Here is a 119,611-nt window from a genome sequence, read left to right as displayed (position 1 = left end):
TTTTTATAAAGTACCACAGATTCAGAACAATTCAGAACATCGTGCAATTTACTCCTGAATCACAAGTCTGCAGACCTCTAGTTGATGACTAGCACAAGCTTTGTGACGATGACATGGCACAGTGGTCCCTCTTGGGCTTTTCTACATCCTATCTATGTCTGCCCTAGAAGGACCATTCCTGACACAAGTCTATGAAGATAAAGTGAGGGAAAGAATGGAATCTCGCCCTTGTGCTGATTGTGGAGGCTGGGTTTTCAAGTGTCATGGGATGTAGAGAAATACCACATTGATGAAACACACTTTTTGGTTTGTTTTATTTGTCTTGTTTGACCTCCGGATGAGTCAAATGGATGTGGAGCATCTGATTGGACATCGGGAATATTGTTTCTGCTCATATCGCCATGCCTAACAGAATACTTTGTTGGAACATAAAATATTGAAGGGAGGGGCATTCTAATAAGGGAGGGGTGGGGAGGGGCGGGGTTGTATAGATTTTGGTGTTTGCAGGATTGCTCTTTGCTTTTCTACAGATATCTTGGGAGGAAAACACTGTTTAAGCCCCTCTGTGAGATTCCTTAAGTATCGTAGTGTCTTCCCAGTTTGATTGTGCTTTGTCTCTTGTAGATGCGTCTGCAGCTTGTAGTGCTGAGCGATAAGTCCTTTTTGAGGTCGGGTTCGGTTTTAAAGAAAACAACATTAAATGCATTGTGGGTTGAATGCTGTAACACAGAAAAAACAATTAAAGTCACATGATACTGCTTATCACTTATTAACCATTTATTCACGACTTTAGTTTACTAAAATGTTTAAGTTGTGTATATTACATTTGTTTTATTTGATGGCTTTATTATTTAATTCCAAGTCATCTCAAATCTCTATAGAGCTGCTGCCCATTCTGTCTGACAATTACTATTTTAGTAGTTCTTCAAAATAAATAACGCATACTTTTATGACTGCTGAATACCAACTATCAATGACTTAGATCATGTATTTTCAGGTAGAGATGCCTCGTGAAGCAACTGCTCTCTATCCCTCTTGAGAGCACATTCTCTCTCTCTCTCTCTCTCTGCCCCACACTAACCTAACGTAGCAGGCGTAAAAGAAACACACAGGCGGAACAAGTAGGCACGTAATGGATTATGGTCATAGTAGTTAATTACCACGTTTTCTGCGCAAAACAATGTAGTATTTTGGCCTGTTGTAAACTGCAACTCCCTAGTATATCGCACAGTTTAGGCTTGATATGATTTCTCTCTAGAGAAATGTTGCAATGTGTACATTGATCTCACAGTAAAAAAAAAAACGAACAAAATGGAATTCAAGTAATTTTACCATCGGTCAATTAGTTGTTTACAAACTGAAAAATAACTGAAATGATGGTTAATCACTCAGCACAAAGCATGAATGTAATAGCAAGCAATACTCAGTACCATTGAGACCATGGTAATGTTACATATTCGTGGCGAAGCCAGTAACCTATTGTTGAAGATGTACATGCACTTCAAACAACAATCGATGAAAATAAATACTCAAATGTCTTCCGTAATCCACTGGATTTGTTTTGTCTTCCTCAGGGAAGGTTGTTTCTGTGGCTCTGTTTCCAAGGCATCAGTCCGGCTTCTACACCAGAGCGGGAAACCCACGGCAACGTCCCAATCCATTGTAGTCGTACTCACGTGCCCACTGACTTTCTGTTAAAGTAGTCGTACTAGCGCTCTTCTGAATTTGTGCTCCTGTGCTACCTTTTCATATTTTGCTTAATTGTAGCCACAGATTACATCTTAGTTTACACTCCCTTGTGCTTTAACTCATGTAAGTCCTTGACATAAGTGTAGATGAATTACTATGTATCAGAAACCATCAGGACCATATGTTCTAATTCTATTTCTATCGGAATCTGAGAAGACAATAGATTACAAAAAATATGGGTTTTTTATTCAGGTCAAACCAACATCAAAGTTGTCATGGGCACAATTTAAAAATGGTTTGGTACACAACCTCTCGCATCTTCAACTGTTACCAATTTAAAGAAATTGCATGCAACGTATTCACATTTTCATAAGATACAATGTATGGAGAGAGAATTTCCCTCCTTGACTTCAGGGTTGTAACCAATGTGCAAATTGACGATTTTAAAGTGTTTAACACTGGTTTCTAATGCAAAAGAGCATTATTGGCCAAAGAGCTGAACTGATTATTGGGAAAATATAATTGGCCTGCCTATGTAAACACAGCCTAAGACTGAAACATTGTAGAAACCCTTAAAGGCTTTAAGTGGTAGAAAATGTATGTTGCTGATTGTATCTGCAGCCAGTGCTGCACACTTGCAATTAATGACTTGCTATTGATGATAGGACAAAGCATAGGCCAATCTAGAACTCACATAGTGCACTTCATTCCCACTAAAAGCAGTGTTTTGTGTAGACACATCACCACTCAAAACACGTTTGTGCTCCGCAGTAAGCTAACCTTGAACAGTGCCGAATTGCAAATTTCAAGAAGATTGGTGTGATGTATCAGTATTTAAGCTTTTGTTTTGTCTGAACTCCATTAATTGGAACTGTAAACTTGACACATCTGCTTTGTTTTACTTTTCAATGTTAGCCATACCCCAACCCCGTCTTTCTCCTATCTAGCACTTTGCTCTCGCATTGATGTTGTCTCCTAATGCCCGACAAGTGTAATCAAGACTTAACACACCTCGAAAGAGTTGTGACGACTGTGTTCAAATGCCTCATTTTGTTGTTTTTGCTTTTGCTAATGAATCACCAAACCACTTTTCTTCAAATGCCTATTCTGACACGTATTCTTCTAATTTATAGCACTTTGTTATTTTTGGTGTTACTTTACAAGACCTCCATACCTCATTTTGAATATCAGAAAAGGGTAAACACAGCAAATTGGTTATTTGAAACACCATTACCTCAATATTATTACAATACTATCACAAATATTAATGTTTGTCTGCATAACAGAATAGTGTTTCATTGGCATTAACTAGCACAACCTTAAGGATTCCTACCAAAACAGTTCACTATTAAGCCATATTCTCATCCTTTGTCACATGGGCATACAGATAGCTGCCACAATAATGGAAACACTTGAGTAAATGAGGGATACAAAGTATATTGAAAGCAGGTAATTCACAACCCATCATGCTTAGGGTCATGTATAAAAATGCTGGGCAGGCCATTATTTTGGTTACCATGGTTATGCCCCCATAGGATGAAAATGCCCCCATCCACAGGGCACGAGTGGTCACTGAATGTTTTGAAGAGCATGAAAATGATGTAAACCATATGCCATGGCTGTCTCAGTCACCAGATCTCAACCCAATTTAACAATTATTTCTCATGGAAGAATGGTGTCTCAACCCTCTGATAGAGTTCCAGACACTTGTAGAATCTATGCCAAAGGTGCATTGAAGCTGTTCTGGGTCGTGGTGGTCCAACACCCTATTAAGACACTTTCTGTTGGTGTTTTCTTTATTTTGGCAGTTACCTGTTTGTAAGGTTGCAAACATTGATGGGACCCACACAAATGTTATTTAGTTACCTGGCAAAGATGGCTCTCTGCAGAAATATAGGACATTTAATATCACACATGTCACAGAGTCAACTATTATCCTTATGCACGTAACAGAGGGATATAGTTATAACCTACTAAGAGCATGCACACAGATTTGTCATTAAGAAGTGCATTCAATCGAGCATTGCATTATTGTAAAGAAATCTTGTGTCCGCTTCTAAGACATTCATTTAGGCTATTTCCTGAAAAGTGGTTGAATGGTTCCCTTTCAGAAGTAATGAACTGAGTAAAAGCCTCATCGTCATTTGAACCAAACGTGGAGGTGCAAAATTATTAAAGTGATTTCAACTGAATTGTGATGCTACATTTTGAAAGAAGGAATTAAATGGAGTAGACATCTTTTTTAGAATTCATGATTTTGGTTGTGTTTTTTCTTAGAAGTATTAGAATTATGTTTGTAATCCAGGGAACATGTGCAGATTTCAAATTGATATCCAAATAATTTTTTTTATTTATTTTATGTTCCATTTGTGACATTGTTAAATTGTTTTAGTTCTTCACTCAATTATATTCTGATAAGATGTGATCGATTGTAGGACATACAAGCGATCACAAGATCGTAAGATATTAATTTGAGCCAGTTTGCTGCAGCAACAGGAAAGTAGAATTATGTGGATTATAATTAAATGGACATTTTTGTAGGGGTTGATACATTTTTTTGTAAGGGAAAATCAAGTCAAATTTCAAAGTGGAAATTAAACTTCAGATGCCTTTTTACATGTTTTAAATGTCCTGCATTGCAATAAAGTTCTGCAACAGGGTGATCAAATGAAGATCCTACAACTGTATTCCCTTTAATTTGGCATGCTGAAACTAGATTTTGCCAGATTGTAGAGTAGTTTGGTTTCTGTATTTCTTAAAAACGAGAGCACTTCTGAAATGCCATTCATGCCAAGTCAACTCTGCCAAGATAATTATATTATGTAGGCAATGGGACGTTGTGTTATACATATTAGAAAATAACTGGGTACTTAGTGTAAGAAAAATAAATCAATAAAATGTTAACATTCAACCTTTTGTTTTCCTTATTATTTAGGTCAGGGATTGGCAACTTTGATGGGAGTGGAGTCCACAAAAAATCTGAACTCATGAGGGGCCACAGTGGCCTACCAGTCTTTATATTTACACACTTTTGGGGGGACATTTTGTTGAGCCCCCCACCTTGCAAGCAAAACATTTTAACGGAGAGAAAATGTTGCAGTTTAAAGCAAGTTCACTGCAATTCTTCACATTTTTGCCATGGGACGGAGAGAAGATTTTGCAGTTGTATTACTAATTTCCTACAATTCTATTCATTTTGCCATGGGGTGGTAAAGTAATCTCAAAAGATAATTGAAACTTGGATGTAATCCAATGAGATTTTAACTTCCAAGTAATTACTATCTAAATGTGGGATGGGAGACAATTTCTCATACAATTTATGGTAAACCTGAAAATCAAGTAATATTCTGGGATTGTGTTTAGTCAGGAAGCGTAGCAGAGTTTAGCATTTATATTCAATGGAGCTTGGCAGTGGTCGGAATTCTATCCAAGCGGAGCGGTCGGCGGTGCACCTGAAAGCCGCTCAGGACAAGAGAAGACAGAAAATAGGAATCTGTTATATTTGGGCGAACTCTGCGCCGTCCCATCGCTTCCTGTTTGGAAAGCCAATATATGCTCTGGAACATAACTGTTAGGTGGTGTACACACATGGTTATGATGAACCCAGGTGAAAAATACGGGTAGAGTTGTAGAGAATCGAAGGACCATGAATGCAATAAGAAATCTTAGGTGCTGGTTTAAGGCTGGTAGCAACCACTACGGAATGTCCGGTCAGAACAAGGATGAGGCAGACGTCCAGGTTAGGGGGAGTTTAATGGAAGAAAAAGTCCACATTCACAAATCACACACCTGACCACTGCATGGTTCAGATAACTGAGAATCATGTCCAGTGAGAACTGACATTAACTATGGTTCTGAAAGGAAAGTGGAGAAAGAAAAGTTAGGCTATATAACACTGCTTTAGTATGAATGACATGGATGTATAAGCTAGCACAGGTAAATACACTGCTCAAAAAAATAAAGGGAACACTTAAACAACACAATGTAACTCAAAGTCAATCACACTTCTGTGAAATCAAACTGTCCACTTAGGAAGCAACACTGATTGACAATAAATTTCACATGCTGTTGTGCAAATGGAATAGACAACAGGTGGAAATTATAGGCAATTAGCAAGACACCCCCAATAAAGGAGTGGTTCTGCAGGTGGTAACCACAGACCACTTCTCAGTTCCTATGCTTCCTGGCTGATGTTTTGGTCACTTTTGAATGCTGGCGGTGCTTTCACTCTAGTGGTAGCATGAGACGGAGTCTACAGCCCACACAAGTGGCTCAGGTAGTGCAACTCAGCAGGAAAAGCACTGCCAGAGCCCTGCAAAATGACCTCCAGCAGGCCACAAATGTGCATGTGTCTGCTCAAACGGTCAGAAACAGACTCCATGGGGTGGTATGAGGGCCCGACGTCCACAGGTGGGGGTTGTGCTTACAGCCCAACACCGTGCAGGACATTTGGCATTTGCCAGAGAACACCAAGATTGGCAAATTCGCCACTGGCGCCCTGTGCTCTTCACAGATGAAAGCAGGTTCACACTGAGCACATGTGACAGACGTGACAGAGTTTGGAGACGCCGTGGAGAACGTTCTGCTGCCTGCAACATCCTCCAGCATGACCGGTTTGGTGGTGGGTCAGTCATGGTGTGGGGTGGCATTTCTTTGGGGGGCCGCACAGCCCTCCATGTGCTCGCCAGAGGTAGCCTGACTGCCATTAGGTACCGAGATGAGATCCTCAGACCCCTCGTGAGACCATATGCTGGTGCGGTTGGCCCTGGGTTCCTCCTAATGCAAGACAATGCTAGACCTCATGTGGCTGGAGTGTGTCAGCAGTTCCTGCAAGAGGAAGGCATTGATGCTATGGACTGGCCCGCCCGTTCCCCAGACCTGAATCCAATTGAGCACATCTGTGACATCATGTCTCGCTCCATCCACCAACGCCACATTGCACCACAGACTGTCCAGGAGTTGGCGGATGCTTTAGTCCAGGTCTGGGAGGAGATCCCTCAGGAGACCATCCGCCACTTCATCAGGAGCATGCCCAGGCGTTGTAGGGAGGTCATACAGGCACGCGGGGGCCACACACACTACTGAGCCTCATTTTGACTTGTTTTAAGGACATTACATCAAAGTTGGATCAGCCTGTAGTGTGGTTTTCCACTTTAATTTTGAGTGTGACTCCAAATCCAGACCTCCATGGGTTGATAAATTGGATTTCCATTGATTATTTTTGTGTGATTTTGTTGTCAGCACATTCAACTATGTAAAGAAAAAAAGTATTTAATAAGATTATTTCTTTCATTCAGATCTAGGATGTGTTGTTTAAGTGTTCCCTTTATTTTTTTGAGCAGTATATATAACAGAAAGGGTTATACACTACAGCAGGCATAAGGCCTAGTCACATGGCAATAGACTAAGCATCCTAAACTCAGGCAAATGTGCTAAAATGAAACATTACAGTAAGGTTGAAACGTATACATAATATAAAATACAATACAATGAGCATGAGTGATATAGAATAGAAAATGCTAATCAGGTTGGGGAAAGCACGTTTCTGACCACAGCGTGGTGGGGTCATAAACCAACTGAAACTGAAGTCCTGGGAATTAATGCTGCTGATAGGCTGAACGTGATGTGGTGATAAGTATTTGGCATGACCTTGACCAATTAGACACTAACAAAAGTGGGGGTCGTCTGAATAAGCTGTCCGACTAGAGCTAACCATAAAGGATGGCTAGAATCAGCTGACTGAAGCTGGCCGTTTTAACAGCCGCCCCCAAATGTGTTGTACATATTTGAAAACAACAACAAAGGGCAGCAAGGGCAGACAGTCACTGAGAGGAATGACGTGAATACTTGTGGTCATCCAGAGAGGCAAATGTAGATCAGACGGGCGACTGGTCCAACAGAAGGCCTGTCTTTTGATGCATCTGGCCGCCCCGTCACAAAGGTGCTTGAGGTCACCAGACAAGGGCGATTGATACTGTAGGGGCAGGTGCAGGCTGTGAAGCAATTCTGGAAGAGGGGAGCCAACAAGATGTGGCGGTGGATCCGGTGATGACTGCCCCCTTTGCCCAGGAACAGGAGTACCTCAATGGTGAGGGCTTGTAAGATAGCCAGGGGAGGAGCAGGAGTCCTATTGACCCCTGGAAAGGTGTCAGCTGAGACACCAGGACTGGAGACTGCAAGGCCACAGCGGCAGAGCTCAAAGAGGGTCTCAGGACTGGAGACCGCAGGGCTGCAGCATCAGAGATCGCAGAGAACCCTGGGACTGGATACTTGGGCTGCTAGAGCCACGAAGCAGCAATGGGTGGTGGCCACCGGACAGGCCGGACCCAGGCAGAGGGACCCGATCAGGAGGTTGGGCCACAGCAGCAGAGCTCGATGATGGTCTCAGCACGGTAGATGGTTGAGGTTTGTCCGCAGGTCTCGACAAAGCTCTCAGGACTAGAGACCACAGGTCCGCAGCAGCAGAGCTCAATGAGGGTCTCTGGACTCCAGATGGCAAGGCCACCCCATCGACAACAAGAGAGGCCCCCTGTACAGGAGTTGTGGTCGGCTGGATCTCCACAGCATTAATGGACAGAGATCTCAGGACAGTAGACGGCTGGACCACCACATCAGCGAATGGAGAGGGCTCTGGGACCAGAGCTGAATCCCCACAATAGCAACAGGCGAAGATCTCAGGACAGGAGATGGCTGCCCACCTGAAAGAGAAGGAGAAAAATACCCAAAGGTGGGAGAGAGCTGGACCCTGGGTCCAGGAGAAACTGAGTGTCCAGAGCTGTAGACTTGGGGTCTGACAGAACTAGCGACTTAGGGCCTGACTGGGCTACAGACTGAGCTAGGGGATGTTAGATCTATCAGGACAGAAAGCTCTGGGCCTACTGGGATAGGAAACTGGGGACCCAGCATAGCGGGAAACTGTAAAGCCACTAGGGAATCAGGGAACTCAGGGCTAAGATACTCTGGACCTACTGGGGCTATAGACTGAAGAACTAGTAGGGCAAAAGGTGTGGTGTCTCCTACAACAGGACAATGAACACCTCAGTCAGGAGGGTCCCCCAGGGGACGTCAGGAGGGTCTGCCAAGGCTGAAACATGCGGGAAACAGTTCGGAGAGGCTAGTAAGGATCCCAGGGCTGAGACCGGCAGGTTCCACCAGGCAGGGATTTACAGGGCCAGGACAGCAGATACGGACCGAGCCATTGCAGCAGAGACTGGAGGGGGCTCCCAGGGAGATGTCTTTGGACAGCAGTAGGCCGGACATCAAAGGTAGGAGTAGGCAGATCCCACCAGACAGGGACCAGAGAGGTCTGAGTGGCAGGGCTGGACATGGTGCCTAGAGCAGCTACACACAGGGCTACCGCATTATGGACCAACTGACATCCACAGGTGTCAGTTGGAGTATGAAAATGGTTCTCCCCCGTCCCTGAAGACAGCTGACGGTCTTCCTGCTCGAAAATAGGCAACCTCTGTCACTGGAGATGGCACAACTGTGGGAACCAGTTGAGACTCTGCGACAGGAGCTGGTTGAAGCACAGCTGTGGGAGTGGCGAGCTGAAGCTCCATGGCAGGAGCCGGTGTAGTAGGCCCCACTACTAACCTGCGCTCTGTTGTTGGAACAGGCTGGATCTGCGCGGCTGGGATCGGATGGAGCACGGAGGTAGGGTGCTCCGCCAGTGTGAGCTCTGGCCCTGGAGAAAGCTGTAGCACAGCTATGAGGGTCTCCACAGCTGGGGTCAGATCGGAGACCGGGACTAATGTTGAAGCTGATTAAGAATGGCGCTGCATCTCAAGCCTCTTCTGACGTCGGGCATCAATGAGCTGGTTGAGCTGGCGCAGCAGAACCTCATTCTGGCACTTCTGGTGTAGTATCTGTTGCATGACGATCTCTGAGATTATGTCATCAACTTATTGGGCAGCTTGGTGGCACAGATGTCTGTTATCCCCCCTAGGACGTCTTTCAGTTGTAAGAGGAGAGAACTGTTGAGGGACTGGCTGAGACGGTCAGGTGACCACTGGCAGTGTCCATCAGGTAAGTACTGGCGATGGTGATTGGGGCGGCAGGTAGCCTAGTGGTTAGAGTGTTGGGTCAGTAACCGAAAGGTTGCTAGATCGAATCCCTGAGCTGACAAGGTAAAATAATCTGTTGTTCTACCCCCGAACAAGGCAGTTAACCCACTGTTCCCAGGCTGTCATTGTAAATAAGAATTTGTTCTTAATGGACTTGTCTAGTTAAATAAAGGTGAATTTTATTTAAAGAACCATAGTTAATGTCAGTTCTCACTTTACATGATTCTCAGTTATGTGAACCATGAGTGGTCAGATGTGTGTGTAAACTCCCCCTAACCTGGACATCTGCCTCATCCTTGTTCTGATCGGACATTCTGTAGTGGTTGCTACCGGCCTTAAGCCAACACCTAAGATTTCTTATTGCATTCATGGTCCTTCGATTCTCTTCAACCCTACCCCTATTTTTCATGGTCCATCGAGCTGAATCGAGTAACTGCTACAGCCCAAGGATGCCAGTTAACAGAAAAGATTATCCCCAAGCTGTGGTCCGTCCGAGCCAACAAGCTCACCTGCCACAACATCTCGACAATTACGGCGATGACTACGAGTCAAGGCACAGACTACCACACACGACTCCTACGAGGGAGAGCAGCTCAAGGGTTTTCTTGAGCACAAGAGACGGGATATACAGCAATCAAAGTGGACTTCTTCCCTTTCAACAACTTATCACCAGTCCCAGGCACCACCCAGGCTGATTGGCAGAATAGAGGACAGAGCCTCAGCCTTTTCATTGGTTGCTAATTCACCGGGTTCCCACCTCAGGCTAACCTCGACCAGAGATCCTCAGGATCAGCATCGACCTGAGTAGATCGCCAGTGACAACCAGAAAGGTCTCACTGTGTTTACACAGCCAGTGTGACAAGATTGATGAGCTCATTGAATCAGTCTGGAAGATGGAAGGTTCCTACAGTCCACATAATTATTATAACTTTTATTTAACCAGATAGGCTAGTTGAGAACAAGTACTCATTTACAACTGCGACCTGGCCAAGATAAAGCAAAGCAGTGCAACACATGGAATAAACAAGCATACAATTAATAACACAATAGAAAAAAGGCTATATACAGTGTGTGCAAATGGCGTGAGATGGTAAGGCAATAAATAGGCCATAGTAGCAAGTAATTTAGCAAATTAACACTGGAGTGATAGATGCAGATGATGTTCAAGTAGAAATAATGGTGTGCAAAAGAGCAGAAAAGTAAATAAAAACAATATGGGGATGGGGTAGGTAGATTGGATGGGCTATTTACAGATGGGCTAAGTACAGCTGCAGCGATCGGTTAGCTGCTCGGATGGCTGATGTTTAAAGTTAGTGAGGGAAATATAAGTCTCCAGCTTCAGTGATTTTTGCAATTCATTCCAGTCATTGGCAGCAGAGAACTGGAAGGCGGCCAAACGAGGTGTTGGCTTTGGGGATGACCAGTGAGATATACCTGCTGGAGCGCATGCTACGGGTGGGTGTTATTGTGGCCAGTGAGCTGAGATAAGGTGGAGCTTTACCTAGCAGAGACTTATAGATGACCTGGAGCCAGTGGGTCTGGCGATGAATATGTAGCAAGGGCCAGCCGATTAGAGCATACAGGTCGCAGTGGGGGGTGGTATATGGGGCTTTGGTGACAAAACGGATGGCACTGTGATAGACTGCATCCAGTTTGCTGAGTAGAGTGTTGGAGGCTATTTTGTAAATTACATCGCCGAAGTCAAGGATCAGTAAGATAGCCAGTTTTACTAGGGTATGTTTGGCGGTGTGAGTGAAGGAGCCTTTGTTGCGGAACAAAGCCGATTCAAGATTTAATTTTGGATTGGAGATGCTTAATATGAGTCTGGAAGGAGAGTTTACAGTTGTCCACATATTCTAAGTCAGAACCGTCCAGAGTAGTGATGCTAGTCAGGCGGGTGCGGGCAGCGAACGGTTGAAAAGCATACATTTCGTTTTACTAGCGTTTAAGAGCAGTTGGAGGCCACGGAAGGAGTGTTGTATGGCATTGAAGCTCGTTTGGAGGTTTGTTAACAGTGTCCAAAGAAGGGCCAGATGTATACAGAATGGTGTCGTCTGCGTAGAGGAGGATCAGGGAATCACCCGCAGCAAGAGCGACATTGTTGATGTATACAGAGAAAAGAGTCGGCCCGAGAATTGAACCCTATGGTACACCCATAGAGACCGCCAGAGGTCCGGACGACATGCCCTCCGATTTGACACACTGAACTCTGAGAAGTAGTTGGTGAACCAGGCGAGGCAGTCATTTGAGAAACCAATGCTGTTGAGTCTGCCGATAAGAATACGGTGATTGACAGAGTCGAAAGCCTTGGCCAGGTTGATTAAGATGGCTGCACAGTACAATCTTTTATCAATGGTGGTTATGATATCGTTTAGTACCTTGAGCGTGGCTGAGGTACACCCGTGACCAGCTCGGAAACCAGATTGCACAGCGGAGAAGGTACGGTGGGATTCGAAATGGTCAGTGATCTGTTTATTAACTTGGCTTTCGAAGACTTTAGAAAGGCAGGGCAGGATGGATATAGGTCTATAACAGTTTGGGTCTAGAGTGTCACCCCCTTCGAAGAAAGGGATGACCGCGGCAGCTTTCCAATCTTCAGGGATCTCGGACCATACAAAAGAGAGGTTGAACAGTCTGGTAATAGCGGTTGCAACAATGGCGGCAGATAATTTTAGAAAGAGAGGGACCAGATTGTCTAGCCCAGCTGGTTTGTACGGGTCCAGGTTTTGCACCTCTTTCAGAACATCTGCTATCTGGATTTGGGTGAAGGAGAAGGTGGGGAGGCTTGGGCAAGTAGCTGCGGGGGGTGCAGACCTGTTGGCCGGGTTTGGGGTAGCCAGGAGAAAAGCATGGTCAGCCATAGAGAAATGCTTATTGAAATTCTCGATTATCATGAATTTATCAGTGGTGACATTGTTTCCTAGCCTCAGTGCAGTAGGCAGCTGGGAGGAGGTGCTCTTGTTCTCCATGGACTTTACAGTGTCCCAAAACATTTTGGAGTTAGAGCTACAGGATGCAAATGTATTTTTGAAAAAGCTTTGCTTTCCTGACTGACTGCGTGTATTGGTTCCTAATTTCCCTGAACAGTTGCATATCGCGGGGACTATTCGATGCTATTGCAGTCCGCCACAGGATGTTTTTGTGCTGGTCGAGGGCAGTCAGGTCTGGAGTGAACCAAGGGCTATATCTGTTCTTAGTTCAAAATTTTTTGAAAGGGGCATGCTTATTTAAGATGGTGAGGAAATTAATTTTAAAACAACGACCATGTCATGGGGGGGGGGGGTTAGTCTAGTTTATTATTTCTGTGTGTGGTTCTAGGTTTGTTTTTCTATTTTGGTGATTGTGTATGATTCCCAATTAGAGGCAGCTGGTAATCGTTGTCTCTAATTGGGGATCATACTTAAGTAGCATGTTTTCCACCTGTGTGTTATGGGATATTGTGTTTATGTTTAGTTGCCTGTTAGCACTGCATTGTCACGGTTCATTTATTCTTTTGTATTTTGCTAAGTTTCACTTTCTAAAAAAATATTTTGGAATGCTACTCACGCTGCGCCTTGGTCCGATCATTCCAACGAACGTGACAGACCAGGCATCCTCGACTGACGGGATGAGGTCAATATCCTTCCAGGATACCCGGGCCAAGTTGATTAGAAAGGCCTGCTCGCTGAAGTGTTTTAGGGAGCGTTTGACAATGATGAGGGGTGGTCGTTTGACTGCAGACCCATAGCGGATGCAGGCAATGAGGCAGTGATCACTGAGATCCTGACTGAAAACAGCTGGTCAGGAGAATATCTATGAGGGTGCCCATGTTTACGGCTTTTGGGTTGTACCTGGTGGGTTCCTTGATGGTTTGTGAAATTGAGGGCATCTAGCTTAGATTGTAGGACTGCCGGGGTGTTAAGCATATCCCAGTTTAGGTCACCTAACAGAACAAACTCTGAAGATAGATGAGGAAGCAATCAATTCACATATGGTGTCCAGGGCACAGATGGGAGCTTGGGGGGGGGGTCTATAACAGGCAGCAACAGTGAGAGACTTATTTCTGGAGAAATTCATTTTTTTAAATTAGAAGCTATTTGGGCATAGACCTGGAATGTATGACAGAACTTTGCAAACTAACTCCTCCCCCTTTGGCAGTTCTATCTTGATGGAAAATGTTGTAGTTGGGGATGGAAATCTCCTTCCGAAGCCAGGATTCAGACACGGCAAGGACATCAGGGTTGGCGGAGTGGGCTAAAGCAGTGAGTAAAACAAAAGTAGGGAGGAGGCTTCTGATGCTAACATGCATGAAACGAAGGCTTTTTCGGTTACAGAAGTCAATAAATAAGTGCCTGGCGACACATGGCCTGGGTTAACCTCCACATCACCCGAGGAACAGTAGGATGAGGGTACGGCTAAAGACTCTCAACTGGTTGTCTAGTGCGTTGGGGACAGAATAAAAGAAGCAGATTTCTGGGCATGGTAGAATAGATTCAGGGCATAATGTACAGACAGGGGTATGTGTGGTGCGGGTGCAGTGGAGGTAAACCCAGGCATTTTGTGACGATGAGAGGTTGCATCTCTGGACGTACTAGTTATGCTGGGTGAGGTCACCGCGTGTGGGGGGTGGGATAAAGGAGGTATCTGAGGCATGTTGAGTGGGACTAGGGGCTCCGCAGTAATCTAAAACAATAACTATCCTAAACAATATACAAGGCATATTGACATTTGAGAGACATAAAGCGAGGCATAAAGCAATCACAGGTGTTGACTGGGAGAGCTAGCTAATGAGTAAGACAACAGGTAAAATGGCGATGAATGGGCAGAGAGGGTCAGTTAACTACACAGGGCCTGAGTTCGAGGCTGGGCCGACAGGTAAACAAAAAAATAAACAAAACAGAATACCATGATTAATGAACAGTCCAGCAGGCATCAGCTATGTAGCCAAGTGATCATAGGGCCCAGTGAACAGCAATAGATGAAACAGGGAAGCTGCTAGGTAGTCGTTACTACCTAGCAAGCGGGAGACACAGCGTTTAAAGTTAGCATGCCGGGGCTAGTAGAAGCGCCTGCTTCAACGTAAGGCAAAGGCCGGTTGGGGGCACGGCGGATGGAGTTACGCCTGCAGACCAGTCGTGGGGTAACAGCAGAGCTTCGTGTCAACAAAAGGGTCCAGGCCAGTTGGCGAAAGAGGTATTGTGGTTGTAGTCATTTGACTTGCTAGCCAGGAGATGCGCCTGGCTCGCGGCTAACTGATGCTAGCTTCGGTACAGGGGCGTTAGCCACTATAGCCACTCGGTAGCAGTGATGATCCGATGCAAAGGTCCAGAGCTTACTGCAAGGATTCGGTGGAGTAATGGAATTCTAGCCGTGTTAGGGAAGATTTCGGGGGGCATCAGCTGTGTAGCCGAGTGGTCACTGAGCGGGTTGGGAGGTGGGGCTGGGCCACTCGGTGGCAGCTAGCTAGCTGTGATGATCAGGAGTAATGGTCCAGGGCTTACGGCTGGATTCCGGCGTTCTAGTGGAGAAAACAGTCCGATACTGGCAGGCTGGTAAGTGTTATCTAGGCTAAAAGCGGCTGGAGAAGGCTGCTAGCAGTGGCTGACAATGACTAAATAGCTAGTTAGCTTCTGATGGCTAGCTTCTGATGGAGGTTCTGGCTAAAGGGTCTAAAAATAGCAGATCCGTATCAAATTTGGTGAGGCGGGTTACCAGAAGGTATATTTAATTTTAAAAAATGTAAAAGAGATTGAAAATAAATTGAAATAGAGGAAAAAAAAGACAATACAAAATGTACAGGGGAGAACAATAAACCACATCTGCACTGCTACACCATCTTGGAAATGTTCTGAAAGATAAGCAGAGGAAGAAAACTTAGGCTATAACACTGCTTTAGCATGAATGACATGGATGTATAAGCTAACACAGGTAAGTATAACAGAAAGGGCTATACACTACAGCAGGCATAAGGCCTAGTCACATAGCAATAGACTAAGCAACCTATTGGACTTGTACACATGTGACTCAGGCAAATGTGCTAAAAATAAACATTACAGTGAGCATGAGTGATATAGAATAGAAGATATCCTAGCTCCATAAATGAACAATGCTAACAAACAGTTAAACGCTAAGTCATGCTAAAATGCTCATGCATTCGAATGCAAAATGCTAACAGTAGTGCTAGCAGGAGCGCGCAAGCTAGCTAATACGCGCAACACATGGTAATTGTACACAATAAACCACAAAACTTCGCTCCACATAACAGGACACAGATCTTAGGGCACTTACGTTTAGATGCACACACAATTAAACATCAGACATACAGGCATTCAGTCCACAGGAGGAAAAGTTCAGCAGGAGGGAAACTGTGGAAGTGTCATGGGTGTAGACCAAAACGCAGAGGGAAAATGTATACTCATCTTCTTTTATTTAGGACAAAGAACGAAAACCAAAACACAACAAAGGCATGAAGCTATACACGGAAACAATCTTCCACAAAATCCCATGCCAAACCCATACCTATTTATAGGACCTTCAATCAGAGGCAACGATAGACAGCTGCCTCCAACTGAAGGCCCCAACACCAATTAACTAAACATAGAAATACAAATGACTAGACTGAACATAGAACTAAACTAACATAGAACAATAACCAAAACCCTGGACTAATAAATCAAATACCCCTCTACATACATAACCACCCCGAACCATATAAACCAAATACCCCCTCTACATGAACACATACACAAACACACCCTGAACCACATAAAACAAATACCCCCTGCCACGTTCTGACCAAACTATAAGAACAAATAACCCCTTTACTGGTCAGGACGTGACAGGAATTGCTTATCAGGATGGAGAAACCACGTTTTTGACCACACAGCGTGCTGGGCAGTGTTGCCAACTCCTCAGTAAGGAAAGTAGCTATTGGCTGTCCTAAAAGTCGCTAGAATCCGCTACATGACGTCATCACCTAATTTGCATAATTGGCCATGTGCATGTAATTGTGATGGACGCTGTAGGAGAGAGGAATAATGTCGTGGGAGAGACAAAAAGTTAGTAAAATACACCCTAAATATGTTTAAAACTACAAATTAACTTTCTTCTGTCAATTCTTGTTTTTTTTATGTCATAATTCCAACCCTCTTCCTTTATCTGGGCTTCCTTAATTTGGTTTGGTTTTTAACCTTATGGTCCACTTAGGAGCCTACAACAAGTCACAGTAAAACATGAACATTTTTAACCATAACATTTTTTTCATTTTTTTTTGTATACAATCTACATTAACAATCTAAATGGACCAAAAAGAGACAACAGAAAAAACTGTCAATAATGGCAATGTGAGAAAATGATGATAACTATTCTGGCCCTAATTCAGGTTAATAGTTTTTTTTAATTTAAGCCAGGGCGGGATCAGCCAGCGGCGGCTTGCCGCATGCACGATTCATTTGCAGTCTGGACATGGAGGGGTGAACATCTCCTGCTCTGACTGCAGCTGGGAAGGACTGCTGCGCGAGGACTGGGGCGCCTGTGAGTGCTTTGGGACGCTGCTCGTTGAGAAGAGTAAGAACGATACGTGCTTTCACGTCAGTCTCCGCTTTTTTGAAAATGTGTCGCTAGAGGCGTCTGAATACTCACTAAATATAGCGACAAAGTAACTAAGTTGGCAACATTGGTGACGGGGGCATAGACCAACTGAAACTGAAGTCCTGGGAATTAAGGCTGCTGATAGGCTGAACGAGAATTGATGGTCCTCTGAATAGAGGACTAAGCTTCCAGACTAGAGCTAACCCTAAAGGATGGCTAGAATCAGCTGACTGAACACCAGGTATGTGACATGTATGTACAAAACTGTCTTGGTGAATCAACAACAGCCAAGGTAAGTGGGAAATCATGTTATTGTTGTATTTTGAGTAGACTATCACTTTAAATCAGTGGTTCTCAACCAGCTTGTCTCAATATTTTCATTGCGAAATAGAATTGCCAAAATACAATCTGAAAAGCTATTTTTGATGCTATATTGATTTTTAATTTTATTTTTAGTTCACCTTTATTTAACCAGGTAGGCCAGTTGAGAACACATTCTCATTTACAACTGCGACCTGGCCAAGATAAAGCAAAGCAGTGCGACAAAAACAACAACACAGAGTTACACATAAACTAACGTACAGTCAATAACACAATAGAAAAATCTATGTACAATGTGTGCAAATGTAGAAGAGTAGGGATGTAAGGCAATAAATAGGCCACAGAGGTGAAATAATTACAATTTAGCATTAACACTGGAGTGATAGATGTGCAGATGATGATGTGCATGTAGAGATACTGGGGTGCAAAAGAGCAAGACGATAAGTATCAATATGGGGATGAGGTAGTTGGGTGTGCTATTCACAGATTGGCTGTGTACAGGTACAGTGATCGGTAAGCTGCTCTGACAGCTGATGCTTAAAGTTAGAGAGGGAGATCAAAGACTCCAGCTTCAGTGATTTTTGCAATTCGTTCCAGTCATTGGCAGCAGAGAACTGGAAGGAAAGGCGGCCAAAGGAAGTGTTGTCTTTGGGGATGACCAGTGACCATTGAGCTGAGATAAGGCGGGGCTTTACCTAGCAGAGACTTATAGATGACCTGGAGCCAGTGGGTTTGGCGACGAATATGTAGTGAGGGCCAGCCAATGAGAGCATACAGGTCGCAGTGGTGGGTAGTATATGGGGCTTTGGTGACAAAACGGATGGCACTGTGATAGACTACATCCAGTTTGCTGAGTAGAGTGTTGGAGGCTATTTTGTAAATTACATCGTCAAAGTCAAAGATAGGTAGGATAGTCAGTTTTACGAGGGTATGTTTGGTAGCATGAATGAAGGAGGCTTTGTTGTGAAATAGGAAGCCGATTCTAGATTTAATTTTAGATTGGAGAAGCCAGACACCTAGGTATTTGTAGTTGTCCACATATTCTAGGTCTGAACCGCCCAGAGTAGTGATGCTAGTAGAGCGGGAGGGTGCGGGCAGCAATTGGTTGAAGAGCATGCACTTAGTTTTACTAGCATTTAAAAGCAGTTGTTAAATCACTGGCCACAGAAGGAGTGTTGTATGGCATTGAAGCTCGTTTGGAGGTTTGTTAGCACAGTCTCCAAAGAAGGGCCAGATGTATACAGAATGGTGTCGTCCGCGTAGAGGTGGATCAGAGAATCACCAGCAGCAAGAGCGACATCATTGATATATACAGAGAAAAGAGTCTGCCTGAGAATTGAACCCTGTGGCACCCCCATAGAGACTGCCTGAGGTCCGGACAACAGGCCCTCCGATTTGACACACTGAACTCTATCTGAGAAGTAGTTGGTGAACCAGGCGAAGCAGTCATTTGAGAAGCCAAGGCTGTTGAGTCTGCAGATAAGAATGCGGTGATTGATAGTAAATGTAGCAATTATATGACAAGGGAACAACATTCCCACCTCTTTCATTGTCAATAATTAAATCACTGGTTTGAGAGCACAAAATCAACCAAAATAGCACTGCTAATAGCTCTAAATTTAAAATACTGTGATTGAAGAAAAAATGTTCAGAGATTAAATTATTTAAAAATGCAAGTTCATTATAATTTCTACACACTCTCTACCTGGTTTAAGTTGTTTATGTTTAGACTGGAGTATTTTTCATTAAAAAAATAATAAAATAAAAAATATATATATATATATACTTATTTGGGACTCAGACACCCAAGAGCCATTCCATACCTCCTGCGACCAAATCAGGGACCCAGTTATTATTACCAACTCTAATATGTCTATGAAATATAAACATTTGGTCATGTGTTGCTTTTATTAACCATCGGTATATACATCTGGAGTGAACATGTAATTTAGACAATAAATAGTGGAGATAAGTAGAAACAGAGAAGTACTGCAACAAAAAGTGCAAGTTAGACACTATTGAACTACTGGTATACTTTGAATTTATTTCAAGTTACATGAATAATTAAAATGTGTTATATATACGTTATTGGAAAATAAAATCAAAGACGTTCCTTTATAGTTTCAGTTACTGGCTTTATATCCCATAGGGCAGCGCACAATTGGCCCAGCGTCGTCCGGCTTTGGCCGGTGTAGGCCTGTCATTGTAAATAAGAATTTGTTCCTAACTGGCTTGCCTAGTTAAATAAAGGTTAAATAAATAAATGCATAAAAAATCTCTGTAATGATGTTTTTGGAAAGCACTAGACTGGCCCAAGACGTAGCCTGGACGATTTACAAGAGTGGTCTCTGACAGGGCGGGGTGTCTGGTCTTTGACAATACTCTGATTGATTTACAGCTGCGTTTACAAGCCGAGTCCATGGATCAGTGGAGAGAATGATACAATGTTGAGAGTGCCAACAATCGATATCAATACATGACGCGAGATGAATGTATGCTGCGCGCGCATTTACATCAGACGACGGAAGTGCACAGCAGAAACATCGAGGAAAAGCGACACAGGGAGTGAAAACGAAGCAGAATTAGTCAATGGTAGAGAGAGGGAGTAAGGAAAAGAAAGGAGAGAAAGCAACACTGAGGCTGCAGGGTTGCTCGGTGGAGGTGGACGTGGCGGGTTCAGTTTGAAGCCAAGCAACTGTGGCGACGGCGAGCCGAAGGCTAAAAAAGCCATGAATCGGAGAAACCGCAGGTAGCTATTGCTAGCGTGCTGTTTTTACTGATTTCTTTATTTTTCCACCTCTTTCTCATATGCCAGTGTGTGAATGTGAATGGCCCAGCACAGGTTTCGTAATTCGACACAATTATTTAGTTTAACGACACTTGCCTAGTACTACCTGCATGGGTCCAGGATGCACGCTCAAAGTTAATAAAAAAGTAGCTAGTAACAGTACAGTAAAGCTGTCTCACTTTCTTTCCTTCCTAGCTAACGTTACATGTCATCGAGCTAGTTAGGCGCATCTGTAAAGCTAGCTAGCTAGCTAGTAGCATCGACGTTAGCGATAAACAAGATGGCCACTGGCTAGCTAGTTAGCTAGAAATGGCATCTTGCCCTGTCTTTGTATGATAGTAGTCAGCTGGTAAACTGAAATATGCCTTTTAAAAAATTATGCAAAGAGTTGGCCGGTGAAAAAAATCCCCCCCGTGAAAAGTTTTTGCTGGTTGTAAGCGCTTCATATGTCACGCAATAGCTTGCTTATAGCCATCCTCAACCAACTGGCTGAGAAAAAAAATCACCGCCAGATTCTTGCAGCCAACTAGTGCATGATGTGCGTGGCGGGTTTGGCATGCTACCTAGCTGGTCAGAACATGCAGGTATTGCATGAACACCCATGTTGTTGCTTAGATTAAAGTTCTTAATTTTGGTAGCATGTGATATTTAGATTTCAAGGCGAGTTATTGTATAGTCATCGAATTGATGAGCATAAATGTTGTGAAGTTAGAAGTAGCCAAAACTATTTCAGGACGTTCGGCTGCCAACTTCTCACCAGCCATCATTACAACTTTAAAAAGATAAGGCCTACTTAATTTTTCTAGAATGTCAGTACAGTTAATATACGAACACAGTTCTCGAAGTTTGCACATCTCTATTGTCATTGCACATCTGTGTGTTTCTCATACATATAGCTTGCTTGCCACTAGTTATTGTGAGTCTGTGTAACAATGTGTAGTTGTCTTTTTAGTATTCTGTGTGCTTGTTTTATTTGTGTAATTATAAGCCAATGTTATTATGAGTTGACAGACCTGTTTATTTTGTATTACTTTCCCAGCCAGGCCTACCAGGTACATTACCCCTGCTATATTCTAATTGAAGTGAGGCCTGTAGAAGACAATAGGTTATATTTTTAAGCTGAATTATTTAATATCCCTTTTCTTTCATTCCAGGGGCTTCAAAGATAGGTGTTGCTCCTAACCCAAGGAAGAAGGCTTGGCATCAGAACAAGCTGTACTATCAGAGGGACACTCAAGTGGACCAAGGCTCTTTTCAGGGCGAAGTAGTACTATTCTCTGATCCATTACGGGACTAACTGGAGACGGGTGCATAAGGACTCTGCAGCCATGGCAGAGTTAGAGACAGAGTGCATCACGCTAGGACTTGACACGCTGCATGCATCAGAGTGTGGCTCACCGCCGCTGGATCCACTTCGGCCTGAGTGCACCTCGCCAACCCTCCACCTGCTCTCGTCTGACTGCAGCACGCTCGGCACGCTGGCGGCAGAGATTGCAGAGCCTATGGTCATGCTGCCTTGTGTGAAGACTGAGCCCGCAGACGACCTGGACCCCATCCGCACCGTGGACCTGTCAGAGATCCAGCCATTGAGCACAGCAGAGCTGGGCCACGAACAGATCAAGATGGAGATCAGTGGGTTGGACTACATCAAGTCTGAGCACCACGACCTCCACTGCTTCCACAGCTCTGAGTACGAGAGCGACTCGTATTCTATGAAGTCCCACTACGAGCCCAGCCTGGTGTTCGACTACATCACCCACGTGTCCGACAGCCTGGACTACATCAGGTCGGAGCAGCACGCCGACCTGCAGTGTTATTACACCACCGAGCTCGGGGCCATCAAGACTGAGTACGAGCCCAACCTGATGTCCAACCACATCAAGACAGAGATGAGCCTAGAGTCCATCCACATGGCCGAGCTCCGGACCGAGCTAAACAAGCTCAGCCATGACGGGGTCATGGAAGGCCATAGACTGGACAACGAGTTCCCTGGCGCAGGAGGCCTCTACGAGCTGCAGTCCACCCATGCTGGCAAAGGCCCAGGCCACACAAGCCCGAAAGGGCATAGCACAACCCCACGCAAACCTCGTAACCTCAGTGGTGAGAAGCCTTTCTCTTGCACCCAGTGTGGGAAGAATTTCAGCACTCTGGGGAACCTCAAAACACACCAGCGCATTCATACAGGAGAGAGGCCATATACCTGCTCGCAGTGCGGCAAGAGCTTCGGCCAGGCAGGGAACCTGAAGAGGCACCAGCTCATTCACACGGGTCAGAAACCCTACGTCTGTGCCCACTGCCCCAAGGGCTTCACCAAAGCAGATGACCTCCGCTCACACCAGCGTCTACACACCGGCGAGAAGCCCTTCTGTTGCCTTCAGTGTGGGAAGAGCTTCAGTCAGTCCAAGGAGCTCAAAGCCCACCAGCTAAGCCACACCGGAGAGAGGCCTTTCTGCTGCCAACACTGTGGGAAGAGCTTCACCAAGGAAATGAGCTACCACAACCACCTGCAGATTCATACTGGCGAGAAACCGTACTGCTGCTCTCAGTGCGGGAAGACATTCAGCAACTCGGGGGTCCTCAAAACACATGAGAAGATACATTCCGGGGTGAGGCCATTCGGCTGCACACAGTGCGGTAAGAGCTTTGGCCGTTTGGGACATCTTAAAGCACACCAGCAAATCCACACTGGGGAGCGACCTTTCGCCTGCCTCCAGTGTGGGAAGAACTTCAGCCAGTCAGGCCATCTCAAAGCACACGAGCAAATTCACAAAAGAGAGAGATCAGACATGAGCAGCTCCAGCAGCAGTGGTGGTAGCAGCAGTCGCAGTACTGATAGTAGCTAAATACCTTTAACCTCTTCAAAGTATTATTCCTTTTTTTTATATAAATACTATATATATGTTTTTCCTTACACTTCTCTTACGTTTTCATACATTTTGTGCTTTTTGCGTTATGTTCTTTGGGAGTCAACTTGACTGATTTGCTATTATGCAAATGTCTATGTTGGGATCAGTGAAGTTACTGAGGGACTTATAGAAAACGTTGTATCTCGTCTAATCTGTGTTGTAGTGAGTGCCATTCCAGTTTCTTTCCTCCAGAAAAATCACTCATTGTGTACACCCTTATTGATAACATGTAATTCCTAAACCATGTACTGGAATTCATTATTAAAGAAACTAATGCAACACCAAATCTCTCCTTTCTTTTGTCTCATCCTGAATTATGAACTTGTCTACCAGAGTGGCAAATTAATCTCTTTACTAGAACATTGGTAACAGGTCAAGACCGAATGTTGCACCCTGACTGTATCGCCACTATGCTCATTATTATAAAACTGTACAGATCCGAGAAAGTAGTATAGATACCGGTAGTACTATTTTACAGCAATGTTTCCGCTAGTAGTTACCTGTTATGTAATAGGAAATACATTTATGTAATTAAAATGGGTACTGTAGTATTTTCATTGTAGAAAAGATGACTCCCTCACTCCTGTATGTTTTTGTAAAAGTAAAGATACCTTAGTAGAAAATGACTCAAGTGAAAGTCACTCAGTAAAATACTATTTGAGTAAAAGTATTTGGTTTTAAGTACACTTAAGTATCAAAAGTATAAATCATTTCAATTTGCTCATGTTAGTCAAACCAGACGGCACAATTGTAATGTTTTTTACGTTTCTGGATAGCCAGGGGCATGCTCCAACACAAACAAAGCATGTGTGTTTCGTGAGTCCAGATCAGAGGCAGTAGGGATAACCAGGGATGTTCTCTTGATAAGTATTTTTGGGTGTCAGGGAAAATGTTTGGAATAAAAAGTACATTCTTTTCTTTAGGAATGTGGTGAAGTAAAAGTTGTCTACATTATAAGTAGTAAAATACAGATATACCAAAAAATGTACTTTAAAGTAATTTTACTTAAGTACTTTACACCACTGCCTGTTGGTATGTGATTTCATGGTCGTTTCTATAATTCTTAGTTATAACAACACTGTTTATTATTGCACATTCTACTGCTATGGCTCTATAGACATGTTTGCTCTGAGATACAGAATGAAGATACCAGTAACCACAGACAAGGTCATTTGATTATTTTTATCCGTCAACCACCAGCATGACATAGTTGTTAGGTTCACAATATCTTTGGCTGAATTTGAATGGACTTTTACGCACATACAGTGAAGGAAAAAAGTATTTGATCCCCTGCTGATTTTGTACTTTTGCCCGCTGACTAAGAAATTATCAGTCTTTAATTTTAATGGTAGGTTTATTTGAACAGTGAGAGACTGAATGACAACAAAAAAATCCAGAAAAACACATGTCAAAAATTTTATAAAATGATTTGCATTTTAATGAGGGAAATAAGTATTTGACCCCTCTGCAAAACATGACTTAGTACTTGGTGGCAAAACCCTTATTGGCAATCACAGAGCTCAGATGTTTCTTGTAGTTGGCCACCAGGTTTGCACACATCTCAGGAGGGATTTTATCCCACTCCTCTTTGCAGATCTTCTCCAAGTCATTAAGGTTTCGAGGCTGACGTTTGACAACTCGAACCTTCAGCTCCCTCCACAGATTTTCTATGAGATTAAGGTCTGGAGACTGGCTAGGCCACTCCAGGACCTTAATGTGCTTCTTCTTGAGCCACTCCTTTGTTGCCTTGGCTGTGTGTTTTGGGTCATTGTCATGCTGGAATACCCATTCACGACCCATTGTCAATGCCCTGGCTGAGGGAAGGAGGTTCTCACCCAAGATTTGATGGTACATGGCCCCCGTCCATCGTCCCTTTGATGCGGTGAAGTCGTCCTGTCCCCTTAGCAGAAAAAGACCCCCAAAGGATAATGTTTCCACCTCCATGTTTGACGGTGGGGATGGTGTTCTCGGGGTCATAGGCAGCATTCCTCCTCCTCCAAACACGGCGAGTTGAGTTGATGCCAAAGAGCTCCATTTTGGTCTCATCTGACCACAACACTTCCACCCAGTTGTCCTCTGAATCATTCAGATGTTCATTGGCAAACTTCAGACGGGCATGTATATGTGCTTTCTTGAGCAGGGGGATGTTGCGGGCGCTGCAGGATTTCAGTCCTTCACGGCGTAGTGTGTTACCAATTGTTTTCTTGGTGGCTATGGTCCCAGCTGCCTTGAGATCATTGACAAGATCCTCCCGTGTAGTTCTGGGCTGATTCCTCACCATTCTCATGATCATTGCAACTCCACGAGGTGAGATCTTGCATGGAGCCCCAGGCCGAGGGAGATTGACAGTTCTTTTGTGTTTCTTCCATTTGCGAATAATCGCACCAACTGTTGTCACCTTCTCACCAAGCTGCTTGGCGATGGTCTTGTAGCCCATTCCAGCCTTGTGTAGGTCTGCAATCTTGTCCCTGACATCCTTGGAGAGCTCTTTGGTCTTGGCCATGGTGGAGAGTTTGGAATCTGATTGATTGATTGCTTCTGTGGACAAGTATCTTTTATACAGGTAACATGCTGAGATTAGGAGCACTCCCTTTCAGAGTGTGCTCCTAATCTCAGCTCGTTACCTGTATAAAAGTTACCTGGGAGCCAGAAATCTTTCTGATTGAGAGTGGGTGAAATACTTTCCCTCATTAAAATGCAAATCAATTTATAACATTTTTGACATGCGTTTTTCTGGATTTTTTGTTGTTATTCTGTCTCTCACTGTTCAAATAAACCTGCCATTAAAATTATAGACTGATCATTTCTTTGTCAGTGGGCAAATGTACAAAATCAGCAGGGGATCAAATACTTTTTTCCCTCACTGTATATCATGCTTCCTGAATATTATACCTTTATAATAGATTCACTAGACCTCACACTTATGCTTAAGATGTAACAGGTTTATCTTGAAAATGAATGGAATTCATGTTGTAGTGATAAAGAAGAGCTTTATTAGTTGATTTAGTTGGGTTGACCCCAGCTATGACTAGAACCTCATTCGGTGTGTGACTTGGTATGGCATGAGGCCATCTCAACCACCTCCTTTATCACAGTTACCACTGTGGAGCTGCTACTGCTGCAAGACAAACAGGAGAGACGGCGAGTCACAAAACCTATAGCTTGTATTTTTCATTTCAATTTTTGTTTCATGAATTATTTCATTAAAATATTTTCCCACCACATTGATTCTCCTCCATCCACCATGGTCACTGTCTTGGTTGTGGTGCAAGAACTTGCACCGATGTTACTGCAAGACAAATAAGTTATAAAGAGATGAATGACATTCAAATATTGCTCTGCCACAAAACCAACAGCATATCATACATTTTTAAGTCCTAACAGTTTTCCCACTTCAGGTCCAGACTAGCCCCTCCATCCTCCATCGTAGTGATCACGGTCGTGGTTGTGGTGGATGAGGATATTCCGCTGTTACTGCAAAACATATAAGAGCAAAGTAAGTCAATTAAATTCAAATACCACAGGGCATCAAAACCTTTATTACTGTAATGTTATATCACTTCAAACATTTTCCCACCTCAGATGATCCCTTCCGTTCACTGCTTTCCCCATCATGGTCATGCTGGAGGACATTCCACTGCTGATAGACAAATAAGAGGTAGATAAAAAATAAACATTCACAAACAGGGCTTCAAAACTTTTATTCATATTTTTACCCCACCTCACACTACCCTCTCCTTCAAGTAGTCTCCTGTACTACGCAATCTCCATCTCCAGCCTGGTCTTGATGTCCAGCAGCATCTGGAATTCGTGTCCCTGACGCTTCAGGTCAGCCCTGAGATTTCCCAACTGTTCCTCCATGCTGGTGACCTGTATCTGATAATTAGACATGGTGGAGTAACGGCTCTGTCTCAAAGAGGTTACCTTCCACTGATGCTTTCTGTGACCGAAAGGAAAGGCAATGAGTTTAATGCATATGGTATGGATACATCATGTGATTTCAGGTGGACAGCAAGAAATGTGAATGCAAAAAAGTGTTATCATTTCTGTAATTTCTTGTGTGTTGCTTTATCACTCCACTCTAAAGTCATCTGAAAGTTAATGCATGTTTCGAATGAGGTCTTTTCAACACAGCAGAATTTGTTTTTGCATTGGGGGACATTTTCATTTTCTAGTAGCCCACCATGCTCAACAAGTGGAGGAGCTCTGTTGGGGAGCTCTGCAGGGTGTCCGTGCTGGTCATCACCTCCATCGATAGTACCTCACTCTGTGGAGAAAAGTGTGAACATCAATCAAAAATCCAAGAATGACAAGATAGGACTGTTAGGAGTTGGATCATATAATATCCAATTTTTATAGTTTTATGAAAAGGACATTGTACCTAACAGTAAACACAGACGTAACTGTTAACGTGAAACACCTGTATGCATCACCACCTGTGTTTCTGCGTTTTGTGAATGGAAACTGACTGAAATGAACAAAAAATTGTTTGTCAAATGTTCAATATTTGTTTGAGTTGTTGTTTGTTATTGGAGGAGTGAGTGTTGGGAAAAGAAAGCCCCATCAAGTTAGACTTTTAGTTTTCCACAAGACTGCTCATATAAACTCAGCAAAAAAAGAAACGTCCTCTCACTGTCAACTGCGTTTATTTTCAGCAAACTTAACATGTGTAAATATTTGTATGACCATAACAAGATTCAACAACTGAGACATAAACGGAACAAGTTCCACAGACATGTGACTAACAGAAATTGAATACTGTGTCCCTGAACAAAGGGGGGATCAAAATCAAAAGTAACAGTCAGTATCTGGTCTGGCCACCAGCTGCAATAAGTACTGCAGTGCATCTCCTCCTCATGGACTATACCAGATTTGCCAGTTCTTGCTGTGAGATGTTACCCCACTCTTCCACCAAGGCATCTGCAAGTTCCCGGACATTTCTGGGGGGAATGGCCCTAGTCCTCACCCTCCAATCAAACAGGTCCCAGACATACTCAATGGGATTGAGATCCGGGCTCTTCGCTGGCCATGGCAGAACACTGACATTCCTGTCTTGCAGGAAATCACACACAGAATGAGCAGTATGGCTGGTGGCATTGTCATGCTGGAGGGTCATGTCAGGATGAGCCTGCAGGAAGGGTACCACATGAGGGAGGAGGATGTCTTCCCTGTAACGCACAGCGTTGAGATTGCCTGCAATGACAACAAGCTCAGTCCGATGATGCTGTGACACACTGCTCCAGAGCATGACAGACCCTCCACCTCCAAATCGATCCCGCTCCAGAGTACAGGCCTCGGTGTAACGCTCATTCCTTTGACGATAAACGCGAATCCGACCATCACTCCTGGTGAGACAATACCGCAACTCGTCAGTGAAGAGCACTTTTTGCCAGTCCTGTCTGGTCCAGCGACAGTGGGTTTGTGCCCGTATGCGACGTTGTTGCCGGTGATGTCTGGTGAGGACCTGCCTTACAACAGGCCTACAAGCCCTCAGTCCAGCCTCTCTCAGCCTATTGCGGACAGTCTGAGCACTGATGGAGGGATTGTGCGTTCCTGGTGTACCTCGGGCTGTTGTTGTTGCCATATCAGCTCACTGGTCACGATAACAACACCCACGCGTAGCACACGCTCCAGCAGGTATATCTCACTGGTCATCCCCAAAGCCAACACCTCGTTTGGCCGCCTTCCAGTTCTCTGCTGCCAATGACTGGAAACAAATTGCAAAATCACTGAAGTTGGAGACATATCTCCCTCACTAACTTTAAACATCAGCTATCTGAGGAGCTAACCGATTGCTGCAGCTGTACACTGCCCATCTGTAAATAGCCCATCCAATCTACCGACCTCATCCCCATATTATTTTTATTTAGTTTTTTGCTCTTTTGCACACCAGTATTTCTACTTGCACATCATCATCTGCACATATGCTCCCGCACATTGGCTAACCGGGCTATCTGTATTGTGTCCCGCCACCCACCACCCGCCAACCCCTCTTTTACGCTACTGCTACTCTCTGTTCATAATATATGCATAGTCACTTTAACCATATCTACATGTACATACTACCTCAATCAGCCTGACTAACCGGTGTCTGTATGTAGCCTCGCTACTTTTATAGCCTCGCTACTGTATATAACCTGTCTTTTTACTGTTGTTTTATTTCTTTACTTACCGATTGTTCACCTAATACCTTTTTTGCACTATTGGTTAGAGCCTGTAAGTAAGCATTTCACTGTAAGGTCTTTACACCTGTTGTATTTGACGCATGTGACAAATAAACTTTGATTTGATTTGATCTATCACTCAAGTGTTAATTTGCTAAATTGTAATTACTTCGCTGCAGTGGCCTATTTATTGCCTTCCCTACTCATGCCATTTGTACACACTGTATATAGAGTTTTTTCTATTGTTTTATTGACTGTGCGTTTGTTTATTCCATGTGTAACTCTGTGTTGTTGTTTGTGTCGCACTATTTTGCTTTATTTTGGCCAGGTCGCAGTTGAACTTGTTCTCAATTCTCTCCAAGATGGCATAGCAGTCAGACGTCTTTTGTCCTCGTCTTGTCGTGTCCCGTGTATATATATATTTACTTCTTTTCTTCGCATATCTTTTTATATATATATTTTTTCTTTCTAAAAACTCAACTTCAAAGCACTCTCCTGCAACTTGCCTCACCAATTTAAAAAAAGTATTATTTACCTCAAATCTGAAATCCACAACAGAAGCTAGCCAGAAGCTAGCATTAGTATTCAGCTAACCACGATTGGCGGTCATCAGCTATCCCTTAGCTCGAATAGCTATCGGCAGTTTTGTACAACGCGAAGCAGACCAGAGCATACCGAACCTATTTCTCTCTCCATATCCCCGGATTTCTATCGCAAGCTCTGGACATTTACTCGGTCCCAGAGCAAACATCAATTATTCCGGAGCTAGCCAGTTGAAGAGTTCCATCAGCCACTCCTGGGCTACAATCACCTATCCGGACCCATTTTACTGCTGATGCGGAGCCCCACCGGGCCTTCACGACTGGACTACCGACGTTATCTGCCCGAGGCAGTTATCCAACTGGCCCTTCCGTCGCGACGTAACCTGAACGCACATCTGCGGCCCGCTAATCGTTAGCTGTCTTATCGGCTGCTATCTGAATAGGTCTATCGGACAATTTTCTTGGGCCACAATAACTATATCTATTTTGCCAATTGGATTGGCCCCCTCTACCACACGGAACCCCACTAATCTACAGACGGAAACGCACAAGGTGGCTCCCTCCATCTTCTGCCAGCTTGCTACCTATGGCTCGGCTAGCTGTCTGAATCTCACTGGACCCTTATGAACACTCGGCTAAGCATGCCTCTCCTTAATGTCAATATGCCTTGTCCATTGCTGTTCTGGTTAGTGTTTATTGGCTTATTTCACTGTAGAGCGTCTAGCCCTGCTCATTATACCTTATCCAACCTTTCAGTTCCACCCCCCACACATGCTATGACATCACCTGGTTTCAATGATGTTTCTAGAGACAATATCTCTCTCATTATCACTCAATGCCTAGGTTTACCTCCACTGTATTCACATCCTACCATACCTTTGTCTGTACCTTGAAGCTATTTTATCACCCCCAGAAACCTGCTCCTTTTACTCTCTATTCAGGACGTCATAGACGACCAATTCTCATAGCTTTTAGCCGTACCCTTATCCTACTCCTCCTCTGTTCCCCTGGTGATGTAGAGGTGAATCCAGGCCCTGCAGTGCCTAGCTCCACTCCTTTTGATGACTTCTGTAACCGTAATAGCCTTGGTTTCATGCATGTTAACATTAGAAGCCTCCTCCCTAAGTTTGTTTTATTCACTGCTTTAGCACACTCTGCCAACCTGGATGTCCTAGCCGTGTCTGAATCTAGGCTTAGGAAGACCACCAAAAACTCTGAAATCTTCATCCCTAACTACAACATTTTCAGACAAGATAGAATGGCCAAAGGGGGTGGTGTTGCAATCTACTGCAGAGATTGCCTGCAGAGTTCTGTCCTACTATCCAGGTCTGTACCCAAACAATTTGAACTTCTACTTTTAAAAATCCACCTCTCTAAAAACAAGTCTCTCACCGTTGCCGCCTGCTATAGACCACCCTCTGCCCCCAGCTGTGCTCTGGACACCATATGTGAACTGATTGCACCCCATCTATCTTCAGAGCTCGTGCTGCTAGGTGACCTAAACTGGGACATGCTTAACACCCCAGCCATCCTACAATCTAAGCTTGATGCCCTCAATCTCACACAAATTATCAATGAACCTACCAGGTACCACCCCAAAGCCGTAAACACGGGCACCCTCATAGATATCATCCTAACCAACTTGCCCTCTAAATACACCTCTGCTGTTTTCAACCAAGATCTCAGCGATCACTGCCTCATTGCCTGCATCCGTAATGGGTGAGCGGTCAAACGACCTCCACTCATCACTGTCAAACGCTCCCTGAAACACTTCAGCGAGCAAGCCTTTCTAATCGACCTGGCCCGGGTATCCTGGGACGATATTGACCTCATCCCATCAGTAGAGGATGCCTGGTTATTTTAAAAAAATGCCTTCCTCACCATCTTAAATAAGCATGCCCCATTCAAGAAATTTAGAACCAGGAACAGATATGGTCCTTGGTTCTCTCCAGATCTGACTGCCCTTAACCAACACAAAAACATCCTGTGGCATTCTGCATTAGCATCGAACAGCCCCCATGATATGCAACTTTTCAGGGAAGTCAGAAACCAACATACACAGGTAGTTAGAAAAGCCAAGGCTAGCTTTTTCAAGCAGAAATTTGCTTCCTGCAACACAAACTCAAAAAAGTTCTGGGACACTGTAAAGTCCATGGAGAATAAGAACACCTCCTCCCAGCTGCCCACTGCACTGAGGAAAGGAAACTCTGTCACCACCGATAAATCCACTATAACTGAGAATTTCAATAAGCATTTTTCTACAGCTGGCCATGCTTTCCACCTGGTTACCCCTACCCTGGTCAACAGCACTGCACCCCCCACAGCTACTCGCCCAAGCCTTCCCCATTTCTCCTTCTCCCAAATCCAGTCAGCTGATGTTCTGAAAGAGCAATATCTGGTCCCCTACAAATCAGCCGGGCTAGACAATCTGGACCCATTCTTTCTAAAATTATCTGCAGAAATTGTTGCAACCCCTATTACTAGCCTGTTCAACCTCTCTTTCGTGTCGTCTGAGATTCCCAAAGATTGGAAAGCAGCTGCGGTCATCCCCCTCTTCAAAGGGGGACACACTCCTGACCCAAACTGCTACAGACCTATATCTATCCTACCCTCCCTTTCTAAGGTCTTCGAAAGCCAAGTCAACAAACAGATTACCGACCATTTCGAATCCCACCGTACCTTCTCCGCTATGCAATCTGGCTTCAGAGCTGGTCATGGGTGCACCTCAGCCACGCTCAAGGTCCTAAACGATATCGTAACCGCCATCGATAAGAAACAATACTGTGCAGCCGTATTCATTGACCTGGCCAAGGCTTTCGACTCTGTCAATCACCACATCCTCATCGACAGACTCAATAGCCTTGGTTTCTCAAATGATTACCTAGCCTGGTTCTCCAACTACTTCTCTGATAGAGTTCAATGTGTCAAATCGGATGGTCTGTTGTCCGGGCCTCTGGCAGTCTCTATGGGGGTGCCACAGGGTTCAATTCTTGGGCCGACGCTTTTCTCTGTATACATCAATGATGTTGCTCTTGCTGCTGGTGAGTCTCTGATCCACCTCTACGCAGACGATACCATTCTGTATACTTCTGGACTTTCTTTGGACACTGTGTTAACAACCCTCCAGACGAGCTTCAATGCCATACAACTCTCCTTCCGTGGCCTCCAACTGCTCTTAAATACAAGTAAAACTAAATGCATGCTCTTCAACCGATCGCTGCCCGCACCTGCCCGCCCGTCCAGCATCACTACTTTGGACGGTTCTGACTTAGAATATGTGGACAACTACAAATACCTAGGTGTCTGGTTAGACTGTAAATACTCCTTCCAGACTCACATCAAACATCTCCAATCCAAAGTTAAATCTAGAATTGGCTTCCTATTTTGCAACAAAGCATCTTTCACTCATGCTGCCAAACATACCCTCGTAAAACTGACCATCCTACCGATCCTCGACTTCGGCGATGTAATTTACAAAATAGCCTCCAATACCCTACTCAATAAACTGGAGGCAGTCTATCACAGCGCCATCCGTTTTGTCACCAAAGCCCTATATACTACCCACCACTGCGACCTGTACGCTCTTGTTGGCTGGCCCTCGCTTCATACTCGTCGCCAAACCCACTGGCTCCAGGTCATCTACAAGACCCTGCTAAGTAAAGTCATCCCTTATCTCAGCTCACTGGTCACCATAGCAGCACCCACCTGTAGCACGCGCTCCAGCAGGTATATCTCTCTGGTTGCCCCCAAAGCCAATTCCTCCTTTGGCCGTCTCTCCTTCCAGTTCTCTGCTGCCAATGACTGGAACGAACTACAAAAATCTCTGAAACTGGAAACACTTATCTCCCTCACTAGCTTTAAGCACCAGCTGTCAGAGCAGCTCACAGATCACTGCACCTGTACATAGCCCATTTATAATTTAGCCTAAACAACTACCTCTTCCCCTACTGTATTTATTTATTTATTTTGCTCCTTTGCACCCCATTATTTATATTTCTACTTTGCACTTTCTTCCACTACAACTCTACCATTCCAGTGTTTTACTTGCTATATTGTATTTATTTTGCCACCATGGCCTTTTTTGCCTTTACCTCCCTTATCTCACCTCATTTGCTCACATTGTATATAGACTTATTTTTCTACTGTATTATTGACTGTATGTTTGTTTTACTCCATTTGTAACTCTGTGTTGTTGTATGTGTCGAACTGCTTTGCTTTATCTTGGCCAGGTCGCAATTGTAAATGTGAACTTGTTCTCAACTTGCCTACCTGGTTAAATAAAGGTGAAATAAAATTTTAAAAATAAAGGTGAAATAAAAATTAAAATCCTGTACCTGTCCCGCAGATGTGATGTTCGGATGTACCGATCCTGTGCAGGTGTTGTTACACATGGTCTGCCACTGCGAGGACGATCAGCTGTCCGTCTTGTCTCCCTGTAGCGCTGTCTTAGGCGTCTCACAGTATGGACATTGCAATTTATTGCCCTGGCCACATCTGCAGTCCTCATGCCTCCTTGCAGCATGCCGAAGGCACATTCACGCAGATGAGCAGGGACCCTGGGCATCTTTCTTTTGGTGTTTTTCCGAGTCAGTAGGAAGGCCTCTTTGGTGTCCTTAGTTTTCATAACTGTGACCTTATTTGCCTACCGTCTGTAAGCTGTTAGTGTCTTAACGACCGTTCCACAGGTGCATGTTCATTAATTGTTAATGGTTCATTGAACAAGCATGGGAAACAGTGTTTAAACCCTTTACAATGAAGATCTGTGAAGTTATTTCGATTTTTACGAATTATCTTCAAAAGACAGGGTCCTTAAAAAGGGACATTTCTTTTTTTGCTGAGTTTATGTTTGTCATTATTATATATCCATTGTCACGAGAATTTTTATATCAATGTTCTAGCTCAATTATTTTTTATCTCTGTCTGAATCCTGAAGTTTGTAAATCTCCAGTTCAAAGAAACAGACAGAGTCTCAGCATACAATGGATCAGTTCTTTATTCAGAGAGCGCTCTGCCTTTCAAGTGCAGAGCGAATCTTTTATATACACACACAAACAAGTTCAAATCTTAAGCTACGCCTTGCTCAGACAGTCTACTTTTCCACTACACACATACATTTACATTTTACATTTAAGTCATTTAGCAGACGCTCTTATCCAGAGCGACTTACAAATTGGTGCATTCACCTTATGATATCCAGTGGAACAACCACTTTACAATAGTGCATCTAAATCTTTTAGGGGGGGGGTTAGGATTACTTTATCCTATCCCAGGTATTCCTTAAAGAGGTGGGGTTTCAGGTGTCTCCGGAAGGTGGTGATTGACTCCGCTGTCCTGGCGTCGTGAGGGAGCTTGTTCCACCATTGGGGTGCCAGAGCAGCGAACAGTTTTGACTGGGCTGAGCGGGAACTGTGCTTCCTCAGAGGTAGGGAGGCGAGCAGGCCAGAGGTGGACGAACGCAGTGCCCTTGTTTGGGTGTAGGGCCTGATCAGAGCCTGAAGGTACGGAGGTGCCGTTCCCCTCACAGCTCCGTAGGCAAGCACCATGGACTTGTAGCGGATGCGAGCTTCAACAGGAAGCCAGTGGAGAGAGCGGAGGAGCGGGGTGACGTGAGAGAACTTGGGAAGGTTGAACACCAGACGGGCTGCGGCGTTCTGGATGAGTTGTAGGGGTTTAATGGCACAGGCAGGGAGCCCAGCCAACAGCGAGTTGCAGTAATCCAGACGGGAGATGACAAGTGCCTGGACTAGGACCTGCGCCGCTTCCTGTGTGAGGCAGGGTCGTACTCTGCGAATGTTGTAGAGCATGAACCTACAGGATCGGGTCACCGCCTTGATGTTAGTGGAGAACGACAGGGTGTTGTCCAGGGTCACGCCAAGGTTCTTAGCACTCTGGGAGGAGGACACAAGGGAGTTGTCAACCGTGATGGCGAGATCATGGAACGGGCAGTCCTTCCCCGGGAGGAAGAGCAGCTCCGTCTTGCCGAGGTTCAGCTTGAGGTGGTGATCCGTCATCCACACTGATATGTCTGCCAGACATGCAGAGATGCGATTCGCCACCTGGTTATCAGAAGGGGGAAAGGAGAAGATTAATTGTGTGTCGTCTGCATAGCAATGATAGGAGAGACCATGTGAGGATATGACAGAGCCAAGTGACTTGGTGTATAGTGAGAATAGGAGAGGGCCTAGAACAGAGCCCTGGGGGACACCAGTGGTGAGAGCACGTGGTGCGGAGACAGATTCTCGCCACGCCACCTGGTAGGAGCGACCTGTCAGGTAGGACGCAATCCAAGCGTGGGCCGCGCCGGAGATGCCCAGCTCGGAGAGGGTGGAGAGGAGGATCTGATGGTTCACAGTATCAAAGGCAGCAGATAGGTCTAGAAGGATGAGAGCAGAGGAGAGAGAGTTAGCTTTAGCAGTGCGGAGAGCCTCCGTGACACAGAGAAGAGCAGTCTCAGTTGAATGCCCAGTCTTGAAACCTGACTGATTAGGATCAAGAAGGTCATTCTGAGAGAGATAGCAGGAGAGCTGGCCAAGGACGGCACGTTCAAGAGTTTTGGAGAGAAAAGAAAGAAGGGATACTGGTCTGTAGTTGTTGACATCGGAGGGATCGAGTGTAGGTTTTTTCAGAAGGGGTGCAACTCTCGCTCTCTTGAAGACGGAAGGGACGTAGCCAGCGGTCAAGCATGAGTTGATGAGCGAGGTGAGGTAGGGGAGAAGGTCTCCGGAAATGGTCTGGAGAAGAGAGGAGGGGATAGGGTCAAATGGGCAGGTTGTTGGGCGGCCGGCCGTCACAAGACGCGAGATTTCATCTGGAGAGAGAGGGGAGAAAGAGGTCAAAGCACAGGGTAGGGCAGTGTGAGCAGGACCAGCGGTGTCGTTTGACTTAGCAAACGAGGATCGGATGTCATCAACCTTCTTTTCAAAATGGTTGACGAAGTCATCCGCAGAGAGGGAGGAGGGGGGAGGGGGAGGAGGATTCAGGAGGGAGGAGAAGGTAGCAAAGAGCTTCCTAGGGTTAGAGGCAGATGCTTGGAATTTATAGTGGTAGAAAGTGGCTTTAGCAGCAGAGACAGAAGAGGAAAATGTAGAGAGGAGGGAGTGAAAGGATGCCAGGTCCGCAGGGAGGCGAGTTTTCCTCCATTTCCGCTCGGCTGCCCGGGAGCCCTGTTCTGTGAGCTCGCAGTGAGTCGTCGAGCAACGGAGCAGGAGGGGAGGACCGAGCCGGCCTGGAGGATAGGGGACAGAGAAAATCAAAGGATGCAGAAAGGGAGGAGAGGAGGGTTGAGGAGGCAGAATCAGGAGATAGGTTGGAGAAGGTTTGAGCAGAGGGAAGAGATGATAGGATGGAAGAGGAGAGAGTAGCGGGAGAGAGAGAGCGAAGGTTGGGACGGCGCAATACCATCCGAGTAGGGGCAGAGTGAGAAGTGTTGGATGAGAGCGAGAGGGAAAAGGATACAAGGTAGTGGTCGGAGACTTGGAGGGGAGTTGCAATGAGATTAGTGGAAGAACAGCATCTAGTAAAGATGAGGTCAAGCGTATTGCCTGCCTTGTGAGTAGGGGGGGAAGGTGAGAGGGTGAGGTCAAAAGAGGAGAGGAGTGGAAAGAAGGAGGCAGAGAGGAGTGAGTCAAAGGTAGACGTGGGGAGGTTAAAGTCACCCAGAACTGTGAGAGGTGAGCCATCCTCAGGAAAGGAACTTATCAAGGCGTCAAGCTCATTGATGAACTCTCCAAGGGAACCTGGAGGGCGATAAATGATAAGGATGTTAAGCTTGAAAGGGCTGGTAACTGTGACAGCATGGAATTCAAATGAGGAGATAGACAGATGGGTCAGGGGAGAAAGAGAGAATGTCCACTTGGGAGAGATGAGGATTCCAGTGCCACCACCCCGCTGGCTCGATGCTCTAGGGGTATGCGAGAACACGTGGGCAGATGAGGAGAGAGCAGTAGGAGTAGCAGTGTTATCTGTGGTAATCCATGTTTCCGTCAGCGCCAGGAAGTCTAGGGACTGGAGGGTAGCATAGGCTGAGATGAACTCAGCCTTGTTGGCCGCAGACCGGCAGTTCCAGAGGCTGCCGGAGACCTGGAACTCCACGTGGGTCGTGCGCGCTGGGACCACCAGGTTAGAGTGGCAGCGGCCACACGGTGTGAAGCATTTGTATGGCCTGTGCAGAGGGGAGAGAACAGGGATAGACAGACACATAGTTGACAAGCTACAGAAGAGGCTACGCTAATGCAAAGGAGATTGGAATGACAAGTGGACTACACGTCTCGAATGTTCAGAGAGTTAAGCTTACGTTGCGAAAATCTTATTGACTAAAATGACGAAAATGATACAGTACTGCTGGCTGGTGGAGTAGGCTAGCTAGCAGTGGCTGCGTTGTTGACTTTGTTTGAACGTGTAGCTGGCTAGGTAACCTCGATAGTTTCAGTACTACACCTTGTCATGATACAAAAGCAACTTTGTAGCTAGCTAACATAACACTAATCAAGACGTTCCTTTGTAATGTATTTAGTTTCTACAATGCTGCTCGTCGGTAATAGTTGGCTAGGTATGGAACAATGGCGTCGCGGGGGACGGAAATAGCTGGCTAGCTAACCTCGATAATTACTAAACTACACAATTATCAAGCTATGACAAAGACAACTATGTAGCTAGCTAGCTAACACTGCACTAGTCAAATCGTTCCGTTGTAATGTACTAGTATCATACATTGTTTATCATATTCTGCAACATGTTTCATAATTTTCTGCAAGCCTTACAGTTTCTCCACTCCACGGGTGGGGACAGAATGTCATGTTATTGGTTTCACAGTTGCACAAGTTGTCTGTCGATAGCGCCTCTTATCATTTGTTTCACACTTGCACCCTGCTTACATAGCTAAAAAGGAACAAAATGTCCTGGTTCTAATTCTGACTAAAACTACACACATCATCAGATTATAGTTTTATGATTCTAATACATTTCACACAGTTATACAGTTTCAGGGTGAAATATCTTAGTCATTACTTTAAACATACAAATTCTTCTATCATCCCTGAAAAGGGATTTCACACTTTCCCGTTCAGTTGCCATACGATTCATGTGGACTGACAGAGGTAGCTGTTACAGTAAATCTATGCCCTCATGATGTCTTTTAATAGCCCAGGTTCCCATAACTCACCTCCTCATGCTTTATCTTCAAGGAAGCCAGATGTTCCATCAACCCCTCGATCGACACAGTCTGGTCCTTGGAGAAATGTAACTTGTCCAGAACATTCCTTAGACCTTCCATGTCTAGCTCCACTGACTGACGCATGGACAGCTCAGCCTTATATCTATGTAGAGGAGTTAGGCGTCACTGAATTCAATAGGCAGTATATATTCTTGAAACATATTCTGCAACAACACATGAATGCCTCATAACTAATATTACTGTCCATATGAATCTGTCCAAACATATTGTTGTAGTGTATGAGGTCTTTTAACCTTTTACAAAGCATAAAAACACATTTTGAATTCAGTCTATTTCCTTTAGTTAGACGAAGTTAGATTATTCTATTTGATATACAGTATACGCTAAGTGCACAAATCATTATGAACACCTGCTCTTTCCATGACACAGAATGACCAGGTGAATCCAGGTGAAAGCTATGATCCCTTATTGATGTCAGTTGTTAAATCCACATCAATCAGTGTGAAGGAAAGGGAGGAGACAGATTAAAGAATGATTTTTAAAGAAGTCTAAAGACAATTGAGAAATGGATTGTGCATGTGTGCCATTCGGAATATGAATGGGCAATACACACTATTTAAGTGCCTTTGAATGGGGTATGGTAGTAGGTGCCAGGCGCACCTACTACCTACCGAAGAGCTCAGTGACTTTCAACGTGGCACTGTCATAGGATACCACCTTTCCAACAAGTCAGTCATTCAAATTTCTTCCCTGCTAAAGCTGCCCCGGTCAACTGTAAGTGCTGTTGTTGTGAACTGGAAACGTCTAGGAGCAACAACAGCTCAGCTGCGAAGTGGTAGGCCACACAAGCTCACAGAATGTGACTGTCGAGTGAAGCACACAGCGAGTAAAAAGCGTCTGTCTTCGGTTGCAACTCTCACTACTGAGTTCCAAACTGTCTCTGGAAGCAACATCAGCACAATAACTGTTAGTCGGGAGCTTAATGAAATGGGTTTCCATGGCCGAGCAGCCGCACACAAGCTGAAGATCACCATGCGCAATGCCAAGCGTAAAACTTGCCGCCATTGGACTCTATAGCAGTGGAAACGCGTTCTCTGGAATGATGAATGATGCTTTACCGTCTGGCAGTCCGACGGACGAATCTGGGTTTGGCGGATGCCTGGAGAACGCTACCTGCCCTAATGCATAATGCCAACTGTAAAGTTTGGTGGAGGAGGAATAATGATCTGGGGCTGTTTTTCATGGTTTGAGCTAGGCCCCTTAGTTCTTGCTCCCAGCCTATAGACAGAAACTAAAACAGGAAACGCCCATCCTCAGTTCTGTTCAATGCTGGCCGAACTAATCGGATTTCACGCTTCAAGATTGCTTCGATCAGGTGGACTAGGATACGTTCCGGATAGCCTCAGACAACAACATTGATGTATACGCTGATTCGGTGAGCAAGTGCATCGGTGATGTTGTACCCACGGTGACTATTAAAACCTTCCCCAATTGATGGCAGCTATCATGGCACAAAACTGAAAGCGCGAACCACTGCTTTTAAATCATGGCAAGGTGACCAGAAACATGATCGAATACAAATAGTGTAGCTATTCCCTCCGCAAGGCAATCAAACAAGCTAAGCGTCAGTATGGAGACAAAGTAGTCAAAATTCAACGGCTCAGACACAAGACGTATGTGGCAGGGTCTACAGTCAATCACGGATTACAAAAAGAAAACCAGCCTCGTCACGGACACCGACATCTTGCTCTCAGTCAATTTAAACAAATTCTTTGCTTGCTTTGAGGACAATACTGTGCCACTGACACTGCCCGCTACCAAAACCTGCGGGCTGTCCTTCACCGCGGCCAACGTGAGTAAAACATTTAAACATGTTAACCCTCGCAAGGCTGCCGGCCCAGACGGCATCCCTAGCCGCGTCCACAGAGCATGCGCAGACCAGCTGGCTGGTGTGTTTACGGACATATTCAAACAATCCCTATCCAAGTCTGCTGTTCCCACATGCTTCAAGAAAGCCACCATTGTTCCTGTTCCCAAGAAAGCTAAGGTAACTGAGCTAAATGACTATCGCCCCGTAGCACTCACTTCCGTCATCATGAAGTGCTTTGAGAGACTAGTCAAGGATCATATCACCTCCACCCTACAAAACACCCTAGACCTACCAGACACCCTGGGTCTCGACCCCGCCCTATGCAACTGGGTCCTGGACTTTCTGACGGGCCACCCCCAGGTGGTGAGGGTAGGAAACAACATCTCCACCCCGCTGATCCTCAACACTGGGGCCCCACAAGGGTGCATGCTCAGCCCTCTCCTGTACTCCCTGTTCACCCATGACTGCGTGGCCATGCAAGCCTCCAACTCAATCATCAAGTTTGCAGACGATACTACAGTGGTAGGCTTGATTACCAACAACAACGAAATGGCCTACAGGGAGGAGGTGAGGGCCCTAGGAGTGTGGTGTCAGGAAAATAACCTCACACTCAACGTCAACAAAACAAAGGAGATTATTGTTGACTTCAGGAAACAGCAGAGGGAGCACCCCCCTATCCACATCGATGGGACAGTAGTGGAGAAGGGGGAAAGTTCCTCGGCATACACATCAAGGACAAACTGAAATGGTACACCCACACAGACAGCGTGGTGAAGAAGGCGCAACAGCGCCTCTTCAACCTCAGGAGGCTAAAGAAATGTGGCTTGTCACCAAAAACACTATTTTACAGATGCACAATCGAGAGCAACCTGTCGGACTGTATCACCGCCTGGTACGGCAACTGCTCCGCCCACGACCGTAAGGCTGTCCAGAGGGTAGTGAGGTCTGCACAACGCATCACCAGGGGCAAACTACCTGCCCTCCAGGACACCTACACCACCTGATGTCACAGGAAGGCCAAAAAGATCATCAAGGACAACAACCACCCGAGCCTGTTCACCCCGCTATCACCCAGAAGGCGAGGTCAGTACAGGTGCATTAAAGCTGGGACCGAGAGACTGAAAAACAGCTTCTATCTCAAGGCCATCAGACTGTTAAACAGCCATCACTAACATTGAGTGGCTGCTGCCAACACACTGACTCAAATCTCTTGCCACTTTAATAATACAAAATGTAATGTAATAAATGTATCACTAGTCACTTTAAACAATGCTACTTTATATAATGTCTACACACCCTACATTGCTCATCTCATATTATGTATATACTGTACTCTAAACCATTTACTGCATCTTGCCTATGCTGCACGGCCATCGTCATCCATATATTTATATGTACATATTCTTATTCATTCCTTTACACTTGTCTGTATAAGGTTGTTGTTGTGGAATTGTTATTTTACTTGTTAGATATTACTGCACGTCAGAACTAGAAGCACAAGCATTTCGCTACACTGGCATTAACATCTGCTAACCATGTGTATGTGACCAATAAAACTTTGTGGCAACAGTTTGGAGAATGTCCTTTCCTGTTTCAGCATGAAAATGCCCCTGTGCTCAAAGCGAACGTCCATACAGAAATGGTTGGTCGAGATCGGTGTAGACGAACTTGACTGGCCTGCACAGAGACCTGGCCTCAACCCCATCAAACACTTTTTTAGATGAATTGGAATGCTGACTGCGAGCCAAGCCTAACCACCAACTAACGCTCTTGTGGCTGAATGGAGCAAGTCCCCTCAGCAATGTTATAACATCTATAAGAAACCCTTTCCAGAAGAGTGGAGGCTGTTATAGCAGCAAAAGGGGGACCAAATCTATATTAATGCCCATAATCTTGGAATGAGATGTTCGACAAGCAGGTGTCCACATACATTTGGTCATGTAGTGTATATATACTGGTAGCTGCCAAAATAAAGGAAACACATTCTTGGCATTCTCACAAACAGCTTCATGAGGTAGTCACCTGGAATATATTTAAATGAACTGATGTGCTTTCTTAAAAGTTAATTTGTGGAATTTCTTTCCTTCTTAATGCTTTTGAGCCAATCAGTTGTGTTGTGACAAGATAGGGGGGTATACAGAAGATGGCCCTATTTGGTCAAATACCAAGTCCATATTATGGCAAGAACAGCTCAAATAGACAAAGAGAAATTACAGTCCATCATTACTTTAAGACATGAAGGTCAGTCAATACGGAAAATGTCAAGAACTTTGAACGTTTCTTCAAGTGCGGTTGCAAAAACCATCAAGCGCTATGATGAAACTGGTTCTCATGAGAACCACCAAAGGAAAGGAAGACCCAGAGTTACCTCTGCTGCAAAGGATAAATTCATGAGAGTTACTAGCCTCAGAAATTGCAGCCCAAATAAATGCTTCACCGAGTTCAAGTAACAGACACATCTCAACATCAACTGTTCAGAGGAAACTGCGTGAATCAGGCCTTCATGGTCGAATTGCTACAAAGAAACCACTACTAAAGGACACCAATAATAAGAAGAGACTATCTTGGGCCAAGAAACACGAGCAATGGACATTAGACCGGTGGAAATATGTCCTTTGGTCTGGAGTCCAAATTGGATATTTTTGGTTCCAACTGCTATGTCTTTGTGAGACGCGGTGTGGGTGAACGGATGATCTCCGTCTGTGTATTTCCCACCGTAAAACATGGAGGAGGAGGTGTTATGCTGTGGGGGTGCTTTGCTGGTGACACTGTCTGTGATTTATTTAGAATTCAGGGCATACTTAACCAGCATGGCTACCACAGCATTCTGCAGCGATACGCCATCCCATATGGTTTGGGCTTAGTGGGACTATCATTTGTTTTTCAACAGGACAATGACCCAACACACCTCCAGGCTGTGTAAGGGCTATTTTACCAAGAAGGAAAGTGATGGAGTGCTGCATCAGATAACCTAGCCTCCACAATCCCCTGACCTCAACCAAATTGAGATGGTTTGGGATGAGTCAGACCGCAGAGTGAAGGAAAAGCAGCCAACAAGTGCTCAGCATATGTGGGAACTCCTTCAAGACTGTTGGAAAAAATCATTCCGGGTGAAGACGGTTGCGAGACTGCCAAGAGTGTTCAAAGCTGTCATCAATGAAATTGACTTATAAAGCCCTTCTTACATCAGCCAATGTCACAAAGTGCTATACAGAAACCCAGCCTAAAACCTCAAACAGCAAGCAATGCAGAAGCACGCTGGCTAGGAAAAATTCCCTAGAAAGGCAGGAACCTTGAAAGAAACCTAGAGAGAAACCAGGGTCTGAGGGGCAGCCAGTCCTCTTCCAAGATTATAACAGTACATGGCCAAGATGTTCAAACGTTCATAGATGACCAGCAGGGTCAAATAGTAATAATCACAGTGGTTGTAGAGGGTGCAACAGGTCAGCACCTCAGGAGTAAATGTCAGTTGGCTTTTCATACCCGATCATTCAGAGTTAGAGACAGCAGGTGCAGTAGAGAGAGAGAGTCGAAAACAGCAGGTCCGGGACAAGGTAGCACGTCCCGTGAACAGGTCAGGGGACAGCAAGGAGTCATCGGGCCAAGTAGTTCTGGGGCATGGTCCTAGGGATCAGGTCCTCCGAGAGAAGAGAAAGAGAAAAAGAAAGAGAGAGAATTAGAAGGAGCATACTCAAATTCACACAGGACACCGGATAAGACAGGAGAAATGCTCCAGATATAACAGACTGACCCTAGCCCCCCCGCCACATAAACTATTGCAGCATAATTACTGGAGGCTGAGACAGGAGAGGTCGGGAGACACTGTGGCCCCACCCGACGATACCCCCGGACAGGGCCAACCAGGCAGGATATAACCCCATCCACTTTGCCAAAGCACAGCCCCCACACCACTAGAGGGATATCTTCAACCACCAACTTACTACCCTGAGACAAGGCCGAGTATAGCCCACGAAGATCTCCCCCACGGCACGAACGCGAAGGGGGCGCCGGCCCAGACAGAAAGATCACGTCAGTGACTCAACCCACTCAAGTGACGCACCCCTCCTAGGGATGGCATGGAAGAGCACCAGTAAGCCAGTGACTCAGCCCCTGTAATAGAGTTAGAGGCAGAGAATCCCAGTGGAGGGAAGGGAACCGGACAGGAAGAGACAGCAAGGGCGGTTCGTCGCTCCAGTGCCTTCCCGTTCCCCTTCACAACCCTGGGCCAGACTACACTCAATCATAGGACCTACTGAAGAGATGAGTCTTCAATAAAGACAAAGGTTGAGACCGAGTCTGCGTCTCTCACATGGATAGGCAGACCATTCCATAAAAATTGAGCTCTATAGGAGAAGCCCTGCCTCCAGCTGATTGCTTAGAAATTCTAGGGACAATAAGGAGGCCTGCGTCTTGTGACCATAGCGTACGTGTAGGTATGTACAGCAGGACCAAATCGGAAAGATAGGTAGGAGCAAGCCCATGTAATGCTTTGTAGGTTAGCAGTAAAACCCTGAAATCAACCCTAGCCTTAACAGGAAGCCAGTGTAGAAAGGCTAGCACTGGAGTAATATGATCACATTTTTTGGTTCTAGTCAAGATTCTAGCAGCCGTGTTAAGCACTAACTGAAGTTTATTTAGTGCTTTATCCGGGTAGACGGGAAGTAGAGCATTGCAGTAGTATAATCTAGAAGTGACAAAAGCATGGATTCATTTTTCTGCATCATTTTTGGACAGAAAGTTTCTGATTTTTGCAACATTACGTAGATGGAAAAAAGCTGTCCTTGAAACAGTCTTGATATGTTTGTCAAAAGAGAGATCAGGGTCCAGAGTAACACCGAGGTCCTTCACCGTTTTATTTGAGACGACTGTTCAACCATCAAGATTAATTGTCAGATCCAACAGAAGATCTCTTTGTTTCTTGGGACCAAGAACTAGCATCTCTGTTTTGTCCGAATTTAAATGTTAAACATTTGCCACCATACACTTCCTTATGTCTGAAACACAGGCTTCCAGGGAGGGCAATTTTGTTGCTTCACCATGTTACATCAAAATGTACAGCTGTGTATTGTCCGCATTGCAGTGAAAGTTAACATTATGTTTCTGAATGACATGATCAAGAGGTAAAATATATAGTGAAAACAATAGTGGTCCTAAAACAGAACCTTGAGGAACACTGAAATTTACAGTTGATTTGACAGGGGACAAACCAGCCACAGAGACAAATTGATATCTTTCCGACAGATAAGATCTAAACCAGGCCAGAACTTGTCCATGTAGACCAATTTGGGTTTCCAATCTTTCCAAAAGAATGTGGTGATCGATGGTATCAAAAGCAGCACTAAGGTCTAGGAGCACGAGGACAGATGCAGAGCCTTGGTCTGACGCCATTAAAAGGTAATTTACCACCTTCACGAGTGCAGTCTCAGTACTATGATGGGGTCTAAACCCAGACTGAATCGTTTCGTATACATTGTTTGTCTTCAGGAAGGCAGTGAGTTGCTGCGCAACAGCTTTTTAATTTTTTTGAGAGGAATGGGAGATTTGATGTAGGCCAATTGTTTTTTTATAGTTTCTGGGTCAACGTTTGGCTTTTTTAAGAGGCTTTATTACTGACACTTTTAGTGAGTTTGGTACACATCCGGTGGATAGGGAGCCATTTATTATGTTCAACATAGGAGGGCCAAGCACAGGAAGCAGCTCTTTCAGTAGTTTAGTTGGAATAGGGTCCACCATGCAGCTTGAAGGTTTAGAGGCCATGACTATTTTCATCAATGTGTAAAGAGATATAGTATTAATAAACTTGAGTGTCTCCCTTGATCCTTGGTCCTGGCAGTGTTGTGCAGACTCGGGTCAACTGAGCAGATTTAAAGAGAATTCCATAATTTGCTTTCTAATGATCATGATCTTTTCGTCAAAGAAGTTCATTCATTTTTCACTGCTGAAGTGAAAGCCATCCTCTCTTGGGGAATGCTGCTTTTTAGTTAGCTTTGCGACAGTATCAAAAATACATTTTGGATTGTTCTTATTCTCCTCAATTAAGTTGGAAAAATAGGATGACCGAGCAGCAGTGAGGGCTCTTCGATACTGCACGGTACTGTCTTTCCAAGCTAATCGGAAGACTTCCAGTTTGGTGTAGCGCCATTTCCGTTCCAATTTTCTGGAAGCTTGCTTCAGTGCTCAGTATTTTTTGTATACAAGGGAGCTAGTTTCTTATGACAAATGTTTTTTTGTTTTTAGGGGTGCGACTGCATCTAGGGTATTATGCAAGGTTGAGTTAATTTCCACAGTTAGGTGGTTAACCAATTGTTGTACTCTGACGTCCTTGGGTAGGTGGAGGGAGTCTGGAAGGGCATCTAGGAATCTTTGGGTTGTCTGAGAATTTATAGCACGGCTTTTGATGATCCTTGGTTGGGGTCAGAGCAAGTTATTTGTTGCGATTGCAAACGTAATAAAATGGTGGTCCGATAGTCCAGGATTATGAGCAAAAACATTAAGATCCACAATATTTATTCCACGGGAAAGAACTAGGTCCAGAGTATGACTGTGGCAGTGAGTAGGTCCGAAGACATGTTGGACAAAACCCACTGAGTCGATGATGGCTCCGAAAGCCTTTTGGAGTGGGTCTGTGGACTTTTCCATGAGAATATTAAATTAGAATATTATCTGCCATGACTACAAGGTCCGATAGGAATTCAGGGAACTCAGTGAGGAACACTGTATATGGCCCAGGAGGCCTGTAAACAGTAGCTATAAAAAGTGAATGAGTAGGCTGCATAGATTTCATGACTAGAAGCTCAAAAGTACATGTAAATTTAAATTTGGTATTGTAAATGTTAGCAACATCTCCGCCTTTGCGGGATGAGCGGGGGATATGGTCACTAGTGTAACCAGAACGTGAGGCCTCATTTAGCACAGTAAATTCATCAGACTTCAGCCATGTTTCAGTCAGGCCAATCACATCAAGATTGTGATCAGTGATTAGTTCATTAACTATAACTGCCTTGGAAGCGAGGGATCTAACATTAAGTGGCCCTATTTTGAGATGTGAGATATCACAATCTCTTTCAATAATGACAAGAATGGAGCAGGTCTTTATTCCAGTGAGATTGTTAAGGTGAACACCGCCATGTTAATGTTTTGGCCAACCTAGATCGAGGCATAGACACAATCTCAATGGGGATTGCTGAGCTGACTACACTGACTGTGCTAGTGGCAGACTCCACTAAGCTGGCAGGCTGGCTAACAAGGCAAATGGTGGCTACTTTGAAGAATATCAAATGTAAAATGTATTTTGATTTGTTAAACACTTTTTTGGTTACTACATGTTTTCATATGTGTTATTTCATAGTTTTGATGTCTTCACTATTGTTCTACAATGTAAAAAAATATAAAAATAAAGAAAAACCCTTGAATGAGTAGGTGTTCTAAAACTTTTGACCGGTAGTGTATATATATGTAACAATGCGGAGGGCTCCGTATAGCTCTGTATAGCTTGACATGATTGGTTGACAATAGGTAGGGGTGGGAGGTCCAGTATAAACACAAACTTACTTCCTTGACAACTTCCTTCACAAAAGTGCAAGAAGTATAAATGCTTTTACTACCCCGGCCAACAGCTCCGCACCCCCTGCAGTTACTTGCCCAAGCCTCCCCAGCTTCTCCTTCACCAAAATCCAGATAGCAGATGTTCTGAAAGAGCTGCAAAACCTGGACCCCTTCAAATCAGCTGGGCTAGACAATCTGGACCCTCTCTTTCTAAAATTATCCACTGCCATTGTTGCAACCCTTATTACCAGTCTGTTCAACCTCTCTTTCGTATCATCTGAGATTGGAAAGCTGCCGCGGTCCGAGCTGGTCACGGGTGCATCTCAGCCACTTTCAAGGTACTAAACGATATCATAACCGCCATCGATAAAAGACAGTACTGTGCAGCCATCTTCATCGACCTGGCCAAGGCTTTCAGCTCTGTCAATCCCCGTATTCTTATCGGCAGACTCAACAGCCTTGGTTTCAATGATGTCGCTCTTGCTGCGGGTGATTCCTTAATCCACCTCTACGCAGACGACACCATTCTGTATACATCTGGCCCTTTCTTGGACACTGTGTTAGAAACCTCCAAACGAGCTTTAATGCCATACAACACTCCTTTCGTGGCCTCCAACTGCTCTTAAACTCTAGTAAAACTAAATGAATGTTCTTCAACCGATTGCTGCCCGCACCCCCCGCCCGACTAGCATCACTACTCTGGACAGTTCTGACTTAGAATATGTGGACAACTACAAATACCTAGGTGTCTGGCTAGACTGTAAACTCTCCTTCCAGACTCATATTAAGCATCTCCAATCCAAAATAGCATCTAGAATCGGCTTCCTATTCCACAACAAAGCCTCCTTCACTCACGCTGTCAAACATACCCTCATAAAACTGGCTATCCTACTGATCCTCGACTTCGGCGATGTCATTTACAAAATAGCCTCCAACACTCTGCTCAGCAAACTGGATGCAGTCTATCACAGTGCCATCAGTTTGGTCACCAAAGCCCCATATACCAGCCACCACTGCGACCTGTATGCTCTCGTCGGCTGGCCCTCGCTACATATTCGTCGCCAGACCCACTGGCTCCAGGTCATCTATAAGTGTTTGCTAGGTAAAGCTCCGCCTTATCTCAGCTCACTGGTCACCATACCAACACCCACCCATAGCACGTGCTCCAGCAGGTATATCTAACTGGTCATCCCCAAAGCCAACACCCCCTTTGGCCGCCTTTCCTTCCAGTTCTCTGTTGCCAATGACTGGAACGAATTGCAAAAATCGCTGAAGGTGGAGACTTATATCTCCCTCACTAACTCTAAGCATCAGCTATCTGAGCAGCTCACCGATTGCTGCAGCTGTACACAGCCGATCTGTATATAGCCCATCCAACTACCTACCTCATCCCCATATTGTTTTTATTTACTTTTTTTGCTCTTTTGCACACCAGTATTTCTACTTGCACACCATCATCTGCACATCTTTCACTCCAGTGTTAATTTGCTGAATTGTAATTGTAACGGTCGTCGTACGTAGTGGACCAAGGCGCAGCGGGTCGAGTGCTCATAGTGACTTTAATTGAACACAAAATTAAACAAAACAAGAAAACGATTGACCGAACATGATTGCAGGCTACACACACACAGCTATGCAAACAACAACTTCCCACAAAGGGACAGGTGAAACAGGGCTACCTAAGTATGACTCTCAATCAGTAGCAACGATGTACAGCTGTTCCTGATTGAGAGCCATACCAGCCCAACACAAAGAAATACACAACATAGAAAACCATAGAAATACAAAACAAGGACATTACCCAAAAACCCCGGAACACATAAATCAAACACCCCTCTTACATAAATACATATCCCATAAACTCCGAACCACATAAAACAAATACCCCCTGCCACGTCCTGACCAAACTACAATAACCAATAACCCCTTATACTGGTCAGGACGTGACAGTAATTACTTCACTACTATGGCCTATTTATTACCTTACCTCCTTACTCCATTTGCACACAATGTATATAGATTTTTCTATTGTTATTAACTGTATGTTTGTTTATCCCATGTGTAACTCTGTGTTGTTGTTTGTTGTTGCACTGCTTTGCTTTATCTTGGCCAGGTCGCAGTTGTAAATGAGAACTTGTTCTCAACTGGCCTACCTGGTTAAATAAAGGTGAAATAAAATGCTTTAAAAAATACTTCTGCAGAGGCTGTATCACAGTAAATGCTATATGGCCACTGCAGAAGGCAGATTTACCATGCAGAGCCTTTTAACCATACAAACTAATGGAAGTACTGAGGTAGATTTGTGGCAACAAAAATAAGGGGGTAAATATGTGTAAAAGAATCAGACCTCTTCTCCCTCCAACATTCCCGTAGCCGACCATCGATCCGGATGGTTAAAGTGATGAGTGAGTCGAGATCCGTCGGTAGTTCCCGGGCTGCAAGCTCATCCTTTACTTCCTCTGATAATCCGTGCAGGAACGTGTCAAACAGCGCTTCCTGTTCCAGGCATCCTCCGCTGCTAGCGTGCGGAAATCCATCGCATAGTCTGCCACACCGACGGAGTCCTGCTGAAGCTGGAGTAACTTCCGGGCAGCCTCTCTCCTGGACACCGTAGCCTTGAAAACCTTTCTCACCTCCACCACAAATACCTCCAGACTGAGGCAGACGGCGGATTGTTGCTCCCACACCGGCGTGGCCCAGGCGAGAGCCCTCCCAGACATCAGCGTAATAATGTACTCTATCTTTGAGCGGTCCAAGGGAAACGAAGAAGGCTGCAGCTCGAAAACGAGGAAGCACTGGGAGAGAAATGCCAGGCAGGTTCTGGAATCTCCATTGTTGCGCTCCGGGGGAGGTAAGCGGGGTTCCCGGGAAACCGGTGTGACGGCGCTGCTACCAGCCCGGTTACTGAGGGGCTGGGAGGTTACCATCGTGGTAGGCTGCCTAGTAAGTAACCCACGGAATTGCTCCCGCAAAGCGTCCAATGCTAGGTCGTGACGTTTGGCCATGTCCTGGAACCCTTCCATCAGACCTCAAAGTAACTCCTTGTGTCTACCAATGAGGGCTCCTTGGGAGGAGATGGCGTTGAGGAGCTGGTCCAAGTCTGCTGGGTCAGTCATGGCCAGTTCGTACTATCACGTTTCATGTAAAACCCAAGTGCAGACTGTGTGAAGTAACAATATTTATTACAACAACAGGGGCAGGCAAACGACAGGTCAAGGCAGGCAGGGGTCTGTAATCCAGAGTAGGGGCAAAAGCACCAGACGGCAGGCTCAGGGTCAGGGGGAGGCAGAGTGGTCAGGCAGGCGGGCTCAGAGTCAGGACAGGCAAGGGTCAAAACCAGGAGGGCAAGAAAAAGAGAGACTGGGGAAAAGCAGGAGCTGAGAAACAAAACACTGGTTGACTTGACAAACAAGACAAACTAGCAACAGACAAACAGAGAACACAGGTATAAGTACACAGGGGATAATGGGGAAGATGGGCGACACCTGGAGGGGGTGGAGACAAGCACAAGGACAAGGACAGGTGAAACAGATCAGGGCATGACATATAGGGTATTGTATGTAGATTGATGAGGGGGAAAAAATATTGAATCCATTTTAGAACAAGGCTGTGACGTAACAAAATACCTTCCGAATGCACTGTATATGAAAATATCTTGTACTTGAGACTGGGACTGGAGTTGATCTAGTGTCTGAACTCTCCTGCTCTAGAGCCCGAGCCAGCAGATGGAGTGCTACTCAACCTTACTGCATACAACTCATTACATCGAATTGAGCTTTATTAGCATGTAGATAGCACTTTAGTAGATTTCAACATGTAAGATAAAACTCAACAAAATCATATGAGACCTACTGCATATAATATTTTACAGGGTTATCTTCATCTTTTCAGAAGCCAAAGACATTATAGGTTATGATTATCAGTAACCATATATACAATATACCATCCAAATCATAACATCATGCACATCATCATATGCATATGATTTTATTAAAAGTGTTCGATGTCATGATAATAGGAGGTTTATTAAGATTTGTCAATATATATATGTGTGTTATTAATACCTGCATGTATTTACATGAATGTCCTGATGACATATGATCACATGGGTGACATATGGTTTGAAAACCTCCTTCTCCCTGAAGTCATCATGGGCCAGTCCTGCGTTGTCGATGCTCAGAAGAATAGTTCCTTTTAGATGGATGGCAGCCAGGAAATGAAAAGGTCATCGTCATGACTATACAAGCAATAAGGCCCAAGGGGGCATGGTGGTATTTTGTGAACATTCTTAAGTGGTGTTGCTTGGCATGACCTACGCCTCAGTCTGAACAACAACTTTAATTACCAACACCCATATTCAAGATAAATTAATCAGATGTAATATGAATCCTTTCAACAGATTATCTGCTCTATTGAAATATTCCTCATCATCATCAACTCTGGGTTTGATGGGCCTGAAGGCATTTTCAGCTGTCTAGTCACATCTTTGTAACATGGTCTATCTCTGCCACGACAGACCCAAAAGTTAAATCAGCAACAACTCAGTGTACATAACCCCAATCCAACAACACAGTGTACATTGAGCACAGGTCAACAATGATAGTATAGAACGCAGAGAAGTCAGTGGGAGTCTTACTCTCCAGAAACAGACGGATGTTCATCTCCAAATCAGCGTTGGCTTTCTCCAGCGTGGCCACCTTGCCCAGGTAGGTGGCTAAACGGTTATTCTAGTTCTGCATGGCGAACTTCCCACCGACACTGTTGTCCACTGCTTCAGACATGGCCATGCCTCCTCCACCAAAGCCTCCTCCTTCACCTCCGCCGAAGCCGAATCCACCACCACCACCAGCAGAGAAGGACCTGGAGGTACCCCAGAGAAACTTGCACCTCCGTACACACTGCTTTCCTCATGCCACTGATACGGCTTCCACCTCCCATGCTGCCAAATCCAGACATGGAGAGGGGAGAGGAGCCAATAGATGCTCCCCTCATGGATCCACCAGAGGACATGAAGCTGCTGCTGGAGAAGGAGGTCATGGTGATGGAGGCTGCAGCTGTCTTACTGTCTGTAAAGAGGAGGGAGTATAGGAGGGAGGTACCCCTGTTCCTTTTATACAGCGTCTTACCAATAGAGAGGGATGAGACAGATCTGAGGAAACAGGGGAACACTAAATTCCAAAAAGTTGCCATAGGCCTTTTGACACTAGTATCAAGGCATTCGTAAACTAATGCTTACTTTGCACATTTGCACGAGTTCATAAAACTTTGAATGTGGTTTGGCAATGTGGAATGTGACTGTTTGTACAAGCTGTGCCAATTATTGCAATATGAATACTTCATCTTCGCTACAGACAAGATGAAACCAAGACATCTGCGAAAAACATGCCCTGGACTTATAAACACAATTATGTAGTCAATAATAGGGATATGGTGCTCAGTTTGACATACTGTATGTCTTAAATCACCTCTTGAATCATATTCATGAACTTCTACAAATTCACAACCATTATGTAATCTTGGCTGACAGCTATTTCACAATGAAATGTAATAATAATTAGTTAATTTACATTAACTAAAATGTGAAAGTGAACAAAGTTCCCAACTTATATGGGCATTTCCTACAAAACGTACAAGTAATTGCTTCAGTTTGGGGATTTACGGTATACCAAATATGAAACTTAAAAGTCATTGCTGGAACTTACAAGTCAGTTTGGTTAAAGAATCCTAAAACCTGTTTGTTTTCTCATGAGGTGCAGTTAGAGTGGGAGAACAGTGTGTGTGCATGTACAGTGCCTTCAGAAAATATTCACATCCCTTGACTTTTTCCACATTTTGTTGTTTTACAATCGTTTTACAGTGGTGGAAAAAGTACCCAGTTATCATACTTGAGTAGAAGTAAAGATACCTTAATAGAAAATGACTCAAGTAAAAGTCACCCAGTAAAATGCTATTTGAGTAAAAGTCTAAAAGTTAAGTATCAAAAGTAAATGTAATTGCTAAAATATACTTAAGTATCAAAAGTAAAAGTATAAATCGTTTCAAATTGCTTATATTAAGCAAACCAGACGGCAACATTTTATTGTTTTTTAAAATGATTTACAGATAGTCTCCAACACTCAGACATCATTTACAAATGAAGCATGTGTTCAGTGAGTCTGCCAGAGCAGACGCAGTAGGGATGACCAGGGTTGTTCTCTTGATAAGTGTGTGAATTGGACCATTTTCCTGTCCTGCTAAGCATTTAAAATGTAACGAGTACTTTTGGGTGTCAGGGAAAATGTATGGAGTAAAAAGTACATGATTCTCTTTAGGAATGTAGTGAAGTAAAAGTAAAAGTTGTCAAAAATATAAATAGTAAAGTAAAGTACAGATATAAAATCAACGACTTAAGTAGTACTTTACACCACTGTCGTTTTGTCAGAGATCTACACAAAATACTCTTTAATGTCAAAGTGGAAGAAAATTCAAACGTTTGTAAAAAACAAAATTATGAAAAATAAAACACGAATATATCTTAATTAGATATTTATTAAACTCCTTGAGACAATACATGCTAGAATCACCTTTGGCAGCGGTTACAGCTGTGAGTATTTCTGGTTAAGTCTCTAATAGCTTTGTACACCTGGATTGTAAAATATTTACACATTATTATTTTTTAAATTCCTCAAGCTCTGTCAAGTTGATTGTTGATCATTGCTAGACAGTTATTGTGAAGTCTTGCCATAGATTTTCAAGCTGATTTAAAGCAAAACTGTAACTAGGTCACTCAGAAACAATCAATGTCATCTTGTTATTAAGCAACTCCAGACTTTGGCCTTCTGTTTTAGGTTATTGTCCTGCAGAAAGGTTAATTTGTCTCCTAGTGTCTGTTGGAGAGCAGACTGAACCAGGTTTTCCTATAGGATTTTGCCTGGTCTTAGCGCTATTCCATTTATTTTTATCCTAAAAACCTCCCTAGTCCTTGCCGATGACAAGCATAACCATAACATGATGCAGCCACCACCATGCTTGAAAATATGAAGAGTTGTACTCTGTGATGTGTTGTTTTGGATTTGCCTCAAAACATAATGCTTTGAATTCAAGACCTGATGTACGTTTTTTTGCAGTTATACTTTACTGCCTTATTGCAAACAGGATGCATATTTTGGAATATTTTAATAGTATAAGAAGGCTTCATTCTCTTTGCTGTCATTTAGGTTAGTATTGTGGAGTAACTACAATGTTGTTGATCCACCCTCAATTTTCTCCTATCACAGCCATTGAACTGTTTTAAAGTTATGACCGGCCTCATGGTGAAATCCCTTAGTGGTAACTTCGCCATGCTCATAGGGATATTCAATGACAGCTTTTTTTTACCCATCTACCAATAGGGGCCTTTCTTTGCGAGACATTGGAAAAATCACTGGTATTTGTGGTTGAATCTGTGCTTGAAATTCACTGCTCGACTTACAGATAATTGTATGTGTGGGGTACAAAGATGAGTTAGTCATGTTAAAATCATGTTTAACACTATTATTGCACACAGAGTGAGTCATGCAGCTTATGTGCCTTGTTAAGCAAATGTTTACTCCTGAACTTATTTAGGCTTGCCCTTACAAAGGGGTTGAATACTTAATGCCTGAAGATTTCGAAAATCATAATTCCACTTTAACATGAATCCATTTTAAATTCAGACTGTAACACAACAACATGTGGAAAAAGTAAAGGGGTGTGAATACTTTCTGAAGGCACTGTATGTGTGCATCCACAAGAATGCACCTGTGTGTGTTGAGGCAGGGTAAGAATTTAAACTATGATATCAAAGCAATTAGATATTGTTAGCAATTTCAAAGCCTGCTGTTACATGACATGGCCTTTCTGTTAATTTGATGTCAATCTTATTATAAATGTCATATGTCAGCACATTTCAATGTCAAGCACACATATTTTTCTGACTGTGGAAAACACTGTAAATTGATATTTTTGCAAAAGGGTGAAGTGAAATTATCCTTAGCTTGTGCTATATGAAAATGCTTACTTAGCTTGTGCGATATGCAAAATGTAAGTTAGATTTGGTTTGACGTATATGGGAACATACAGTGCCTCTGGAGAATATTCGGACCCATTGACTTTTCCACATTTTTTTATTTTTATGTTAGAGCATAATTCTACATTCGATTAAATAAAAAAGATCTACACACTCAAGAATCTACACACATAATGACAAAGCAAAAACAGGTTTTTAGACATTTTTGCAAATGTATTAAAAATTGAAAAAATGAAATACCTTATAAGTATTCAGACCATTTGCTATGTGACTGTGGAGATGGGAGAACATTCCAGAAGGACAACATCTCTGCAGCACTCCACCTATCAGGCCTTTACGGTAGAGTGGCCAGACGGAAGCCACTCCTCAGTAAAAGGAACATGACAGCCCGCTTGGAGTTTGCCAAAAGGCACCTAAAGACTCTCAGACCAGGAGAAACAAGATTCTCTGGTCTGATGAAACCAAGATTGAATTATTTGGCCTGAATGCCAAGTGTCACGTCTGGAGGAAACTTGGCACCATCCCTACGGTGAAGCATGGTGGTGGCAGCATCATGCTGTGGGGATGTTTTTCAGCGGCAGGAAATGGAAGACTAGTCAGGATCGAGGCAAAGATGAATGGAGCAAAGTACAGAGAGATCCTTAATGAAAACCTGCTCCAGAGCACTCAGAACCTCAGACTGAAGCGAAGGTTCACCTTCCAACAGGACAATGACTCTAAGCACACAGTGAAGACAATGCAGGAATGGCTTATGGACAAGTCTCTGAATGTCCTTGAGTGGCCCAGTCACAGCTCGGACTTGAACCCAATTGAACATCTATGGAGAAACCTGAAAAGCAACCCTTTTTTTCAATTTTTGCCTAAAATGACATACCCAAATCCAACTGCCTGTAGCTCAGGACCTGAAGCAAGGATATGCATATTCTTGATACCATTTGAAAGGAAACACTTTGAATTTTGTGGAAATGTGAAATTAATGTAGGAGAACATAATACAAAGAAAAAAAACATTATATTTTTCTAAAGTTTTGTTTTTAACCATCATCTTTGAAATGCAAGAGAAAGGCCATAATGTATTATGGCAGCAGTGTATGTGCAAAATGTTAGACTGATTCAATGAACCATTGAATATCTATTCAAAATGTTGTATCAAGACTGCCCAAATGTGCCTCATTGGTTTATTAATACATTTTCAAGTTCATAATTGTAACATTCATCGTACGTAGTGGACCAAGGCGCAGCGGGTCGAGTGCTCATAGTGACTTTTATTGAACAAAAAATTAAACAAAACAAGAAAACAATCGAACGAACATGACTGCAGGCTACACACACACACACACACACACACACACACACACACACACACACACACACACACACACACACACACACACACACACACACACACACACACACACACACACAGCTATGCAAACAACAACTTCCCACAAAGGGACATGTGAAACAGGGCTACCTAAGTATGATTCTCAATCAGCAACAACGATGTACAGCTGTTCCTGATTGAGAGCCATACCAGGCCAACACAAAGAAATACACAACATAGAAAACCATAGAAATACAAAACAAGAACATTACACAAAAACCCCAGAACACATAAATCAAACACCCCTCTTACATAAATACATATCTCATAAACCCCGAACCACATAAAACAAATAACCCCTGCCACGTCCTGACCAAACTACAATAACCCCTTATACTGGTCAGGACGTGACAATAATTGTGCACTCTCCTCAAACAATAGCATGGTATTATTTCACTGTAATAGCTACTGTAAATTGGACAGTGCAGTTAGATTAACAAGAATTTAAGCTTTCTGCCCATGTCAGATAAATCTATGTCCTGGGATTATTTGTTGTTACTTACAACCTCATGCTAATCACATTAGCCTACATTAGCGCAACCGTCCCGTGAGGGGGGGACACTGATCCCATTGATAGGGGTTCTCGGTGTAGATAGATATGTAATTTATTCATCTATGCTGACATATGGAATTGTTTTAGGAAAGTCATACCATGGATCATTTAGATATTTGATTTGGAATTTTACGACCCCTTTAGGTATCAAAAAATAATATGAAAATTTTTTGGGGATAAAATATTGAATTTGGCCTTTACTGCTATAGCCTATAGAAATGCATTGAATAACAAACACATTCATAAACGGCAAAAAATATTGTCAAAAAATAAATCATAAGGATAAGGGCTCCCAAGTGGCGAAGCAGTCTAAGGCACTGCATCTCAGTGCAATAGGCATCACTACAGTCCCTGGTTTGAATCCAGGCTGTATCACATGCGGCCATGATTGGGAGTTCCATAGGGTGGCGCACAATTGGCCCAGTGTTGTCCGGGTTTGGCCGGTGTCGGCCATCATTGTAAATAAGAGTTTGTTCTTATCTAATTGAGACAGTTTGGGATGAATTGGACTGCAGGCTGAAGGAAAAGCAGCCAACAAGTGCTCAGCATATGTGGGAACTCCTTTAAGACTGTTGGAAACACATTCCAGGTGAAGTTGGTTGAGAAAATGCCAAGAGTGTGCAAAGCTGTCATCAAGGCAAAGGGTGGCTACTTTGAAGAATCACATTTTTTTATTATTTGTTTAACATTTTTTGCTTACTACAGTATTTCATGTGTTATTACATAGTTTTGATGTCTTCATTATTATTCTACAATGTAGAAAATAGTAAAAATAAAGAAAAACTTTTGATTCGTACTGTGTATATATATGTATATTATTGCACATATATATATATATTATTGCACAAAACTACCTCCATACTTCCATTAATTTGTATGGGTTACCTTTAGATGAGTCCCAGGACACTTGTGGGGGTCATAGAGCAAAACATACTGTAGGGTCATTTTACAGTAGGGTCATATTAACTGGATGGGGAAGGAAAGGGGGATCCATCAAGAAGATGCTCAAAGGACTGCTCAGGTACACTTGAAAAAAATAAGTCAGGAGTAAACATTGGACTGTGATATAGGAAAGATACAATATGCTCAGGTCTATTTCAATCCAACCACATGTTAACTGAAGGTTATTGAAGTTGAGAATAGGAAAGTGGGGCTTTAGAATCACCTCTGGTTAACAGGGGCTGACAAGACAGAGGGGCAGAGAGGAGTTGTGTGTGTGATTATGTCTCACCCTAGTATGCGGCTCTCAGAGTACTCCATCCTGCGGGCAGTGATGGAGGCAGCCAGGTTAATGAAGCTGCGGGAGGGTGAGGTCCGAAGGAGGGGGAAGACGGGAAGGGTGGCACGCCACGCTGCCAGGGCCCCACAGCTGCCCAGGGAGGAGGAGGAGGAGAGGGAGATCTGTAGTATGCTCAGATAGGTTTAGCCTGCTGTGGTGACTATTTTTGGTTTGATAGTCATCAATTTTTTCAAACACCAGCAGAAAATAATTGAGTTTTACAGTACCATAACAAAAACTATCTACGTTATTTGGTCCCAGTTTGTTGAAATTCCTCTGAGTGTGTTTAAATCCCAGACATTAAACAATGAGATCAGACCAAACCCTTTCTAAAGATCAACAAAAGCTTAACTTCCACTATGCAGTAGGCCTATCTAAAATGTTTACTAAACTCAAAGATAAAGCTAAGACACCTGAGGGTTATGAACAGAGCACGTTGACTGCACATGTGTAAGAGCCTAGAAGACCTGCCATAGGGACCTCCTTCCTCTCTCAGTCCCGTGAATCAACTGACTCAACATTCCAATGCAACATCTTGCCATACAAATTATCAAGCTGAATTGATAGCCTGCCCTACATAATCAGCTAGGCCAGTGCTTCCCAAAACTCATGCCCCTCTTTTATCATGGGGGAACATCTGGTGTACCCCCATGCCCCACGCCTGCCCCAAATAGAATGAACTGCTACTATTGTTACAATACAATATGTTAATGAAATTCTAAAAATATACTATTTAAAATTAGCCTTTTAATCAACATGAAACAGAACATACAAATACCAGTACTCATTCCATATGGAAATCAAGAAGAAAAAGATGAATAAACCATCGTTCTGCTGTGCAATGTCACATTCTTATAACTAGGGAGGGCCAATTTTTATTGTAGATTTTCTCAATCAAAATAAAAGTGTTTCTAGAAGTAGTCTAAGCGTGATTATTAGGTTGCATAAACATGATTAGGGCTTTCCCCTTACAATTCCGGGCCTACAAATATATTTTCTAAACATAATACAGATAGATTACTACTGCTAGTCAGAGTCAGGTAGGCTGCTTCTGACTGGGGAGAGAAACAGACTTGCTTGTAGTATACCGTTATATCTGTTGCATACCTTTTGGATGTTTTTGTGAGAAGATTTTCGGGATGTCTCCTGGTCTGACACACAGCGCTGTAGATCTGCCACTTTCCACCGCAGATGCGGAAGGGCGACATAGGCGGATGCGGTGGATTGAGACGCAGCCCATACAAGCCCATGCAACAGACATCTATAGCTTAAACTGATGTAGTTTGACTGGGATTTTTATATTTTGTTACTTAGATTGACACACAGGGGCATCAATAGGGGGTTAAGTCCTACCCATTCATACTTGATTTTCTATATGCCTGGCAGCTTGGGTGGTCCCACCCTGGAGTATCTTGTCCTTCTGATTATCCTGACACAAATTGGAGATTGGGAATGGTTGTCAAACTTTTTACTTTTACCTGAATTTCTGTAATTGTATCATATTACATTTAAGAATAAATGAGTGATGGAAATAACATATTTCATGTAAATATGTTAGATTATCATGATGGGACATGTACATGTAGGTTTGCTTATTAACATCTACTTTTATCCCTAAAGCCAACACTAGGTGACACCACATAGCTAGTAACCAGCTCAACACCGAGCTCAACCTTACCACTACTCTGAAACTATTTCATGATGTTTAATTGAATAGGGACACATGAAATCATTCATGAAACTAAAGCAAAAAAAAGTATAATTCTTGCCTATTATGAAGACAAAGTAATTGAACAAACAAATCATTTTTATTGCTGTTGCCTTCCAGATATGCACTGGATGTTTAGTGAGTCAGATAATCAGTTGTTGTATTTCCCTCAGTACACTCATGAACTGCATCAGCGGCGTGCATATGAAAAAGCTGCGGATTGGGTGAAGGAGACCACTTTCCCATCCACCACCTCTTCTACCACTGTGATGACCTTCCTGGTGCTGGTGGAGGAGGAGGAGACACTGTGGACCAAACAGAAAACACCAATGAGCACATAATCGACTGTACCAAACACAATATGGCAAGGTCTTGACCTTGCAAGGTTTTGACATGATTCTACAGGTAGTGTACAAACTGGTGGGGCCACTGTTTTGCTTTTAGGAAAGTAAGTGAGTCTAGCCTAGAACCTGCTCAAAGTTTAGAATCAAAACACCCTTGATAGCTTAAAAATCGAATTTGATGGACTAATAAAATAGGCTTGTTTTGCTCACCTGCTTGTCATCTCTCCGTCCAGCAGTCTCCTGTACTCAGCGATTTCCATCTCCAGCCTGGTCTTGATGTCCAGCAGCATTTTATATTCCTGGCCCTGGCGTTCCAAGTCAGCCCTGAGATTTACCAACTGTTCCTCCAAGCTGGTCACCTGCTTCTGATAACTCGATAGCTGCATGGAGAAACGGTTCTTTGTCTCTGCGAGGGTATTTTCCATGGATGATTTCTATTGGAGAGAAATGAAGAGCAAAACAAAAAATCAGGAATCTGTTAAGAAAATTCATTGATCGGTGGCAGACATTGAAACCAAATAAATATTTGTAAATAATTTTTTTAACAGTCTAACCATGCTCATTTGTGATTGAAGTTCGATTTCAAGACTTTGACTTCTGAAATTTCAGATCTGGAAGATTTGGATAACTTCTGTGCTAATTGCAACGTCTTTGTTCAGCACATGAACAATTCAATTGATGGGACATTTTGGATATCATGGTCCTAAATTATGTAATCATATTAATAATGACAAACAGTATTATCTTGGTGTGGAACCAGCCCTCCAGATCTCTGTTGTTCTTGGCAGCGACAGCCTTGTAGTGTTCACGAATCTCAGCCATGACTTTGCTGAGGTCTTCCTGTGGTGCAGCGTCAACCTCCACATGGACCTGGCCGCTCATCTGGGCATGCATGGACAATAGCTCCTGAAATAGGACAATGAAACGGGTTTAGGTCTCTAGGTCATCATCATGGTTCAGAAAGTGGTTCTAGATTTGTTCAAGTGTTTCTAGATTTAAATACATAGATTATGATGTATTACTTGCACACTAAAATGTTGTACAGTAATGCCTAGCTGGATCTGTTATTTTAAGAGCAGACACCATAGATAGAGGAGCGACCCAAAAGAGGAGCGACCCAGGGATGTGTGTGCTTTGGGAACCTTTAACAGAATGTGACTGGCAGAACGGGTGTTGTATGTGGAGGATGAGGGCTGTAGTAGATATCTCAGATAGGGGGGAGTGAGGCCTAAGAGGGTTTTATAAATAAGCATCAAACAGTGGGTCTTGCGATGGGTATACAGAGATGACCAGTTTACAGAGAAGTATGGAGTGCAGTGATGTGTCCTACACACACACTATATGGTGGCAAATCTGATGGCCGAACATCTAGCTACTCGAGAGCACCCTTACCTGCCCATCTATAAATTATGTCTCCGTAATCTAGCATGGGTAGGATGGTCATCTGAATCAGGGTTAGTTGGGTGAAAGAGGAGCGATTACGATAGAGGAAACCAAGTCTAGATTTAACTTTAGTCTGCAGCTTTGATATGTGCTGAGAGAAGGACAGTGCACAGTCTAGCCATACTATCAAGTACTTGTATGAGGTGACTACCTCAAGCTCTATACCCTCAGAGGTAGTAATAACACCTGTGGGAAGAGGGGCATTCTTCTTACCAAACCACATGACATTTGTATTAAAGGAGTTCAGAACAAGGTTAAGGGTAGAGAAAGCTTGTTGGACACTAAGAAAGTTTGTTGTAGAGCATTTAACACAAAATCCTGGGAGGGGCCAGCTGAGTATAAGACTGTATCATCTGCATATAAATGGATGAGAGAGCTTCCTAATGCCTGAGCTATGTTGTTGATGTAAATTGAAAAGAGCTTGGGGCCTAGGATCGAGCCTTGGGGTACTATCTTGGTGACAGGCAGTGAGTGGTCAAGATGTTCAATCAATGATATTTACAGTGGTCGAAAAAGTACCCAATCATCATACTTGAGTAAAAGTAAAGATACCTTAATAGAAAATGGCTCAAGTAAAAGGGAGTCACCCAGTAAAATACTACTTGAATAAAAGTCTAAAAGTATTTGGTTTTAAATACACTTAAATATCAAATGTAAATGTAATTGCAAAAATATACTTAAGTATCAAAAGTAAAAGTATAAATCATTTCAAATTCCTTATATTAAGCAAACCAGATGGCACGATTTTCCCTTTTTGTTACGGTTAGCCAGGGACACATTCAGACATAATTTACAAACAAACCATTTGTGTTTAGTGAGTCCGCCAAATCAGAGGCAGTAGGGATGACCAGGAATATTCTATTGATACGTGTGTGAATTGGGCAATTTTCCTGTCCTGCTAAGTACTTTTGGTGTCAGGGAAAATGTATGGAGTAAAAAGTACATGATTTTCTTTAGGAATGTAGTGGAGTGAAAGTAAAAGTTTATAAAAATATAAGTATTAAAGTGAAGTACTGATACCCCCAAAAACTACTTAAGTGGTACTTCAAAGTATTTTTACTTAAGTATTTTTACACAACTGGATATTTACCAAATAGCATGTTGAAGAAAGACGGAAAATTCAAGATTGTAGTAAAGAAATAGATTGATACATCAAACTTAAACAACAACTATGATAACAAAGGATTTCTACACTGTTTTTCCTCTGACCATGAGCATCGTAAAGTGCTGGCCACAGGGAAGCCTTTCAAACTGAGAATGTAGTGAGTGGGAGGGACCACCAATTACAGTGAGAGATTTCCTTGTAACTGAAATACGGAATGTCACCAAGCTTGCCAGTTTTGCATAGTAGACTATCAAGTTAGAATGCTCTTGACCAGTCTACTGTAACCCTCTCCAAAATATAGTTGCTATCGGTTGACCTCCAAACAATCAACAATTTCTTATGGACATTGTAAAATGAGAGGTTTCTATTTACATCAATCCCTATGCTAGTATTATGAATATTTTAATGTGGTAATGTCAGTGCTGTTTTTGCAGACAGAAAATGTATCCCTTCATTGAAAAGAGATTTCACAGAAATACATTTTTTGGTTTATGGCGTAATTCGCAAAATATTATAATTCAAAAGTTTGGGGTCACTTAGAAATGTCCTTGTTTTTGAAAGAAAAGCACATTTTTTGTCCATTAAAATCAATTTGATCAGAAATACAGTGTAGACATTGCTAATGTTGTAAATTACTATTGTAGCTGGAAACGGCTCATTTCCTATGGAATCTCAAATCAAATCAAATCAAATGTATTTATATAGCCCTTCTTACATCAGCTGATATATCAAAGTGCTGTACAGAAACCCAGCCTAAAACCCCAAACAGCAAGCAATGCAGGTGTAGAAGCACGGTGGCTAGGAAAAACTCCCTAGAAAGGCCAAAACCTAGGAAGAAACCTAGAGAGGAACCAGGCTATGAGGGGTGACCAGTCCTCTTCTGGCTGTGCCGGGTGGAGATTATAACAGAACATGGCCAAGATGTTAAAATGTTCATAAATGACCAGCATGGTCAAATAATAGTAATCACAGTGAACAGGTCAGGGTTCCATAGCCGCAGGCAGAACAGTTGAAACTGGAGCAGCAGCACGGCTAGGTGGACTGGGGACAACAAGGAGTCATCATGCCAGGTAGTCCTGAGGCATGGCCCTAGGGCTCAGGTCCTCCGAGAGAGAGACAGAAAGAAAGAAAGAGAGAATTAGAGAGAGCATACTTCAATTCACACAGGTCACTGGATAAGACAGGAGAAATTCTCCAGCTATAACAGACTGACCCTAGCCCCCCGACACATAAACTACTGCAGCATAAATACATGGGCGTACAGAGGCCCATTGGAAGAAACCATCTCTCCTGTGTTCCAATGGCATGTTGTGTTAGCTAATCCAAGTTTATCATTTTAAAAGGCTAATTGATCATTAGAAAACCCTTTTGCAATTATGTTAGCACAGCTGAAAACTGTTGTGCTGATTAAAGAAGCAACAAAAATGGCCTTCTTCAGACTAGTTGAATATCTTGAGCACCAGCATTTGTGGGTTCGATTACAGGCTCAAAATGGCCAGAAACAAAGGACCTTCTTCTGAAACTCATCAGTCTATTCTTGTTCTGAGAAATGAAGGGTATTCCATGCGAGAAATTGCCAAGAAACTGAAGATCTCGTACAAAGCTGTGTACTACTCCCTTTACAGAACAGCGCAAACTGGCTCTACCCAGAATAGAAAGGAGTGGGAGGCCCCAGTGCACACACACACACACACACACACACACACACACACACACACACACACACACACACACACCTCTTATAACTCCTATACCTGATGACAATGAGCAACCACATGATGCTTTTGATGAAATGGGGGTGGGGATGGTGGGGATGGTACCATAGTAGAGCTAATTCAGCTCTATTGAAATTCCAGAAAACCCTCAACCTCATCCTCATATTCTGTACTTTTATGTGCAAAACAACCATTTTTATGGTATTACCAACATCAGAGCTTTCTTAGGAGCACAATATTTGTGTCCATCCTGTCATTTAGGCTACAGCCGGCGGGGGGGACGGGGGGACGGGGGGGGGGGACGGGGGGGACGACCCTTGTCGTTATAACTGTTCAGTGTGCCAGGACGAAAAATGTCCGATGCAGCCCTTACACCTAACACCCTGTGAGGATTGTCATCGTACATGTCGTTCCACCTACTGCTATGAAAAACACAAAATTGAAACATGGCACCCCAAGGCATATAAACCTGTAAGCAGTTGTGACATTAACAAGAAATGTCCAAAATGCCATTGCAATTACAACCTTAAAATAGACAACCCCCAACCTCACGTATGTGGTATCATACGCTGCCCAATCTGTAAAGGAGCTTTGAAAAGCAGAGACACTGAAGTGGTTCAAGAAGTGGAACATGAGTGCTATATTCAGCCCTTGGCTGAAGATGAACATTCAGAGAAATATGTGTTTTATGACTTTGAGAGTAATCAGGAATCAGGGGTTCATTTGCCTATTTTTGTATCTACCATGACTTTCAAGGGTGAAAAGAGGGCCCCAATTGTGCGCTACTATTTCTAAAGAGAAAACAGAAAACCCCAGTACAAAAACTTCACATTTGTAGCTCATAATTCCTATCTTCTTTTGAACCCCTTGATACAACAAGGCGTTGCACCCAGGGTCATAGCCCACGGTAGTAAAATCTGGTGTTTTGTAGACCCCGCCTTCAACCAGAGATACATTGACAGTTTACGTTTCTTACCCATGAGATTGGCTCAAATGCCAGAGGCCTTGGGTTTTGAAAACTGTGTGAAAGGTTGGTTTCCTCATTTCTTTACATCTGAGGAGGAATTATATTGGAGCTTATCCCAGTCCCAAAATGTACGGGTGTGATTAAATGTCTCCTAAAGAGCGAGAGAGATTCATGACATGGTATGAAACAGTACGTCATAATACCTTTGATTTCCATAAAGAGATGGAATTATACTGTGACAATGATGAAGGGTGCCTAAGATTCAGAGAAGAGGTAATCAGGGCATTGACCCCTGGAGTTATACAACTATTGCACCGGCATGCATGAAAACCTATTGTACACACTTTTTATCTCCAGCATCTATACCTATTCCATCGCCTGACAACTACCGCCGACAATTCAAGTCATACTCTAGCGGGTCCATTCAATGGTTGGACTACTTGTCCCAGGCTAAAACATTTTTATCCAACATGCTTTGAATAAAAGGGGAAAAAAAGATTGGACCCTACCTTGTAGATGGTTACACACATCTTGACGGTGTTGAGACAGTGTATGAGTACAACGGTTGTTTCTTCCACGGTTGTAAATCTTGCTTTGTGCCCCAGGCCATGTGTGTCTTAACCCAAAAGACTTTTGGGGATATGTACCAGGAGTTCCAAGACAAATTGGAATCTTTACAGGCTGCTTATGGGGTGAGCGTTACGGTTATCTGGGAACATGAGTGGACAGAACTCAAAAAGTCTGATCCTCATGTTCAAGCTTTTCTTTCCACCGTTGACATACCCAAACCCCTGGAACCCCGCCAGTCCTTGTATGGAGGTCGTACCACTGCTTTGACATTACGGTATATAATACAACCTGATGAGAAAATTGGATATGTAGATTTTTACATCCCTTTATCCTCATGTAATGAGTTCCTCTTGTTATCCTATGGATCATCCTGAAATTATTCACAGTGACTTTGACTTATTACAAAACTATTTTGGTCTGATAAAAGCAACTGTTTACCCTCCCCGGGGTTTGTTTCTGCCAGTGTTGCCTTACAAGGGACCTCAAGGGAAACTTTTCTTTCCCCTTTGTTGCACCTGCAGTGAAAACAACAACCAGGAAAAGCCTTGTGATCATTCAGATCAAGAAAGAGCCCTGACCGGTGTATGGGTCACCGTTGAATTCTCTAAGGCTATAGAGGAGGGGTATCGTGTGGCCAAAATCTTTGAATTGTGGAACTTTTCCAGGAAATCAGACACTCTTTTAAAGAGTACATCAATACCTTCTTGAGATGCAAGCAAATGGCTTCAGGGTATCCTGCATTAGTCACAGATCAAGAGAGCAAGTGTAACCGATGTGAAATGGCTAGTTAGTTAGCGGTGGTGCGCGCTAATAGCATTTCAATCGGTGACGTAACTCGCTCTGAGACCTGAAGTGGTTGTTCCCCTTGCGTTGCAAGGGCTGCGGCTTTTGTGGCGCGATGGGTAACGATGCTTCGTGGGTGTCAGTTGTTGATGTGTGCAAGGGTCCCTGGTTCGAGCCCAGGTTGGGGCGAAGAGAGGGACGGAACCTACACGGTTACATTGATGCTGTTGACCCGGATCATTGGTTGCTGCGGAAAAGGAGGTCAAAAGGGGGGTGAGTGTAACTGATGTGAAATGGCTAGTTAGTTAGCGGTGGTGCACGCTAATAGTGTTTCAATCGGTGACGTCACTCGCTCTGAGACCTGAAGTGGTTGTTCCCCTTGCGTTGCAAGGGCCGCGGCTTTTGTGGCACGATGGGTAACGATGCTTCGTGGGTGTCAGTTGTTGATGTGTGCAGAGGGTCCCTGGTTCGAGCCCAGGTTGGGGCGAAGAGAGGGACGGAACCTACACGGTTACACAAAGATAGATACATTCAGGACTATCATGAAAAAGAAGGCATACGTCTTGACCCTGACAGAATAGAGGTCAACAAAACCAAAAGAAATCTGTCAAAATTGTATTTAAATTCGTTTTGGGGGAAATTATCCCAGAGAAGTAAAATGCTAACAAAGTCGATCATTAAAAATCCCGAAGAATTTATGTAATTTGTTTTTTCAGACCAATATGGAATTTCACATTTTTCATTCTTGAGTCAAGACATTGCCCTGGTGCAATGGAGACGTAACAAGAAGTGGGTGTTTCTTGCAGCATTTACCACGGCCTATGGTCGACTTGAACTATACACCCTCATGGAGCAGTTGCAGAGGAGGGTTCTTTATCATGACACAGACTTTGTGGTCTATGTAAGCAAACCTGGTGATTGGAACCCCCCCGCTTAGCAACTATCTGGGTGGTTTAACGAGTGAACTCGAAGATGGTGACCATATCATAGAGTGGTCATCCTGTGGCCCCAAAAGCTATGCTTTTAGGACTGAAGACAATCACGTGTTGTTGAAAGCAAAAGACGTGACTCAAAATGATGAAAATGCCCCCCGTGTAAACTTGGAATCAATCAAATGCTTAGTCGAAGGGTACATAAACGACCGGAATAGTGAATGAGAAATTGTAAGCTCCTACAAAAAGATTGTTAGGGATAAAAAAGGGGTTCCATCTACGTAATGCCCCACTTACTAAAAGATTCCGGGTAGTCTATGACAAGAGATTACTTTTACCTGACGGGACCACCTTGCCCTTTGGTTACTGACTTATGTTACAAGCCCAGTGTGTCTTAACCCTTAAGATATAATGGTTGCTGTAGAAGGTTTTGATCCCAGGTTGCAACTACCATTTTCGGCCGTAATCGCAGGCCCATCCAATAGCGGTAAAACTTGTTTTGTAAAAAGTATTTTAGAGAATTCTGAACATGTATTATCTCAGAAACCTGACAATATTGTGTGGTGCTATTCATGTTATCAACCTTTGTATGATGAGTTGTTGAAGAAAATAAAATCAAGTTTGTTGAAGGAATACCCGCATCCCTGTCTGATGAGGAACTTTTACCTCATAAAAACAATCTGCTGCTTTCGGATTATATGCTTTTTGCCGGTAGTGAACATCCTGAAATAGCATGAGCTTTTACTCAATATACTCATTATCGAAACCTGTCCGTGCTTTACTTGGTACAAAATGTGTTTCACCAAGGTAAAAATAGCCGTACCATTAGTCTGAACGCCAATTACTTGATTTTGTTCAAAAACCCTAGAGACAAACTACAAATAAACATTCTTGCTCAGCAGATGTACCCTGGAAGGAAATCCTACTTTATGGAAAGCTATGAGGACGCTACCAAAGCACAATTTTCTTATTTAATCGTTGATTTAAAATCAAATACTCCAGAACACCTGAGGCTTCGAACAGGATTGTGTCCGTGGGAGTGGCCGACAGTTTACATTCCGAAAAAGTACAAATATCTCTCTGCGCTTAAAAAGAAACCTACCGCTCTTGAGATCCCTAGTTGGGGCTGCCCCTAAAGAACATAAGGCCAACTTGGGTCATTGTTCTTCAGATCTCATATTATCACAATATGAGATTGCTTTGAGTCTTCTCAAAAGGCCAAATTCCACTCACCCTGACCAAAATAAAAAAAATTAAGAGACAAAAGACTGTGATCAAACTCTGCCAATAAAAGGGCAAGTCTTCAAAAGAAAGACATACCATACAACAGTCTGGGGGTTTTCTTCTACCTTTACTAAGTATAGCCATGCCCTTCATCACCAGCCTTAGTGCTGCCAGACGTGCGGGTTGAACACAGAGCGTGATGGCCAATAAAATGTACTTAGTGCCTCAACAAGAGTTGGATAGACTTAAACAGCAATTACAGGGTCCTGAAAATATCAAACAGTGGAAAATGATTTGGATACGGCCATGAAGGATATTTTGAACAGATAAGGATTGGATCCCTATGATAAGGTCCAAAAATGCACAAACCTCTTGCAAAGGTATTTGGCCTTGGTAAAATAATGTGAGAGACCAACCATTTATGGCTTTCCCTACTGAAACCCTTAAAGGATGAAGGGCATAGAGAGAGCCATGCCCATGTAATGCCTGGACCGGAGATGTCACGTCCTGACCATAGAAAGCTGTTATTTTCTATGGTAGAGTAGGTCATGGCGTGACAGGGGGGTTTTCTAGTTTAGTTTTTCTATGTTGTTATGTTCTAGTTTTGTATTTCTATGTTGGGTTTTGTTTGGGATGATCTCCAATTAAAGGCAGCTGGTCATCGTTGTCTCTAATTGGAGATCATACTTAAGTAGGTGTTTTTCCCACCTGGGTTTGTGGGAGATTGATTTTGAGTTAGTGTTTCACCTCTGCGTCACGGTTTGTTGTTTTTTTGTTCTTTAGTTATGTGTATGTATTGCATAGTTTCACAGTGAAAATAAAATGTGGAACGACACACGCTGCACTTTGGTCCGCTCCTTCCTACGACAACCGTGACAGGAGATCTTACCGGTTGAAGATCAAATGCATGTTGAAGATGATGTTATACATGACATGTTGACACATGTTCCAGCACGTAACAGGAAAAATGTTAGATACATTATGAACAAAATAAAAGACTCAAAGGGGGCCGCTGCTTGGAATGACAAAGGAGAGTTTATCTTTCAGGGGGATGTTGTCAGGGGTTCTCATATGATGGACTTTAAAAGTACCACAGCATCCCACAAGATTGCTGATGACAGAAGACCTCCTGGTTAGCGTCAGTTTCTTAAAGCCCTGGCAGTCCTCAACATTCCACTCTCAGGTGTACCAAACTATAAGCTTCACCAATAGATTCAAACTTTAAAACAAAACCCTTCAACGAGCTACAGCACTCCTAAAGATGTTCTTGGAACCCCTCCCCCTTTGAAAGGGCTAATAATAACTCATTTATGGATGAGTCCTCACCCCTGAACGCCTCCGGACCTTTTCCTAATCCTGATCTCTCAGGGTGGTTAGACTTTTGAATGACTTTTCATTCAATTCAATTTAACATTTGTGACATTTTTTAAACATTTGACGTGTGCATACACCTTGATTATAGGGTCTTAAAGGACACACACTTAAACACGTTTGATATTTTCTAACAAAAAAATCTACGGTGCTATCATTACTTCTTAAATCATCATTTTAAAGAGACATAACATCTTCAAAAGAAACTCCACGGGCTCTTTGGCATAGGTAGAATACACAGTGTTGACCACATGTAGTAGAAAGGTTATCTTGTACTTGTTTGATGCTGTAGTAGATCTTTGATCCATTTTTGTTCAAAAACTGTTTAATAGATGGGGGGGAAATGTGAAAATCCGGGGGGAAATCCATAGGAATAAAAAAAAGTTGAGATTTTTCTACCTCCATCTTCTGATGTCACAGCTAGCCAATGTTCACCAGGCATGTGTTTAGGATGGGTATTGACAATAAACATGGCCGGTCGATCCTTCCATTTCTCAATAGGTAGTTCATCACAGGCCCATACTCCACAAAATTGTTTTCCAATCAAGCAGCTCATGAGATCTTCTAGCTCTTGGGTATTCATGTTTTTGCTCAATGATCCTAAATATCTTCATTAATAATCCACTAAGACTTGTCTTTGGGCATTCACTTCCAAGATTGAATCAGAGCATGCATAAACAATCATACTAACTGTACAAGCTAAAGGTGTACGGAAACACATTTCCAGCTTGAGGTTCCCTTGGGACACCACAGACAGATTTCCTGAGGTGTCATCATCCGGTGATAAATTGAAAGCATAACATGTGTAACCCTCTGCAAAATCATTTATGTCAATAGGTAAAGAGAGATCTTTTAGATGCTTCCCTGTAGCCAGGAATAGACTGTAAAATTCTCGCACAGATATGTTGTTTTCGAATTGTGGTTGGAAGGCCTTAGCGGGGACCTGACGTCCATCCTGACAGAGAGCTACAAACTCTACATTGAAATGCTGAAAATTAAAGGGGTTTTATGTAAGCTGCCTGTATTAAAGGCATGATCAACCAAGCCTATAACAATGTAGCGGGGTAACGGACCTAAAAACAGGTTTTCTTGACTGCAGATTCTACTCCCCACAGGTATGCTGAATGTTTTCATGGTAATACTTTGGAGAGGGTAAAGGGCATTTCCTTTCATCAAAGCCTGTGAATGACCCAGACGAACTGCTGGAGATACAGACACTTTTTTAATAAAAAGCGTAGCCCTCAACACTTTTAAACTAAAGTCACCGTCTTGGGCAGACATCAGACAAAACTCATCCTTGGCCCTTGTTAAATTTTGCCTTAAATCAACCGAATTTAAGAGTAAACATTCTTGAAAGAAAATGTCAGAGTGTATAGGCCATAGCAGATGAAACCCTCGAGATTCTGCACAGTAGCGAGCACGTGTCTCCAGTCCTTTGTTTTCACCGGTGGTAGGGTCTATGTCTTCCATAGATGCTCCTGCAGTATCCTTGCTAAACAGCCCAGCGCTGAATTGTGTATTCAGAGGAGTTTAGTAAACATTCCAGGATAGCCCTATAAGGATAGGTGGCACTGCATTGACTGATAAGGCATTCACCCAAAGTCACATCCACTTGGGAGAAGATGGTCACCAAGGGGTAATTAATGAGGCTCACCTTGGCATAATTTGCAATATTAGTACCACCTCTTTTGATCACTTTGAGACGTAAATGTAATAAGGTGTTGTTGAGGTCCAGGTAGTTGTCACCATGGCTTGGGATGAAAAACTCTATAGGTCCATTGTCTGTAATGGCCGAGAGTGGGGCCATCTCCACATAACAGGACCTATCTTTTGAAAATTGGGTTAAGGGGGCCGTGAAAAGAACGAGCTCTGTCTTTATAGCTTCAGAGGACATGCGATGTAAAAGAGCCATGTTGCTTGTTCTTTTAGAAAATGCTTCTGAGTATTCTTTTTGCAGTTTTTGGTCGAGACCTCCTCCTTACTGAGTTTATTTCAACGGTTAACCTCCGCTTTTTAAGGGCCGGCCTACGCCTTATACCCGGAGGTCTCTTTTTTGGTCTTCGAGACAACAGCATAAGACTTCTTCATGCTCAGGATCTGATGACGCCCGTCTAGTCATAGCATTAGCCACCACCTCACTTACTATATTTTTGGCTGCTGATTTTAAATGAGGTTTGGCTATGCTAAGGCCTCTCTTCATAAATGGTAAAACCATCCTAAAGAGGTTACGAAATATACCACCTATTCCCGAACCATACATGGTAGGGGTTCCATGATAACCGGGTAATCCATTACCCACTTGATCAACATAGTACGATACATATCGGTTAGGGTCGAGATGGTGATGGTGTACCATAACCATTTTAATTTATGTATTGTGTTTATAAAATATTTACATATACATACATATATATATATATATAAATAATACTAATAATAATGAATACGGATGGCACTGTGATAGACTGCATCCAATTTGCTGAGTAGAGTGTTGGAGGCTATTTTGTAAGTGACATCGCTGAAGTCAAGGATCGATCGGTAGGATAGTCAGTTTTACGAGGGTATGTTTGGCAGCATGAGTGAAGGATGCTTTGTTGTGAAATAGGAAGCCGATTCTAGATTTAACTTTGGATTGGAGATGCTTAATGTGAGTCTGGAAGGAGAGTTTACAGTCTAACCAGACATCTAGGTATTTGTAGTTGTCCACATATTTTAAGTTAGAACCATCCACAGTAGTGATGCTGGACGGGTGGGCAGGTGTGGGCAGCGATCGGTTGAAGAGCATGCATTTAGTTTTACTTGCATTTAAGAGCAGTTGGAGGCCACGAAAGGAGAGTTGTATGGCATTGAAGCTCGTCTGGATGTTAGTTAACACAGTGTCCAAAAAAAGGCCAGAAGTATACAGAATGGTGTCCCCTGCGTAGAGGTGGATCAGAGAATAACCAGCAGCAAGAGCGACATCATTGATGTATACAGAGTCGGCCCGAGAATTGAACCCTGTGGCACCCCCATAGAGGCTGCCAGAGGTCCGGACAACTGGCCCTCGGATTTGACACACTGAACTCTGTCTGAGAAGTAGTTGATGAACCAGGCGAGGCAGTCATTTGAGAAACCAAGGCTGTTGAGTCTGCCGATAAGAATGTGGTGATTGTCAGAGTCGAAAGCCTTGGCCAGGTCGATGAATACAGCTGCACAGTATTGTCTCTTATCGATGGCGGTTATGATATCGTTTAGGACCTTGAGCGTGGCTGAGGCACACCCATGACCAGCTCAAAAACCAGAATGCATAGTGGAGAAGGTACGGTGGGATTCGAAATGGTATGTGATCTGTTTGTTAACTTGGCTTTCGAAAACCTTAGAAAGGCAGGGTAGGATTGATATAGGTCTGTAGCAGTTTGGGTCTATGAAGAGGGGGATGACCGCGGCAGCTTTCTAATCTTTGGGGATCTCAGACGATACGAAAGAGGTTGAACAGGCTAGTAATAGGGGTTGCAACAATTTTGGCAGATAACTTTAGAAAGAGAGGGTCCAGATTGTCTAGCCCGGCTGATTTGTAGGGGTCCAGATTTTGCAGCTTTTTCAGAACATCAGCTATCTGGATTTGGGTGAAGGATAAATGGGGGAGGCTTGGGAAAGTTGCTGTCGGGGGTGCAGGGCTGTTGACCAGGGTTGGGGTAGCCAGGTGGAAAGCATGGCCAGCCGTAGAAAAATGCTTATTATAATTCTCAATTACTGTGGATTTATCGGTGGTGACAGTGTTTCCTAGCCTCAGTGCAGTGAGCAGCTGGGAGGAGGTGCTCTTATTCTCCATGGACTTTACAGTGTCCCAGAACTTTTTGGAGTTTGTGCTACAGGATGCAAATTTCTGTTCGAAAAAGCAAGCCTTTGCTTTCCTAACTGCCTGTGTATATTGGTTCCTAACTTCCCTGAAAGTTGCATATCACGGGGGCTATTCAATGCTAATGCAGAATGCCACAGGATGTTTTTGTGCTGGTCAAGGGCAGTCAGGTTTGAAGTGAACCACGGGCTACATCTGTTCCTGGTTCTACATTTTTGAATGGGGCATGCTTATTTAAGATGGTGAGGAAAGCACTTTTAAAGAATTACCAGGCATCCTCTGCTGACGGAATGAGGTCAATTTCCTTCCAGGATACCCAGGATATGTTTTGACTGGAACAATATGGTTGTTAGTGTTTGTTTAAGATAGAAACCGAACGTTTTGATAGCTTGTTTAGTTTAAATTGAAAGACAGATTCATTCAAAAATAATAGAGAGGCGAATTCGATAAAGTACGTTGTTTGTGGTCTAAATGGCCTGCTTAAAGAATATATAGAGAATGGAAGTTGTATTTGAATGACGGAATCAAGGAAACGGCAGTTACCTAAATTTAATGAATTATAAGGAGCGGATAGGTAATTGCGATAGAATTGTAACCACCGAAAGGTGTTTATTTTTATGCTAAAAGAGTTGAAAGAAGTATTTTATAAATTTGGCGATATACATGGTATTTTTAAAAGTCTTGGACATTTCATAAGAGTGAGGCCGAAAGAGAGATAAAGTTGTAACATTGGTTTTAATCTTACGATAGAGGTAAGGCAGAAAGTTGTTTGAAAAGAGGTCATGTTTTTCCCTACGGGTTAAAAGAGGAGAGTTGGTTGTGAGCACTGGACTATATGTGGCTGGAAGCGATTCTGGTCTAAATAATGGAATCGTAAAGGTTTTGTGATAAATTCTGGTTATTGATTCGTGGTTTGATTATTTAGTAACACCAGTGAATTGAACGTTGCATGGAAAAATGTCAAGTCAGTGAAGTGAATTGCAAGTTAAGTTAATTTTATTTTTACAGGGACGGTGCGCATTAAACACAGTTGTGTGTATAATGGCAGGGTATTCCTTAGCAAACAGAATGGGCCTGTTTGCAGACAAACTGAAGGGGTTTTAAGGTTGTAAGCAAGCTTGGGACAAATTAGTCAAATAGTACGTTAAATATGGGAGTTTCATAGATTGGAAGTACAGTATTGTATCCAAGGGTAGTGTATGTTTACATTTACATTTACATTGTAGTCATTTAGCAGACGCTCTTATCCAGAGCGACTTACAGTAGTGAATGCATACATTTCATACATTTTTTTCTCCGTACTGGTCCCCCGTGGGAATCAAACCCACAACCCTGGGGTTGCAAACACCATGCTCTACCAACTGCTCTACCAATGTTCAATTAAAGTACACAGAACCATCGAGGAAGTTTAAAACTAATGATTAATGATTTGAGAAAGTACAGTGGAATTATTATTAGGTTTGGTTTGTAGTTAACGTTTGGGTTTCTGAATCGGTGTAGTATAAGGAATGATGACCAAATGTTCGTGGTTATTTTATGGAAAAAGGAGCGCTTAGCTCTCTTTGGGAAAAATTCCTAGGGACAGAATATCTTAACCTGTTGGGGCTACGGGGCAGTATTTTCCCGGCCGGATAAAAAACGTACCCGATTTAAACTGGTTACTACTCTTGCCCAGAAACGAGAATATGCATATAATTAGTAGATTTGGATAGAAAACACTCTAACGTTTCTAAAACTGTTTGAATGGTGTCTGTGTATAACAGAACTCATATGGCAGGCCAAAACCTGAGAAGATTCCATACAGTAAGTGCCCTGTCTGACAATTTGTTGTCCTTCCGTTGCATCTCTATCGTCATTACAGCATCTGTGCTGTTACGTGACACTTTCTAAGGCTTCCATTGGCTCTCTAAAGCGTTCAGAAGCAGAATGACGTGTCTCCTGTCTCTGGGCAAAGTACAGCAGCAGAGTTTGTAAGTGGCCTGCCTGAGGACAGTGAGACTGAGATGCGTGTTCACGAGACTTCTCCATTTTTTCTTTCAGTCTTTGAATGAATACAACGTTGTCCGGTTGGAATATTATCGCTATTTTACGAGAAAAATAGCATAAAAATAGATTTTAAACAGCGTTTGACATGCTTCTAAGTACGGTAATGGAATATTTAGATTTTTTTTGTCACGAAATGCGCTCGCGCGTTACCCTTCGGATAGTGACCTGAACGCACGAGCAAAACGGAGGTATTTGGATATAACTATGGATTATTTGGAACCAAAACAACATTTGTTGTTGAAGTAGAAGTCCTGGGAGTGCATTCTGACAAAGAACAGCAAAGGTAATCCAATTTTTCTAATAGTAATTCTGAGTTTAGGTTGTCCCAAACTTGGTGGGTGTCAAATTAGCTAGCCTGTGATGGCCGAGCTATGTACTCAGAATATTGCAAAATGTGCTTCGCCGAAAAGCTATTTTAAAATCTGACATAGCGTTTGCATAAAGGAGTTCTCTATCTATAATTCTTAAAATAATTGTTATGTACTTTGTCAACGTTTATCATGAGTAATTTAGTAAATTCACCAGAAGTTTGCGGTGGGAATGCTAGTTCTGAACATCACATGTTAATGTAAAAAGCTGTTTTTTGATATAAATATGAACTTGATTGAACAAAACATGCATGTATTGTATAACATAATGTCCTAGGAGTGTCATCTGATGAAGATCATCAAAGGTTAGTGCTGCATTTAGCTGTGTTTTGGGTATTTGTGACATATATGCATGCTTTGAAAATGGCTGTGTGATTATTTTTGGCAGGGTACTCTCCTGACATAATCTAATGTTTTGCTTTCGCTGTAAAGCCTTTTTGAAATCGGACAGTGTGGTTAGATTAACGAGAGTCTTGTCTTTAAAATGCTGTAAAATTTACCTTTGCTGTTCTTCGTCAGAATGCACTCCCAGGACTTCTACTTCAACAACAAATGTTGTTTTGTTTTGGTTCGAAATAATCCATAGTTATATTGAAATAGCTCCGTTTTGTTCATGCGTTCAGGTAACTATCCGAAGGGTGACGCGCGGGCGCATTTCGTGACAAAAAAATGCAAAATATTCCATTACCGTACTTCGAAGCATGTCAAACGCTGTTTAAAATAAATTTTTCTGCGATTTTTCTCGTAAAATAGCGATAATATTCCAACCGGGCGACGTTGTATTCGTTCAAAGACTGAAAGAACAAAATGGAGAATTCACATGAACGCGCATCTCCAGTGTCACTGTCCCCAGGCAGGCCAGTAAGAAACAGAGCTGCTGTACTTAGCCCAGAGACTGCAGAGCTCTCATTCCACTTTCTGGCGCCTTCTGAGAGCCAATGGAAGCCTTAGAAAATGTCACGTTACAGCAGAGATGCTGTATTTTTGATAGAGATAACCTAGAAGGACAACAAATTGTCAGACAGGGCACTTCCAGCATGGAATCTTCTCAGGTTTTGGCCTGCCATATGAGTTCTGTTATACTCACAGACACCATTCAAACAGTTTTAGAAACTTTAGAGTGTTTTCTATCCAAATCTACTAATTATATGCATATTCTAGTTTCTGGGCAGGAGTAGGAACCAGATTAAATCGGGTACGTTTTTTATCCGGCCGTGCAAATACTGCCCCCTAGCCCCAACAGGTTAAACTGTGGTTGACCTGACCTAGCTTGAACCCTCCAGGTTTCCCTAATCTCAGAGTACTGAAACTGTAAGCTGGGTAAGAATTTACGGTGTTGAGAGTTCTGGGGAAGAACAATTAACTCTCCTTAGTGTTAGTGTGTAATGTGTGTGCGTAAATGAGGAGCCTGGTATATAATAGATGTTTTGTGTATGAACTGGAGAACGTTCTCTGAATAAACTGTACGAACCTTTTGCAGAAAGCTGAGTCCTTGCCTAATTATGAACCCATTGTCTTACAAACCTTGGGAATTAATCAAGGCTTATTGATTGTTAATTATTATCATTAGGATAGAAAATGTATTTTAACAATGGCATTGCCGATTGATGATGAACTGATGACAAATAGTCATGAAGATTGGCAATTACTTTTGTATGACTAAATCTATAGTCACTCAGACTCACCTCCTCGTGGTTCTTCTTGAGGATGATCAACTCCTCTGTCAGCCCCTCAATCTGCATCTCCAGGTCAGATCTGGCCAAGGTCAGCTCGTCCAGCACCCTCCTCAACCCATTGATGTCGGCCTCCAGAGACTGCCTCATGCACAGCTCATTCTCATACCTAAGCAAAATCAAAACAGCTTTGTTTGGAGAATACCACATCTGTTTACCGCACTAAAGATCTACTGTATCTATTGAAGAAAGTATGGATTGATGCATATTTATTGTGATCATTCATGATGTTACTCACTTGACCGTGAAATCATCTGCTGCCAGCTTGGCGTTGTCAATGCTGAGGTAGATTCCACCGTTGATGCGTGTGGCATCCTGGATCTGAAAGAGAAAATTACGTTTTGGAGTTGAACAGTTTTATTTGTAGCAAATGGATGAATGGAGCTATAAACTTGATCTGATTTTGAGGCAGTTTTGGGTATGTTAGTGTGTCTAACAACGGACCAGTGATCAATTACCCTGGGATACATACACTGCGTTAACAGTGCACAAAAATGGAATTCATTAAATTAAAGCTACAGGTAAGAACATCAATGCGGCATGAACTAGATTTATGATATTGTCCTTGACATTATCAGTTTACTGGTGAAGGCTTACTAAGCAGTGGTGTTTATCTTGTGCCTGGGAGTAACAGGCACTCCCCTACCTCTTCCACAATAGTAACAGCTATTTACATTTTACATTTTAGCTATCAGTGGCCGTAAAACCCAGCCTTTATAAACAAGTTGTAAAAGTAGTCATAATGATGTAGTGTAGTTGTAAACAGGTTGACTGACATCCCTTGTCTTGGAGTTGAGTGATGGAGAGATGAAAGGCACTGTAGTCACGACCAGTGGGGGAGGACTTGGCCTCCAGGAACATGCGGATCTTGTGCTAAAGATCAGCATTGGCATTCTCCAGGGAGCGGACCTTGTCCAGATAAGTGGCCAGACGGTCGTTCAGGTTCTGCATGGTGGCCTTCTCGTTGGCAGACACATGAAGATCCAGGCCATCAGACAGGGTGAAGCCACATCCATCACCACCCATGCCAAAACCACCGCCAGCAGAGAAGGACCTGGATGCACTGGAACTGGAGATGCAGACCCAAGAGCGGTTGGAAAATCTTTCCTCAACCGAGCTGTTTGACACCTGATCCAACTGACGTATGTGCACAGGGGCGAAAATCTGATATCAACTTTGGGGGGGACAATTACATGAAATTTTCTCAAGAGCAATTCCTGAGGGGGACACCAAAAGTAGTGCTGTAACACATAGCCTACATTGTAATACGGTAAATGTATATTGAGGAACCAAAGAAATAAGGTGTTTGCCGTACTCCTAACTACCGGTACCCAAAACTACACAACTACTCACAACAGCAATACCATTGCCTTTAACAAATCTTAGTTCAGTCACCAGTTTAAGTTGAGAGTGGGGGTATCCATGGCATTTTCCAATTATGTTCCTATTTTACAAGTCAAAAAAATTGAGAACCTTTCATAATGTTGCCAAACAAAGACTCAACAAACTTACCTGAGACTCCCTGTCTCTGCCAGTCTGTCCCTGCATATCTGTCCCCAACTCTGCTGTCTGTGTGCCATCTGTTGCCTGCTCTGCCTAATGACATCATTGTGAAACATTTCCATTAGAATTTCATTTCTTTCTTATGAACATTTTATCAACTAGTCTTTGAGATATTAGGCTACTAGGGTTCTTACTTTGCGTTTTGGTGTACTGAAAAATACTCTGATGTCCGTCTTTTATTTTTCTGCCATTTTTCTACCTGGCTGGCTGGCTACACACACACACAGTGTGTAGGTTATTTACAGTAGGAGATGGGCTTCTATCATCTTATCTTTTATCATTCTATTTGGGCTTCGATCTAAAAGGTAGCTAGCAAATGTGAAACGGATTAAAATGACAAGAGTTGACAGCTGTATGAGTTCACCATTTACACAACATATGCTGCAACCTTTTGTAATTTTAATAGTTTGTTTCATATTGGCTGGCTTCCAACAATAGCTGAATTTGCAAAGCAAGCGAGCACCAATTCCGTTTCAGTGGTGTTTGCTATAATCTTTGCTACCCGGGTTAAATAAAATAAAGAAATAAAAGTTCCCTTGTGACAATTTAGCTTTTGCAACGAGACCATTAAATATATTTAAGACAATGGTAGAAGAGAGTGTAGTTCTGTTCAGTTTGGACTTCAGTTTATCGCTAACCTTATCACAGGGACTTTGAAGCACTAACTTACATCATCTGCATGCTGATCTCGGAATAAATTGACGATAGCAAAGATTCCATCTTTGACGAGGCCACATAAATGGAATAGGTACTAGCTAGCTTAATAGTTAATATTTGCGCGCTAGCTCTGCATATTCAGCTTGTGTGTGTGCGCGATTGACTGGATTAACCTCACGTCAGTTACGTTCATTGAGTGCCTTTCAGACAGTAGACACGACCCCTCTGTTACCTTGCCAGTGGATCAAACCATTGTGAGGAAAAGTGTGGGGGGGGTCGCAATCTTTTGAAACTTAAAAACGCGCTATTAAGTGTCTATAATCAGCACAATTTCTTTAATTGCGTATTATTCATATTATTTCAATTACATAGTTATGTTTCAGTGATATATTGGGGGGGACAAATCATATTTTTCCCAGAATGGGGGGGTCGTGTCCCCCCCGTCCCCCCCGGGATTTCCGCCCCTGTATGTGCATAGGGTCTGGTCCTTGTTTAGGGAACATGAGCTTTGGCTTTCACTATTTGTCCATACACTGCACCTATAGTTTCAGCAGAATCCAGCATTAGTCCACACCTTTACACAGCTATTTCCTTTAAGACTTAACTGATGATTCTGATTATAACCTACATTTTACAGCCCCACTGCAATGTTGGCTTTGGTTAGTCCAGAAGTCAAATGTAGCAGATAGTGGATTTCGTCAATTGCCAAATGCCAAAACCACCGCCAGCAGAGAAGGACTTGGATGCACTGGAACTAGAGATGCGGACCCCAGAGCCACCTGCACCCCCATACATGTTGCATGCCCTCATGCCACTGATGCGGCTACCACCTCCCATGCTTCCCCCTCCAGACATGGAGATGTGAGAGGAGCTCATAGATGCTCTCCTAATGGATTTACTATAGGACATGAAGGTGCTGCTGGAGAAGGACATGTTGATTGAGTCTGCTGTCTTACTGCTATAACTGGAGAGGAGTTAGTTAATAGTGCAGGAGAAGGGCTGGTTGTTTTATACAACTTCACAGGAGGGGGTTAGAGCTGGGAGGAAAAGATAATGAAAGGAATGGGAGGAAACACTTCCCCTAAGTCTTCTATTTAAGTCATACATGCGCACACACGGGCATGACAGACTCAATCTCTCAATTGCTTGTTGATGTGTCAAAGGGCAGCAAGTTCTGAGATGTAATTTCTTATCAATCATCATTTATTTTAGCTCGTCGTTGAATATCAGTCTGCAGAGCACATGCTTGATGTACTGTCAGGATTAAAACACACTAAAAGATTGAAAGTCCATGTTTAATATAATTTTACTTTAAACACATTTTAGAACATAGAACAAATTGTGTAGTGGAGACTGCTCCTTGGTTAAAGAGTAACTTTCCCCCCTGATTACACACTGCATACGTCTTACCTAGGGTCCAAGCTGTGTCCGTATGACACTAATGGTGAGAAGTATGTGTGAACTGGCTAAAGATAGCTGATTGAGTCAAGGCCATCTCCATGCAAACTTTTCAAATCAAATCAAATTTCATTAGTCACATGCGCCGAATACAACAGGTGTAGACCTTACAGTGAAATTATCTTAAAAAAGTGTTTATTCATCAATGAATGTAATTAATAATTAGGCTACCTATGCATGATTTGAGAAAAAGCCTAACTCCCAGTAGCATTTGTTTGCTTTTGATGCAGACACGTAAATATGTTATTTACCGGTACATGCCATCCTTTACCTATCTTACCCTCTTGAATGGTTTCCATTGTGCCCTGCTTTTGAGCAAGCTACAGTAAAACATTAAGAATCCATAAAATTGGTATCAAAAAATGCTTTGATGTTAGTCACCACAAGATCCAGTAATTTGTGACCAAACCGGCCTAAATTTGTCTTATGTAGCAAAATTTGAAATTGCATTTTTTACAGTGGATAAAAGTAGAGACTCAGAGCTACAAAATGGTATATCATACACTTCCTTTTGGAGGAACAATGGGAAAGTAATTCTTCTTTGAAAGTTGATAAACTTGTAGACTCACTTTTAGTCTCTTTGATCATAGAATATAGAATTTTCATTACTTTCTTATGCACAATGATTTTACCCAAATCTCATTCACGGTTTCATCTGATGAGTTTCTTTGTAGACCACTGCACGTTTCTGCTTGTGCAGAAACCTGTCTAACCTGTGGCCACGCATAGTTGGTCGCCAGCCCCATACAGGCCTCTTAATTTATCATCCGCAGTAGAGGTTGTTTTAGCAAACCCTCTCTAAATGTTATGTGTAAATAAAATCTCTTTTACGATTCGTCCAGCAGGATCCCTCTCAGCCAAAGAATTGTCACTTTGTTTCAGTAGGACAATCTTTTCTCTGTCTTCTCTCTCTAAGGTTCATCTGCCGCTGCATCTTGCAGCTTTATCATGGCTAACATTTAATGAGTCTGATGGTAACTGACTGTAGAACAGTGCAAACACCAAACTCAAATTTTCCCTAATAACTGCAATTGGACTATAAGCTCTATACTCCGTCATACCATAAATGCATTCAGTATGTTACATAATTCACCACCATGTATTTACTTAGTCCTTCATTGTTTTGGTTGTGTATTGTATTGTCTATAAGTCGCTCTTGATAAGAGCGTCTGCTAAATGACTTAAATGTAAATGTAAATGTTGTATGTGTCACAGCAATGCATCTCTCCTGTCACCTGGCTGGGTCGCTACATGTTTGAATGTACTTAGTGCACTTAGTGATAGAGGCATTTTTCCACCACTGGTTGCTGAATTGATTGTTAAGTTGGTTTAAGGTGTTTTTGACTTGTTGTAAGATTAGAAAAAGTCAACAAGAGTGCACACTGCAATGTGTGGTATATAGCACTTGAAAAAAATCATAAGGCAAAAAGTAAGATCAAACTAAATGTAACAATAGTTGTTATCCAGAAATCCCTTCAGTCACTATCAGTAACTCTGTTTCCTAGTAACACAAATCTGCCTTTCTAACCTTTAAATCTTGTGGGTTAAACATTGACATATCACACTCATGTGTCAATACCTGGCCCTCAGAGAATGAACAAATCTATTGGTTGAAAAGACTAACCAATCTCAAGTCTTGGTTCTTAACCTATATCAACATTAAAACAGTACGAACAGTGCAAGGCACCTGGCCCTGTCAGAAACTATCTTGAACATTCGCTGACTGGCTGATTTAAAGAACTAGCCTATATGCTCTGAACATACTATCTGTAGTTATTTGCCTTAAAGGGTTTGAAAAGGAATATTTAAAAGGAAGGGGTCTGAGCACACAGGGTTTTACCACTGATCGCTTGAGCGCCTGGAGTGACAGCTAGACCAACCCAGATGCCTAAGCTTCATCAGCTATGTCATAGTTATCCTTAGTTGAAGGGTAAGGAGCTGCAGGCAGTACGTCTGGAGCCATAGCTATCTTGCAGTGAAGGGTAAAGTAAGCTTCAGAACCCACGAGTTCATTTTCACTCGATGACAGACATTTTGTGCAGCAAAAAGCTGGCCTCCATTAGGTTATATAAACTGATGTCTGAAAGCATTGTAAAATCCCTCTCTGGAGCTTTCTAGAATAAAATAGAATAATAGTATTGATTACTTTCTATTATTGATGCTTAATTACTTTAAATTAGTATCAATAAGTAAATGTTCCTTACAATTGGTATAGAGATGTAGAAAACATGCCAAATATAAAGACATAAAGGAATACATGACAAGGTGCAGTACAATGTTCAGTCCAATGTAATAATATGTACATTAAATGGCTAGTTTCTCCACAGCTGATTGACGAAGTCCCAAAGATAGAAAACAAAACTTTCTGACCCTTTCTGGGCATGTTGCCTACACAGTAACCTTTGCCCTTCACAACATTCTCTGCCACCCCCATCTAGACTAAGACTGGACACTAATGACCGAAGTGCTATTAAATCAGTGACAGGGAAACGCTGTGCATGGGGCCTCAAGCCATCTGCTGTCAGGTTAAACCAGTAGACTAATGAAAAAAGGAAAACATACTAGAGGTCTAATCACATAAAGGAACATGTATAATATAAATACATTTATTGAATAACTACAGCTGTGCATTTTAGATTAATTCACTAATTACGGAATTGCATTTGAAACAATGTACATCACCAAAATGAATTCATGCAAATATACCCAAGAAGCTGTTGTTGGAATCCACATCACCCTGTCTAGTAATAACATAAAGTGTAGAGCCATGAAAGTATAGAGGGAAGTGGGATGCACAAACATGTTGGTGTTCCATCCAAAACTGGTGCAAATGAATAAGTTCAGAGCGAACTATCTGTGGTTTTCCCCACTAGAAATTGACTACAACCCTTGAACATATACTAATTACAGAGTAGAGTGTTTAACAAACCTAGATTTTATTATATTTCATCATGTTAACTTTGGCCGGGTATTTCAAATCATAGAAACCAAGAGGGATAGTCCAAAGGTACACTTCCATGTAACTTATCAGACACTATTATCCAGAGTGACTTAGTAGTGAGTGCATACATTTTCATTTGTACTGGTCCCACGTTGGAATCAAACCCACAACCCTGGCATTGCAAGTGCCATGCTCTACCAACTAAGCCACTGTCACGTCCTGACCAGCAGATGGAGCTATTGTTTTAGTTTTGGGGTCAGGACGTGGCAGTTTTGTGTATGGGAATGTTTGTATTGTTGATTGGGACTTCCAATTGAAGGCAGGTGTGTTGAGTTGCCTTTGATTGGAAGTCCTATATAGGTGTGTGTGTTTTTCTTTGGGGTTGTGGGTGGTTGTTTTTGCACTGCGTTTGTAGGGCCTGTAAAACTGTTGCTGCTGTCTTGTTAATTGTTTTTCACCGTGGATGCTTTACTCTTTTTTTGAATTAAACTATGAGTATCCACATACCTGCTGCGCCTTGGTCCATTTCTGAAGACAGCCGTTATAGCCACATGGGATGCATGTGTAGGTTACACTCAAGATATCCTTTAGGCATAACAAATACGGAACATATGACTGATTCATAATAAACAAAAACTAACAACTCCCCTGCAGTGGCAAACAACATACAGCATGGAGATGACTTGCATTTACATTTTGTAATGGCACTCTATTGCTCAATGTGCTACACCGTACTGGCTAGGGGAGGGCACAGTACAGCTACCTCATCCCCATACTGTTATTCATTTTTTTGCTCCTTTGCACCCCAGTATCTCTCCTTGCACATTCATCTTCTGCATATCTATCACTCCAGTGTTAAATTGCTAAATAGTAATTATTTAGCCACTATGGCCTATTTATTGCTTTACCTCCCTTATCTTATCAGCAGCGAATCATACTGTGCCCTCAGCCAAGCACACACTGCCGTGTCTGTTACACAGCAATAAGAGCCTGTTTTATATGCAACTAATGTTGCAAATGAAAACAGGTAGTGATTGATAGATGTGAGACTGGAGAACAAAACGAAAGGTGCATAGTTGTCACACCCAGAATGAATGAGCGATAGAGTGAAAGAGAAAGAGATGGGGGGTGCAGGAGAGCGAGAGAGAGAGGCCCCAGGCTGCTTATCTAACTAGTGCCACCATGCAATGATTTATGATAGAAACGCCTCTTTCTTCATGCAAGCTAGCATTGTCACTAAGGCGGAGTTGCAAAATGCTTGGATTATCTGCACTGTTGTTAAGAAGATTTATTAATTAGGCAAGTCAGTGAAGAACAAATTCTTATTTACAATGACGGCCTACCGAGCCAAACCCAGACGATGCTGGGCCAATTGTGCACTGCCCTATGGGACTCCCATTCACAGCCGGATGTGATACAGTCTGGATTGAAACCAGGAACTCTAGTGACACCTCTTGCACTGAGATGCAGTGCCTTAGACCGCTGCGCCACTCAGGAGCCAATATATGCTGTGTACCTGTACCGAATAGGGCAGGTAAAAGACAACAGACTATGCTTTTTCTTGACACATTAATCAATCTGTAATGTATGGGTGTTTCCCCATATTTAATGGACACCTTTATTTTAATTTATTTTATTTCATTTCACCTTTATTTAACCAGGTAGGCTAGTTGAAAACAAGTTCTAATTTACAACTGCGACCTGGCCAAGATAAAGCAAAGCAGTCCGACACAAACAACAACACAGAGTTACACATGGGATAAACAAACATACAGCCAATTACATTTACATTTACGTCATTTAGCAGACGCTCTTATCCAGAGCGACTTACAAATAACACAATAGGGGGAAAAAGTCTATATACAGTGTGTGCAAATGAGGTAAGATAAGGGAGGTAAGGCAATAAATAGGCCATAATGGCAAAATAATTTCAATTTAGCAATTAAACACTGGAGTGATAGATGTGCAGAAGATGAATGAGCAAGAAGAGATACTGCGGTGCAAAGGAGCAAAAAAATGTATAACAGTATGGGGATGAGGTAGATGGATGGGATATTTACAGATGGGCTATGTACAGGTGCAGTGATCTGTGAGCTGCTCTGACAGCTGGTGTTTAAAGTTAGTGAGGGAGATATGAGACTCCAGCTTCAGTCATTAGCAGCAGAGAACAGGAAGGAAATGCGGCCAAATGAGGAATTGGCTTTGGGGGTGACCAGTGAAATATACCTGCTGAAGCGTGTGCTACGGGTGGGTGTTGCTATGGTGACCAGTGAGCTAAGATAAGGCGGGGCATTACATAGCAAAGACTTATAGATGACCTGGAGCGACGAATATGAAGCGAGGGCTAGCCAACGAGAGCATACAGGTCGCAGTGGTGGGTAGTATATGGGGCTTTGGTGACAAAACGGATGGCACTGTGATAGACTGCATCCAATTTGCTGAGTAAAGTGTTGGAGGCTATTTTGTAAATGACATCGCCGAAGTCAAGGATCAGTAGGATAGTCAGTTTTATGAGGGTATGTTTAGCAGCATGAGTGAAGGATGCTTTGTTGCTAAGTAGGAAGCCAATTCTAGATTTAATTATGGATTGGCGATGCTTAATGTGAGTCTGGAAGGAGAGTTTACAGTCTAGCCAGACACCTAGGTATTTATAGATGTCCACATATTCTAAGTCAGAACCGTCCAGAGTAGCGATGCTGGACGGGCGGGCAGGTGCTTGTAGCGATCGGTTGAAGAGCATGCCTTTAGTTTTACTTGCATTTAAGAGCAGTTGGAGGCCACGGAAGGAGAGTTGTATGGCATTGAAGCTTGTCTGGTTTTAGTTAACAGTGTCCAAAGAAGGGCCAGAAGTGTACAGAATGGTATCGTCTGCATAGAGGTGGATCAGAGAATCACCAGCAGCAAGAGCGACATCATTGATGTACACAGAGAAAAGAGTCGCTCTGAGAATTGTACCCTGTGGCACCCCCATAAAGACTGCCAGAGGTCCGGACAACAGGCCCTTCGATTTGACACACTGAACTCTGTCTGAGATGTAGTTGGTGAACCATGCGAGGCAGTCATTTGAGAAACCAAGGCTGTTGAGTCTGCCGATAAGAATGTGGTGATTGACAGAGTCGAAAGCCTTGGCCAGGTCTATGAATACAGTTGCAGAGTATTGTCTCTTATCGATGGAGGTTATGATATCATTTAGGACCTTGAGCGTGGCTGAGATGCACCCATGACCAGCTCGGAAACCAGCCGGAAACCAACAGGCCGCGGCTAGCAGGCTACCAGATGGGCATTCAGGGGACGTCGCGATGGAGGAGCCTGTTGAAAAAACCCCTCGGGCGGATTACGTCGGTAGTCCAGTCGTGAGGGATCGGCGGGGCTTCATGGTCACATAGAGAAAGAACGAGAGAACTAGCTTTTGCCCCTGACTCAGGCCACCAATGAAAACTGTGATACATCCTATTATCAAGTCAAATTTGATCCCTATTTGCAAAGCCACCACATGCCTCTTTCTGATTCAACCCCATTAATTCATACCATCCCAGCGTGCACAATGGTATCGGCTGTGCCAGTTTAAGGGCCTTGCTACTTGACTGCACTATTGAATGCAGTATTATAATGTTTGTATTTGTATTTACTAGGGATCCCCAGCAGCTACTCTTCCTGGGGTACAAACACATTAAAGCACTTATATTACATATAAAACAAAAGATAAAACAGTACATCATATAACATTACTACACCACTATATATCTACAATACAAAATGTATAATACCACCATACAACAATATTACAATGTGTGCGTCTCTTCACAGTCCCCGCTGTTCCATAAGGTACATTTTAACCTGAAATCTGATTCTACTGCTTTCATCAGTTACCTGATGTGGAGAAGAGTTCCATGTAGTCATGGCTCTATGTAGTACTGTGCACCTCCCATAGTCTGTTCTGGACTTGGGGATTGTGAAGAGACCTCTGGTGGCATGTCTTGTGGGGTACGCATGGGTGTCCGAGCTGTGTGCTAGTCGTTTAAACAGACAGCTCGGTACATTCAGGTTGTCAACACTTCTTACAAAAACAAGTAGTGATGACTTCAATCTCTCTTCCACTTTGAGCCATGAGAGATTGACATGCATATCATTAATGTTAGCTCTCCATGTACTTTAAAGGGCCAGCAGTGCTGCGCTGTTCTGAGCCAACTGAAATGTTCCTAAGTCCCTTTTGTGGCACCTGACCACAATACTGAAACGTAGTCTAGGTGTGACAAAACTAGGGTCTGTAGAACATGCCTTGATGATAGTGTTGTTAAGAAGGCAGAGCAGCTCTTCATTATGGACAGACTTCTCCCCATCTTAGCTACTGTTGTATCAATATGTTTTGTTTGTAAAGACAGGATGCATGAGGTATTTAGTTTTTCTCTACATTTCCCTTATATACTCTCACAAGCCTATTATATTACTCTGTTGGAACTAATTATGCCAACTTCTAGGACAATTCACTTTTCAGTCACAGAGACTACACTGAGTGTACAAAACATATTTCCATCACATAGACTGACCAGGTGAATCCAGGTGAAAGCTATGATCCCTAGTTGATGTCGCTTGTTAAATCCACTTCAATCAGTGTAGATGAAGGGGAGGAGATAGGTTAAGCCTTGAGACAATTGAGACATGGATTGTGTATGTGTGCCATTAAGAGGGGGAATGGGCAAGACAAAATATTTGTGTCTTTGAACGGGGTATGGTAGTATGTGCCAGGCGCACTGGTTTAAGTGTGTTAAGAACTGCAACGCTACTGGGTTTTTCACGCTCAACAGTTTCCCGTGTGTAAAAATGCTGAAATATTAGGTGATGGTGGCTGCCCATACCAAAAGTCAACTCTATACCAAGTAATGGACATTTTGATAAGCCACCTCCAGATGCTTACAATCCCTCCCATTCACCTACTCCCATTCTGGCCTTTCTTCTTGTCAGCCCAGCCCTTTGATGAATGAACAAGTAACTCAAGTCATTGCTCATTCTCTGCAGCATCCTACTTCCTTAGTGATGTAAGGTTTTAATTGCCTGAAATCGTATGTACAGTTGAAGTCGGAAGTTTACATACACCTTAGCCAAATACATTTAAACTCAGTTTTTCACAATTCCTGACATTTAATCCTAGTAAAAATTCCCTGTCTTAGGTCAGTTAGGATCACCACTTTATTTTAAGAATGTGAAATGTCAGAATAATAGTAGAGAGAATGATTTATTTCAGCTTTTATTTCTTTCATCACATTCCCAGTGGGTCAGAAGTTTACGTACATTCAATTAGTATTTGGTAGCATTGCCTTACAATTGTTTAACTTGGGTCAAACGGTTCGGGTAGCTTTCCACAAGCTTCCCACAATAAGTTGGGTGAAGTTTGGCCCATTCCTCCTGACAGAGATGGTGTAACTGAGTCAGGTTTGTAGACCTCCTTGCTCGCACATGGTTTTTCAGTTCTGCCCACAAATATTCTATAGGGTTGAGGTCAGGGCTTTGTGATGGCCACTCCAATACCTTGACTTTGTTGTCCTTAAGCCATTTTGCCACAACTTTGGAAGTATGCTTGGGGTCATTGTCCATTTGGAAGACCCATTTGCGACCAAGCTTTAACTTCCTGACTGATGTCTTGAGATATTGCTTCAGTATACCCACATCATTTTCCTTCCTCATGATGCCATCTATTTTGTGAAGTGCACCAGTCCCTCCTGCAGCAAAGCACCCCCACAACATGATGCTGCCACCCCCGTGATTCACGGTTGGGATTGTGTTTTTCGGCTTGCAAGCCCCCTTTTTCCTCCAAACAGTTCTATTTTTATTTCATCAGACCAGAGGACATTTCTCCAAAAAGTATGATCTTTGTCCTCATGTGCAGTTGCAAACCGTAGTCTGGCTTTTAATGGCGGTTTTGGAGCAGTGGCTTCTTCCTTGCTGAGCGGCCTTTCAGGTTATGTTAATATAGAACTCGTTTTACTGGGGATATAGATACTTTTGTACTTGTTTCCTCCAGCATGTTCACAAGGTCCTTTGCTGTTGTTCTGGGATTGATTTGCACTTTTCGCACCAAAGTACATTCATCTCTAGGAGACAGAATACCTCTCCTTCCTGATCGGTATGGTGGCTGCATGGTCCCATGGTGTTTATACTTGCATACTATTGTTTGTACAGGTGAACGTGGTACCTTCAGGCATTTGGAAATTGCTCCCAAGCATGAACCAGACTTGTGGAGGTCTACATTTTTTTCTGAGGTCTTAGCTGATTTCTTTTGATTTCCCATGATGTCAAGCAAAGAGGCACTGTGTTTGAAGGTAGGCCTTGAAATACATCCACAGCTACACCTCCAATTGACTCAAATGATCTCAATTAGCCTATCAGAAGCTTCTAAAGCCATGACATAATTTTCTGGAATTTTCCAAGCTGTTTAAAGGCACAGTCAACTTAGTGTATGTAAACTTCTGACCCACTGGAATTGTGATACAGTGAATTATAAGTGAAATAATCTGTCTGTAAACAATTGTTGGAAAATTACTTGTGTCTTGTGCACAAAGTAGATGTCCTAACCGACTTGCCAAAACTATAGTTTGTTAACAAGAAATTTGTGGAGTGGTTGAAAAACGAGTTTTAATGACTCCAACCTAATTGTATGTAAACCTCAGACTTCAACTGTATCTAACCTTAAAAAAATCGATCTGTCTACACATGCAGAATTCAGATATAATCTTGTAGGTGGAAGTATCAGCATACGATAGAATTATGAGTGTAGAGAGCATAATCTTAAAAGCTCCAGTGAGGTAGAGAGAAATTACAGAAGTGTGTTGCAGGGTTGCAGTGTGGAGTGTGTGGATAGCTCTGCAGTGTGCAGGTGACAATGTTACATAAGGGAAGTCATTTGTTATGGAAGTGGAGGTGGCAGAGGTTTATCTACAGCAGTGTTACAGGTCCTTTTCCACATTAAAATGGAGCTATTGGGAATGAGAAAACTGCCCGTTTTTTATACATTTTTTATTTTTGGACAAAAACAGGAAAAAAAAATCAAGTCATTTTTCAGTTCTCGTTTTTGAATATAAACCTCCCAAAAAGTTGAAATGTTGATTTTCACATTTGGGTGGGATTAAATGTAGAATGCCTGTCATTGGCCAAATACACAGCCACCACTTCCTCCCAAGCAAATGTAAAAATATATATTTTAATACATTGAACAAAAATATAAATGCAACATGTAAAGTGTTGGTCCCATGTTTCATTAGCTGAAATAAAAAAATCCCAGACATTTTCAATACGCACAAAGAGCTTATTTCTCTCAAATGTTTTGCACAAATTTGTTTACATCTCTGTTAGTGAGCATTTCTCCTTTGCCAAGATAATCCATCCACCTGACAGGTGTGGCATATCAAGAAGCTGATTAAACAGCATAATCATTAGACAGGTGCAACTTGTGCTGGGGACAATAAAATGCCGCTTTAAAATGTGCAGTTTTGTCACACAATACGATAACACAAATGTCTCAAGTTTCAAGGGAGCATGCAATTGGCATGCTGACTGCAGAAATGTCCACCAGAGCTGTTGCCAGAGAATTTAATATTAATTTCTCTATCATAAGCCGCCTCCAACGTTGTTTTAGAGAATTTGGCAGTACGTCCAACCAGCCTCACAACCGCAGAGCACATGTAACCATGCCAACCCAGGACCTCCACATCCGGCTTCATCACCTGCGGGATCGTCTGAGACCAGGACAGCTGATGAAACTGTGGGTTTGCACAAACTGTCAGAAACTGTCTTAGGGAAGCTCATCTGCGTGCTTGTCATCCTTACCAGGGTCTTGACCTTACTGCAGTTCGGCGTCGTAACCGACTTCAGTGTCCAAATGCCACTGATGAATCCCGGTTTCAACAACTGGGCAGATGGCAGACAGTGTCTATGGCATTGTGTGGGCGAGTGATTTGCTGATGTCAACGTTGTGAACAGAGTGCCCCATGGTGGCGGTGGGGTTATGGCAGCGTTTCCCCACCTCGGTCCTCGTGACTCCAAGAGGTGCACGTTTTGTTTTTTTGCTACACAGCTGATTCAAATTATCAAAGCTTGATGATTAGTTGATTATTTGAATCAGCTGTGTAGTGCTAGGGGGAAAAAACTAAACGTGCACCCCTTGGGGTTCTGAGGACCGAGTTTGGGAAACCCTGCATTATCGTATGGGCAGGCATAAACTATAGACAACAAAAACAATTGCATTTTATTGATGGCAATTTGAATGCGCAGAGATACCGTGAAGAGATCCTGAGGCCCATTGTCGTGCCATCCATCCGCCACCATCACCTCATGTTTCAGCATGATAATCCACGGCTGCATGTCGCAAGGATCTGTACACAATTCCTGGACGCTGAAAATGTCACAGTTCTTCCATGGCCTGCATACTCACCAGACATGTCACCCATGTATGACAGCGTGTTCCAGTTCTCAACAATATCCATTAACTTCGCACAGCCATTGAAGAGGCGTGGCTAGTGGGACAACATTCCACAGGCCACAATCAACAGCCTGATCAACTCTTCGCGAAGGAGACGTATTGTGCTGCATGAGGCAAATGCTGGTCACACCAGATACTGACTGGTTTTCTGATCCACACCCCTACCTTCTTTTTTAAGGTATCTGTGACCAACAGACGCATATCTGTATTCCCAGTCATGTGAAATCCATAATTAGGGCCTAATGAATTTATTTACATTGCCTGAGGTTGTTATATGAACAGTAACTCAGTAAAATCTTTGAAATTGTTGCATGTCGGGTTTATATTTTTGTTCAGCGTATATTTTCAGAGTAGCTTCCCCAACACTGTTCAATGAGCTCTGTAGCGTAGACAGTACCTTACTACCTCACTAAACATGTTTTCTTCTGTCAGCTGTTTAGACTGTGTCACTGGAATTAAATAGCATGAGCCAACTAAGGGTGCGTTCGTAAATTCACTCTGCAGTGCCAGAGTGCGCTCTGGGCGTTCCTAAATTCAGAGTGTTGTCAGGAGCAGTTCAGAGGGCACACTGGACACTCTGGCAGAGGAGTAGAGTTGATCAGAGCATTCTGACCTCACAACTGCAGTCAAGCACTCAAGCTAACTGGCTAAAGTTGGCTAGCTTGCTAGCTACTTTCAGACACAAATGAGAGAACACTTCACTCTGACCATTTTACTCACCGTAGCAGAGGTAGTTAGGCTGTTTTCATGTTATCTGTAGCGTTGGTGACTGTAACTGTGCTGCTGGAAACAGTTTAATTACGTTTTATTTGCTGAGGTTTACGCTCAGGCGAGAGTGCTCTGAAATCGGAGTTGATAGCCAGAGTGAATTTACGAACACACCCAAAGCCAGTTTGTTTCATGTTTGAAGAAAGTAACACTTTATTATAAGCACACTTTCTAATACACATGTGAAATGTAGCACAATAAAATGAAATAAGATCAGAATAATATTTCAGAACAAGTGTATTCATAAGTGTGAAGTAATTACAGCAAAAAGTTTTCATAATTAAAAACAATCAGGTATTGAGTAATCAGAAGCTTTATTGAAGCTTTGATACATTGATTTCAAACTACTAAAATAAAATCTAAAAGTTATACTAACTTGCGTAAATGTGTCAAATGAGAAGACTAGCTGACTCGCTCCACAACTGATCACCTAAATGCATATACTGCCATCTTCTGGATAAATGTAAGTGTAAGCGCTTTACAAGGAAACTAAATCCAATAAGAACAAATTCCATCACCCCTGCATCCCTATAACTATTTCAGAGTATATTTCAGAACTTTATAGATTACTGTTCAAACAGAAACCTCTGTGCATTACTTATTCACAGCAATGATGAAAGGCACAGTAACAGGAATTATTGCAGACAGAGGTCCAGTGAAAACATGTTTTCTAGCATGAAGGTACATTGTGATACTGGTCATTTAAAGGTATTAATGCTCGTTTGATGGAATGCGGTTCTCACCTGACACCTGTTTTGTGTAGGATTCCCGACGGACCTCCTGGGCCTTTTATTTTTCTTTCACGGCAGCTGATATGGAGAGGGCGGCCATTTTACAGACGTTGATCTGCTCTCTGCCTCCGCTTCCTGTGTTCTTGATGGTCACTCTGCTGGGGCTGCTGGCTGGACCACCACTGCTGGTAATCACTCGACTACCCCCACTGCTGATCCTGACACCACCCTCTGTACTACTTATTCTCTGTCCACTAGTACCTGCACTACTGATCATATGTCCACTACCTCCACTTCCTGTGCTACTGCTACTCAGTCTACCTCTACGTCCTGCACTGCTGATCATATGTCCACTACCCGCACTACTTAGTCTACCTCCACTTCCTGTGCTTCTGCTACATGGTTGACCTCCTTTTCCAGCACTGCTGATTCTTCCCCCACTGATCTGTCCATTACTGATCTGTCCATTACTTCCACTATAAACCTTCCATTCTCCACTTCCTGTGCTTCTGCTACTTAGTCGACCTCCATTTCCAGCACTACTGATAATGTGTCCACTTCCAGCACTGCTGATTCTTCCCCCACTTCCTGATCTGTCCATTACTTCCACTATAAACCTTCCATTCTCCACTTCCTGCACTGCTAAGTCTACCAGTCCTTTCATTGCTCGCGTTTCTGTTAAACTGAGAGACACTTTCGGAATTGACATGGGTCCAGACTCCATTGCCGATACTATTACATGTAATTTGATCTCCACCGCTGGTACCACTTATCTTATGTCCACTACCTGCACTACTGAGTCTGCCTCTGCTACCTGGACCACTGAGTCTGCCTCCGCTACCTGGACCACTGAGTCTGCCTCCGCTACCTGGACCACTGAGTCTGCCTCCGCTACCTGGACCACTGAGTCTGCCTCCACTACCTGGACCACTGAGTCTGCCTCCGCTACCTGGACCACTGAGTCTGCCTCCGCTACCTGGACCACTGAGTCTGCCTGTACTTCCACCATAAACCATCCATTCTCCACTTCCTGTGCTACTTGGTCTACCTCCACTACTTGCACTAGTTATCATGTGTCCACTTTCTGCACTAGTTATCGTATGTCCACTTCCTGCACTAGTTATTATGTGTCCACTTCCTGCACTAGTTATCATGTGTCCACTTCCTGCACTAGTTATCATGTGTCCACTTCCTGCACTAGTTATCATATGTCCACTTACCACATTATTCATCATATGCCCACTTCCTGTCCTGCTGATCAAACCACCACTGCCTACACTAGTCATACCTCCAGTACTTATCATGCTTCCACTTCTCACATCACTGGTGATCTCCACTGCACTCTCCACTGTGCTAGCTGGCACTTTTACCGCTACACCTGTGGCACTGCTGATCGTATTGTCACTTGCAGCGCTGCTAATCTGTACAACATTGGTGATCAGACCCCCATGTTCTGCACTGCTGATTGGAACTGGACCTTCCACTTTCTTCACCTTGATCACAGTTTCCTTAGCCTCGCTTACCATGCTATTAGCATTATCGCTGTCAATAGTCTGACACACAGATGGGAACGAGACTACTACAGTTTCCACAGTGCTTATGTCACCTGTAGAGACGGGTCAAACATTTCAACATCACTGCTAATCCTACCTTCACTCTCCATCAAGGGTGTTTGAGCTCTGTACTCCCTGTGGACAATTGGAACCTCACATTCCATAGGGCTGAATGCCATTGATATTTCTGTGCTGATCATCTCAACCACGCTTGCTGCCATTTTAGTTAGATCCCCACCCTCAGCACTGTTAATCTCAACCACACTTCTAGTCAGGTCAACAGCCTCATCAACACTCTTCATCTCAATCACACTTATTGTTATGATTGTGCTAGTCAGGTCACCACCCTGAGAAATGCTCATTTGACCTCTACTCTCCTCACAGTTTGTTTTAGTCTGCATCTTCTGCATCACCAACTACAGCTGCGACTTCCAGCTCATCAACTGGTCCTACACTTTCAACCCTGATGCTCTCCAGAACTTCACTCTTTCTGGATATACTGTTTGTCTCCTCAATGGTAGTTTCCTCTATGATAACATGCTCTCCATACTCAACATTTCTCATCTCAAATCTGTCTTCTGATTGGGTGATAATTACTTCTGTTGGCTGACTGCTTGGCTGAACTTCATTTTCTGTGATGTTCATCTCCAAGGAGCAGAACTGTGCTCCAGTTTCAACACAGCTGATCTGACTGCCATTTCCTACACTGGTTATCTGAACAACACTTTCAAAAACAATCAGAACTCCACCTTCAGAACTGCTCATCTGAGTTTCAATTTGACAGCTATTCATCTGACTCGTAACCTCCACACTGTCAATCTGAGTCTCCTCCCTTCTGAGTTGGTTTTCTTCCTCTGCTGAGATAATCTGAGCATCATGCACAGTACTAACAATCTGATTTTCACTGTCAATCTTAAGTCTCACTTTCCACACTTTTCTACTGGATCTCAGTTTCCCTACATTTTATCTGACCTGTGCTCCTCCTCCAGGCTAAGTGCTGCTGAAGCCGATTGAGGTGAACACTGTATTGCTTGTTCACTTCACATCTCGTCCCTCTCCATGTCAGTGCAACAACAAAGACTGCAAACTTCATTGTGTATGTAACCCTCTCACCAGGCTTGAATATGACTCTCACAATATTAACTTATGTAGAGTATCTCAACAGCATGGGATGTTAGGTGAGAAGGACATCTCCAATAAGATTTCCTATTGTAAACTATCTAGGGTTATGACAATAGGGTATTAACTTCAGATGAAATGATTATAGGTTTCTGTTATTGAATCAGGATAAACTATCCCATGCATTAAATTCAATTGAAACAATCAATGACTCCACCAAGGCAAAATACATAAGGTTCCATATGTGTATTAAAACATTTTCAAACACAAATACATTTTCAGACACAACATCAAAGGAAATAAAAAAATAATAAACCCCAATGAGTTGTGCACAACCCTTGTCCAAATTATTTCAAGTTTGCTTAAATAAACCGTTGGCGCGCGTTGGAGCTAAAAAAAAAAAAAAGGACGACACTCAAAAATATCCAGAAGCACCTCACGTTGTGGTTACTCACTACTTAGTAGATATTCCCTCAGCGAAGAATGGCAGTTCCATGCAGGTTTCCTCACAAAGTCCAAGGCAAGCACAGCTCCCCATGCAGACAGTACTCCTTAGCCGTAACTGATATCCCATGGGAACATGAACTTGTTAAGCTTCCCGAGCAATTATCTCCCGGTGTCACACGATGCTAGGCTAACCTCAAGGCTGGCAAATACCTCCACAACGAGACGGTAGCTTCAGTCTTTACTAAGTTTTAACAAAATTATAACAACTCTTTTATAAAATAAAATTGGTATTTCCCTTCATGTCTTAGTGGGTATGGGTTTTGTTCTAGTTCTGTCGTCTTCTTTTATCATTTTTCTTCACCAACGGTCCTAATGTAAAACGTCCATCCTTTTATCAACGTCTCTTTTCCCTCCCTTTTTTCCCAGGCCTCAGTGATAGGTCCCCATGTAGGCCAACCTGGTTCTGAAGGTTATCGGTCATCCCCAAGTGTCCACCCATGTCTTTACAGTCACCAAAGGAGCTTCTCTCCAGATGTTCCTTGATTTGTTGCTCAAGCTGCGCGTTGGTTGCCTCAAGTGAGTGCACCTGAGCCACACGGACACACACAAATCAACATAGAGCCTCACACATTCATACAACACACATCCTAGGTAGGCTTCTCACTGTTTTAGCCACTAAGAGAGGAATCGCACCAGAGCAACTGATGGCCGAGTGTACTTAAAAGCAGTGGGTGGCCGTCGCATCTGAACAGAATATTGTCCGTCGATTTCAGTTAATTTCTCGACGATTATACACCTAGCTTTCTCCTAACATCGCAAAAAAGAAATCCCTACATTTGTTAGAGGAAATTATTTCAGCTGAGTGTTTGAGAAAAAGATTAAGTGAAAAGGTATCTGATTTACCTTATCCAGGTAGGAGGCGAAGATCGTTAAGATCTTGCATGTTTTCCCTCATTGATACACAGGGAGTTCACGGGGACACTTGATGCATATTCCATTGAGATGCGGGTTCCATACCCTCCCACTGCAAAAGCTGTTCCAGCGTCCTCTTCTGTGGTCGTGGGAGAGCCGGTTAGCGCCACTGGCAAGGTACACCTGCCAGGGAGCCATCTCCTGCGCAGATGCAGCCATGACTGCTGTTTTGTTTTTTAAACATTTTATAGTCATTTAGCAGACGCTCTTATCCAGAGCGACTTACAGTAGTGAATGCATACATTTCATAAATTTTTTTTCTTCTGTGCTGGCCCCCCGTGGGAATCGAACCCACAACCCTGGCGTTGCAAACACCATGCTTGGGATCTGATGTGACACTATGAAGGGATATTTTAAATGTGCAAACTGCAAAGAGATTACATATTTTAGGCGTGATGAAACCCCGTCCACTATAGGCCTACAGATATACAAAAAAACATTTGTGGGCATGTCTAATGTGGGATTTTGTTTTCTTCTTTCTTTCAAATGTAAATTGTTTGGTTCTGGAGGCAGGATCACAGTCAAAAAGGTCAATACGGAGACAAAACCCCTTGTAAAACCAGTTTTCTTTTGGGAAGTGGACCAATAAATTGGATTAAGTTGCCTACAGTGAAAAATACCCATTGGGCACACACTTCAATGAAATTACATTGAATTGCGGGCCTCCCGTGTGGCACAGCGGTCTAAGGCACTGCATCGCAGTGTTAGAGGTGTCAATACAGACCCGGGTTCAATCCTGGGCTGTATCACAACCGGCTGTGATCGGGAGTCCCATAGGGCGGGGCACACAGCATCTTCTGGGTTAGGGGAGGGTTTGGCCTGGGGGCTTTACTTGGCTTATTGTGCTCTAGCAACTCCTTGTGGCGGGCCGGGCACCTGCAGGCTGACTTCGGTCATCAGGTGAACAGTGTTTCCTCCGACACAATGGTGCAGATGGATTCGAGGTTAAGCGGGCGGGTGTTGAGAAGTGTGGTTTGGCTGGTCATGTTTCGGCGAACGCATGACTTGACCTTCGCCTCCCGAAGATTGAGTCATGCGGCAATGAGACAAGATCAACATTGGGGAGAAAAAGTGTGTACAAAAAATATATATATAATAAAAAATGTAGAAATTACGTTGAACCAACGTAGAATAGACATTGAATTGACATCTGTTTGCAGTGGGATACATTTACCTGTTAAGTGAAATATAAGTAATGCAACATCAAAAGTCACATTTGAAGTGGTAAATTTAATAAAACATGATGCTCTTTCTTCTTTATTAGGACACTGACCCAAAGTCACCCCAAAAATATTCCTGCCAAAAACGTAGACACATTGCTCAAAACTTTATTGTTGAAAGGTTACCACTGCATCTCAGTGCTTGAGGCGTCACTACAGACACCCTGGTTCGATTCCAGGCTGTATCACAACCGGCCGTGATTGGGAGTTCCAGAGGCGGCGCACAATTGGCCCAGCGTCGTCACTTTTCTGCAATAAGGCTGAGAGAAAATGTTGCTGTTTTAGAGCTCAGGGATTCTTGAAAGAAGGGGCAATCTAAAATATTTGTCTTAATAACATAAATATAATAATGAAATACATATTTTGATAGACCAAAGTATTAACTATCACGCCATGTAAATGAACAACCAATCATTTTTTGGTTGATAAATTGCAACTAACTGAATTTATGTTAACTCCATCAGACACCATAAAAGTAATTTCATTTTTACAATGGTCCAACAACTGTTTAAAGGTCTTGACTATTTAATTCTAACATTAGATTATTCAAATATGTAAAACAAATCTGCACATTTATTTTGTTTAGTTTTATAGCACTATTAAATACTCCAGGGCAAATTTTGTTTGCATTTTGGCATGTTTTTCTAGATTTAGAACATAAAATAACATTATCTCTTAAATCTAGCACAGCAAATACTTCAATTGTTTAAGCATAAGTTGCAGAGCATTGATTACAACAACAAAAAATCTGAATATTGACAAAAGCAAGAGGGTTAGCCGTCAGTGAAGGAGTTGACAAGCCACTGATGGAGTTGACCGAATTTTTATTTTTTACAAACATTTGTAAAATATGGAAAATTATTAATTTGAAAATCCCCAACAAACAACCATTCTATCAGAGTTGACGTTAGACAAAAATCTGACGGAGTTTATGTTTTACGGAGACAAAAATAGCTTATTTTCTTCTTCATTCAAAATGGTATACAAAGTAAAATTGTGGTTTTTCTTCAGTTGCTTTATGACTCTAAAACCTAATTAAATATAACATATTTGAACCAAAATTCATATCGCATTTTAATCTGTAATGAAGATGGAGTTGACAGTTTATGGTTGTGACCATGGTGATTCAAATGTTGTTTGTTTAAATCTATCAAAAGGAGAGAACTTTACAAACCATGAGTGGTCTTGTTGCACTACATGTAATGAGGACATGAATAAGGGGTCCTTATGGCATAGCTGACCCTGCTCATTCCTGATTCATTTAGGATTTTTTACAAATCTCACGGACTAAACAAAATCTCCGGACACATCTTTTAGGAATCTAAGTTTTGAGAGAAATATTATTTAAAAAATGTTTTAAGGTATCTGTGAACAACAGATGCATATCTGTAATCCTGTGAAAGCCATATATTATGGCCTAATGAATTTATTTCAATTGACTGATTTCCTTACAGTATATAAACTGTAACTCAGTAAATTGCATGTTGCGTTTATATTTTTGTTCAGTGTACATACCATCATTTTTCAGTTAATATACATTTTTGCCAATTTCAAACACCTTTTTTGGAGGGCATTTCCAGGCAAAGAGCCGACATGAAAATTAATAATATTGAAAGTATTTTGAAAATTCCCAAAACAAATCTTTCCCTTTTAAAATTCCCTAAATGTACATTTGAAACTTAGATAATGCAACAGAATGTATTTCTTTAAACTATAAAAAAAAGTATTTCCTTGCTGGACAAGGATTGTCCCGATTTTAAATAACTGTTTATATTTTGAGGGGAGTTGGGTCCCCCCAAAACTCGTGGGCACCCCCGTTTTTGCCAGGTTGTTTGTGTGCTAACCCAGTGCCTGTAATGTCTGACAAAAAACAATTCTAACTATCAACAGCACATAATCTTTAAGTTCAAAAGATCCCTTTCTGCTTTTCTTCCATGAGTAATTTACACTGCCACAGAAAGATTAATGACTTGTTTATTCCGTGGGGAAATGTTCTCAGACCAGCTTGACATTATTTATATGTGAAGATATGAAAAGTGACAAAGATGATAAAAGCCACTGGCTCATTGGATGATATTCTGTCTCTACACCAGTTTTTCCCAAATGGTGCGTCAGGACTTGGGACCAATTGATGGGTTGAGGACAGTTCCTAATAGGTCATGGGCCCCAACCAAAGAGTGAGTAGAAGTGAGGGGGGGTCACAAGACAGAAACAACAGTGGCTAACTGCAAGCTGCTCATTACATTTGTTTCTCCTTTAGTGGCACTACAGCAATACTATGTTGGTGACAATGATGTACAATAGCAGTAATCTCTTAATGATCATTTTGTGTCACTGTCAAAAGATGACCTTTAAAGAGCAACTGCCCTTAAAAAAACAACTTCTCATTAAGAAAACAACCTATGTGGAATCGATATGAGTCAGAAATATTAATCCTACTGTCAAAGTTGACTGCAAAGTGTAAACAGGATCATTTTGGTAATAAAGTCAGTCTCATCCAAAATGGAGTTTTGTGAGATTTGTGGTTGTGACTGCATCCCGATGGAAATGAAGGTTGGGTTTGTTTCAATCCTGCCACCATGCCAACAGCTGGCAGCACACAAGTAATCATCAATTTGGAATGCAGCTGCACGAAACCCAATAGTAATGCCCATTATACATTTGGGTCAACTTTGGATATCCCTATGGGGCTAGCTAGGGACCATCAGTAAATTACACAATGTACATGGGAGAATATGTTAAAATTCCAAAACCTCTAACAGCACACCAGCCAGTTGAAGCCAGTTGAAGCTAATTGGCTAAATAATTTGTCTAACTCTGCGAACACACGCACAAGAGACACCCACATCAAACCACACCCCGAAACCAACTCATGTTTGAATTCAGCCATGGCTAAATACCTAACACTCCTAAAGTAATCTGGCACTCTTTAACGTTTGAACACACGTGTAAAGATTCTGCTTCAATTATATGTAAATCTACTCCGTTGAGAGACAGGTTGATGCAGAGGATCAGAGTTGAATGTTGATAACCAGCTCTGACAGAAAGGTTCATCTACGGCTTTTCACATCAAAATGTCACATGTCCCACTAATTTCCAAAACACAGTTGTAAGGTTAGGTTTTGTTGTGACATGTTGGGCTGTGGTCTTTACTGTTCTGAGGTGCTACATTGAGGACAATTCAAAAAGCGTGGCTTTTAAAGTTTACTCTGGGTCATACCAAAGCCATACCATCATTGAATTTACACTAGGGCTTGGCCTGGCTGGAATATCAATCCAACCCACAGGACTATGTGAACTATACAAAAGGCCCTTGAGTTCATCCCAGCTGATGACAACACTGTCTCAAACTCTGTACCAGGCGGTGATAAGTAGCTGGCATTAGTCAGATGAGACAAGTTTACCCATGATGCACCTCCAGAGAATGGAGAAGTAAAGGTTAGGTTCCCTGATCAGGTGTTGCATGCATCAACCAATGGTTGCGTGCCTCGTTATCGACTGTGTCTGGCAACAGATATGCTATAACATATTATATGGTTAGCTAATACGTAAAATACCTATCCAGGCATTGTTTATTTTTTATTATTATTATTATTATTTATTTATTTATTTATTTTATCTTTTTTTAAATTCTATCCAGGCATTATGACCTGGCAAGCGTCAGCAACGTCTGAGCAGCGGCTAAAATTGTTGGGTGTGCACGTTTTACACAGCGGGAAACGCCGAAGCAATTGAATGCTATACAGCCGGGATCGGTGAATGTCCTAACTAAATAAAACGACAGAAAAGAACAATGATCAGACGGATAAAAAAAGACAGCACCAGGACATTGTTCCACAAACGGCTGTTGACATTTTTGTTAATCAATGATTTAGAAGTTAATTTGTATCGACCACGTGCATTTCATTGTTGTTTTTCCGACTTTTTTTGAGCGGGGCATTGAACGTTCAATTGCAAATCGAGTGCTAACTCCTTCCACCCGGGCAACAGCTGGGGGATCAGGTCATGCAAAACTAGTATGAGGTGGGCTGGGGCATCGTATATGCTTTAGTTTTCGTGATGATCGGTCTCTGGCAATGGAAGAGCTGGTTTTTAAATATTGTGTATGTTTATTTATTGTAAACAAATTACAATTTGTTGCCAATGTCAATTTTAGCAAATGTTTTTAACATACTTTTACGTTCGCTAGCTGGACCGGCAAATGCTGCCGAGTACTAAACTGCAAACCAATAGAAAATGGGTTGCGGCGCTCCCTCACTTTTTTTTCCAATATGACAATACACAGAGCTTGTAAAACTATTTATTGGAAATTAATTCTGATACATTTATAAATAAATTATATTTAATTACCACGAAAAACGATAGAATGACAAACCAAATAAATACATATAGCAGTCCAGAATTATGTAAATTGTGTTTTTTTCCCCCTGTCTTATCTCCGGCGGTGGCGAGAATGATGAAGAACTATAGGCTACGTGTGTATGCACTACATTTGAGGCTTGACCACTTTAGCCAATCAGAACGTTGAAAATTTTTTTTAAATTTACTGATGCCTTGATGTAAATAAAACTATACGGACCCCTCTTGCGCAGTGGAACCCAGAATCAGGGGCGCCACCAGGGATTTTGGGCCCCATGAAAAGATATCACATTGGGCTCCACCACCATAGGCCAGAACAACCCTGCGTAATTGCTGTAACCACACACCTCCAGAACCCAATCGACCCATTCAAAGCTTATAAAAACTACCTTTGCAGGCCTGCATCTCTCTTTTAATCCAATATTTACTGTACGATATTTACTGACAGTAAGCTGTGAAAATATAACACTGTGCAGACATGCATGCAACATTCTGCATACAGTGGAATTCACTATTTGATGCAAGACTGATACCCCCTATAAGAAATATGCTGAAGACCATCTTTTACAGTCTAAATGTAAATGTAATGGTAAAATTCTTGAATGGAAACTTCTTTTAACACTAATGAATAACTTAAAATAAATATAACTTAAATATATATTAACCTCTTCGATTAAAATAAATTAACATAATCTATAGAATGATATAACAAACAAAATAATGAAATCAGTAGCAGATTTTTGAACTAAGTATACATACCAACTAGAAAATAAGCAGCTGTAAAAGTGGAAATGGAAAACAATGGAAAATGGAAATGAAAAGGCCTGATGGTGGCGCTAGAGGAAAGGTCAAGTGGCCAAATCAATAGGTTTCTTCCACTTGGGGTCTTGATTGTGCACAACTAATACAGAGGTTCTCTGGATGTTTACTTTTTGGCAAAAACAATACAAGAAAAATAATCTGTTAGTTTTATTAGTACATTGTAAATGAAATATTATATTAATGATGATGGGTTAATAATTTAATATCGATTTTTTTTAAACCTAATGTTCTAATACTTTTTGGGGCCCCTGTCAGTCACAGGCCCTTAGAATCATCCCCCCCACCCCCCATACGGCGCCCCTGCCCAGAACAATATGTGACCACTTAGTTACAGCGACACCCTTCTGCCGAGGACACCCAAACCAGAGGGTCCACCACATTTAAATTGTAGTTTATTGAGAAGCATGAATACACAACACCAAAAGCTTGATTTTTTATGGCTGTTTCAAAATTACTTTCCTATATTTCGATTTAGTGTGGCGTACAGCAGGTTAGCCACCAGAGGGAGACTCGTCATGGGGCGATGGCTCCCTCTGCTGGACGTGCCAGATCGCGACGGGCTCTCCGGTTAGGACTAATTGAGGCTGATTGTGGTTGGGGGGGAATTAAGGGGCTGATTGCTCACCAATTGGACGGCTCTCATAAAGCTGCCAGAAGGGCAGCACACGGGAGTGGGGACTGGGGGAAGAGAGGTTACTCCCATATAGACGTGCGCAGTACCTGTGATAACGGAGGAGCTCGGTTTTCTTCCCCACAGGATACAGCAGGACCCCGGAGCCCAGAAGACGGTATCCCGGAGGTCTCTTCTTTTCTCTTTGTTTATTTAAATAACCAACAAACACCATTGAAACAGAGCTAATAAAATTCTGTCCGTGTCTGATCTGTGTAAGCGTCTTGACCAAACCCTCTGGTCTGTCACAGTAGTAATGATTTATGTTCACTACTTGGTCAATTGATTTGATAGCATGTTTAATCCATGCAAATGCATTATATGTATAGTTCACCTCTGTTTTCTTTTATTCTGTAATAGGGTATATTGTAACCATGTGTTCAAGCACATGGTTACAAAAAGTTGATTTATGTAAGCTACACAATACAATGCGTACAAATGCCTACTCGCAATAAAGCTCTCCTCGCAAACATTGCAATGATATTAAGCTATATGTATTTAAATTAGGCTATAGCCCTCAAACTCAACTCTGGGCCTCAAAGCCAGTTACACTGCGTTTTTTCATTATGTCCTTCTAATCAGGGACTGATTTAGACCTGGGCCATCAGGTGGGTGCAATTCATTAACAGGTAGAACAGAACCAGCAAGCTCCGGGCCTTGTAGGGTAAGAGTTGAATACCCTTGGGCTATAACCTACGACCAAATTGTCGTAGTACTATTAGGCTATAGGCCTACTGCACAGTATTTTTGTTTGTTCCTGACCTGTTGCTAGTTAGCAGGAGCAGATAGTTTTATCACTACTAGCATGTCATTCTGGGACAGGGGAGCTTTAGCTATCATTATTCCAAGTAATCAATTAAGACTACAAACATCTATAGGACAAGTGTTGTAAAGTTAAAACAGGCATTGTTAGGTTGCGTCAATTCGAATCTGGTATCGGAACAAAATATTCAGCACATAGTAACTTCTGATTTCTTTGTACTTTAATTAATGCAAACACTTGAAGGGTAAATAGGTGGTTCGTATATACGGGCTCCCTGTAACACCTCGCAGGGCAAAACAGAGAACTGGAATAACATCACAAGTTTTACTTTAAATACTTCTTGACAGACGTAGTTCCCTCTCCCTGAGGGCCTGTCATAGTAGAGGCTTGGGTGTGGTTTAGACCTACTCCAGCCTATCGTTGGCGTGCAGGCTGGTCCCAGCCTCTAGAGGCATCTTTGTTGCCAGGCATAGTTGTCTTCTAGCTTATCTTCGTGTGTGTAACCGAGAGTCAGACACTCAAGGACAGTGCCTGTTCTTGTGCCACAGCCATTCTCCCCTCTATCAGTTCCTCACATACACCTGTCCATGAGCGGCCCCACAACCAGGCATTGTGTGTGTGTGTCACGAGTCTACTCAGCCTACACTATTAGCCAGCAACCCTCCAGTTAGTCATGTCTATATGTTGCTCAATCTATGTTAATACAATATAAACCTCTTATGTTTAGCATTAGTATTCATAAGTTATGCACCACAACTAATTTTATTATATAGGTTTAAATAGTTGTATTATATTGGTTATGCAAACAAATAGTTGGTTAAACCCTAACAGCATCAAGGCAGGACTCACTGATTTCATTCATGCTGACAAATAATAAATTCCCCATTATCCCTGCCAATAGGCCTAATTGGAGTTAGCTAAAGATTGTTATGCCAGGTAATGTGATTTAACCAAAGATTTTTGGTATCCATTACTGGGAGTTACAAGATAGATACTGTTTGGTGTAGCACAGAGAATTGTGGGTGTCCACCCCAAAGTGTCGCATGTCATAATGACAGACACCTCTCTTGAAATACACAAAATGGCAGCGTACCCATTATTGGATTGGATCACTTCATAGAACAAAACAAGTTTTTATTTTAATAACATAGCATTTTCTACATTCAAATGGACCCCCTGCATCTCTATACAGACTTTTTATGAGACTCCTGTTTCCACGAATCGAGGACAAGGACCGTATCGCCAAGCTAAGGTTTGTCCAAAAATTCTCTGTGCCACACCGAACAGTACCTTTCCTGTAACTCCTAGTAATGGATACCAAAAATCTTTGGTTAAATCACATTATCTGGCGTAACAATCTGTACCTAAGTTGGAGTAGGATGCAAAGTACCCTGACTCTGTCCTTATCCTAGTAGCCTAGTAGTTCTAACATGTCAGGATGTTCATTTCTAGCATAAACTACCCACTGGGCACACTTCAATTTAAAAGCACAGCAAAGTTCAAATGGGAATACAATGTCAGATATTTTGTTTATGTATACAACAGATGAAAGTGTCATCCCTGTGTTTCAACTCACAGCAGAACCAAATGACTTGGATTACATTAATCACTTGCAACATGTACTTTTAATGCCATTCTAGATTCTGCGCAGATTATTACAGCAATTGTGAAGATCTCCATAGACCTTCGACAACCTATGCATGCTATCTTAAACATGCACGCTTTATATGATTACATATTAATAAGACATTTATAGTTACAGTAACCTCAATGTGTCCATGGACGGGTTACTCATTTTAAGGTTGAATGTTACATTAGTTTGAAAGATAGCCTTCACTGTATTACAAAAGTGATATTGAATTGTGTTTGGTTGGCAACACAATCAAATATCAACATTTGAAGGAGATTTATCTTCTTTTTGGATAGCTCCACCTGTGCCGCTGACTTATTCTGGCTGCACTGTTTGATGTGACTGTAAATTAGCCGTAGTTGGATAGCTAGCAAGCAAAGGGTAAGAATGTTGCCAGCCAGTATGGCAATGGAACTTTTAGGATGAACGACTGGGTTGCGTCCATAGATACAGAACAAAAAGACTGAATGACTGGGTTGCGTCTTTGACAACTGAACCGATAGAACGAATGACCAGCCGGCTTGGGTAGCAACCCTAGATTTGTGTCGGGACTATATCTTTTGGAAGGATGAAATTTAAGGCACCTTGGGATTTTGTGATATTTAAGTGATAATGCCCAAGAAGCCTGTGTTTGGAGGATATATTGGCACGGTTTGCGGGCCCTCGACAAATATATCCTCCAAACACAGGCTTCTCAGGCATTATCACTTAAATATCACAAACCCCAGAGGTACCTAATTGCTATTATAAACTGGTTACCAATGTAATTAGAGAGGTAAAAATAAATATTTTGTCATACCTGTGGTATACGGTCTGATGTACCAACGCTGTCAGCCAATCAGCATTCAGGGCTCGAACCACCCAGTTTGTAACACTAAATATCATTGCATTTGAAATGATCAAGAGCTTGAAACCCTTGGCCTATTGTATTCTCTATTTTTAGTTTACTTCTGGGTTGAATTGTAACAATAGTTGTTGATTACTTTGCAAATGCGATGTAGGCCTAAATAGCATCATTGATGATGAGTGATAAAGTATGGTCACATTTCAAACATCTTTTTTTCAATTTCCCCTAAAATGACATACCCAAATATAACTGCCGTAGCTCAGGACCTGAAGCAAGGACATGCATACGCTTGAAACCATTTGAAAGGAACAACTTTGAAGTTTGTGGAAATTTGAAATTAATTTAGGAGAATGTAACATATTAGATCTGTTAAAATATAATACAAACATAAAAACATGTGTTTTCTATTATTATTATTTTTCATCATCTTTGAAATGCAAGAGAGAGGCCATACTATAATATTGCAGTTTAGGCACAATTTAGATATTGGCCAGTAGATGGCAGCAGTATGTGTGCAAAGTTTCAGATTGATCCACTGAAGCATTGCAATACTGGACAATATTTTGTATCAAGTCTGCCCAAATGTGCCGAATTGGTCAAATGATACATTTTCAAGTATATAACTATAGAGAACATACAAAAATGATATGGTAATACAAAATGTTACTTTACACACTCCCAGGAATGTCATACATGATGGATCATTAGCTTATACACTAACTTTCACAGATCTAGATGGCCGGGCGGGGTGTGTGTGGAGCCGGGAGCAGGGGTTCAAACTGTAGAACCCAGTTCCTACATTTTAATATAAAAATTGATTTTATCAAACAAAACTATGATACATTTTATCTCTGGGACCCTCAGGATGACAAATCAGAGTAAGATTACTGAATATAAGTACATTATTTACCTTCAGAGGTAATGTATCAAACCAGTTGCCGTGATAAGTTTGTTGTTGTTGTGCACTCTCCTCTTACAATAGCATGGTATTCTTTCACTGTAATAGCTACTGTAAATTGGACAGTGCAGTTAAATAACAAGAATTTAAGCTTTCTGCCCATTTAAGACATGTCTATGTCGTGGAAAGTTTGCTTTACTTACAACGTCATGCTAATCACTTTAGCGCACGTTAGCTCAACCTTCCCGGTATAGGGACACTGATCCCGTAGAGGTTAAACCTACCATTTGGAATGACTTTTATAGCAACAGTGAATCTATTTCATTTTTAAGTGGAGATCTCTCAACAATCATTCTCACGATAGCACATTGGTAATAGTCAATGACAAACATCATAGCTTAGCAGGGCTGGGCTTGGTTTAACCCTGACTGGGAGTCCGAAGGGTAGCTATAGATAAATTATCCAGTAGGAGGTGCTGCCCAGACTGTTGTTTTTGTCTGATAGTGGATATAACTTTAAAGATCTGATGTAGTTTTAAAGGTAGAAATTCAACATATTTTATACAAGGTGTGTCTATGCTGAAATTGAAGTTGATTACTTTTTTTCAAATCGAATGTATTTTCCACATAGATTCCAAGTCACAAGTTGAAACAACGTTGAAACAACATTGATTCAACCAGTTTGTGACTAGTGGGCACACTCCTTTGCTATGATGATTTATTAGATTGATTCTTCACTCACTTCGGTCTCACATTATCTATTCCGATGATCTAGTCTATTCAAGTCAAATGTATTTATATAGCCCTTCTTACATCAGCTGATATCTCAAAGTGCTGTACATATATTTCTGCCCACATGTAGTCTTGTGCACTTGATTGATGTCTACTATAGTGGCCACTATAATAGAGCAAAAATAAATGCCTGTTTCATTCTATTTCTGCTTTAAGATGTTTTTTTCCCAAGTGCAATATTTACATGTGTATTCACAAGCATTCTATTATAAAGGCTGTCATGGCTAACTGCAATATCAGTGTATTGTTTTTTATCAAGACTTGTGTCATTTGCAGTAAAGTCTAGGCAACCAATAACATTGGTTTGCCTTATATACATTTTTTTAGCTGTGAGTTATGTTCACATTAACCATTTTATTTTACACCGACTGATCATGTTGATCATATTCTTTGTTGTTTAATTAGTTAAAACCTGCATTTCCCCTTAGCAGGGATTTTTGTTTTTGCATGTTTCAGTGCAACAAAAAAAAGTGTCACCTTTTTTGGGCCCTCACCAGTTTGCATCCCTGAGTGATAGGTCCCCATGTAGGCCTACCTGGTTCTGAAGGCTATTGACCATCCCCAAGTGTCCACCCATGTCTTTTAGTCACCAAGGGAGCTGTAGCTCAAGCTGCGCGTTGGCTGCCTCAAGTGAGTGCATCTGCGCCACAGACACCCACAAATCAACATAGAGCCTCACACATTCATACAACACACATCCTAGGTAGGCTTCTCACTGTTTTAGCCACTAAGAGAGGAATCGCACCAGAGCAACTGAGTGTACTTGAAAGCAGCGGGTGGCCGTTCTATCGCATCTGACCAGCATATCAGCCTATTCTACACCTAATGATAGCCTGAAGAACTACCATTCACTTTCTCTTAACAGTGAAAAAATAAACCTTTTCACATCACAAATGTAGGGTTATCTCATTTAGATTCTCCATGTAGGATACAAAGCGCCCATTAAGATACTGCATGTTCTCCCTCTCGCTGATGCACAGGGAGCCTGAGAATTTTCTCACGCTCACCGGGACACCTGATGTATACCCCATTGAGATGTGGGTCCCATACTGTCAGCCAATCAGCATTCAGGGCTCAAACCACTCAGTTTATAATAAAGAGCCTAATGTTTTATTAAATTTACCACTTAAAAGGTGACTTTTGATGTTGCGTTATGTATATTTCACTTAACTGGTTAATGTATTTTTCTGTAGGCAACTTAAAAATTACGATTTATTGGTCCACATCCGGAAAGAAAAAAAGTATTACAAGGTATTTTGTCTCCGTATTGACCTTTTTGACTGTGATCCTGCCTCCAGAACCATCCAATTTACATTTGAAAGACAGAAGAAAACAATTCCATCCTAGACATGCCCACAAATGTTTTTTGTAGATCTGAGTAGAGGTAGGGTTTCATCACACCTACACTTGCTTTCAATAGACAAAAACATATAAAGTTTTTGGCCTTTTTTGAACTGTGCTTTATAGGATCACATCAGACCCCAGATTGGAGTGTTGTTGACAGCAGTCGTGGCAGCATCAATGCAGTTGTTGCGTGCCAGTGGCGCTAAGCATGTCTCCCACGACCACAAGTCTTATAAATTGATATATTCTTTCTACAGCTTGTTAGCGTACACCTAATATGTTCCCCCTGTTGGTGATGCTCATTATGCATTAAGGTTGAACCAAAAGATTACATGTAACAAATGAAATAGGAAACAATTAAATATGTGAAATTGAAAAATAATGTATGTGGATGCTAATATTATGTACAATATTCAATTATGTTTGCATATGATAACAATAGTCTAAGATATTTAATATGCCAAACTATAGTTTTTTTTAACAGTTTCACTCAATGAATTCTAATTAACTTAATCATTATGACACACCCCTCACTATTGTCATTGGTTGCACTAATTGCACTGTTTGTCTACATAACCTGGTTCAAGTATTCATGACATTACCCTGAAGAAGGCACAGTGATGCCTACACGTTGGTGATTTTATATTTGAGTTTATATATGAAGTGTGCGACTCTATTTATTTTTATAGTTTATATAAGACTGTATACAATGGGTATGACAAAATATTTATTTTTACTGCTCTAATAACGTCGGTGACCAGTTTATAATAGCAATAAGGCACCTCGGGGATTTGTGGTATATATGGCCTACATACCATATATATGGCCTACATATATGGCCTACATACCACACCTTCTCGGGCCTTATTGCTTAATTAGGACATTGTCCTAAAGTTACCAGAAGAATATTCCTTTCCAAAATGTTGACACATTGCTTAAAGCTAATTTGTTGTTCAATGGTAATAATTTCCACCCAAAACTTTTTACATGTTACGTCTGACAAAAACTGTTCAAGCTAAATTCTAGCTATCTACAGCATATAATCTTCGAATTTAATGAAGTTCAAAAGATCACTTTCAGCTTTTCTTCCATAATGAGAGTAATTTACATTGTCACAGAAAGATTAATGACTTGTTTATTCTGTGGGAAAATGTTATCAGGCCAGCTTGACATTATTTATAAGTGAAGATATGAAAAGTGACAATGACGATAAAAGCCACTGGTGGCTCGGTGGATGCCATCCCGTCACCACCCGTTTTTCCCAAGTGGTGCGTCAGGACCTATTGGTGGGTTGAGGTAATTTTCTTTTTTGTTGTTGATGGGGGTCAAAAGACACAAACAACTTTAGGACCAACTACATGGGTGAACAGTGGCTAACTGCAAGATCATTGAGTGCCAATGGGTGTGTTGTTTACAGCAAGAATGCCACTCATGATACTTTTTCTCCTTTGGTGGCACTATACCAAATCTATGTTGGTGACAATGATGTACAACAACAGTGATCTCTTAATGATCCTTTTGTGTCACTGTCATAAGATGACCTTTAAGGGAGAGGTTAGCAGCAAGGCCTGCTTTCCTGTTGTTTTGAAAGGGCAAAATAACCTTAAAGGCCCAGTGTAGTCAAATACATGATTTTCCTGTGTTTTATATACATTTCTACACTATGAGGTTGGAATAATACTGTGAAATTGTTAACATTTGGATAATGCCCTTTTAGTGTAAGAGCTGTTTGAAAAGGCAGACTTACATATTGGTGGGATGGAGTTTTGACCTGCCTTGTGACCAATAAGAAAGAGTTCCAAACCTTTCTGCCAATAACAGCTCGTTTTCAGTGTTCCCTTCCCCACTCAGATCACTCCCAGACAGTCATAGCAAAATTGTTTCCCAAAAATGATTTGATATTGAGATACAAATGGCAGCATTGGACCTTTAAGAGGAGTTGTGCCTGCATGGGGCTGGTCTAGCATGGGGCTGGTCTAGCATGGGGCTGGAATAAGCGGCCAGGTAGTGTTACCTGCAGCACATAAACATTACCCTGTGAGCGGGGGAACAAAACCTGGGCCCACTGTCTCTCCCTCGCTCTCTCTTTCTCATCTGATTCTTTCTCTGTTAAAAAACATAGAAGACTCATATTGAGATGGCAAAGAAGTCCTATTATTGTTTAGGGCAATGAAATAGTATAGTATTATTACAGTTAGCAGCATCTGTATGCTTTTAGATTCACCCATTATGTTCAATTTCTTAAAGAAGGTTGTCAAGTCCGATGATGGATTTGATGGATGGAACAGAGATGAGTTTGCCTTTTCTGTGCATGTTAGTTACAGTGTGTTTACCAATAAATTGTTCTACTGGCATAATGAGAACAGAGTAAAGTACTGTAAATACCTAACACTCCCAAAATGATCTGGCAATCTTTAACGTTTGAACACACATGCGATGAAGATTCTGCTTTAATTATATGTAAATCTACTCAGTTCAGAAAGCATCAAGGTACGAAAAGAAAGGCACCTGGCAAGAGACAGACAAGTTTATGCACAGGATCAGCGTTAAATGTTTATAACCACCTCCGGCAGAAAGGTTCATCTATGACTTTTCAAATCAAATGTCACATGTCCCACTAATTTCCAAAACACAGCCAGAAGGTTAGGTTGAGTTGTGACATGTTGTGTTGTGGTTTTTACTGCTCTGACAAGGTGCTACATTGAGGACAATTCAAAATGTGTGACTTGTACAGTTCACTTTGGGTCAGGCAGCCATACCATCAGTGAATTTACACTAGGCTTAGGCCTGGCTGCAATATCAATCCTATTCACAGGACTATGTGAACTATACAAAAGGTCCTTGAGGTCATCCCAGGTGATGACAACACTGTTGGTGTTGCGAAATTTGGTATTTCTCAGATGAGCCAAGTTTACATATGACGCACCTCGAGAGAATGGAGAGGTAAAGGTCGTGTTCCCTGATCAAATCAAATGTATTTATTTATATAGCCCTTCTTACATCAGCTGATATATCAAAGTGCTGTACAGAAACACAGCCTAAAACCTCAAACAGCAAGCAATGCAGGTGTAGAAGCACGGTGGCTAGGAAAAACTCCCTAGAAAGGCCAAAACCTAGGAAGAAACCTAGAGAGGAACCAGGTTATGAAGGGTGGCCAGTCCTCTTCTGGCTGTGCCGGATGGAGATTATAACAGAACATGGCCAAGATGTTCAAATGTTCATAAATGACCAGCATGGTCAAATAATAGTAATCACAGTGAACAGGTCAGGGTTCCATAGCCGCAGGCAGAACAGTTGAAACTGGAGCAGCAGCACGGCCAGGTGGACTGGGGACAACAAGGAGTCATCATGCCAGGTAGTCCTGAGGCATGGTCCTAGGGCTCAGGTCCTCCGAGAGAAAGAGAGAATTAGAGAGAGCATACTTAAATTCACACAGGACACCGGATAAGACAGGAGAAATACTCCAGATATAACAGACTGACCCTAGCCCCCAGACACAAACTACTGCAGCATAAATACTGGAGGCTGAGACAGGAGGGGTCAGGAGACACTGTGGCCCCATCTGATGATACCACCGGACAGGGCCAAACAGGCAGGATATAACCCCACCCACTTTGCCAAAGCACAGTCCCCACACCACTAGAGGGATATCTTCAACCACCAACTTACCATCCTGAGACAAGGCCGAGTATAGCCCACAAAAATCTCCGCCACGGCACAACCCAAGGGGGGGCGCCAACCCAGACAGGAAGACCACGTCAGTAACTCAACCCACTCATGTGACGCACCCCTCCTAGGGACGGCATGGAAGAGCACCAGTAAGCCAGTGACTCAGCCCCTGTAATAGGGTTAGAGGCAGAGAATCCCAGTGGAGAGAGGGGAACCGGCCAGGCAGAGACAGCAAGGGCGGTTCGTTGCTCCAGTGCCTTTCCGTTCACCTTCACACTCCTGGGCCAGACTACACTCAATCATAGGACCTACTGAAGAGATGAGTCTTCAATAAAGGCAAAGGTTGAGACCGAGTCTGTGTCTCTCACATGGGTAGGCAGACCATTCCATAAAAATGGAGCTCTATAGGAGAAAGCCCTGCCTCCAGCTGTTTGCTTAGAAATTCTAGGGACAATTAGGAGGCCTGCGTCTTGTGACCTTAGCGTACGTGTAGGTATGTACGGCAGGACCAAATGGGAAAGATAAGTAGGAGCAAGCCCATGTAGTGCTTTGTAGGTTAGCAGTAAAACCTTGAAATCAGCCCTTGCCTTAACAGGAAGCCAGTGTAGGGAGGCTAGCACTGGAGTAATATGCTAATTTTTGGGGGTTCTAGTCAGGATTCTAGCAGCCGTATTTTGCACTAACTGAAGTTTATTTAGTGCTTTATCCGGGTAGTCGGAAAGGAGATCGTTGCAGTAGTGTAACCTAGAAGTAACAAAAGCATGGATTAATTTTTATGCATCATTTTTGGACAGAACATTTCTGATTTTTGCAATGTTACGTAAATGGAAAAAAGCTGTCCTTGAAACAGTCTTTATGTCGTCAAAAGAGAGATCAGGGTCCAGAGTAACGCCAAGGTCTTTCACAGTTTTATTTGAGATGACTGTACAACCATCAAGATTAATTGTCAGATTCAACAGAAGATCTCTTTGTTTTTTGGGACCTAGAACAAGCATCTCTGTTTTGTCCGAGTTCAAAAGTAGAAAGTTTGCAGCCATCCACTTCCTTATGTCTGAAACACGGGCTTCCAGCGAGGGCAATTTTGGGGCTTCACCATGTTTCATTGAAATGTACAGCTGTGTGTCATCTGCATAGCAGTGAAAGTTAACATTATGTTTTCGAATGACATCCCCAAGAGGTAAAATATATAGTGAAAACAATAGTGGTCCTAAAACGGAACCTTGAGGAACACTGAAATTTACAGTTGATTTGTCAGAGGACAAACCCTTCACAGAGACAAACTGATATCTTTCCGACAGATAAGATCTAAACCAGCCCAGAACATGTCCGCGTAGACCAATTTGGGTTTCCAATCTCTCCAAAAGAATGTGGTGATCGATGGTATCAAAAGCAGCACTAAGGTCTCGGAGCACGAGGACAGATGCAGAGCCTCGGTCTGACGCCATTAAATCGTCATTTACCACCTTCACAAGTGTAGTCTCAATGCTATGATAGGGTCTAAAACCAGACTGAAGCATTTCATATACATTGTTTGTCTTCAGGAAGGCAGTGAGTTGCTGGGCAACAGCTTTTTCAAAACATTTTGAGAGGAATCGGAGATTCGATATAGGCCGATAGTTTTTTCTATTTTCTGGTTTAAGGTTTGGCTTCTTCAAGAGAGGCTTTATTACTGCCACTTTTAGTGAGTTTGGTACACATCCGGTGGATAGAGAGCCGTTTATTATGTTCAACATAGGAGGGCCAAGCACAGGAAGTAACTCTTTCAGTAGTTTAGTTGGAATAGGGTCCAGTATGCAGCTTGAAGGTTTAGAGGCTATGATTATTTTCATCATTGTGTCAAGAGATATAGTACTAAAACACTTGAGTGTCTCCCTTGATCCTAGGTCCTGGCAGAGT

General features: G+C 42.5%; 1 protein-coding gene and 2 pseudogenes across 1 annotated transcript; 1 reads left to right on the top strand and 2 right to left on the bottom strand.

The window, feature by feature from the left end:
- Positions 1-20,028: 20,028 nt before the first annotated feature.
- LOC115197142 (gastrula zinc finger protein XlCGF57.1) lies at positions 20,029-23,625 on the top strand. Its single transcript, XM_029758391.1, has 2 exons — positions 20,029-20,394; positions 21,588-23,625. Exon 2 carries the CDS (start codon positions 21,762-21,764, stop codon positions 23,274-23,276), a length of 1,515 nt encoding a protein of 504 aa, XP_029614251.1. The 5' UTR covers positions 20,029-20,394; positions 21,588-21,761; the 3' UTR covers positions 23,277-23,625.
- Positions 23,626-26,375: 2,750 nt separating this feature from the next.
- LOC115193766 (keratin, type I cytoskeletal 50 kDa-like) lies at positions 26,376-53,669 on the bottom strand (annotated as a pseudogene).
- A 7,998-nt stretch (positions 53,670-61,667) lies between these two features.
- On the bottom strand, positions 61,668-83,077 carry LOC115197135 (keratin, type I cytoskeletal 13-like; annotated as a pseudogene).
- Between the last annotated feature and the right edge of the window lie 36,534 nt (positions 83,078-119,611).

The sequence above is a fragment of the Salmo trutta genome, chromosome 1 (assembly GCF_901001165.1).
Source record: "Salmo trutta chromosome 1, fSalTru1.1, whole genome shotgun sequence".
NCBI classification, from domain to species: domain Eukaryota; kingdom Metazoa; phylum Chordata; class Actinopteri; order Salmoniformes; family Salmonidae; genus Salmo; species Salmo trutta.
Note: the sequence above shows the minus strand (reverse complement) of the source record. Positions and strands in the feature narration are given on the sequence as shown.

Excerpts from the sequence above, each read along its gene's own strand:
- LOC115197142 (XM_029758391.1), top strand. The coding sequence starts at position 21,762 with ATGGCAGAGTTAGAGACAGAGTGCATCACGCTAGGACTTGACACGCTG.